At 50.4% G+C, this 109774-nt stretch overlaps 3 protein-coding genes across 5 annotated transcripts; all 3 read left to right on the forward strand.

Moving 5' to 3' along the window:
• Window positions 1-1021: 1021 nt before the first annotated feature.
• Window positions 1022-26939, forward strand: LOC116938337 (keratin, type I cytoskeletal 19-like). The gene is made up of 10 exons (XM_032945450.2): window positions 1022-1504; window positions 5254-5519; window positions 10804-10864; window positions 14177-14272; window positions 15644-15817; window positions 16720-16845; window positions 17739-17959; window positions 18522-18889; window positions 21124-21184; window positions 22727-26939. Exons 1-9 carry the CDS (start codon window positions 1022-1024, stop codon window positions 21180-21182), a joined length of 1854 nt encoding a protein of 617 aa, XP_032801341.2. The 3' UTR covers window positions 21183-21184; window positions 22727-26939.
• A 14950-nt stretch (window positions 26940-41889) lies between these two features.
• On the forward strand, window positions 41890-53631 carry LOC116943820 (C-X-C chemokine receptor type 4-B-like). The gene is made up of 2 exons (XM_076068174.1): window positions 41890-42393; window positions 52373-53631. Exons 1-2 carry the CDS (start codon window positions 42391-42393, stop codon window positions 53609-53611), a joined length of 1242 nt encoding a protein of 413 aa, XP_075924289.1. The 5' UTR covers window positions 41890-42390; the 3' UTR covers window positions 53612-53631.
• Window positions 53632-60227: 6596 nt separating this feature from the next.
• On the forward strand, window positions 60228-86945 carry LOC116943819 (C-X-C chemokine receptor type 1-like). Of its 3 annotated transcripts, none has more exons than XM_032957050.2 (3): window positions 60228-60334; window positions 81647-82258; window positions 83103-86945. In XM_032957050.2, the coding sequence occupies exons 2-3, from the start codon at window positions 81650-81652 to the stop codon at window positions 83649-83651; spliced, it is 1158 nt and encodes a 385-aa protein (XP_032812941.1). In that variant the 5' UTR covers window positions 60228-60334; window positions 81647-81649; the 3' UTR covers window positions 83652-86945. The 3 variants fall into 3 exon arrangements, with proteins under 3 accessions (XP_032812941.1, XP_032812937.1, XP_032812940.1); XM_032957046.2 differs by lacking the exon at window positions 60228-60334 and adding an exon at window positions 75350-75654; XM_032957049.2 differs by lacking the exon at window positions 60228-60334 and having other exon boundaries at window positions 81507-82258.
• The last annotated feature ends 22829 nt before the right edge of the window (window positions 86946-109774 follow it).

Consider the following 109774-nt stretch of genomic DNA (forward strand, 5'->3'; position numbering starts at 1 on the left):
TCTCTCTCTCCGTTGATTTTTCTCCGGGTTCTCCGAGTCCTCCGGGGTTTCCCTCCACATTTAGAAACACGCGTTTATAGTTTTTGGATGCGATAAAATTCCACGTGATAAGCCGCTTCGTCGAGGTATAATTTGTGGCCAGGTCGCTTCTGAAAAAGAGCTACACAGCTCCCCGGGTTCATAGTGCAGCGCGCTAACCGCTACACCACCGCTACAAGATAACACAAACAGACAGATAGAACGCGACAGACTGCAGTATCATCTTGACGCGGGATAGACGTCTAAAGCACAGACACACACACGTGTGCATTTCTGCCCGATGCGACATCGCTTTGCGGGAGGTGGGGGGGGGGCATCTCGGCAGCTCCGAACGGCGTGCAGGGACCTGCAAAGCGCGCCTCTCGTTCCGCCATCGCTGAAGTGCGCAACACGATCAGCGATATTCCGATCTCGCTTGGAAACACGACGCGGCCGCTGGCTGACTGGCCGCCTGCCTAGCGAGTTGGGGGGGGGGAGGCTGGAGGCGCATTTGGGTGTCTGCTATTGCGACTGCTGCTGCTCTTTACCGTGAAGCCGACGCCCGCCTGGGTGTTTGTGGAACAAAAGGCGTCTTCTTTCAACACGGAGGCGGCGGGCGGGCGGGCGGGAGTGATGCTGACTACTGCCGCTGTGCGTGCATTCCTGCTGCTGCTGCTGCTGAGTTATGGAGGGAACTCGACGAGTTTGGATTCCCGTTGGTGCATAAATAGCGTCGCGAATGAGAATACATGCACACGCGCGTGTGAGTTTGTCCATCGGTACACTGCGTATATACACACACACACGCACACGACTACACGCGCGCACTATAACACACGTGCTCGCCGATCCACGAGCCCACCCCCCCACACGTCCACAAGACAAGAGAGAGAGAGACAGTCCCGTTGGACCCTGCAGACCAAACGCACAGGAACATCCCCCTAGCTCACCGCACACCCGCTTGTCCGAACGCTCCTGCAGCAACACAAACACGCACGGTGGCATGGCCTCATTCCACGGCTTCCAAATGAGCCGGGGTGCATCGTCGTCCTCCTACGGCCTTGGAGCGTCCGTCGCTCGAATGGCGGGGGGCGGAATGGGCACGTACGGTGGTGGTGGTGTTGCAGGGGGCTACGGCGTGTACGGCTCCGGTGCGGCGGGGCTCGGCCTGGGTTTAGGTGGTGGCTACGGGGTGGCCATGGGGCAAGGTGGCCTCTCGCTCCAGACGGGGCTCGGCGCGTCCCGCGGCTACGCCGTAGGCTTCGGAGGCGGACTGGGTCTGGGTCTGGCTGCCGGGGGAGGCGGCGGGGCGCTCCTGCCGTACGGGAGCCCCGCGTTCGCCGCCGGGCGCTCAATGCTGTCGGGGGGCCTGGCCGGGGGGCATCCGCCGCTATCGCTCGCCACCGTGCCGCCTCTGGCCACTCGAAACGGGCACAAGGCCACGCTGCAGGGACTCAACCAGCGCTTCACGGGCTACGTGGAGAAGGCGAGTGGGGGGGGGGGGGGGGGGGGCGGGAGCGGCGGCGACGCTCTTGATGGGATTTTTTTCTTTCGGTTTTTGTATCGCGTGTTTGTTTGTTTGTCGTGAAGTCTGACGTTTCGCTGTCACGTGCTGGAAGCTTCTTCGGTTCAAAACGCCCATCAGGAAAAGAGTCGGATAATGCATTTCCGTATGGGATTTGAAATGTAGTTATTGTTTAGCTTCTTTACAAACGTTACATAGTTCTAAGGTACATTTTATTTCTTAACAGCTATTGCCAGTGTAAATTATTTGTGATTTATGTGCTGTGTATAGTAGACGGAATGCCTTTAAATTATTCACTTTTAGTGATCCCCTCCTCACTGTTTATAAGGTGCCATGAGATGCGATGGCATCACACATCCAACATTACTGTGTTGTATTGAGTTCTAACCTATTGCCTGTGCATATCTACATGATTTGTGAAAGTGTTAGACTCTGCTCAGCTCTCAATTATAGTGTGTCTGTTTTAGTCAGGAATTCCCCAAAACTTGTTTTAACCAGGGTCCTTTCTATAATGTTTACACAATTCCATTCTAGTGCAGAACCAAAGTGATTGTGATGGGTTTCTGTGTGTGTGTGCTCATGCGTGGCCAGGCTGAGACCATCAACTCCATACATTTCAAAACCAGTTCAGTTCTTTGTCACTGATGCGGCCTGGGTGTGCACATGTTTGCAAACAGTGGATTTGATGTGTGTGGAGCTGAACAGTGGATTTGATGAATCACTCAGTGAATCCACCATCATCATCGTCATCGTCGTCTCTGTTGAGTTGGCACCGCTGAGATCCTGGATTCGAATCCGGGTTTCAGAAACACAACATTACTTACTCCAGATTCTCGAGTGGGGCCAGTTTATGGTGTCAGCCCGGTCACCAACGAGCGCGCATTACCTTTGGTTCTGCGCCGATTGTTTATGTATGTGCGTATTATATATCCCGGCCCTGAGAATAGCCGGCGATGCGTTTGACGGTCACGCGACGAACATTTGCTGCTGCTGCTGCTATAAATTTCCACGTGATAAGCCACTTCGTTGAGCTATCGTTTGCGATGACCAGGTCGCTGCTGAAAAATAGCTATATCGCTCACTGGGCCTTACCTGGTTAAATAAAAACAATGGTTTAGTTTAGTGATTGAACTATTTGCCGGCAAGTTTGCGGTCACGTGGGCACTGAGTTGCTTGACCCCTCAATGAGTGAGGAGCAGCTGATTGTTGGACCCGGCTGCGCGTGTAAAAGTGTAGTTTGGGCACGGTGAATCTGCAATCCGGATAATCGAGAGTTCATGGTGATCAAACGCTTTATTCCACACAGAAGTCACCTTCCCTGTACCCTCATCTCCTCTTCTTTCCTCCTTCACCTTAAAATAACATCCCTCTCCTTCTGCTTACCCGCAATCCCTTCTAAACCTTCTCCGGTTTATCGGTTTTTCGGGCCACTGGGGGGGGCGCATGGCCGATTCCTTCACGGATCCATCGCTGCGTCTTTCAAACTGAGACGGCTTCCGTCCAACGATTGACGTTGGACAGTCATACCGTGTGTGACCTTCCCTCGTTTCCCCCAGCACCTTCCAGTGATCCGTCCACCACGAGGTCTCGTCATCAGTCATTCCGGTCGCGTGTCTGAAACTTCGCATTTTTGCCAGATTTATTAGCCTCGATTATTTTTCTTGCTTTGTCCATAACTTTCCCTCATTCGCCTGTAAACATAAAAAAAGATCTCTCCTCTGACCCACGATCTATTAACGCGCACGCCATTCTCTTTGTCCGGTTACCCGAGATGCGACAGAGAGAATTTCAGGGTCGAAATGCCATCACGACCAAAACCCGTTGATGCAACCTCAGAGCACGTGGTCGGATCCCTCAGAGCACATTGACGTCACAACGCGTCGCTTGTGTCAACCTGCGGACGCATCGACGGAATTCGACGCCGATCACGACTCAACGTTGCACCAGCCAAGGCCTGTCGCAACTTGATTATGTCAACGACGCTCATGAAGCAGCTGGCACGATGAGCTGTCTCATACAGGAATGTGATCAGCAAGGCCATGCTAGGGGGCGGGGGAAGGGGGGGCCTGGGGGGGGGGCGAGTTGAATTGGGGGGGGGCGAGTTGGAAAGAATCACAATCAAAAGGCCTCTCTCCACTCAGTGTAAACCACACACATACACGTGTTACATGGAGGCACGAAATACATTGAATGTGCGGTACACGTTCACGTTGCTCAGCTGTTGATCGTGATGTAACCTTGTTTGATTATTACACTCTGAAACACAATTTTTGTTCCTCAGTAGTAAATGTTATTTCGTAATTGCGTATGCCTAAAAAGTATAGCAAATGGTAATTGTTCCCGACAAACTTTGCTTTTGTGACCAGGACATTGATATTTTGAAATGTACCTATTTTCAATGTCAGAAACAGGAACAAAAAACACACACAAAAAATTGTTACACAGTGTTATCATCATTGCATCAGATCGCAGAAGCTCAGCGGGATTTTTTTTGTCAGCCTGCGCGGTGCTGTGCAGCGCTGGTAGCCCGCCGTGTGGGTAAACCACGCGCTGTAGGCCGCAGGCGGCGTCTCACCGAATTTATTTTCAAAAACTCTCCGTCGTGAACTTTTGCTGCCAGCTCATGACGGCGGGGAGAGGGGGGCGATGGGAGGGGTGGGGAAAGGGGGGGGGGGGTAGAACTATGGTAGAACTATCACTTGGCTGACACTTTTACTACTTTTAAATGGTTAGTTTAACAGGTTTAAAAAAACATGTATTTAAGAAATTAAATATATCCATATTTAACAGGAGAAAATAAAATCGTGAACAAATCAGCACATGCTGACGTGGTTTTTACCTGGTAAAAATAAAACAAGATTACGTTGAACATTTATTTCCGTCACCTCCAGTGCCGGACGAAGCTAGTGCAGGGCCTGTAGCATTTGTTATAAAGGGACCCTAAATAAAAACCACACGAATATTAAAACACACATTTTTTACGTGCATACTAAAGTTATTGTATTTTTTCATTTGCTATACAGCCAGATAACACGACAAATCGCTAACCTTAAGCACCCAGTCTTTCATAAAAGTTGAAGGCAGTATAGTACTATAGTAATAGAGCAAGTGCAGAGTCACTGAACCGGAATTGATAGCTTGAAAGCATTTAGCGCGGGGCCCTTGAAAGTGCGGGGCCCGTAGCATACGTAGTTACTTTTCCTACGAGAATAATCCGGCACTGGTCATCTCTCATCTGAAACATTCAAAGGGCACCCTCAGTGGCAGCTGTCCCTGTGCGGCACACTATGACGCAGCATCCGGCCCGCAAGTGGGCATTGGTCTGCCAACTGGGGGCAATGATTGCCGCTATGTTTCTAAACCCGATCCAGTAAAATGTGGGGTAACTTTTAAATTATTTACGGAAAATTTGGATCCTAACGCCAGCACACAGTGTCTAACTGGTTTTTAATGACGTCATGAGATATTTAACGTCGACTGCAAATCACACAGCTCATGGAATATCACGGTGATTAAACAGGCCGCAGTAATAACCAGGGTTGCCTGCTGCATTCGAACTGCGAACCTCTGCAGCGAGTGGCAAACGCACTACGGCAGGGCAATGCCACCGGCCCCATGATAATGATGACGATGATTACTATGACGACGATGATTCAGACGATGATAACGATGACGACAAAGATGATTAAGCCAATGATAACGATAACGAGGACGATGGAGACGACGATAACGAGGACGCCGGCTTTGGCACGCGACCACAGGTGCGGCTCCTGCAGCGCGAGAACGCGGCGCTGGAGGCGCAGCTGAAGGTGCTGGCGGGGGGCGCGCCGTTGACCCCCGACGGAGACCTCGCGGTCGACTACGAGGAGCGCGTGGCCGCGCTGCGCTCCACGCTCGAGACGCTCGCCACGGAGGCCGTGAGCCTGGAGGTGGAGGCGGACAACGTGCGCGCCTCCGCCGACGAGCTCCGAGCCAAGTGAGCGGTCACTCTCCCTCGCCCTCCTCTCTTTATTGACCATCAGAGGAGACGAGAAGATGCTCGGTGTAGTCGGCACTTTTCTTCGTTCATCATTTCGTTTTTTTTCCCAATGCTTTGCTTTATGTAACCCCCCCCCCCCCCCCTTTTAATGGAAGATTCCACAAGAGACTTAACGCTCTGCTCTCCTCATTCTTACCCCTTCCCTCTCTCTACCCCCCTCTCTCTCTCTACCCTCCCTCTCTCTCGACCCCTCTCTCTCTCTACCCCCTCTCTCTACTCCTCTCTCTCTCTACCCCCCTCTCTCTCTACCCCCTCTCTCTCTCTACCCCCTCTCTCTACCCCCCCCCTCTCACTCAAGAGAATAACGCTCACGCGAGCCTCTCTCTACCCCCTCTCTCTACCCCCTCTCTCTAACCCCCTCTCTCTCTGTACCCCCTCTCTACCCCCTCTCTCTACCCCCTCTCCTACCCCCTCTCTCTACCCCTCTCTCTCTCTCTACCCCTCTCTCTCTCTCTACCCCCTCTCTTTCTACCCCCTCTCTCTACCCCCACTCTCTCTCCACCCCTCTCTCTCTCTCTACCCCCCTCTCTCTCTCTCTACCCCCCTCTCTCTCTACCCCCTCTCTCTCTACCCCCTCTCTCTACCCCCTCTCTCTACCCCCTCTTTCTACCAACTCTCTCTACCCCCCTCTCTCTCTACCCCCTCTCTCTCTCTCTATCCCTCTCTCTACCCCCTCTCTCTACCCACTCTCTCTACCCCCTCTCTCTACCCCCTCTCTCTACCCCCTCTCTCTCTCTACCCCCTCTCTACCCCCTCTCTCTACCCCTCTCTCTACCCCCTCTCTCTACCCCCCTCTCTCTCTATCCCCTCTCTCTACCCCCCTCTCTCTCTACCCCCTCTCTCTACCCCCTCTCTCTACCCCCTCTCTACCCCCTCTCTCTACCCCCCCTCTCTACCCCCTCTATCTCTATCCCCTCTCTCTACCCCCCTCTCTCTCTACCCCCTCTCTCTCTCTACCCCATCTCTCTACTCCTCTCTCTCTCTACCCCCTCTCTCTCTCTACCCCCTCTCTCTCTCTACCCCCTCTCTCTCTCTACCCCCTCTCTCTACCCCCCTCTCTCTCTACCCCCTCTCTCTACCCCTTCTCTCTACCCCCTCTCTCTACCCCCTCTCTCTACCCCCTCTCTTTACCCCCCTCTCTCTCTGTACCCCCTCTCTACCCCCTCTCTCTACCCCCTCTCTCTACCCCCTCTCTCTACCCCCTCTCTCTCTCTACCCCCTCTCTCTCTCTCTACCCCCTCTCTTTCTACCCCCTCTCTCTACCCCCTCTCTCTACCCCCACTCTCTCTCTACCCCTCTCTCTCTCTACCCCCCTCTCTCTCTCTCTCTACCCCCCTCTCTCTCTACCCCCTCTCTCTCTACCCCCTCTCTCTACCCCCTCTCTCTACCCCCTCTTTCTACCAACTCTCTCTACCCCCCTCTCTCTCTACCCCCTCTCTCTCTCTATCCCCTCTCTCTACCCCCTCTCTCTACCCACTCTCTCTACCCCCTCTCTCTACCCCCTCTCTCTACCCCCTCTCTCTACCCCCCTCTCTCTCTCTACCCCCTCTCTACCCCCTCTCTCTACCCCCTCTCTCTACCCCCTCTCTCTACCCCCCTCTCTCTCTATCCCCTCTCTCTACCCCCCTCTCTCTCTACCCCCTCTCTCTACCCCCTCTCTCTACCCCCTCTCTACCCCCTCTCTCTACCCCCCCTCTCTACCCCCTCTCTCTCTATCCCCTCTCTCTACCCCCCTCTCTCTCTACCCCCTCTCTCTCTCTACCCCATCTCTCTACCCCCTCTCTCTACCCCCTCTCTCTACTCCCTCTCTCTAGCCCCCCTCTCCACCCCCTCGCTCCCTACTCTATGTCTATCTTCCCCCTGTTTTCTATGTAACATTTGTAAAAAAAATGTTTATCTCGTTCCTCTCGGCTTCTGCGACGTCGCTTCCCTGCGGACGTTGACTCCGCAACTGAGTCGCGCGAGTGGATCGCGAGCGACCCGCGAGCGACTCGTGCGACCGAGTTGCATGCAACTCGGTTGCATGCAACTGAATCGCTTGTGCATGGACGTCTACTCGCGAGCGGTTGCGAGCAGTGGTTGCTGAAGCCAGGTCCAGTTGCACGCAACTCGGTTGCATGCAACTGGTTGCCTTCGACTGAATCGCTTGTGCAGTATGTGGACGTTTCTTGCGACCAGTTGCGAGCCGCAGTTGTGTAACTGGTTGCTTAAGCCAAGTTCCAGTTGAACACAACACAGCTGCACGCAACTGGTTCCAGGCGACTGAATCGCTCATACGTGGACGTATCTTGTTATTGGTTGCGAGCAACAAGCGCAACCGGTTGCTCCCAGTAGAAGTGGACTCGACTCTCCAAGCGTCGCTCCGCTTGGCGATCTGTAGCGACGCGTTTCATTCGCCGTGTGCCGCGCGTTTTGCAAACTCTGATCCTGGACGCGCTGTCGAACGTCCTCGTCGGTTTTAAATATTTATGCACAGCGGCTCGCTCGGGAGTGGACAAAGCAGTTGCAGGCGATGATTACGTTTGAGTGATGACTTTGCGCGTGACCAAGGGTGGACCCGGCTGTTCCGCACAACGACGATTACACCCACGTTGCCTGCGTGGGGAGCGGCGGTGACCCGCGTTTTCATTCCCGGCCAACGTCAGTGGCGAGTGATGCCTGAACATGTTCTTGTTCACGGCTACCCCCCTACTCACCGCTACCCCCCTACTCACCGCTACCCCCTACTCACCGCTACCCCCCTACTCACCGCTACCCCCTACTCACCGCTACCCCCCTACTCACCGTTACCCCCCTACTCACCGCTACCCCCCTACTCACCGTCCCCCTACTCACCGCTACCCCCCTACTCACCGTCCCCCTACTCACCGCTACCCCCCTACTCACCGACCCCCCACTCACCGCTACCCCCTACTCACCGCTACCCCCCAACTCACCGTCCCCCCCTACTCACCGCTGCCCCCCTACTCACCGACCCCCTACTCACCGCTACCCCCTACTCACCGCCCCCCCTACTCACCGCTACCCCCCTACTCACCGACCCCCTACTCACCGCTACCCCCCTACTCACCGCTACCCCCCTACTCACAGACCCCCTACTCACCGCTACCCCCCTACTCACCGCTACCCCCCTACTCACCGACCCCCTACTCACCGCTACCCCCTACTCACCGCCCCCCCTACTCACCACTACCCCCCTACTCACCGACCCCCTACTCACCGCTACCCCCCTACTCACCGACCCCCTACTCACCGCTACCCCCTACTCACCGGCCCCCCTACTCACCGTTACCCCCCTACTCACCGTTACCCCCCTACTCACCGCTACCCTCCTACTCACCGCTACCCCCCCTACTCACCGTTACCCCCCTACTGACCGCTACCCCTCTACTCACCGTTACCCCCCTACGCACCGCTACCCCCCTACTCACGCTACCCCCCTACTCACCGCTACCCCCCTACGCACCGCTACCCCCCTACTCACCGACCCCCTACTCACCGTCCCCCCCTACTCACCGACTCCCTACTCACCGCTACCCCCCTACTCACCGCTACCCCAACTCACCGACCCCCCTACTCACCGCCCCCCCCTACTCACCGCTACCCCCCTACTCACCGCTACCCCTCTTACTCACCGATCCCCCTACTCACCGCTACCCCCCTACTCACCGCTACCCCAACTCACCGACCCCCCTACTCACCGCCCCCCCCTACTCACCGCTACCCCCCTACTCACCGACCCCCTACTCACCGCTACCCCCCTACTCACCGCTACCCCCCTACTCACCGCTACCCCCCTACTCACCGCTACCCCAACTCACCGACCCCCCTACTCACCGCCCCCCCTACTCACCGCTACCCCCCTACTCACCGACCCCCTACTCACCGCTACCCCCCTACTCACCGCTACCTCCCTACTCACCGTCCCCCCTACTCACCGCTACCCCCTACTCACCGCTACCCCCCTACTCACCGCTACCCCCTACTCACCGCTACCCCCTACTCACCGCCCCCCCTACTCACCGCTACCCCTCTACTCACCGCTACCCCCCTACTGACCGCTACCCCTCTACTCACCGCTACCCCCTACTCACTGCTACCCCTCTACTCACCGTTACCCCCCTACTCACCGCTACCCCCTACTCACCAACCCCCCTACTCACCGCTACCCCCCTACTCACCGCTACCCCCCTACTCATCGCTACCCCCCTACTCACCAACCCCCCTACTCACCGACCCCCCCCCCCTACTCACCGTTCCCCCTACTCACCGCTACTCCCCTACTCACCGACCCCCCTACTCACCGCTACCCCCTACTCACCGCTACCCCCCTACTCACCGCTACCCCCCTACTCACCGACCCTCCCTACTCACCGCTACCCCCCTACTCATCGCTACCCCCCTACTCACCAACCCCCCTACTCACCGACCCCCCCCCCTACTCACCGTTCCCCCTACTCACCGCTACTCCCCTACTCACCGACCCCCCTACTCACCGCTACCCCCTACTCACCGCTACCCCCCTACTCACCGCTACCCCCCTACTCACCGACCCTCCCTACTCACCGCTACCCCCCTACTCACCGCTACTCCCCCTACTCACCGATCCCCTACTCACCGCTACCCCCCTACTCACCGGCGGTGACTGGCACGGCACGGGAGTGCTACTGATGTTGGCCGTGAGCCGGGATCAAAATCAGTCTACTGGATTCGTAGCGCGTTGTATGCTAACCGCTGCGCCACCGCTCCAAAAGACAAAATCCCCCGTGTAGCCTTAACATACTGTTGGGGCAAGTGCTGTTAGCGAGTAGCACCTGTGAAGGTCGGCACGGCACACGATGGGCTGTGCGGCCAGCACCACGCCCGACCGCCTTTGTCTCCCCAGTGGCAATGTTTACACACCGCACCAGGTACTCATTTGAGACTGAGTCGACCTAGGGGAGGCCCAGTACCGGTCCAGATAATCGTCACTGCTGTTGACCGTGAGCTGGAATCGAACTCGGGTGGCCGGGTTCGTAGCGCAGCGCGCTAACCATTCCAACACCACCGCCACCACCACCATCACCACAGTAATCAGCAATAACACCACAACTGCTCACCAAACACGCTGGCCCATGTAGTATACACGAAGCCGTCACTGCTGCTGCAGGACGAGCGGCGCAGACGGTAACGAGAGCGCTCCGCACGCCGAGTGATCGATGGGCGTCGTTGCGGCGTGCAGGTACGAGTTCGAGACGGGCATTCGTTACCAGCTGCAGTCGGACATCAGCCTCATGAAGAAGGTGAGTGGACGTTGCCGCGGTCGGCCGACAACGACTGCGGGCGGGGGTGGGGAGGGGGCGGTCAGATCGCCTCGTAAGTCGAACCGTGCGCCGTGACACGTGACACGGCCAGTGAATAAAGTTGTCACGTGTCGCGAACACACGCGGCCAATTTATGGTCGCCTCGGAGCAACGTCACACGATTTCAATGTGGAGCGACGCTCCGCTGACGCTGCAGCTAGAGACGGCGTCACCATCATCGTCATCGTCGGGGAGAATTTGCGAAAAGGTTCTCCAGTCTCGTGAGGTCTGCTCACACACCAGTTGTGAGTCGTGATATTGGATCACGATAATCCTCCGTGTTCGATGTGGACGTCCGTTTAGTTTCACGTTCCGAGTTCGATTTTTGTTTCAGCGGCTGAGAATTCAAGTTGACTGGAATCGTGGGAAAAGGAGAGCATTCACCCTCTCTGGCAAAAAACACAGCAGATGTTAAGACGTTGAAACACACCAAAAAGACACACACCTATATCACAAGGCGTCAGGTCTGCCTTAACCAAACATACCTGTGGTAAAAATCAAAAACCAACCAACAAAGATGCTTTCACAACAATGTTACGCATTGCCCTTGAAACGGATTGGCCTAACGCCGGCGACAGCCTCTTGTATGCCTTCGTCTCACCGGTGCCATAGATCAAAGGGTGAAACAAAGGCGAACAGCACGAGAAGAATGAGAACACCAAAGCATGAACGCGTAGGAGGCTTTCGCGACCAATATCATCCGTAACACGGGTGCCTTGGGTTACATCGCGCCGTTCTAATTACTGGCGAAACGTCGTACTCGGATTGTAAATGTTGTGGCTTGGCTCTCCAACACACCGGTGTGCTGTACTAGTATACTACACTATACACTACACTATACACTACACTTATACACTGTACTACACACTGCACTATACACTACACTATACACTACACTTATACACTACACAATACACTACACTATACACTACACTACTATACACTACACTATACACTACACTATACACTACACTATACACTACACTATACACTACTATACACTACACTATACACTAGTGCTGTACTAGTGACGAATTGGCCACGTTCTGTGTACGTGACGAACCTTACTAATTAGTTGTGTCGGGTGGTGGCGGGTTTAGCGACACATGTATATATTTACGCGATCTAACCCAAACTAAAACCTCTATAATGGATAGGCCCTCATTTGCAAGAGTGGCCTGGCTCACCAAAAGTGGCAAAAAGCTCAAACAAAGCGAACTAAAAAGGCCCGGCAGTGAAGCAAATCGCAATCGGGCCCACAACAAAACGCAACCGCGTCACGCGAGGCATCGAGAAAGGCTGCACAAACGCAAATCAGCGCCGAAGACTCAACTCAGACGCATCCCGAGGCCGATCCCAGGGCATTGACGCGTTCATTGACGGGAGCATCAAACGGATATGTACGTGCGTACTGTAGGACTTCTTTCGCACCGTACGTAGCCAACCGTGCTCATCGGAGGTGCGGCTAAGAACAAAAGGACAGTAAACACGTGCGTCGATTTAGTTGATTTGTCATTATACTGCACGGAGATTTGCAGACACAATGAGGTTGTTGTGCAAGGCTGGGCAGAGGTGATTTAATAGAAGCAGCACAGCATGACTGGGGTAAGGGAGTTCCAGACACTGGGAGCAGCACAGCAGAATGAGCGACCCCCCACCCCCCCCCCGACCGGACAATTGTTTGACTGGGTACGTAGACACGACGTGTTGGTTGGTGGAGCGGAGAGTGCGTGGAGGGGAGTGGAGTGAGATGAGAGGGGAGAGGTAGGAGAGTGCGTGGAGGGGAGTAGAGTGAGATGAGAGGCAGGAGAGTGCGCGGAGGGGAGTAGAGTGAGATGAGATGGAAGAGGTAGGAGAGTGCGTGGAGGGGAGTAGAGTGAGATGAGAGGTAGAAGAGTGCGTGGAGGGGAGTGGAGTGAGATGAGAGGGGAGAGGTAGGAGAGTGCGTGGACGGGAGTAGAGTGAGATGAGAGGCAGGAGAGTGCGCGGAGGGGAGTAGAGTGAGATGAGATGGGAGAGGTAGGAGAGTGCGTGGAGGGGAGTAGAGTGAGATGAGAGGCAGGAGAGTGCGCGGAGGGGAGTAGAGTGAGATGAGATGGGAGAGGGAGGAGAGTGCGCGGAGGGGAGTGGAGTGAGATGAGAGGCAGGAGAGTGCGCGGAGGGGAGTAGAGTGAGATGAGATGGGAGAGGTAGGAGAGTGCGTGGAGGGGAGTAGAGTGAGATGAGAGGGGAGAGGGAGGAGAGTGCGCGGAGGGGAGTAGAGTGAGATCAGAGGGGAGAGGGAGGAGAGGGTGTGGAGGGGAGTGGAGTGAGATGAGAGGTAGGAGAGTGCGTGGAGGGGAGTAGAGTGAGATGAGATGGGAGAGGCAGGAGAGTGCGCGGAGGGGAGTAGAGTGAGATGAGAGGGGAGAGGTAGGAGAGTGCGCGGAGGGGAGTGGAGTGAGATGAGAGGTAGGAGAGTGCGCGGAGGGGAGTGGAGTGAGATGAGAGGGGAGAGGTAGGAGAGTGCGTGGAGGGGAGTTGAGTGAGATGAGAGGGGAGAGGGAGGAGAGTGAGTGGAGGGGAGTAGAGTGAGATGAGAGGGGAGAGGGAGGAGAGAGCGTGGAGGGGAGTACAGTGAGATGAGAGGGAGGAGAGTGCGTGGAGGGGAGTAGAGTGAGATGAGAGGGGAGAGGGAGGAGAGTGCGTGGAGGGGAGTGGAGTAAGATGAGAGGGGAGAGGGAGGAGAGTGCGTGGAGGGGAGTGGAGTAAGATGAGAGGGGAGAGGGAGGAGAGTGCGTGGAGGGGAGTGGAGTAAGATGAGAGGGGAGAGACAGGAGAGTGCATGGAGGGGAGTGGAGTGAGATGAGAGGGGAGACGGAGGAGAGTGCGTGGAGGGGAGTGGAGTGAGATGAGAGGTAGGAGAGAGCATGGAGGGGAGTGGAGTGAGATGAGAGGGGAGACGGAGGAGAGTGCGTGGAGGGGAGTGGAGTGAGATGAGAGGTAGGAGAGAGCGTGGAGGGGAGTGGAGTGAGATGAGAGGGGAGAGGGAGGAGAGTGCGTGGACGGGAGTGAGATGAGAGGGGAGAGGGAGGAGAGTGCGTGGAGGGGAGTGGAGTGATGAGATTAGTCATGCGGGATGAGATTAGTCATGCGGGGAGGCAGGAGTTGAGTCTATGGAGGGAATGTTGAAGGTGCCAGTGCGATGTTGACATTCTGTTCTTGCTCTCTGCGTGCGTCTGACGGTGGTGTCCCCCCCCCCACCCCTGGCAGGACATCGAGTTTGCGAACGATTCCAAGGTCACCCTGGCCACCAAAATGACCTCCCTCACGGAAGAGCTCGCGTTCCTCAAGATTAATTACGAGGAGGTACGTGCTGGGCTGAAGGCGCTCCACCACCAGAGTCACGCCGCGTCTGCCAGCAACACCGTTGCGATCCCATTCTTCCTTCCTTCCTTTCCTTCCGTTCCCTCGGCCTTAGGGGCTGACGGCGTGCGAACGTTTCCTTCACTGGCATCTCTTAGCAGAGGTCCCTTCGCGTCTCTCTGTGTGTCGCGGCATCCTTCGAAGCGAGTCCGGTGTGGTGATGTCTGACATCTGTCGGGTGCTGACACCGGTGCCGCAGCGCCCTTGTCGGTGTGGATGTATGCACGTTAAACTTCTTTAGCACCATACGTAGCCAACCGCGTGAATAGGGGGTGCGGGGAAAGGACAAAAAAACTAAACACAAAACGCAGCTCGAACGAAATGAGCTTCCGATATAAGTGATTTAATAGTGCATGGCTGCAGTGGTGTCCCAACATCGGAGGGAAGAGCGCTCCAGACGGCCGCAGAAGCGCACCTCCCGAAAGCGAGCGACGCGGTGACCGTGGTTTGCAGAGGCCTCGGTGGAGCAAAAATTAAACGGGGACCGAGATCCACCTCCCCCACCTCCTTCTCCTCCCCCCTCGATCTTCTTCATAGCCCTGTACCTGGGCCCCCTCCTTCCCGTGGGCCACGTGGACACCAGTTGCCACCCAGCGTCGTGGCGCGTGAGATTGATGGCCTCGCGCCAAGTGTATCTTTGTAGAACTTCCTTTGCCCCGTACGTCGCCAACCGTGTTGATGGGCAAGGGTGCCCATGGAGGCGAATGGTAATAATAATAATCATACCATCGAGGTGGCACAAGCGGAAAGGCAGGAACGGGCCGACTCAACCGGGACGTGCCCGAGCTCGTCAGATCTCCGTAGCTAAGCCGGCCTTAGAGACTGGATAAATGCATTCGGCGGGTGGGTAACCACCGTGCATGAAACGGGTGCTATAGCCTGCTGCGGGGCTTACGTGGTGGACAGCAGAGGCGATTGCAGAAACATCCACGGTTGAACTGTACATCGCTGCAATCGTCTGTTCACCCCCGCCTCGCCGACCCGCACCGACCCAGCGTGGTGAAGGTGAGGTCCAGCGAACCCCCACGACCTCGCACGGCGTGGGGAGCCACACAAACCCCGCTGAGTTGAGTGACGAAAGCCTCGCCGCTTTGTCACTCCACTGACCGGGCCACGGGCGAGAGGAATACTGGACGTGGTGATGCCGGGTGTGGAAATGTGTCCCGGGGCGGCTGGCGGCGGGCCGCAGCGGTGAGCCGGTGGCGCGGCAGCGGCGTTCCAGGGGTCACGGGAGCGCGAGAGGGGGCGACGGGTGACTTGACGTGGCCGCTGCTGATGGGGAGGGGTGGTGGTGGTGGTGGTGGCGGCGTGCAGGAGATGACGACGTACCACGCCCGGCTGGGCTCCACCGAGTCGACGTCGGCCGTCATCGAGCTGGACACGGTCCGCTCGGTCGACGTCACCACGGCGCTCTCCAAGATCCGCGACGAGTACGAGGAGTTGGCGCGGAAGCACCGAGCGGAGGCGGAGGCCTACTACACCAGCACGGTAAGGCGTCGCCAAACTCCCTGCCAGGCTCCGTGGGCGTCGCCAAACTCCCTGCCAGGCTCCGTGGGCGTCGCGAAACTCCCTGCCAGGCTCCGTGGGCGTCGCCAAACTCCCTGCCAGGCTCCGTGGGCGTCGCCAAACTCCCTGCCAGGCTCCGTGGGCGTCGCGAAACTCCCTACCAGGCTCCGTGGGCGTCGCGAAACTCCCTGCCAGGCTCCGTGGGCGTCGCCAAACTCCCTGCCAGGCTCCGTGGGCGTCGCCAAACTCCCTGCCAGGCTCCGTGGGCGTCGCCAAACTCCCTGCCAGGCTCCGTGGGCGTCGCGAAACTCCCTGCCAGGCTCCGTGGGCGTCGCGAAACTCCCTGCCGGGCTCCGTGGGCGTCGCGAAACTCCCTGCCAGGCTCCGTGGGCGTCGCGAAACTCCCTGCCAGGCTCCGTGGGCGTCGCGAAACTCCCTGCCAGGCTCCGTGGGCGTCGAGGGCGCTGCCGTGCCCGCGCTCGCCGGTGGGAAGCCGTTGCGGCGTTGCGGCAAGCGCGGGCCGGGCGGGGGGGATAGAGCGTTGCACCCTCGCGCGCGGTGTGGGGTTTCCTCCCACGTGCATTGTGAACGCTCGTTAATGAATTGGCTGAAGGCGTTTTGATGGGTGTCCTGGGACTCCCCTAGGTCGACTCAGCCTCAAATTAGTAACTGGTGCGTCGTGTAAACATCGTCGCTGGGGGAGACAAAGGCGGCCGGGCGTGGTGTTGGCCACCCGCCCCCCCCAACCTCGTGTGCCGTGTTGGCCTTCAAAGGCGCTCGCTAACAGCACTTGCCCCAACAGTCTATTAAGGCATGTCGTGGATCGCGCAGCGTTGAGCGTGATGCGGTTCGCGGCCGTGTCACGCGTGGCTGTTCCTCGCCAGGTGGAGCAAATCCAGGAGTCCACGGTGCAAACGACGGCGGCGATCACGGAGCTCAAGACGGAGCTGAGCACGGTGCGGAAGGAAGCGCAGAGCCGCTACTTGGAGCTGCAGACCACGCTGTCCGAAGTACGGCTCGCCCGCACTGACCCACACTCACCCACACTGACCCACACTCACCCACACTGACCCACACTCACCCACACTCACCCACACTCACCCGCACTGACGCACATTGACCCACACTCACCCACACTGACCCACACTCACCCACACTGACCCACACTGAACCAACACTCACCCACACTGACCCACACTGACCCACACTCACCCACACTGACCCACACTGACCCACACTCACCCACGATGACCCACACTGAACCACACTGACCCACACTCACCCACACTCACCCACGATGACCCACACTCACCCACGATGACCCACACTCACCCACACTCACCCACGATGACCCACACTCACCCGCACTGACCCACACTCACCCACACTGAACCACACTGACCCACACTCACCCACACTCACCCACGATGACCCACACTCACCCGCACTGACCCACACTGACCCACACTCACCCACGATGACCCACACTCACCCGCACTGACCCACACTGACCCACACTCACCCACACTGACCCACACTGACCCACACTCACCCACACTGACCCACACTCACCCACACTGACCCACACTGACCCACACTCACCCACACTGACCCACACTGACCCACACTGACACACACTGAACCACACTGAACCACACTCACCCACAATGACCCACACTCACCCACACTCACCAACACTCACACACCGATGACCCACAATGAACCACACTCACCCACACTCACCCGCACTGACCCACACTGAACCACACTCGCCCACACTCACCCACACTGAACCACACTCACCCACAATCACCCACACTCACCAACACTCACCAACACTCACCCCTGCTCACTGTCGCTGGCCTGCACTCGCCCGCACTCGTCCGCACTCTCCCTGTGGCAGAGCTACTCCCTGGAGCAGACAGTGGCGATGTCCTCGGCCCGCAGCAGCACCAGCGTGGCGAGCTACCAGTCGACCTTTGCCAGCCTCGAGGTGGCCATCTCCACCGCCAAGTCGGACCTGCAGCGCCAGCTCGTGGCGTACCAGGCGCTTGTGGATGTCAAGCTGGTGCTGGACGCGGAGATAGCCACCTACAAGCGCCTGCTGGAGGGCGAGGAGGACATGTGGGCGACCGCTCGCACTCACATGCGCGTGACCCCGCGCGTGACCCTGTGCGACCCCACTTGAGCTCGTCTGACCCCACGCGTGACCCCGTGCGTGACCCCGCGCGCGACCCCGTGCGGTACCCCGCGCGTGACCCTGTGCGACCCCGTCACGACCCCTCGTGACACCGCGCATGACTCCACGTGACCCTACGAGTGACCCCGTACGTGACCCCTCGCGACCCCGTGTGCGACACCACACGTGACCCCGCGCGACACTCCGCGCGATCGTAACGACGTCGCAAAGCTGGAATAATGCGATGGGGAGTAATGTGAGTATTTTGGCTGCTGCTATAAATAGCCACATGATGAGCCACTACGTTGAGCTCTCATTTGTGTCCAGGTCGCTTCTGAAAAATATCTATACAGCTCAGTGGGCCTTACCTGGTAAACCATTTTTCTTGCAAGACGATTGGACCGCGATTGTAACGCGACCGTAAGGCGAGACTAACGCGTGCATCTCCATCTCTCTCTCTCTCTCCTCCACTGTGCATCTCTCCATCTCTCCGCCCCGACCCCGCAGTCTGGGCGGCGTCAACATCTCTCCGAGCGGCGTAAGGTTCTCATCCGCCTCCCCTGTGTCGTCCGGAGGGGGCAGCGTCGTCCGGGCCACGAGCATCAGCGGCTCCCACGTGGCCACCGCCGCCACCGCCGCCGCCGCCGCCGCCGTGGCCGCCGTGGCCGCCGCCGCGGCTCTGCCGGTCGGCCTCGGCGTTTCAGTACCGGTGGCGGTGGAGGTCCCCGTGCTGGCCCCCGTCGTGGCCGCCACTGTCACCGCGGCGGCGGAGGCCGTCGTGGTGACCACAGAAACGTTCGAAGAGGTCACCGCGAGCAGCAGCTCAAGCTTCAGTGAGGTGTCCAGCAGCAAGGTCGCCACGACGAGCGGAGAGGGTGAGAGCGACGCACGCGCACGCTCACTCACAAAAGACAAAGATCCCCCGTGCAGCCTGTAACAGACTGTTGGGGCAAGTGCTGTCAGCGAGCGCCTATGAAGCACACGAGGTGGTGGGTGGCCAACACCACGCTCGGCCGCCTTTGTCTCCCCAGTGGCGATGTTTACTGCACACCGCACCAGGTACTCGTTTGAGGTATTGGCCGTGAGCGGGAATCGAACCTGGGTGACCGGGTTCGTAGCGCAGCGCGCTAATCGCTACACTGCCGTTCCCCACGCACGGACTCACACACACGCTCACACACTTGCGCGCTCACGCACACACTCATGCGCATACTCACTCACTCGCACGCACTCACACACAAAGACAAAGATCCCCCATACAGCCTTCAACAGACTGTTGGGCAAGTGCTGTTAGCGAACACCAATGCAGGCCGGCACTGCCCACGGTGAGGTGGATGGCACCACGCTCTGGCCCCCATTATCTTCCCAGTGGCGATGTCTTTACGCACGCAATAGGTGCTCGGGGGAGCCCAGGATCTGTTCAAATATTCACCACTGCTATTGGTCACGAGCGGGAATCGAACTCGGGTCGTCGGTTTCGTAGCACGATGCGCCAGCCACTGCTTCCCACCAAACCACTCACGATCACACACATCCGGCACAATGCATGTTTCGTTTAGTTGACGTGGTTTTATTATTTTGCCCTTTTTCCCGTTCTTCCAAAATTATGATCCCCTTGTACTGGCTGTGTGATCAAATCACGAGATTTTGTCATTTTAATTTGAAATATTCCTGCTTCAAAATGTAACAAAAAAAAGAGTCTAAGTGATTTCCTGCTCACATGAGCATTGAGGCATTGGCACTCATCTCACGTTTACAGCTTTTCTGAACCAGTGGTGGAAATTCCTCATTCCAGTGTTGACTTCGCCACAGAGCGATACTCATTTCATTGACCCCGGAGGGATGATTACAAGCGGTGGAACTCGCAACTTTCCGACTGCGAGCCGCTCGCTCTACCGCTGAAGCCACCTCGCGGGTTCGGAAATGTTCCAGGACGGAAGAGGGCAGCTCAGGCGGGCAGGCGGGCAGGCAGGCGGGCAGGCAGGCGGGCAGGCGGGCAGGCAGGGCAGGCAGGCGGGCGGGCAGGCAGGCAGGCAGGCGGGCAGGCAGGCAGGCAGGCGGGCAGGCAGGCAGGCGGGCAGGGCAGGCGGGCAGGGCAGGCAGGCAGGCAGGCGGGCAGGGCAGGCAGGCAGGCGGGCAGGGCAGGCAGGTGGGCAGGCGGGCAGGAAGGGTTCAGCGATATCAGCCACGTCTCTTTCATGCAAACGTCTGTTGGCGTTGGTCCAAGATCACGCTACAGATTGCACGAAGCTTTGCTTATCGCCAAATCACGCGGAGCGCGCAACCAATGCTCGTGGGTGGACAGAACCAGTGGTGGGGGGGGGGGGGGGGGCAGTGTGTGGAGTCAGATTTAAGAAACTTGCACCAATGTTTCGCCCACTCTGTGAGATCGAGCGAGCGACCTCTGACCTCTCAATTGCAAGTTCCGCTGTGCGAAGGGGATTTAACCGGTTTCATTAAAACGGTCAGAACCCAAATTGGCTGAACACAACCGTGTGCCGCTACAGCAAAACTGCGAGCAGAACCCCGGACACGTCGCCACCTGGCCGCTTGTCACACCTCACGACTCGATGAACGTGCCAATAAACACGCCCACCGTGGCAGCATATCCTGATGCCTGCATATTTGGAGTTTGCATCTCCCTCTCTCTCTCTCTCTCTCCCCCCCCCCCCGTGGTCGCGTGGATTTTTTTCTAAGGGTCCGCCAGTTTTTCCGTCCACATTTAGAATCAACAGTATTTGTCTGCTATACATTTTCACACGATGATAAGCCACTTCGTTGAGCTATCATTTGTGGCCAGGTAACGTCTGAGAAAGAGCTATAAAAGCTCAGCTGGCCTTACCTAGTCAAATACAAAGTTTAGTTTTTAGTTTGAGTCAGCAAACGGAGAGAAAGCATAACGACAGCGGGCAAACGGACACCGCATCTCGCCGCGTCACACCAATTTTGTTAATGGTAGCGATCCCCTATAGTTCAGTTGGTTGGCCATTCTAAAAAATGTTCGCTGGCCAAAAAAAAAAAAAATCCGTCATTTGTGTTTTTGTTGCACCGTGCCAAGTTTCGTTCCTTTTTAGCTAACGCCCAGCGCCTTCTCCTTGTCTCCGTGCAGAGCTGCTGGGGACTGACCTGGCCACCACCGCCGCTGCCATCGCTGCCACGGCGGAGTAGAGGTGCGGCCCTCTGGCCTGCCGCGAGACGCCGAGCGGCATTGAGAGGCCGCGCGCGGCGATTTGATGCATCGGCTGTCGCGACCGATATTCCTCGCAATGAAGGGTTTTTTTTCTTGGGTTCGATAGCATAAAAAGGATAAATGTACGTATGTATGTAGATCCTCCTTCGCATCGTACGCAGCCAACCGTGCTAACTGGAGGTGTGGATGCGTTTGTCACGTAAACAATTCTGGCAAATCACTTGAAGCTCGTGGTTGTTGTTGTAATTGCCAGCGAAACGTCAAAGTACTCAAAATTGCAAATGTCATGCGTTTACTCTCCAACACACCGGGTGTGCTCAAGTAGTAACTAGTCACCCTGCTGCTCTATATAAAACCGGGAGCAAGCGAGGGCTTTACCATTCTGGCGAATTGCCCGATGATGCTGGATGTATTTACCAGCGAAACGTCGTACTCAAACTGTAAATGTTGTGGATTCACTCTTCAACACACCGGTGGGCTAAAGTAGTGAATTATTTGTCTTTTGTCAACGTGACACTTTTTTTGCTGATTGGCCGTGTCGGGTGGTGGAGGGTTACGACACATTTATAAATAAACGCGATCTAACCCAAAAACCTTTATTATGAAAAAGTAGTAACTAATTGGCACGTTTTGTTTACGTGACGTAACTTTACTAATTGGCTGTGTCGGGTGGTGGTGGGTAAACGACACATTTATATTTACGCGATCTAACCCAAAAAAAACCTCCAATGGATAATATTGTTTGTTAAAGTGACACGCTATTCAAATGCACGTAGAAATTCCATTGCAAATTATAAATATATAATATTAACTATGGTTATTATTCTCAAAATAGGACACACATCTTGCGTGTGCTAAGGTTCGTGGAACACTTATATTTTTCCAGGCGGCAGGCTATCAAAAAAATAGAATTTCCATAAAGGAGGGTCAGTGTGGTTACAGGGCACAGCCCTGCAATTGCTTACTCAAATCACTGCTGATGGAAGGGGCCTCCCTTAATCCCAAAGCTTACTTAATTCACAATAACATCGCGATACTTTTCTCTTAAAACTATTTGCAGTTTAGCTGTGTAGCGGTTAGCGCGCTGCGCCATGAACCTGGCGACCCGGGTTTGATTCCCGCTCACGGCCAACACCAGTGACGATTATCTGAACGGGTCCCGGGCCTCCCCTAGGTCGACTCAGCCTCAAATGAGTACCTGGTGCGGTGTGGAAACATTGCCACTAGGGAGACAAAGGCGGTCGGGCGTGGTGCTGGCCACCCACCCCCTCGTGTAACGTTCCGGCCTTCATAGGTGCTCGCTAACAGCACTTGCCCCTACAGTCTGTTAAGGCTATATGGGGGATCTTTATCTTTGTGTGTCTTCGCGTGTGTGTGCGCGTGTCTGCGTGTGTGTGCGTGTGTGTGCGTGTGTGTGCGCTTGTCTGCGTGTGTGTGCGCGTGTCTGCGTGTGTGTGCGTGTGTGTGCGTGTGTGTGCGCTTGTCTGCGTGTGTGTGCGTGTGTCTCCGCGTGTGTGTGCAGGTGATGGCGCTTGAGACGACAGCTTAGGAAGCGGAGTGATGCGTGGGCATCATCCCGGGACCAATCCGCGTCGGCTTTCGTTGTTTCTTTTGCCGCTCCTCCTCAGCTCTCCTCGGCCACTCGCTGGTGGCTCTTTTGCGCGCGTGCCTTGAGCGCAGGCTGTGGCGTGCCGGTGGAATGTACTCCCTCTCAGCTTTGGGTTTCCACCCAGCGCCACCCGTGGGGCCAAGCGATCGCTGTGCACGCACTCGCCACGCGTCGATCTTCAGCGCACGTACGCAGAACTCTCGTCCGCGTCTCCACCTATCAATAATAACGGTAATGACATGATCTGGCCCAGTGGCTCTCAACCGGGGTGTACGTGGACCCCTGCAGGCACGTGACAATTGTCCTAGGGGGTGCGCGAGGTGATTTTTTAACGTGTAAAATGATAACGTATGAATCTGCCAATAAAAAATCATATTTACCAGCGAACGTCGTACTCAAACTGTAAATGTGGATTCACTCTTCAACACACCGGTGGGCTAAAGTAGTGAATTATTTGTATTTTGTCAACGTGACACCTTTTTTTGCTGATTGGCCGTGTCGGGTGGTGGAGGGTTACGACACATTTATAAATAAACGCGATCTAACCCAAAAACCTTTATTATGAATTATTATGAAAAAATAACTACGATAACATTTAAATCCGCACAGTAGCCTAGAACGGTATCATAGACTTCTCTAAACTCATCTTCTTTGGTTCTTTCGGTAAAGTCACGTATAATGAGAATAAAATCATAAATTGATAAAATAAAATAACACAATAATTTTCTCACGACGTTTCGGCCACAACACAAGCGACCTTCATCAGGTGAAGGGGACGAGACTGTCTGAAGGCCGCTTGTGTTGTGGCCGAAACGTCGTGAGAATATTATTGTGTTATTTTATTTTATCAATTTATTATTTTATTCTCATTCTACGTGACTTTACCGAAAGAACCAAAGAAGATGAATCCTTGCAGTCACGAAAGCTTTAAATCGAAATTTCTCTAAAGTCATTGATGGTAAACAATGCGGTTTCTATGAGTAACCAGCGAGCTCGAACACGTTACGTCACGCGTGCTGAGCGTCCGTTGAATTTTGTATTCGCTTGCAGTTACTCGCTAGTTCGGATAACCTCACAAAATGGAAAATAATGTTAAAGTATTGAAGTTTCTTTAATCATACATTTTATTTCTTAGAACCATGTTGGGGTCAGGTAAGGGGGGGGGGGTACTCGGTAGAAACGAAATTTAATAAGTGACGTGTCGGAGCCAAAACGAGGATGAGACCCAATGCCGAAGTCCATCGGCCTGCTTGCTCTCTCCAGACCAATGTTGATACTCGTAATGTCAACTCGTATCGCATCGCTGCACAGTATTTTGCTCGCTCTCGTGGCGAGAGAGGGGGGGGGGGGGGAGAACGACTCAGAGGCGCGCGGATCCCCGGATAAGCGGGGAGGGCAGCAACACGGTGGCTGTTATTTTTTACCAAGCTTCAGTTCAGTTTCAGTTTTCAGTTTCATTTATTTGGTATAGCCCTGTGAGTCATTCGGCTCTTGAATCGGGTGCAACCGCAACAAACAAAAAACAAAAACATGAACAAGAAAACATCTTAAAGTGACTTTGTGACTGTGCAAACAGAAAAATCCAGGAAAAAAACATCAAAATATTCCAGAAAAAACACCGTACACCAACGCTGTGTGCAAAAATCCCAGTGGGATGCAAGTCAAACTACAACAACAAGACAACTTAGATTAAAGCCATCAGTCTAACTCCGTACTACAACAAACAAACATGGCCAAACCAAAAAAACTTTTTGAAATCACCAAAATAAAGCCATAAAAGCAATATAACAGAAATCCGCAATGTAACAGTGATCGGCAATGTAACAGTGATCCGCAATGTAACAGTGCTCGCAATGTAACAGTGATCCTCAATGTAACAGTGATCCGCAATGTAACAGTGATCCGCAATGTAACAGTGATCCTCAATGTAACAGTGCTCCGCAATGTAACAGTGCTCCGCAATGTAACAGTGATCCGCAATGTAACAGTGATCCGCAATGTAACAGTGATCTGCAATGTAACAGTGATCCTCAATGTAACAGTGCTCGCAATGTAACAGTGCTCGCAATGTAACAGTGCTCCGCAATGTAACAGTGCCCCCCAATGTAACAGTAATCCGCAATGTAACAGTGCTCGCAATGTAACAGTGATCCGCAATGTAACAGTGATCCGCAATGTAACAGTGCTCGCAATGTAACAGTGATCCGCAATGTAACAGTGATCCACAATGTAACAGTGATCCGCAATGTAACAGTGATCCGCAATGTAACAGTGATCCGCAATGTAACAGTGATCCACAATGTAACAGTGATCCGCAATGTAACAGTGATCCGCAATGTAACAGTGCCCCCCAATGTAACAGTGCTTGCAATGTAACAGTGATCCGCAATGTAACAGTGATCCGCAATGTAACAGTGATCCGCAATGTAACAGTGATCCGCAATGTAACAGTGATCCGCAATGTAACAGTGCCCCCCAATGTAACAGTTATCCGCAATGTAACAGCGATCCGCAATGTAACAGTGATCGCAATGTAACAGTGATCGGCAATGTAACAGTGATCCTCAATGTAACAGTGATCCGCAATGTAACAGTGATCGGCAATGTAACAGTGATCCGCAATGTAACAGTGATCCGCAATGTAACAGTGCCCCCCAATGTAACAGTGATCGGCAATGTAACAGTGATCCACAATGTAACAGTGATCCGCAATGTAACAGTGATCCGCAATGTAACAGTGATCGGCAATGTAACAGTGCCCCCCAATGTAACAGTGATCCACAATGTAACAGTGATCCGCAATGTAACAGTGATCCGCAATGTAACAGTGATCCTCAATGTAACAGTGCTCCGCAATGTTACAGTGATCCGCAATGTAACAGTGCTCCTCAATGTAACAGTGATCCGCAATGTAACAGTGATCCTCAATGTAACAGTGATCGGCAATGTAACAGTGATCCTCAATGTAACAGTGATCCGCAATGTAACAGTGATCCGCAATGTAACAGTGATCCGCAATGTAACAGTGCCCCCCAATGTAACAGTGATCCGCAATGTAACAGTGATCCGCAATGTAACAGTGATCCGCAATGTAACAGTGATCCGCAATGTAACAGTGCTCGCAATGTAACAGTGATCCGCAATGTAACAGTGATCCGCAATGTAACAGTGATCCGCAATGTAACAGTGATCCGCAATGTAGCAGTGATCCGCAATGTAACAGTGCTCGCAATGTAACAGTGATCCGCAATGTAACAGTGCTCCGCAATGTTACAGTGATCCGCAATGTAACAGTGATCCGCAATGTAACAGTGCTCACAATGTAACAGTGATCCGCAATGTAACAGTGATCCGCAATGTAACAGTGCTCGCAATGTAACAGTGCTCCGCAATGTAACAGTGATCCGCGGTCCTCTACATATTCAGATGTTATCGGCCAATTGACGGGTGTTTATGATCCGTCGGTGGAAAATCTGGTTTGAGCAGGCAAACTCTGGCCTGGTTTTAAGCCTCTGGGTCTAATCGGCATTGGTAACATTGTTAAACAAATTAACCTTTTGGCAGGACCCCGGGGTCCCGAATAAACGGCAGTCAAAATCGTTATTAATAATTTTATTGGCAACCCCGTCCCACCGCAGCACACAAACACCGCGACCCACCCGGCGCGGATCGTTCTGATGGCGTGTCGTGTCCAAGCGCAGCAGCGAGGACGAATGTGCAGGAGAAACACAACTTTGAAACTCCGATTAGCGCATCGTGTAGAGCTCGTCGAGAGGAATAGATCGCCGTGTCGTTCGCCTTCAACAGACATGAAATGACGTCGCAACGCAGTTCATGCGAGGGCCGGGGGCTTATGGGACCCCGAGATCCCACCATAAGGTTAAAATGCTGCGTTTTGGGCGAGCGCCCTTCTCCATCCATAAGCTGTCGCGTTTGTTGACGATATTTTGCTGTTTCGCTTTGGACAGTGCCCACGAGCCAATAAGGCCCACGGGCCGATGACAAGTGTCTGCATTTATTACGTGGAGACGCGGGAGCGGAGTGAGTTCTCTAAGCCTGCAAATGCGTCGACAGCGCCGATTGCCGACTTTCATTGTCCAAGCGAACGCGCAGAATAATAGCGGAGAGGACGCGTGGGTGCGTGCCGTGTGGGTGCGTGCCGTGTGGGTGCGTGCCGTGTGGGTGCGTGCCGTGTGGGTGCGTGCCGTGTGGGTGCGTGCCGTGTGGGTGCGTGCCGTGTGGGTGCGTGCCGCCTGGGTGCGTGCCGTGTGACCTCTGCTCCAGCGAAGCTGACGACTCTGCCTGCTGCCTGGCTACGTTTGTTCCCGCAGCGGGGTGGGTCGTGTTTGACACGTGCTCTCTCTCTCTGTGTCACTCTCTGTGTCACTCTCTCTGTGTCACTCTCTGTGTCACACTCTCTCTGTGTCACACTCTGTGTCACACTCTGTGTCACTCTCTCTCTTTCACACTCTCTCTGTGTCACACTCTCTCTCTGTGTCACTCTCTGTGTCACACTCTCTGTGTCTCTCTCTGTGTCACTCTCTCTGTGTCACACTCTCTCTGTGTCACACTCTCTGTGTCACACTCTCTCTCTGTGTCACTATCTGTGTCACACTCTCTCTCTGTGTCACTCTCTCTGTGTTACTCTCTCTCTGTGTCACACTCTCTCTGTGTCACACTCTCTCTGTGTCACTCTCTGTGTCACACTCTCTCTGTGTCACTCTCTGTGTCACTCTCTCTCTGTGTCACTCTCTCTCTGTGTCACTCTCTCTCTGTGTCACACTCTCTCTCTCTGTGTGACACTCTCTCTCTCTGTGTCACTCTCTCTCTGTGTCATTCTCTCTCTGTGTCACTCTCTGTGTCACACTCTCTCTCTGTGTCACACTCTCTCTCTCTGTGTCACGCTCTCTCTCTCTGTGTCACTCTCTCTTTCTTTCTGTGTCACACTCTCTCTCTGTCACGCTCTCTCTCTCTGTGTCACTCTCTCTCTCTCTGTGTCACACTCTCTCTCTCTGTCACGCTCTCTCTCTGTGTCACTCTCTCTCTCTCTCTGTGTCACATTCTCTCTCTGTCACTCTCTCTCTCTCTGTGTCACACTCTCTCTCTGTGTCACACTCTCTCTCTGTCACGCTCTCGGGCTTCAGGTTTCGGAGCACAGCGACCGCGCTCTTCGACGTGTCGACCCCTCCGCCGCGTGCCCCCCACCCCCCTCCCAGCTTCGTGCAGTGCAGGGTGCTTGCCGAATAATAAACAAAAGGGATGAAACATTCGCGAGTGGCTCTCAAAGTTTTGCCCCGGACTGCGCGTGTCCGCGCGTGCCACACGACCCTGATGATGCAGCACCGTTTTGAGAAGAGAATTTCTCTCGGATATATTTATATTGTGTTCGGTCAACAACAGATATATATTGTGTTCGGTCAACAACAGATATATATTGTGTTCGGTCAACAACAGATATATATATTGTGTTCGGTCAACAAAAGATATATATATATATTTATATTGTGTTCGGTCAACAACAGATATATATTGTGTTCGGTCAACAACAGATATATATATATATTTATATTGTGTTCGGTCAACAACAGATATATATTGTCTTCGGTCAACAACAGATATATTTATATTGTGTTCGGTCAACAACAGATATATATTTATATTGTGTTCGGTCAACAACAGATATATATTTATATTGTGTTCGGTCAACAACAGATATATATTTATTGTGTTCGGTCAACAACGGTGATATATATTGTGTTCGGTCAACAACGGTGATAAGCAGGTAATGTTATGATAAACACAACGACCCGAGTTTGAGTCCTGGCTCACGGCTGACATCAGTGGCGAGCGTGAGCAGAACCTCTCCTGGCCTCGCCGTCTTTACCAACCCGTGCCGACCAGCGTGGTGAAGTTTGCCAAAAACAAAGGCTCCGTGACCCATGTGGTGTTGGGAGGCCTACGTCCAATTGGCCGACTGGGAATGGCTGGAATTCCCTTATCATGATCCTTCGGGAGGGGAAGAGGGTAGGAGACTCGGGGACCAAAGAAACAAAGTGAGACTTGACGTAAGAATAATATCATAATCTTTATTTAAACCGGAGGAATCCGATGAGCTATGAAGCTCTCTTTTTTTATCTCCCGCAGACGTCCCAGATATCGTCAGCGGCAACAGCGGCGGGGCAGGGGCTTGATGAGTAGCGTCCCCGTTCAACAAAAAAACAATTACAATCGTTGCACACACACATAATAATAATAATAATAGTAATCATCATCACCATCATAACGATGGTAATAATTCTCAGCCCTTTCCCCGTGTGACTAGCAAGTGAGGCCCTCTTGTCTGCTGTGACCCTCGCTGGTCACCGTGGTCTCGTTACAGACGTTGAGGTCCCCCCGTATGAGGCCCATTCAGCCCGACAGCAGCATCCAGAGTTCCGTGCCGTGTCCCCCGTCTCTGGGAACTTCGTGGGGTATAGGTATAAAGGAATAATAATTTTTAAATGTGTGTAGAGTCCCGGTATACCTACACGTGCTTTGGGTGTTCTGAGACGTGCCTGCAGTCGTGTATAGGCCGTTTGACCACACTTCAACACGCCGGTGAGTGTTGGCACGGTGACGGGGGTGGAAGGGAGCCCCAGGAGCCGCTATGATGTTCGCCATAACAATACTACTCATATATATTTTTTTCAAATTTTCTTGCTGTGGGTTTCTCACCTGATGATGATTGCTTGTGTTGCAGTCGAAACGTCGTGAGAATTGTATTGTTTTATATTTGTTGTATTTTATTGTTCCCCTTCTACGTGACTTTACCGAAAGAACCAATAATATGAATCCCTGCAGTCACGAAAGCTTTAAATAAAAATGTAATACTACACATGTATACACAACCCTTTGCGAAACCACTGATGAAGGAGGGCCTCGCCACGCTGTGTCGGTTATGGGCGTTGTTTGACCATACTTCACCAGGCTGGGCGGTGCGGCTTCATGGAGCAGTGGAGTCCCCAGTACCGTTTAGCTGTGGCCGGGAATTGAACTCAGCCAGTCAGGTGCATCACTTAAATCGACCAGTGGTGGACATTCGACATTCCTATGGTGGATGAGGCGGGGGGGGGGGGGTAGGCGGTGTGGCAGCCCTCACACTGATGATGTCTTATCGACTAAAGTGGCCCCCTCTGAAAATTAGTGAAGAACACCGGTCTGGTATAGGACGGATCGTCAGACGCATCGTCGCAATGGTATGTAACCAAATCGTGTGTGTCTCTCTCTGTGTGTCTATGTTGTGTGTCTCTCTCTGCTAGTGTGTCTCTCTCTGCTAGTGTGTCTCTCTCTGTGTGTCTATGTTGTGTGTCTCTATGTCTGTGTTGTGTCTATCTCTGTGTCTATGTTGTGTGTCTCTCTCTGCTAGTGTGTCTCTCTCTGTGTGTCTATGTTGTGTGTCTATTTCTGCTAGTGTGTCTCTCTCTGTGTGTGTCTGTGTTGTTTCTCTCTGTGTGTCTCTGTGTTGTCTCTCTCTGCTTGTGTGTCTGTCTGTGTGTCTCCGTGTCTGTGTTTTGTCTCTCTCTAAAATGTAGTTCTACCTGATGACGATTGCTTGTGTTGAAATCGAAACGTCGTATTCTATTATTTAATAAATTTTATTTCTACGTGACTTCACCGAAAGAACCAAAGAGTAATTCCTGCAGTCACGAAAGCTTCAAATCAAGTTTGAACCCAGTCGAGGTTTTGTTAACATCGTCTTTATCGGATTCAGAATATGTATTTAAACTGGAGGAATCTTATGAGCTATAAAGTGATTTTTCACAGATGTAAAATCGGGGCGGTTAAGAACGTCACAACAACAAACAGCACAACAACACGTGATAGGAGTGCAAAGGGACAAGAAAGGTAAAGAAATCACCCAAACACAAACACAGAAATACAACAACTCAACCATCCCCATCCTACCAGGTAAAGCCTCCTGAGGTATTAACTTATTTTTCAGAAGCGACCTGGCCAAAAATGATAGCTAAACAAAGTGGCCCATCATTCGGACATTTATAGCGATGCTGCTGCTGCTGTCACACCCTGGATAAATGATATTTTTTTCTACTCAGCAACTGAGAGATGGCTGTAAAGATCAAATTACAGGAGCATTATATCCCTGAGCATTATGAGTAAATCACGCGACCGTGCTATATCTTGAATGCTAAGCAGCGTTGAGCCTGGATAGTTCTTGGATGGGTGACCACCATGCATGTGTAGTGTCCTCCTCGGTGTGTGCGGTGTGTAGCGCACACTCAGTCGGAGACGAGGTAGTTACAGGAGGCACCGTCTCTCTATTTTTTTCCGTTACACCAACTCCGGCCGTTCTCACTCACACGGATCGCCTCCTCTCTCACGACCACGTTTCCGTACAGCCCGGCCCAGACACGACCCTGTCCGCGTAGCACCGACGGCGTCGACCGAGACAGTCAACTACTGTCCGGCCGCGCAATGATTGGGCGAAGGCGGCGGCGACGACGAGACGAGTCCATTCCCAGAATCGGCAGCCCGGAGCTCTCGCTCTCTGCTGCTTTTATCCTACTTGGCGCGGCCTGACTCCTCCCTGGATGCACCTCCATTCTCGAATCCACCAGAGGGTTCCAGGGGCCTCCCTGTGAGGTCTTCCGTGACCCTTGCCCCAGTTCCTCTGCCCTGCCGGCACACACACAACAACAACCGCTATTCGCCACTAAGTGGCGGTGACGTCACCACGACGCTTGTGCCAGGCCATGTGCACCTTGAGGCCACGTGAAGTATCGAACGCCCACTGGCAGGAGGTCACAGGGCAGACCCAGGTGCCACGGGTTGACTGACTGAGATGACTGGCTGGTGCACCACCTGTGCCCCCTACTGTGCCAACCTGCTGTGCTTTAGCTACCCGGCGCTCTGCTCGTTGTTGTGAGCGTCGCTCCTCCGCCCTCCGTTGTTGTTGGAGGGCGACTTCCTCCAACTGCCCAGTAGCGTCCTTCACGAGCCTCCTCCACAGAGGCCGATCTTGACACTGCTGGTACCAGTCATCGGCAAGTCCACTCAGCTCCACGTCCTCCTGTACCACATCACTCCCTCTCTTCTCTAGCCCGTGCCACGCCCGTTTAGCCCCCTCAATTCGGCCGAAAAAAAGCTGTTTCGACATGCGGTGGCTGGGCATGTGGGCTATATGACCCAGCCAACGCAGCCTTACCTTGGAGGAGCTCACCGATGGGACCTTGCCCAGATCTTTCAAGGATTTGTGAGCGCCTCACACAATCCAGCCTGGTTAAACCCAGGATGGGCGTAGGCAGGCTAGCCTAAATGTTTCTAACCAGCGAAGATGTTCCATTAAGGGGGTCCACGTTTCACAAGCGTAGAGAAGGGAGGGAATGACCGTGGCCGAGAAGACCTGAAGCTTAGTGCGGAGCGATAGACCAGGTAGCTTCCACACAGCGTTACGCAACCGATGAAAAGATATTGACGCTCGACTGATTCGGAGTGAGACCTCTGCTGTTAAACTGGAGCCGGTCATAAGCACACTGCCCAGGTATGGGAAACTCTCCACTCTCTCCACAACTGCCCTATCACCGATTGGGAGTTGTGGGGGTGTCCGATGGTACAAAATACCCAGGCAGGTGCTTAGTTTTGGTGGGGCTGATGGTAAGGCCCCATCTCTTAGTGGCACGCTCCAGTCTCAGCAACAGCGTCTCCAACTCCTCCTCTGAATGAGCAGCTATTACCAAATCATCGGCATACATAACGTGGTTGAGCAATAGGGAGCCATCCCTTGACCGCACCCGGACATCGATCAGCCTCCCATTAAATCTGTACCAAATGGAGATTCCCCCGGTACAGCTATTGAAGGCTTCACGAACTACGTGATCAAAATAGATGTTAAATAATGTGGGAGCCAGAGGACATCCCTGTCGCACCCCAAGGTATACAGGGAATGGCTCTGACTCCCGGCCACGTAGTTTTACCCGGGCCTGCTCACCATCACTGAAGCGATGCACTTTTAAATCATCTAGATTCACAAACTCATGACCATCACGCATATATAGTCTGACCTCTGTGATTGCCAACAAGAGTTTTGCTACCAAGTACTAAGTCATGTTTTGCAGAGGGGTAAAATACTTATTTCCCTCATTAAAATGCAAATCAATTCATAACATTTTTGACATGCGTTTTTCTGGATTTTTGTTGTTGTTATTATGTCTCTCACTGTTCAAATAAACCTACCATTAAAATTATAGACTGATCATTTCTTTGTCAGTGGGCAAACGTACAAAATCAGCAGGGGATCAAATACTTTTTTCCCTCACTGTAAGTTATTATTTGGTGATTCTGCTGCTACCTTGGTAGAGGTGCACCAATACCAATAACCCGCCATTTACCACTAAGTGACGGTGACGTCACCACGGCGCCTGTGCCAGGCCAGGTGCACTTTGGGGCCACGTGAAGTGTCGAAGGTTCGCTGACTGGAGGTCACGGGACAGACCCAGGTGCCATGGGTTGGACTGATTGAGATGACAGGCAGATGCACCAGCTGCACCCCCTACTGTGGTGCACAAGCATTAATTAACACACACGAAGGCTCAACACTTTAAAAAAAACAACACTGGGTTGTGACGTTCCGGGCAATGGCCCTTCTGCGTTGCACATAAACGGACTTCTGAAAGGTTAAGATAAACATCGAGATGTGAGTGCGATGCGGTTAACTGCGCTGCGTTGACATTATTACCCTGTATCGGCCCTTCCTTGACAATATTTCAACCTTAATAACCATTGCTACAGTCTACACTATAGACCTGACAGTACACTCACCAAACTTAATAACCATCGCTACAGTCTACACTCTAGACTGCAAGTACACTCACTCCGATTAAGAACCAGGCTACAGTCTACACTATAGACTGCCAGTACACTTACTCCGATTAAAAGAACCAGGCTACAGAATACATTCATGTTTTTTTTGTTTTATTATTATTTTTATTTTATTCACTTTATTTTTATTATTACTTTTTATATCGACATGACTTTACCGAAAGAACCAAAGAATAAGATTTCAACCCCCGCCATCAGCTTCCATAGCGTGAAGCTCTGAATATTTTAAACCCTAATCTGACCTTGGAACATGTTTTATTCTGCGATTCTGCGGTGGTAGTGGCGCAAACGCACCAGTTAACGATGCCCTGCGAAGTGGACTGTGCCCCTGTGCTGACAGGAACACGTTTTCCCACAATGCAATGTACCACGTAAACGTTTAATCCTATATAAATGAGTTTAGTGAGCCATGTTTTATTTGATCGTTAAACGGTTTGGTTATTAATCAGTACCTATTTAATAGCGTAACTCTTCATGTGTTTATTTAGAATCTGTTCATCAAGAAAACATGTAATTCTCATCAGGGCCCCATGGTGTAAATAAGTGCAGTGTCCAACTCTGAAAATCCACTCTGCCGCTATACAGGCCTCTCTACGAAATGCGCTATAAAGAAGGACAATTACCCGAAACGTCACTGTTTATACAGTTGTCTCTTTAAAGGCCACACAGTGGTATTGACGAAAGCGTTGAGTCACTTTAAGGAGACGTTTCCCCTCCTCTCACACTCAGAACATGCCCGGGCAAATTCTCCTTAGCCCCTTTGTTGATTCCGTGGATTAGATGCGTGTGTTCAATTCCCCCACTTTGGTGGGGGGGGGGGGTTATCTACAGATCAGATTATTCGGCAACTAGTGGTACAATCGAGTAACATTACCTGCACCGCAACAAGCCTGAGCTTGCCGAAGACGGACAATGCATCGCGCGCTTTCAGATGCTCCCCTGCGGCCGTCTGGAACGCCTTTCCTTCCGATATTAGAAAGCCACTGCAGCTGTGCACTTTTAAATCATCATCTAGATTGAAAACTCATTTCTTGAGAACTACTTGTTGTTTTTAGTTTGTTGTCCTTCCCCCGCACCTCCGATTAGCACGGTTGGCTACGTACGGTGCGAAAGAAGTTCAACATACATACACATAAGATGCACATCTTTTTTGTAGAATGTTTACATGGAGGTTTGACGCACATTTTTTCGTTTTTCACTCTCAACTTCACATTCCCAAAAGCACTTCAAGACGATGAGTTTGCAATACTTCCCACTTCCCGCCCGCCGTGGAAGAGTAGGCCAAATGACCACCCGAAGAACGTGATCCCAACCTTTCTGTACGCACGGACCGTTCAACTCTCAGATTAATTGTATTTATTTTTCACTCACCAACGTGCCCCACGAACATACTCATGTTAAATTAAAAACAATTTTAAAAAAAAAACCGTGAATAATTAATGATGACATTTTCAAAGTACAGTATACAAATGCCTAACATCTAATTATTCGGGCAGTAATCACATGGAGTTTTATGAAAGTAAAAACAATGCCCATGAAGGACCTGCAAAAAGTTCCACAGCAGTTTTTGCGTTCCACACAGGTGGCTTAACAATGCTCTACAGCACAGCAGCACGCATCACTGAGGTCATTATTCTGAGTCCTATTGAAATGGGAATCGAGCCCAGGTAACCATCAACAAATGTATCATGTTAATTGTACTCCGATTTAAATGGGAATACGAGGGTTTTACATATTTATATATAAACCCGTTAAGCAGGAAAACGTGTTTTATAATGGACTCCTATCAGAACCCCATGGACTATAAAGTGTCCTCTCGAGCCTCTCCGTGTGTCCTGCAAAGGGGCACTTCCCAAAACGTCGCTTATGACTGTGCATACTGTTGTTTAATGCCACACGGAGCTCTTGACAAATGGCTTTAGTTGTTGTTGCTGTTTGTGCGCCAACGCAGCAGCAGCAGAAACATCGGCAACGAATAATTTATTTTAATTTGTTTCGCTTGTCATTTTGATTACCCAGGACATTCTTGGGGGCTCCTTTGACCCCCCTCCCCCTTGACCCCCCTCTTGAACCCCCCCTCCCCCCCTCCCCTTGATCCCCCCTCTTGAACCCCCCACCCTGACGCCCCCCCCCGCCCCCCACTAAACGTGGCACCATTGCTGGGGGGCTGCCACCAGCTACCTCGCCAGAAAGTCCCCGTCGGCAGTGTCACCGCCAGCTGTTGTTCACCCCTCCAACTCCTCACCACCACCACCCCCCCCTGACCAGGTTGAAAGTGCTGGGTTCAACACCGCTACCCGGGGTGTGGAAAGCGCCTGACTCGCCTGCCTCGCCTGACTCGCCTGACTCGCCTGACTCGCCGACTCGCCGGTCTCGCCTGACTCGCCTGTCTCCCCTGACTCGCCTGACTCGCCTGACTCCCCTGACTCGCCTGTCTCCCCTGACTCGCCTGACTCGCCTGCCTCGCCTGACTCGCCTGACTCGCCTGACTCGCCGACTCGCCGGCTCGCCTGACTCGCCTGTCTCCCCTGACTCGCCTGACTCGCCTGACTCCCCTGACTCGCCTGTCTCCCCTGACTCGCCTGACTCGCCTGACTCGCCTGACTCCCCTGTCTCGCCTGACTCGCCTGACTCGCCTGACTCGCCTGACTCGCCTGACTCGCCTGACTCGCCTGTCTCCCCTGACTCGCCTGACTCGCCGACTCGCCGGTCTCGCCTGACTCGCCTGTCTCCCCTGACTCGCCTGACTCGCCTGACTCCCCTGACTCGCCTGTCTCCCCTGACTCGCCTGACTCGCCTGTCTCCCCTGACTCGCCTGACTCGCCGACTCGCCGGTCTCGCCTGACTCGCCTGTCTCCCCTGACTCGCCTGACTCGCCTGACTCCCCTGACTCGCCTGTCTCCCCTGACTCGCCTGACTCGCCTGACTCGCCTGACTCCCCTGCCTCGCCTGACTCGCCTGACTCGCCTGTCTCGCCTGACTCGCCTGACTCGCCTGACTCGCCTGTCTCCCCTGACTCGCCTGACTCGCCGACTCGCCGGTCTCGCCTGACTCGCCTGTCTCCCCTGACTCGCCTGACTCGCCTGACTCCCCTGACTCGCCTGTCTCCCCTGACTCGCCTGACTCGCCTGTCTCCCCTGACTCGCCTGACTCGCCGACTCGCCGGTCTCGCCTGACTCGCCTGTCTCCCCTGACTCGCCTGACTCGCCGACTCGCCGGTCTCGCCTGTCTCGCCTGACTCGCCTGTCTCCCCTGACTCGCCTGACTCGCCTGACTCGCCTGTCTCCCCTGACTCGCCTGACTCGCCTGTCTCCCCTGACTCGCCTGTCTCCCCAGGCGCAGGCTTCTTATCTGGGGCCCCGGGCTGCATCCGCAAAGCGTTGGCGTTGGCCGTTGGACGACGACGTCGCCCCCCACACCCCCACCCACTCCCCCCACCACCCCCAACCCCCCCAACCCCCCCACCACCCCCCAACCCCACCACCACCCCCCCCCCACCACCACCCCCCCACCCACCCCCACCTCCCACCCCCCCACCCACCCCCACCCCCCACCCCCCCACCCCCCACCCCCTCCACCACCGACCCCCCCCAACCCCCACCCCCCCCTCACCGGGCCCCGCGAAAAAAAAGCGCGGGAAAAGGAAATCCGCGGAGGCAGCACGAACGTTAAAATGTCGCTTCCCTGTCTCCCTCACACTCCCTCACACTCCCTCACACTCCTTCACACTCCCTCACACTCTCTCACACTCCCTCACATTCCCTCACACTCCCTCACACTCCCTCACACTCACTCACACTCACTCACACTCCCTCACACTCCCTCACACTCTCTCACATTCCCTCACACTCTCTCACATTCCCTCACACTCCCTCACACTCCCTCACATTCCCTCACACTCCCTCACACTCCCTCACATTCCCTCACACTCCCTCACACTCCCTCACACTCCCTCACACTCTCTCACATTCCCTCACACTCTCTCACATTCCCTCACACTCCCTCACACTCCCTCACATTCCCTCACACTCCCTCACACTCCCTCACACTCTCTCACACTCCCTCACACTCCCTCACATTCACTCACACTCACTCACACTCCCTCACACTCCCTCACACTCCCTCACACTCTCTCACACTATCTCACACTCCCTCACACTCACTCCCTCACACCCTCTCACACTCGCTCACACTCCCTCACACTCCCTCACACTCCCTCACACTCACTCACACTCACTCACACTCCCTCACACTCCCTCACATTCCCTCACACTCTCTCACACTCTCTCACACTCCTTCACACTCCTTCACACTCTCTCGCACTCCCTCGCACTCCCTCGCACTCCCTCGCACTCTCTCACACTCCCTCACACTCTCTCACACTCCCTCACACTCTCTCACACTCTCTCACACTCCCTCGCACTCTCTCGCACTCCCTCGCACTCCCTCGCACTCCCTCGCACTCCCTCACATTCCCTCACACTCCCTCACACTCTCTCACACTCCCTCACACTCCCTCACACTCTCTCACACTCCCTCACACTCTCTCACACTCTCTCACACTCCCTTACACTCTCTCACACTCTCTCACACTCCCTCACACTCCCTCACACTCTCTCACACTCCCTCACACTCCCTCACACTCCCTCACACTCTCTCACACTATCTCACACTCCCTCAAACTCACTCCCTCACACCCTCTCACACTCTCTCACACTCCCTCACACTCCCTCACACTCCCTCACACTCACTCACACTCCCTCACATTTCCTCACACTCTCTCACACTCTCTCACACTCCTTCACACTCCTTCACACTCTCTCGCACTCCCTCGCACTCCCTCGCACTCCCTCGCACTCTCTCACACTCCCTCACACTCTCTCACACTCCCTCACACTCTCTCACACTCTCTCACACTCCCTCGCACTCTCTCGCACTCCCTCGCACTCCCTCGCACTCCCTCGCACTCCCTCACACTCCCTCACATTCCCTCACACTCCCTCACACTCTCTCACACTCCCTCACACTCCCTCACACTCTCTCACACTCCCTCACACTCTCTCACACTCTCTCACACTCCCTTACACTCTCTCACACTCTCTCACACTCCCTCACACTCCCTCACACTCCCTCACACTCTCTCACACTCTCTCACACTCTCTCACACTCCCTCACACTCCCTCACACTCTCTCACACTCCCTCACACTCTCTCACACTCCCTCACACTCCCTCACACTCTCTCACACTCCCTCACACTCTCTCACACTCTCTCACACTCCCTTACACTCTCTCACACTCTCTCACACTCCCTCACACTCCCTCACACTCCCTCACACTCTCTCACACTCTCTCACACTCCCTCACACTCCCTCGCACTCCCTCGCACTCCCTCACACTCCCTCACACTCCCTCACACTCTCTCACACTCCCTCACGCTCCCTCACGCTCCCTCACACTCTCTCACACTCCCTCACACTCTCTCACACTCCCTCACACTCCCTCGCACTCCCTCACACTCCCTCACATTCCCTCACACTCCCTCACACTCCCTCACACTCTCTCACACGCCCTCACACTCCCTAACACTCTCTCACACTCCCTCACACTCCCTCACACTCTCTCACACTCTCTCACACTCCCTCACACTCCCTCACACTCCCTCACACTCTCTCACTCTCTGTGTCTCTCCTGCTCTGTTCGAGTCGTTATCAATGAGTCACGTTGCGACGGAAATTCACGGCGGCGATGCGAATTCAATGTCGATTTTAAGAAAGAAATGACTAACCGGTTAACAACAAGACTAAAAAACACCGCTCCAACGTTGGAGCAACGTTGGCACGTGGCTAGAACCGTTGGCGCGAACGTTGGTCCAACGTTACTTGTGTACTGGGAAACGTGAGTCGACTACAACTGCGGCATTGATACATGCGCACGAGCACACACTGTGATAAAGTAACCAATGTATCGCTAGTCATCGTATGTGCGTCCTCCTCCTCACCCTGCACAACCTTCACTGACCAGCGTGGTGAAGTATGGTCTAAATCAGGGATTAATCGAGCAGTGGATTAACAACGGGGGGGTGGGCTGCGATTTATTTTACGAATGTATGTTTTTAAAAACGCTGTAACCTCATTCGCTGCATCGTGGACAGATTAAAACGGTGACATAGTTTATAAGTCCCTTGGCGATTCGCTCGACATCGCTAGTTAGAGTGAGATACCCTTTGCCATTTAGAGTTTTGACAGAACTCACTGCAGGAAGGTTTTTGGGCAAACGGGCACTCGTGAATGTTTCTGAGTGAGATACGTCAAAAGGTCAAATGTTTTTCTCCCTCCCCAAGAATTTTGAGGGTGCCGAAATGTCAAACGAATCCATCAGTATTCTACGGATTTAGTTTCTGTTCGGCTTTGGGGGCTCGATGCCCCTTGCCGAGGTCCGTAGAAAGCTTAGTTCGTGTCATGTAGAAGGCTTAGTTCGTGTTGCTGATCCTCTTCCTCCTCCGTTGAACGAGGTGCAGGCTACAATGGGTTCACTCGATGATTCAGAGTTTTGGGTTGCTTGGGCACAATCGCACTACTGTGGCTTGTCTATTATGCATCTTTGTGTTTCTCGGTGTCTCTATGGGTTTAATTTATGGTCAATAGTTTGGGTTTCATGCCCACAATCGCACTACTGTGGCTGTTCCACGTTTCTGTTAGAGGCATCGACGAATGGACAGCGTGGACGAGGAGCAGGTTTGGGGCACTTATGGGAAATTGGGCTTCATCACGATAAGCAGCATTCCCAACGTAGCCACGTTAGAACGATCCAATCGGTTTCGTGAATTGTCAAACTGAACTAAGTCACGTAGGTAAAAATCAATAAAGTAAAATAAATGAAAACAACTAAATTAAATCATATTTTATTTTATTGATTTTTTACCTACGTGACTTTACCGAAAAAAACAGAGTATGAATCCTTGCAGTCACGAAAGCTCCAAATCTAGAATGTACTATAACACTTGACAATTCACGAATCAACGCAACACATTTGTCAACAACACCGTGGCCTTCAAAGGAATTGTATTTAGAACGGGCGAAGATGTGTTGGGCAATGTCCCTTCTTCATATTGTCAAACGATGAAGAACCACGGATCAAACGATGGGGGAAGGGAAAGAGTGCAAAGAGGCTGGGAGAGGCGCGCGTGTGGAATCACGCCGGGAGAAAGCGATCGCGGGCCACGTGGGCTACGAAAAATACGCAAACTGGCCACATCATGGTGACCTTTGAGAAACTCGGGTTGTCCAACGACAACCGATAAAACCGGTGAACGCTTTCAAGAATCCATTTTACCCGTTCCGATAGGGCGGGAGCCGCTCATCGATTTCGGTGGGATTCGTCGCAACGAGCGCACCGATTTGGCACGCGCGCCAGCAAAGCAAAGCGCCCGGTGGCACAAGTCGGCCGCGTGGCTCATTTGAACCTCACCCTTCTCAAGTTAAAGGCGCAGCCCTGCAATTGCTTGCTCACGCCGCCGCCAGAGGGGAGGTGACACTTTGCACGCCGACCAGATGCCTTGCAAGAGGTGGGCACGGCCACATTTGTTTTGCCCCACCAGATGGGATTTGAAAGCAATCCGTGCACCGTCGTTTGAACTTGCCGCGCCGGCAAGATTTGAACGGAACCCGGCGACCTCTGTATTGCAAGTCCAGTGTGCGAAACCCATCACACCACGACAGTGCCCGCGACGTTTGTAAGTTACGCGTATTGCTGGACATTTATATCTGTACGGCAATCTGAAAACAGGTGTTTTACTCTTTTTTCCCCAAACGGTGATCCAACATAAACGATTTTAACCGAATGAGAAACGTCACAAAATAAGTAAGTGGACGATGTCTCGTCGACATATCCGTCTCTCTCTCGATATAAATATATACACAAAAGTATTTCCTTGCACAATCCATCGACTTCTGACAAGCAAACTCTGGACCTGCTTTCACATTCGATGTCTCATCAGCAGGCCTGCTTGTACCAATGCTGGTGAACTGGCCATCTTACAGGCAAGGGACCCTCCCTGTCTGTACCCTCTCGACAAGACACGTGGGTTGGGCTTGAATAAGAACTTGCTTGCTACAGCTATATAAAAACAAAATGATGCACACAAATGTGAAATTGTTTGAAAAAAACGCACCAGTTACTTTTTCCAGGTGACATTGCAGGATAGTTCGAAGTTGTGGAAAGCTGCGGTTTACGGAGGCTCTTATCCAGCAGTGGATAAACCATGACTGACGACGACGATAATAATATGTATGTTCTGGGAACTCCCTAACAAGACCCACAGGACTATAGTATCCAGTATACATAGAGAATCCCGGGCTCTTAAGGAAACTTTCTAGTGAAAAGCAGGGTGGCCAGAGACTTCCGCGGATGTTTATTTATCGTGCCAGTTTATCGCGGGAATCCCCCCCACCCCACCACCACTCTCCCCACTCCACCTCCCCCCCCCAAACCCCGCTGGGGCGAAGGAGAGAACACCCCCCCACCACTCTCCCCACTCCACCCACTCTCCCACACCACTACACACTATTGTCACGACAGCACCGCACACACCACAACGGCACGGCGATCGGCGGGCGCGCGCCACTGCCGTCTGCACCACGTTGCGAGTTGCATTGATTTCATTGGCGAAGCCGGCGCAAAGATCGCCACCTGCGACGTCGCAATGGTAAGTGACCCGGCCGTGGCACGAATATCGTCATCCTCCTGCAGATGCTGTTTGCTGCTGCTGCGTTAGCAGTTGGTGGCACGGGCACAATTGGTGACGCTGTTGCTGTTGTTAGCAGTAGTGGCACAATCACAATTGGTGATGCTGTTGTTAGCAGTGGTGGCACAATCACAATTGGTGATGCTGTTGCTGCTACTACTAGGTTGGCAGATGGTGGCACACGCACACGTAACAAAACTGAACGCAATCGTCAATGATACAACTGTGGACCTACACAGGTAAATACAAATAAATCAGGAGACGTTTCGGGCAATAGCCCTCCTTCACAGCACATAGATGGTGCTGTGAATAAGGGCCATGGCGCGAACCCTGCCTATTATAAATATATTTTACTCTATTAGGACAGTGGTATTGTTGAATGCGAGTCAATGTTATATGTGGCTCATTTGTAAAGAACCATATCTTTCGAATCGATACCGTGATGAATGGTCATTGACGAACCACTTTACGGATGAAGACCTACCGGCATCGTGGTGTGGCTTGTTGTGACGTGTTGTGGCGTGTTGTGGCGTGTTGTGGCGTGTTGTGGCGTGTTGTGGCTTGTTGTGGCGTGTTGTGGCTTGTTGTGGCATGTTGTGGCGTGTTGTGGCTTGTTGTGGCTTGTTGTGGCGTGTTGTGGCTTGTTGTGGCGTGTTGTGGCGTGTTGTGGCGTGTTGTGGCTTGTTGTGGCTTGTTGTGGCGTGTTGTGGCTTGTTGTGGCTTGTTGTGGCGTGTTGTGGCTTGTTGTGGCGTGTTGTGGCGTGTTGTGGCTTGTTGTGGCGTGTTGTGGCTTGTTGTGGCTTGTTTGGCCATACTTCGCCTCGCTGTGCAGTGGAGGGTTGGTGAGTGGTGCCGGAGTGGGCTCACAACCGGGCTGCCGCGTCTGGAGTGCGGTGTGCTAACCACTGCGCCACTGATCCCCAAGCCGCGAAACGTTCATCGGATTGTTGAAATTAATTTCAGTTTCAATGGAATAATACACACTCGATGAAAATGCTCAAAGTAAGCGTTAAGCTCGGCGTTCATCTCCGGCGGTGGTCGTGTCCATTCCACGTTACCATGGAGGGCACGTGTACATTTCGTAGAACGGCTGTTGAGTTCACACACTGCAGGGAAGCAGCGACATGGAAACCGAATCAAAGAATCCATTATTTTACTAACCTCTGCTGCCCGCCACGTGATTCGGCAGCGGTCTGTTTTAGACGTGTGCTGTAAAGAAGGGCCATAGCGCGAAACGTCGCCCATTATGTACTTATTCAATTTGTGCGGACGGGTACGTGTGAGCGTTGTATTTCTTTCGCACCGTACGTAGCCAATCGTACTAATCGGAGGTGCGGGCGGGGGGAAGGACAACAAACTAAAAACAACAGAAAGCAGTTCTAAAGAAATGAGCTTGTCAATCTAGATGATTTAAAAGTGCGTAGCTCCAGTGGCTTACTAATATCGGAATGAAAAGCGTTCGAGACGGCCGCAGAATCGCATCTGAAAGCGCACGGTGCGTGCCCGCCTTTGTTTGATGTCCACAGTGTTGTAAATTTCAGCAGCAAACACCAAATAATTAGTTAAATGCATGGTGGTCACCCATCCAAGTGCTGTGCAGGTTCAACGCCTTCTTAGGCTTTCGAGATAGAGCGCGGTCGCGTACTCGTAATGCCAAGGGACACACATGCTTTTGTAATTTGATCTTTACAGCCATCTCTCAGCTGTTGAGGAGAAACACTGATCATTCCTCCGTGATGTGGACAGAGGCACACATTATCAAGCGTGCCCATTGGGCACTGTTGATCAAACAGCGTGGAGAACAGCGAATGCAATATAATTAATCATTGACAGCTCGTAGAAACACACACTGAATATATATTTTATGTCTCGTCCCTCCACGTAAAACTAAAATATAAAAGTATATTTGACACTTCTCACAGCCACAATTTCAAAAAGAAATTGGCTCAATACAAGCACCGTCTGGACCGGTTTCGACACACGGTGTTCTCATCAGAAGAGTGTGTGTTACAAAGCTCATGTGAAGGACTCCCGGAGGTAGCTCTGTGATGTTCGCTTCCGTGGGCCGCTCTCTAATAACCGCACTGCTCTATGAGAGTGGGCTTCCGTGACGCCCCCATAGCACAATCCGGATACAATTAAGCAATGACACACATTTGTCCAAACAACTTAATGCAGGAACCTCCTGACAAGGAGTCTTGAGACTCAAGCGAGTTGTTGACATTGCAGTAGCGAGCGTGGCGCTTATGAATTCCGAACGCGGAGCTGGAGCGAGCGGTGAAGGCGTGAGGATGAGTGAACGCGATTCTCGAACGGGGCCCGTCCATAAATGACGTCACGCACCTGGGGGGGGGGGGTCAGACATTTGTGACGATGTGTGACGAGGGGGGGGGGGGGTTGAGAAATGTGACGTCACATCAAAATGCGCAACTTTAAATAAATATAGACAACACGTTCTACTTAATAAAATAGACTTTTTAAAAAATGTTTTCTCCTACCAACATCAGAGTGCAGCGCCACATTAAATACGCACTACAATGACAATAGTTTAAAGCGATTTGAAGCGTGTTTTATTTTGCGGGGTGGGGGGCAGAGCTTTGTGACGTCATATTTGAGGGGGGGGGGTCTGACTTTTTGTGACGCCGTGTGACGAGGGGGGGTGGGGGTCAAAAATCGTCCAAAATCGCGTGACGTCATTTATGGGCGGCCCCACGTGCGGGCGCGCTTTCTGAGCAACCGACATCCACACTTTGTCAAATCGCGACCACCGCGGGCAACGCACCGCGACGAGTGGGGAAGTGGGTAAGTGGTGTCCCGACCTTCACCGTCCGCAACCGATGATTTACTCATCAATAATCGATAATAACCCTGATCAATACACTGCTGGGCGAGGGCCTCCCCTGGCCACCGTTCGTCAAGGTGGTGTTGAGTGGCTGGAGTTTACCAAGCTGGTCAGTGCGGACTGATCAGAATCGCCACGGTGGCGAGATGTGAACTACTTCGCGGAGTGTACAGGAGGGCTTGGGCTCGATCCCGAGCCCCGACGCCTGCTGCTGTATATTTGGAGTCTGCGTGTTCTCACCGTGGTCGCGTGGATTTTTATCCGGGTCCTCCGGGGTTGCCCTCCACATTTAGAATCAACATCACGCGTTTAAGAGTATTTGGTTGCTATACATTTCCACGTGATAAGCCACTTGGTCGAGCTATCATTTGTGGCCAGGTCGTGACTGAAAAGGTGGCTCATAACTGGTAAAATAAAAAAAGTATATATCTAATAGAATATGTATTTATACTGGAGGAATCAGATGAGCTATAAAGCTATTTTCACAGATCTCCGGTAGGGGTGGGTCGGAACCTTACAACAACAAACACCTACTGTGCGTAGATGACGCGGTTGGGGGTGTGGTTGATGTTGGTGCGTAGGACCGGTCCACGCTCGCCACTGATGTTAGCCGTGACCGGAAATGCAACTCGGAGTCCATGGCTCACCCCTATTGCCCCCGCCCGTCTCCTGCCCCTCCGCCCCGCCCCTTGCTACCCCGCTCCCATGCTTATGAAACGGAAAACCCAATAATTTGCTTACTAACCTCGTGTGAAGGACGTTTTTGCAGCTGATCTTTTATTATTCCCCCCCCCCCCCCCATGGAATTCACAGCGGGGACGGAGTGACCCGTCTCAGTATTTTATGCACGATCCGCTATGAAACCGGACGTATGAGTTTGATTCCCAGCCACGGCTAACATCAGTGGCGAGCGATAGCAAGCATTGCACCTCTGCTTTACTGCGAAGACTTGTCAGGACCCAAATTTCGATTTAAAGCTTTCGTGACTGCAAGGATTCATCTTCTTTGGTTCTTTCGGTAAAGTCACCACCACGTAGAATGAGACCCTCCTGATAAAAAGAGTCCTCTGAGACTCAGTGAGACTTCTTTCCTGGATAATCAAGCGTGCAATAATGCGTGTACTCTTATTTGAATGACGAATGCATTCATCATCATCAGCAGCTGCGGTCATGGTCAATCCACTGCTGGGTGAAGTCCTCTCGACAAGCCGCCCGCTATCTTTCACAATCTCGCGATGCAGCGATAACCAAACCAAGTCGCTGTGGCTAGGAGATGTTAGCGTCCTCGCCTGGTACACAGGAGGTCGTGGGTTCGATCCCGACCGTGACGCCTGCTGCTGTATATTTGGAGTTTGCGCGTCACTCTCCCCGTGGTCGCGTGGATTTTTCTCCGGGTCCTCCGGGGTTTCCCCTCCGCATTTAGAATCAACGCCACGCGTAGCCTCTATTTCAGAAGCGACCTGGCTGTCACAAATAACAGCTCAACAATGTGGCTTATCGTCATCACGTGGACGTTTACGGGCAGCAGACAAATACTCAAAACGCGCGTTTCTAAACCACGTCACAAGCCACTGGGGCTACGGTTTGTGGCCTGGTCGCTTCTGAAAAATGGCTCGCCACATCGCTCAGTGGGCCTTACCCGGTAATTTAAATAAAATAGTTAAGAGTTTAGTAAAGCACCTGCAGCGCACGATCGGACGTACTTGCGGCCGTGTTGTTTTCATCGTGTCGATGTTATCGATCCACCCTGGTTATTGGACGCAAAGAGGAAACTCGCCACGGGGTTTTGCCTTGTTATTGTGGTCAAGGCGGAGGGCATTGCACGAGGTTACATTGTTTGTATTATGAAGTAAAATTATTATGATTATTAGAAGCATGACCTCCGCTTACCGTCCGTGCCCCAACCAAAACATAAATCGTCGTTATCGCCATCACCATCGTGGTCGTCTCTCAATCATCTCAGCAGGCGGCGGTGGCGGCCACGCCGCACCGAGCGGCTCACAGCGATCCAGCGCTGTGGAGGCAGCAGCAGCGACCGTTGGTGGATCACCACACGAATGTTGTGAAACTTTCCTTCCCGCGGGTGTTGTGATGCCCCCCACACCCTGGCTCGCTTACAGAATGCAGTACGGCAAATGTGGACTCGATAGAGTTACCACCCCCCCCCCTCTCTCTCGCACATGTGGGTTTTCTCCGGGCGCTCCGGTTTCCTCCCACACTTATAAACGCGCCTTATTTGGTGAAAAAAGATATGAATGGATCGAGGACCGCAGAGCTTGGGAAATTCCCAGCTGACCGCGTAGCTGCGGGTGCCTTCCTGCTCATCAGGTTCCTCCTCGCGACGGAACTGTGCGGTGGTAGCACAGAGTTACAACGTCGAAATTATTATATTACCTTTTTTACTTTTTATATCCCACGCGCCATCAACTCCTTATTCTGCTTAGTTTTGTCTATGTTACTGTCTGAACCACAGAGCTGAACGTTAAGATACGTCGTACTACTACTATATGAGATCATCGATGCATCGAGTTTCCTGGCTGGCTGCTGGCTGGGCTCCTCTGAAACCTATTCCTAAACTATAAACTATTTTTTTATTTCACCAGGTACGCCCCCACGTGTGAAGGTTTTATCCAGCCTCACTCGTTTCCTCCTACCAAAAAATAAATTCTGAAATCTAGAATGACCTCTAATCCACAAAAGGGGTAGTAGTAGGTCATCTTTTAAACTATTTGTATTATTTCAACAGGTTAGGCCCCATTGAGCCACGTAGCTCTTCTTCAGAAGCGACCTGGCTACAAATGATAGCTCAACGAAGTGGCTTATCATGTGGAAATGTATCTCAGCTAAACACTCTAAACGCATGTTTCTAAATGTGGAGGGGAAAACCGGAGGGCCGGGAGAAAAATCCACGCCACCACGGGGAGAGAGAGAGAGAGAGACGCATGCTCCAAATGTACAGCAGGCGTAAGGGTCGGGATCGAACCCACGACCTCACCCAACCGCCATCATCCCTTCTAGAGATGATGTCTCCTTCCCAGGTGCACGTGATGATGTCTCCTTCCCCACTGAGCCACTTAGCTCTTCTTCAGAAGCGACTCTGGCTGTCACAAATGACAGCTCAACAAAGTGGCGTATCGTCATCGCGTGGATGCTCACGGGGAGCAGCCAAACTCTCCAAACGCGCGTTTCTAAACCACGTGCGTTACGAATGTGTAAGCTCAGCGGGGCGCCGCCATACAAGACGCGACGAGGCATTGCGACGACGGCTTGCGACGGACGAGACTGCCAAGAGCGGCGCACGGATGCCGCGTCGGCGGTCAAACGAGCGTCGGGCAATGCCGTCCGTTAAATCGCCATGAAACACGACCAGTCGTCAGCGCTCAGGAGTTGGGCTGGGGTTGAGGCCTGGATGGTAACTTGGGTGGGCGACCGCCGTTGGAGGGCTTGCCAGGTGTTGTTAAGCCATGAGTCGTTAACTGAGGTGCAGTAGGGGTTCTGTTGCATGTTGAACCTCTTTCGCACCGTACGTGGCCAACCGTGCTATGAACCAGCTGACGAATGTCATTTGCAAGAGTGACCTGGGGCATTAGTCTGCTCGTAGGGGACGATGATTCCTTTTGGGTATAATCCCAATTGAGTAATTTGCGCTGTGATTCTTTGAATTCGCCGAAATTGGAGCCCGACTCATCGATGACATTGGCCAAAAAGTCCGGGTTGGAGGACGGTCCCGAGATAAAATAAAACAACAACAAAAGAAGAGTCCTGAGACTCTGTGAGGGCTTTTCCGAGTCTAGGGCAAACGAATTGCGATAACAGGCGGCGCTGCTGATGAGGCTGCAGGGAGTTGGGTCCCTCGAAGGACGTCGTCGATTGTCCCAAGACGGTGACGACCTGCAGCCACGTGGTGGGAGGCAGGGGCCGGATTCAGATTGTGTGAGGTCCCTGGGCTACAGGGACTGTGAGGCCCCTGGGCTACAGGTACTGTGAGGCCCCTGGGCTACAGGTACTGTGAGGCCCCTGGGCTACAGGTACTGTGAGGCCCCTGGGCTACAGGTACTGTGAGGCCCCTGGGCTACAGGAACTGTGTGAGCCCCCCAGTAATATTTTCAAAAGGAAAACAAAGTTAAAGAAAAATAACATTTATTTTTACATGACTAACAACAAATAAAATTCAGCATTCACAAATGAAACAACTTTTCACTTCATCTCTGGAGGCCCTCCATCTGGCGGAGGCCCCTGGGGCTGCAGCCCCTAAAGCCCCCGTGCCTTAACCCGGCCTTGGTGGGAGACTGCGAGGGTTTCAGGCGACGCACTCAACACGGGGTTCAAAACACGCGGCCTTTTGCGCGTTAGACAAATTTTTTTAAAATAAAATAAATAAATAAACCCCATCGACAGTTCCTGCAGAGGTGCAATCGCGGTCCTGGGCAAAATGTGACACCGACTGACGAACAGCAGCAGCAGCAGCAGCGATGCAGGGGCAGTTGACTGTGGATCCCTCTCGTCTTGATGAGTATCGGTGTGATCCTAACAAGGAATCCTCATTAGGATTACCCGATCTTAATCTTCTTCTTCTTTCTTACGGCTGATTGGGATGCAGAGCAACAAACCGCGATTTCACGTTCAGGCGGTCAGGCCTGCAGACAACCGCGTCACGAGCAGCTGAGTGTTCTCGCTGTGACGTCTTCCTCGTGTTTGTGGATCGGGCATCCGGATGGACCACAGTCGCACACTGCACGAGACTTCTTAGCTGCCAATTTGCGCATCAGATATCCGCGTCCGCCGCCACGGTTCGTGCAGTTCATGGTGGACCGTGAACTTCGTGGAAGATCAAACCCCCGGGATCGTCTGTGTTGGCTCTTTCACGACGACCCGATTACTTGCTTTTGCTATTAACTTTCGCAACTACTCCAGGCACTGGCAGAAGCGACGTGGGGCGAGGTGTGACGAAGTCATCTGCTTTCGCCTCCATGACCCCTCGCGACCTTGAGCCTCACCTTGTGTGTGTGTGTGGGGGGGGGGGTCTTCTAATTTGTTAATTTATATAGCGCCTTGTCCAGCAGCAGTGTGATGAGATGAGTCGGCGAGAAGGACTGCAGCTTTAGTGTTGTTGTCCTTCGCCACCGCCACGCCTCCGATGAGCACGGTTGGCTGCGTACGGCGCGTTAGAAGTTCCACGCGCGCGTGCGTGATGAATGTGATGATGGTGATGATGCGTGAAAACAAACGGTGATGAAAGTGAAAATGAGTGATTGATGATGAGTGAGCGAGCGTGACGATGGCTGGTGAAGTTGGGAAAGGAGGATGGACGGTGTTAATGATGGGGGGGAGGGTGGAAGAGGCGGGCAAGTAAGCGAGTGTCTTCAGGCTAGAACGAAACACGGAGAGTGATGCTGAATGATTGACGTGGAGGGGCAGCTCGTTCCAGGGGGCCAGAAGGGGAAAAATAAGTGAATCGTGATTGGGCACAGGGGGGGGACGGGGAGACAGAGACTGCTGGGATTGTGAACGCAGAGGGCGTGGCTGCCTGTGATCCAGCACTGCGTTTGTACGTACGTTCAACTTCTTTCGCAACGTACCTTGCCAACCCTGATAATCGGAGGCAGCAGCGAGTATTGGCGGGTCACCACACACTAATGTGGTGAAACTCCCTTCCCATGGGCGTCGAGGACGAGCGAGACCCCCGGCTCGCCAGAAGAAGGCGGTACAGCAAGTGGACTCTTCGCCGTCTGTTTCACATCCGTATGGGATAGAGTGTTGCTCCCTCGCACGCGTGGGTTGTCTCCGTGTGCTCCGGGTCCTCTCACATATAAGCACTCATTAGATGGTTACTAACACCTTAAAATAGAGGATTGCAGAGCCTGGGCAATTGTCATTGGTGCCAGCTCACCGGCGTGGCTGCTGCCGCATGGAGCGAAACGTCGGACATCGTGTTGACGACACCGTGTCCGACGTTTCGCTGCCACGTGCTAGGAGCTTATTCAGGAGCTCGATCGAGTTCGCACGGGGCACGACACCCCGAGTCACACATCGCAGAGCCGTACAGTGCCACCGTTACAGCCAAAGCCTTGGTGTATACGAAACGTTGACGATAACAAATCTTACGCTATCAGCTTCGTCCCCCACGGCCGCATGCCGTTGTGATGTGGCATTTTCCAAGCCTGTTATTTCTCAGAATTAAGTAAAAAAAATCAATTTTACGTGTTTTTTTTCTCTTTCGGTGTAACAATCATTGGCGGCCAGGCCGAGGCCATCACCGCTCTCCACGTGAGACCCCCGATTTGAACCGCCGGTGGCCAAAACCCGAATTTTTAAGCCAGAATGCTACACGGTGCCAGCTCATTGTCTCCGTCACGGCCACGATGAACCGCGTGGGCCAAACCTCATCAGATCTGCGGAGCTAAGCAGGCGATGAGCCTGTTCCGTCAACACGGAATGAATTGGCCTACAAAATATGCCTTATTAGCCCATGGGTTAATTCGGCCCTGGATATGCTTCGGAGAGTGTTTACAGATGTTCGCCACCACCACGACCGTATAGCCTCAACAGGTTGTTGAGGCAAGTGTTGTTAGCGAGTACCTACGAAGGGGGTGGGTGGCCAGCACCAGGCCCGGCCGCCTTTGTCTCTCCAGTGGTGACGTTTACACATCGCACCAGGCACTTATTTGAGGCTGAGTCGACCTAGTGGAGGCCCAGGACCGGTTCCGATAATTATCGTTACCGGTGGTGGCCATGAGTGGGAATCAAACCCGTTGTCGCCGGTTCGTGGTGCCTGTATGTAGGTATGTTGATCATCTTTCGCCAATCGTGCTAATCTTAGCTGAGCAGCGCGCTAACCACTGCACTCCCGCTCTCCACCACAACCACCACCACCACCCCACATCCTCCTCCGCAGCCCCTAGGCCAGCGGTCGGCAATCTGCGGCTCCGGAGCCGCATGCGGCTCTTTGAGGACTGCCCCGTGACGTTATTCATTCAGCACCGCCTCGTAGTCACCACGCCGCACTGCCGCTCTTGAAACATTTATTTCGTTTACCGAATTCGACGTCAAAATGTCTCTTCTTGTTATTTTGGACCCCCCACCCCTCCCTCTGCTCTAGGCAATGGAGTCTGACGATTTGGAGCCCTTCAACGTGAACCTGTCGTGGCTGGCGGGCCTGGACGACGAGGAGAACGCCACCGCCCCGCACGACGCCGGCTGCGACCTCTCGGCGACGTGGCTCTTCCAGCGCAACTTCCTCGTGGCCGCCTACTCGGCGGTGTGCCTCCTGGGCCTGGCGGGCAACGCCCTCGTCGCCGTGGTGCTCACCCTGCAGCCGCGCTCCCGCGGGCAGCCCACCGCCGCCGACCGCTTCCTCCTGAACCTGGCGGCCGCCGACCTCCTCTTCGTCGCCACGCTGCCCTTCGTGGCGGCGAACGCGACGGCGCGCTGGCGGCTGGGCACCGCGCTGTGCCGCGCGGTGCACGCGGTGCACACCCTCAACCTCAGCTGCAGCATCCTGCTGCTGGCGTGCATCGGCGTCGACCGCTACCGCGCCATCGTGCACGCCACGACGGCGCGCCGCGACGGGAACCGTGCCGGGGCGGCCGCGGCGGCCGCCCGCGGCTCGCGCGCCTGCGCCCTAGTCTGGCTCTTCTCGCTGGCGCTCACGGCCCCCGACTTCGCGTTCGGCGCCGTCACCACGGACCCGCTGAGCGGCGCCAGCCGCTGCGAGCACGCCTACCCCGAGGGGCAGGCGGCCGCGTGGCGAGCCGCGCTGCGGGCCAAGCACCTGCTGCTCGCCTTCGTCGCGCCCGGCGCCGTCATGCTCTTCTGCTACTGCAGCATCATCCGCCGGCTGTCGCGCTCGCAGGTGCACGAGCGCCGCAAGGCCGTGCGGGTGACCGTCGCCATCGTGGCCGTCTTCTTCGCCTTCTGGCTGCCCTACAACGCGGTGGTGGTGGCCGACACGCTGGCGCGACTCGGCGTCGGCGGTCCGGGCGCCGAGCAGCGGCCGCAGGACGGCGCGGACGCGGGGTCGGAGGCGGCCGCGGCGCGGTCGTGCGCCCTCGAGGAGACGCTGGCGCGGGCGCTCGCCGTCACGGAGGGCCTGGGCTTCGCCCACTGCTGCCTCATCCCCGTGCTCTACGCCTTCATCGGGGAGAAGTTCAAGCGCCGCCTGGGCCGGCTGCTCAAGCACTTGCGCTCCTCGCGCAAGGCGGGCGGCGGCGGCGGCGGAGGGGGGGGAGGGGGAGGGGCGGTGCACGCGATAGCGCGGTACCCGGCCAGCGGCAGCGCCCACTACCAGCGCGGCCGCGTCACCTCCGTCACGTCCGAGTCGGAGTTCTCCAGCTGCTGAAGACGCCCCGAGGAGAGATGGTGGTGGTGGGGGGAAGGGGGGTGGAGAAGAAGGGGATGGGGGGGGGGAGCAGCCCAAATCAAAACCATCGGTCCTGAAATTGTACAGGATAAGAATCCACCTAAAACCTACACACAGCCTAATTTCATTGTTACATCTCCACGGCAGACGTAAAAGTTAACTAAACATTTTTATTTTACATTAAACTATCTAATTTGTATTTTACCAGGTAGGGCCCACTGAGCTTAATAGCTCCTTTTCAGAAGCCACCTGTCCACCAATTATAGGTCAACGAAGCGGCTTGTCACGTGGAAATCCCTCGCAGCCAAATGTATATATGTTGAACTTACTTCGCGCCGTACGTGGTAATCGCGTGATTCACAATGTGGAGGGAAAGACCGCAGGAGCTGGAGAAAATTCCACGCGCAAACTCCAAACATTCAGCAGGCGTCAGTCAGCGTGGCCTGGAGAATGGAGTTGTGCTAATCTGACCGCACACCCTGAAGGCCTCATTGGCTGCAAGGGAACATTTTCCTGTGGGGTCACAAACAAGTCATCTGAGTGACTTGCCTTCAGGAAGCGGCTAACGGGCTCCCCCATAGCGTGAGGGTACCAGTCCTCACCACATTGTGGGGATCTCAGAGGCGTATTGCAGCAGCAAACATTGATCTGTCTGCTGGTTTTTGTGTCTTTGTTTCAACGGCTGCCCGTTGTCGGGATGGCCACATTCTCTCAGCCCTTCCAATCACTGGTTCTAAATTACAAAATGGCGACGCGTTCAGTTCAGTTGAGCTCGTGGTCTGGGCAAGGCCGAGAGCTTTTGTTGGTCATGCAATTGCGGCACCACTTGTGTGCTGGTTCCTCTACAAGACCAAGCGCGTGCACACATGCAGTGTCGGATTATCCGAGTAGCAAGAGTAGCTACATATGCTAGGGCCCCACGCTAAACGCTTTCAAGCTATCAATTCCGGTTCAGTGATTCTGCACTTGCTCTATTACTATAGTACTATACTACCTTCAACTTTCACGAACGACTGGGTGTTTAAGCTTAGCAATTTGTCGTATCACCTGGCTGTATAGCAAATGAGAAAATACAATTGCTTTACTGTGCAAGTAAAAAAAATTGTGTTTTAATATTTATGTTTTTTTTTAATGTAGGGCCCCTTGATAACATCGTGCTACAGGCCCCGCATTCGCTTAGTCCGGCACTGCACACATGCACGTGCACACGCACACTAAGACTCGCCTTGTAGCCCTTGCAGTCTGTCCGTACAAAGTGCCGTTCGCGAGCCCCTGTTAAGGCGAAACCCGACTCAATAGGGGGAGGTGTAAGAAACATCACGCTCCCGGACGCCTTTGCCTCCCCAATGCTGACGTTTACACGCCAAAGCAGGTAATAATGTAAGGCCTTGGGAGACGTAGGACCGGCTCAGATATTTGCCACCGCTGATAGCCATGGGATGCTGGGATGGTCGTCAGTGCGTTAATCACAGCGCCACGGCTCCCCAGCAAAGAAAGAATATCATCCCCCGTGTAGCTTTAACAGACCGTTGGGGCAAGTGCTGTTAGCGAGTACCGATTATGGCTGGCACGGCACTCGAGGGGGTGGGTGGCCAGCACCACGCACGACCGCCTTTGTCTCCCCAGTGGCGATGTTAACTACACACCGCACCAGGTACTCATTTGAGGCTGAGTCGACCTAGGGGAGGCCCAAGACCCGATTAAGATAATCGTCACCGGTATTGACCGTGAGCTGGAATCGGAACTTGGGTCGCCGAATTCGGAGCGCAGCGCGCTAACCGCTACACCACCGCTCCCCACAAACACACACAGGGCTTTTTTCAATTAAAAATTAAACGTCAATAATTTCTGTCTATTTGAATAAAGGTTCTTTGGAAAAATCGAGGGAATTAATAAAACGTGCACACGTCTCGTTAAAAGGCTCGTCATGTTCGCCAGCCGGATTAGAATCCACACGTAGCTTGTATATTTTGTCGAAGACAAACATTGACCCAGTAAACACGCAACGTTGAGTCAACGTTGGCCCAAAGTTGTTTCGGCACTTTCAACCACGTGTCAACGTTAGCCCAACGTTGGCATGCTTAATGGGTAGGACGCAGGCGACTGAGAATTTAAGTTGAGATTAGCCGCACGTCACGTGTTCCGTCCAATCGCAGTTCCAGTTACAATCCGCGCGCTACTTCGCAAGGAGCTAAACCCGCGTGCTTTAATAATGCCTGGGACATTGCTCGCAAGGCGATTTGGATCGGCCGCAGTCCTTCCGCGCGCGACGCGAAATACGCCATCGGACGCCCATCACGGGCGTCCGATGGCTCCACTTCGTCAGAAATGTCACCGTCACATCTGCAGACCCGGCGGCGCCCTCTGCGATCGAGAGCTCAGACCGACAGTCGCCGTCGCCGCTTTGCGGACCGATGTCGCCCCGTCTCGGTGCGCAAACTCCAGCGGCACATTGCGCTCGCTGCGCTGCCGTTTGGGCGAGTCGACGTTCGACGTTGAGGTCTGCGACCTTGAAAGCAATGGGTAACCCTTCTTTGGTTCTTTCGGTAAAGTCACGTAGAATGATAATAAAATAATAAATTGATAAAATAAAATAACACAATAATATTCTCACGACGTTTCGGCCACAACACAAGCGGCCTTCATCAGGTGAAGGGGGCGAGACTGTCTGGTAGGACAGCGCTGGAGTGAAAGAGCCACGTTCAGATACGGCCTTTAAGCTGTGTGAGAGGAACAAAGCGCCTTGACAAAGGAATTATTTTATCAATTTATTATTTTATTATCATTCTACGTGACTTTACCGAAAGAACCAAAGAAGATGAATCATTGCAGTCACGAAAGCTTTAAATCGAAATTTAATGGGTAACCCGCCGTCGCGGTCGCCCCACGTGATCCGTGGATCAAGCAAAGCACTCGAGACCATGCCACGCAAGTGTGTGGGAGCCGAGGGCAGTTGATGCGAATGCTGTCGCAAGAACGAGAATGATGTATTTATACTGCAGGAGAAATCCGATGAGCCTGTGAAGAAGATTTTCTTTTCACGGATGCCCGGCAGGGGCCTGGGGAGGGGTCAGAACGTCACAGCAACAAACAGTACACAAACACGATAGGAGTGCAAAGAATGGTACACAAATCACCCAAACACACACACAAATACAACACTGAATCATCCCCATCCTACCAGACAAAGGCCACTTGAGGTATTAACTTATTTTTCAAAAGCGACCTGGCCACAAAATGATAGCTCAACAAAGTGGCTTATCACTTGGACATTTCTAGCAGCTAAATAATCCAATTTGCCTCGACGCAAGAGGTCGCACGTTTGGCACGACGGCCCCTCGCTGACTACACGTGACGAATGAACACGTTCAGTCAGTTTCAGTTTCATTTATTAGTTCATAACCTTGTGAGCCATGCGGCTCTTGAATCGGGTGCAACCGCAACAAACAAAAATACGAACAAGAAACATCTTAAAGTGACTGCACGCAACAGAAAAATACGGGAAAAAACAGCAAAGTCTTCCAGAAAGAACACCGCATTTCAACGCTGTGTGCAAAAATCCCAGTGGGATGCAAGTCAAACAATAGCAACCATAAGACAATTTAGATTAAAGTTATCAAGCTAACTCGGTATTACAACAAACAAACATGGTTAAACCAAAACGTTTTCAAAATCACCAAAATAAAGCTATACAAACAATGAACGCGTGAGGAGGGGATGACGTTCAATGGTCCGTACATCTTACGGACAAGGCAAAATCATTGCAAGAAGATTGCGAGGGCACCCAGTAGCCTGAGCGATGCAGTACAGCAAGTAAGGTGTCCGACAGGTGCATTTTTTTTGCCGTGTCTGCGCCACGGTTATGGAATTTCCCTTCCGTTGCAAAAGTCGATTATCCGATGATGTGGATACTTTTAAATATCGTCTTAGAACACCGTAAGTCAGATGTTTCCTTTTTAGCTCCTCCGTCTCTTTTGGCCTTTCCTTGTTCTTACAAGGCGCCTTGAGACATTCGTGAAAATAAATATAAATGATTATTATTGTGAGCGTCATCACCTCGTGAGCGACGTTGCTTTACTCCCTTGCAAGCAACGAGAATGCAGTTCAATCGAGGCGCCGTCTTGAAAAAAACAAAATCTCGAGACTCGCTCGAGCTTTCGTAAGAAAATTAATAACTTTACCAACAACCAAAGAAACCCGACTCAATGCAGTTGCTCACCGCGTGAGATTTAACAATTTTAACTGCACGAAGCTCAGCGCTCTTCACGACGACGAGAATTACAATAATATAATCATATACTCCACTTCCCTTTCTTTGTGAAGTCACGATTGGGCAAAGGCCCTTCTCCTTCCCACGCTGTCAGTCACGAGGGTTTTTGCGTTGTGTTTTATCAAACTTCACCACGCCGGCCGGTGCGGTTTGATGTAGGGAAGGGCGAGCGGGGTTAGGGGAGGTGGCGTGGTTGGCAGTCCTCGAGGACCTGTCCACATATCTCGACTCGTCTCGGGTGTGAAAGCCGTGACCGCGGCTATCGATCGGATTACCGCGTCGCCCGCCTTGTTTATCACAGCGCGCGCGCTAACCACTGCGTCACTACTCTTTCCCACGTCAGGAATGTACTTTGTTGTTGTTGTTGTTTAAATGTCGGGCCTCGAGTTATTTTGAAGCGAGTGTGTTTCGGCACTCGATTTAACCGTTGGTTGCGAGCCGGGGCTTCATTGGGAATTCGGTATTGCCAGGGCTCTGCTTGGAATCGTGCTGCTGTGTTTGTCGCCGCTGCTGCTGCTGTTGTTGTTACTTTGCAATGAGGCGTCCAGTCGCCTCCGTCTGTAAATAAAGTGCAGTTTTTTTTGGAAGTTTGTTTGTGTTTTTTTATCTTTACGAGTGGCGAAGGGTTATTCCTTTTTGTTTACGACGGAGAAAAGCCATTGGCGTTCCAGTTAGAAGTCGGAGAGATCGGAGTTGTTACAATTAGGGATAGGGCGTGGGGGAGGGGCGATTGCATTGCTATTTAACCGCGTGAACAAAAAGCACCCGGACAAAAATATCGGTTACCGGTTTGCCGCACATATAGAACAATGTCTATCAATGAACACTTACAAAAAAACATTGTTTTATAAAACCTGAGAAACTTGGCAGTGGTGGCCAACAGAGGGCAGTGCCAGCTAGCAAGCGATCATCCGACTCCCAGCGGTGACAGAATTCCTCTGCGGACTACACCCGCACTACCGATGAACGCGTTTGGCTACGTACGGCGCGTAATAAGTTCAACATACATTACATTACACATATACACACAACAATAAATAAACAAGCTCTCCGCCTTCACACACAGGACCCGAATGGCGTGGGCACGTCATCATCACAGGGGTGTGACGTCTCATTTGACTGTAGATGACCTCACATCATCATCAACATCGCCAAATGTCCGGTACTGGCTAAAAGAAAACGAGTGTGGTGGCACGGCACGAGCAGAACACAAAACTATATTTTTTTACTTAACAAAATGTCAACAATACCGCAATAAATGTGCTCCCTCCGGGCTCTGAAGAGCACCTGGAGAAGATTCCAGGCACGCGTTGACAACGATGGCGAACAAGTCGAGACCCTTTGACTTTTTGAAGCTATTAACATGTATCTGCTATCACGTTACAGCCTATTATTCGTTAATTCCCATTAAAAACGATAGTCCCATATAAGTGTTAACATTTTCTCGAAGCAATCTGTATAAAGGAACTCGCGCACACGCGATTGATATGCGGGGACAAATTGGACAGGAGAAGAAGATTCTAGATTTGAAGCTTTCGTGACTGCAAGGATCCATACTCTTTGGTTCTATTCGGTAAAGTCACGTAGGTAAAAAATAAAACAACAAAAATCACGACGTTTCGGCCGAAGAAGGTCAACCACGGGCAGCTCTACCCAACAGCCAGTGGAGAGACGAGTGGCCGCGGAGATCGTCTCACTTCTGCAAGTAGTGGCATTGGCATCACGACAGACTGGGCTGTCGCATAATTCTAAAAGCGTGGTTGTACTACAGCACACCAGGGTCGTGCATTAAACAAAACTTTGTTTTTCCAGGTAAGGCACACTTAGCAATATAGCTCGTTAACAGACGCGACCTGGCCTTCAAATGATAGCTCCGCCAAGTGGTTTATCGTATGGAAGTTGATAGCAGCCAACTACTCGAAACGCGTGTGTCTACGTGTGGAGGGAAAACTGGAGGACCCGGATGAAAAACAACGCGACCACGGGGAGCAGACGCAAACTCCACATATGCAGGAATCGATCGGGGTCGAGGTCGATCGCGCGACCTCCCTGTATACGAGGTGAGGTAGTTGACACCTCGCCACCGGATGGGGAGGCTGTTTCTATCGCCCTCCTGTGCCATGCGTTGCGGCCGGCCCAGCGGACGCCGGACGAACTTGCGGCTGTCACTTTCAGGACTCGTGCTGCCGTTAACGGCGCGATCTGACACCGCTGGGCGCGGTCTGACACCGTCTGGGCGCGGTCTGACACCGCTGGGCGTGCTCGTTGTGGTGAAGGGGGTGGCCTGCGATTATCACTTGGCCTGCGATTGCTGCGTTCTGCATCTTCCGAGAGAACAACAACAACAGAATAAAACCTCAACTGTGGCCGAAGGTTGCCTGCGAGGCCACCATAGAAGGTCGCGATGGTGACGAGCGCGAGTGTCGTGACAGGTAAGGTCACGGAGCACCTAGCGGGAGTCCTGTGGTGTCAGGGTGTGCCTCGTCACAGGGGGTGTTGGGACCCCCCGGTGGGGGGGGGGGGGGTCACAACAAGTTCCCGGACTTGTTGATCAAAGTGATTAAATTCGTTGCCATGCTATCGAAGTGCCAGTTAGAATAGAGAGTGAACATCGTGGCGGTGGGGCACCGGGCGTGACTCGCACGCCTGTGGCGGAGAGCGGCAGCGTCCCCACAACCCCAAGGATTGGGGGCAGAACCGCCACCGTTGACCATTTGGAAGGCAAAAGGTCTCCTCGTCCGGACGAGTGCGAGTCTCGGGAAAGCGCCAGTGAGTAATTGGTCGCTACTACTCAGAGCAGTGGTGCTTCTTCTTAACCTGGTTGTGTAGGCACCCCCTTGGGGGTGCGCGATGCCCTTCCTGGGGGTAAATAATCGAAACACAAACGCAGCACGGGCGCGTTAGTACAACTGCTTTGTGTTTCATCAAACAATATGCATTTTTTAAGGAGCGAAACAGGAGGATTTCTCCACAAATCTGGCTATCGCCTGATGAAGCTACTTGTAATTACTGGCGAAACGTCGTACTCAGATTGTAAATGTTGTGGCTTTGCTCTCTAACACACCGGTGTGCTGTAGTAGTATACTACACTATACACTACTATACGCTACACTATACACTACTACTCACTACACTATACACTGCTATACACTACACTATACACTACTATACACTACACTATACACTACTATACACTAGTGCTGTACTCGTGACGAATTGACACATTCTGTTTTACGTGACAAACCTTACTAGTTGGCTGTGTCGGGTGGTGGCGAGTTTAACAACACATTTATATAGTTACGCGATCTAACCCAAACAACCTCTATTATGTATTTATTAACATTGTACACTTATCTTTACGATCGAGAACCAAAGGGGGGTGGGGGGGTGGTGTGCAAGGCTACAGTAAAGAACCACTGACTTGAACAACGCAGTACGATGAGACTTGCCATGCCAAGTTTCACTCCGTTGTGGAAGCGTGCATGGTGGACTTGCCTACAATCGGAGGCGCCTAAACCATTATTATAAACGCGGTGCCTCACGCTCGCACTACTGAACCCAACATACGAGCACTTGGCCACAGGCATTGGCTCGCCAACGGTGTCCGCGATCCTCCTCTCGCCAGACGCCACGTCATACACCCACAGTATTGATCGGAGCGGCCGCTGGAAAATCGAACCGGGAACCCTCTGCATCGAGGCGGTAGAGAAACGCGTTTACCGCTGTGCCGTAGCGATGTCTCATCCTGCACAGCGGTGTGAGAATCTTCGTTTGGTGACACGTGACGCCTGATGGGCGATCGGGATTCAACTGGGGAACGAACACACGACTGTCGTATGGAATGTATACATTTTTTTGTTTCCAAGATGGAAAGGAAATCACGTGGATTCCTAAACCGATTGGGTCGAGAATGGTGGACGGGTTATTTGTACCCACCCCCCCTCGTGTTCAGACGAGAATTTCCAGCAGTGGGCGCAAATGCCACACACGCGCACACGATGTCACTCCGACGGGAAACGCGACACCATTAGTGGGTAGTTCATTTTGGGTTTCGACCCAGGTGGGACCACTCGAGAGACAGAGAGACCAGGAGGATTTAGGAGTCATCTTTTCAGGAGTGACCAGGCTCACTGAGGATTACAAAAGAACAGTGGTCGAAAATAAATGTATCGGAGAACTAAAAAAAGAATGAAACGGCCACAGATAGAAATGAGAGCAAAAGGCAAACGCGTTACGGAAGAACTATAAAGCGATGCAGAACACATTTTAATGAGGCATCAAATGAGTTTTCCCGTAACTAAAGTTGGCTGTGACAATTTACTTTAAAAAAATCCACTCATATTAAAATTAAGTTGCGGAAACATGAACATGCAATTAATGTGAAATATACAGATGGAGAAAGGGCACGATCTGCTTTGAATAGGAATAAGTATTTATCCTCAAGAAATCCGATGAACTATAAAGCCCGTTTTTTACAGATGTCCAGTAGGGGCGGGTCAGAAAGTTACCACAACAAAGAACAAACAATACAGCGACATGATAGGAGTGCAAGGTATAGGAGAGGTAAACAAATCACAATACAAAAATAAAATAGATGAAGTATGAAAGTTCACGGTGCTAGGAAGGTTCACGTTTCTTGACTTGGGCAAGGTTATATTTGAAGATATTTGGAAGAGCGGTGATGGGTGGGAATTCCAAAGCCGTGCAGTGTGCGAAAGGAGTGTTGTGATCTGCGGCGCGGTGTGTATGCTGTGTGGTGTGTATGCTGCGTGGTGTGTATGCTGTGTGGTGTGTATGCTGTGTGGTGTGTATGTTGTGTGGTGTGTATGCTGTGTGGTGTGTATGCTGTGTGGTGTGTATGCTGTGTGGTGTGTATGCTGTGTGGTGTGTATGTTGCGTGGTGTGTATGCTGTGTGGTGTGTATGCTGTGTGGTGTGTATGCTGTGTGGTGTGTGTGCTGTGTGGTGTGTATGCGGCGTGGTGTGTATGCTGTGTGGTGTGTATGCTGTGTGGTGTGTATGCTGTGTGGGGTGTATGCTGTGTGGTGTGTATGCGGCGTGGTGTGTATGCTGCGTGGTGTGTATGCTGTGTGGTGTGTATGCTGTGTGGTGTGTATGCTGTGTGGTGTGTATGCTGTGTGGTGTGTATGCTGTGTGGTGTGTGTGGTGTGTATGCTGTGTGGTGTGTATGCTGTGTGGTGTGTATACTGTGTGGTGTGTATGCTGTGTGGTGTGTATGCTGTGTGGTGTGTATGCTGTGTAGTGTGTATGCTGTGTGGTGTGTATGCTGTGTGGTGTGTATGCTGTGTGGTGTGTGTGGTGTGTGGTGTGTATGCTGTGTGGTGTGTATGCTGTGTGGTGTGTATACTGTGTGGTGTGTATGCTGTGTGGTGTGTATGCTGTGTGGTGTGTATGCTGCGTGGTGTGTGTGCGGCGTGGTGTGTATGCTGCGTGGTGTGTGTGCTGTGTGGTGTGTATGCTGTGTGGCGTGTATGCTGTGTGGTGTGTGTGCTGTGTGGTGTGTATGCTGCGTGGTGTGTGTGCTGTGTGGTGTGTATGCTGTGCGGTGTGTATGCTGTGTGGTGTGTATGCTGCGTGGTGTGTATGTTGAACTTTTTTTCGCAGCGTGCGTAGCCAACCGTGTTAATCGGAGGTGGCGGCGGTTGAACGGGGTGGAACGAGACACATCACACACAAAACAGACACAAGACAGTCAGGGTGATAGAGAGACACACAAGACAGACACACAAGACAGACAGGGTGATAGAGACACACACAAGACAGGCACACAAGACAGACAGGGTGATAGAGAGACACACAAAACAGACACACAAGACAGTCAGGGTGATAGAGAGACACACAAGACAGGCACACAAGACAGACAGGGTGATAGAGAGATACACAAGACAGGCACACAAGACAGTCAGGGTGATAGAGAGACACACAAGACAGACACACAAGACAGTCAGGGTGATAGAGATACACAAAAGACAGGCACACAAGACAGACAGGGTGATAGAGAGACACACAAGACAGACACACAAGACAGACAGGGTGATAGAGACACACACAAAACAGACACACAAGACAGACAGGGTGATAGAGAGACACACAAGACAGACACACAAGACAGACAGGGTGATAGAGAGACACACAAGACAGACACACAAGACAGACAGGGTGATAGAGAGACACACAAGACAGACACACACGACAGACAGGGTGATAGAGAGACACACAAGACAGACACACAAGACAGACAGGGTGATAGAGAGACACACAAGACAGACACACAAGACAGACAGGGTGATAGAGAGACACACAAGACAGGCACACAAGACAGTCAGGGTGATAGAGACACACACAAGACAGACACACAAGACAGACAGGGTGATAGAGAGACACACAAGACAGACACACAAGACAGTCAGGGTGATAGAGACACACACAAGACAGACACACAACACAGTCAGGGTGATAGAGAGACACACAAGACAGACACACAAGACAGACAGGGTGATAGAGAGACACACAAGACAGGCACACAAGACAATCAGGGTGATAGAGAGACACACAAGACAGACACACAAGACAGTCAGGGTGATAGAGAGACACACAAGACAGACACACAACACAGTCAGGGTGATAGAGAGATACACAAGACAGGCACACAAGACAGTCAGTCCGGCAGATGGAGTCCTCAACGTGGGCGAAGTGTTCCATCGGTGAAGTTCACGGGAACAGTCACCTTGGTGGGAGTAGCAGTAGGGGGCATAACAAAGTCAACACGAGCAGTTGTAAAGAAGAACCGCTCCAGTGGCTTCCAAATATAATAAGGAAGGGCGTTCCAGACGGCTAAGAATAGCATTATTAATCAGCATCAGATCAGAAAATGTATTTATACTGGAGGAATCCGATGAGCTATGAAGCTCTTTTCCACAAATGTCCAGTAGGGGTGGGTGAGGACGTTACAACAATAAACAGTTACAAAAACACGAAAGTAGTGCAAAGTACAAGAAAATGAGAGCTCAACACAGGGGGCCATCGTTTGGATATATGAGCCTTATGGCGGGGACCCCGGGGTCGCCGAATAAACGGAAGTCAAAATCGTGAAGAATTAATTTTGTTTTTGGCGACTCCGTCCCACCGCGCACATAAACGCGGATCATTCAGTTGTCGTGTCCAAGCGCAGCGGCGAGGCCGAATGCGCAGGAGAAACACAACTTGTAACTTCGATTAGCGCATCGTGTAGAGCTCGTCGAGAGGATAGATCGCCGTGTCGTTCGCCTTCAACAGACATGAAATGAGGTCGCAACGCAGTTCATGCGAGGGCCGGGGGCTTATGGGATCCCGGGGTCCCGCCACGAGGTTCATTTATAGCACCAAAACAATCTAACTAATCTCAATGCATATTGCTGAACGTGGAGGTAAAACGCGGAGGACCCGGAGAAGAAAAATGTGCACGCGACCAGGAGGAGAACACGCAAACTCCAAATATACAGCAGCAGCAGCAAGCGCCAGGGTCGGGATCGAATTCCCGACCTCCTGTACACCAGGCGAGGAAGGTGACATCTCAACCACCGTGGCAACCCTCTTATACATAATACATAAATAAAGTAGATCGGTTCAAATAGCACAATCAATTCCCAAGCTTCGGAGTGGCAGTAAAACAACAGCGCACACAGCCAGGGACCAAAACGAGACAAACACACAGTCCCTCAATAAAAAAAAAACTCTACATTAGAATGTAACTCTCAATACGTTGTTAAGGATTACATTTACAAATCACATTGGCAAATGTAGCTGGATCCAGCACTAATATGTTGGGATTTCGCGACCAATATTATCAATAATAGAGGTTTTTGGATTAGAAAGTAATGGATTTCCATGATAATTTATATGCACACACTAGATTAGCTCACAAGTGACGACCTCATTATCCCTCGATTCAAGACCGAAACAACAGGAGGAGGATTTCTCCACAAATCTGGCTGTCCGTCTGATGATGCTGTTTGTAATTACTGGCGAAACGTCGTACTCGAATTGGAAATGTTGAGGGTTTTGCTGTACTAGTAATGAATTGTCACGTTTTTGTTAACGTGACAAACCTTACTAATTGGCAGTGTCGGGTGGTGGTGGGTTTAACGACACATATGCACGCGACCTAACCCAAAAACCACTATTTTGGACTAATATCACGATCGACTGTATTTATAGCTGAACTTCGCCAGGTTGTGTTACCCCCCAATCAAGATTTGACGGTGTAACAAAAACATCGTGCGTGGCGTTTGGCGGCTAAATGTCTATGACGTGCAGAGCACGTGACTTAAGCGTTGAGTCGTGCGTGACCGAGAGATTGCCGTGATCTTTTGTTGGATGGAGCCGCTCGGCGTTGTTTGCGAGCGGCGGGATGTTCTCCCGTCCTTTCTTCTTCCGTACGGCCGCTGGTGCAGATGGCAGAGCCACAAACTGCGATTTCGCATTCGGTTTGGTCAAGCCAGCAGACAGCCCGCGTCGAGGACACCTCGGAGTGAGTCCGTCGCTCTGCATCGCCGAAGAGTGGCAGACGCGGCAACAATGGACTGCAGCCTTCCAGAGCGTGAGAGAGAGAGACTGGGAGTTCTCAGCAGTCTGTAGCGACAGTCGTTCTGAATGCGCATCAGCGGATGTGTGTTGCCGAAATCGCGTCTATAAGCGGTTGACCTTTATGCTTTCAGCGCATTATTGCTGGTGCACCATAAGGAAAAAAAACAATTCCTCATGTGTAGCCACCTCGTCCGTCATGCTTGCAAACCAACTAAACTATATTTGGAATTGTGAATGTTTGGTGGAATTGCAATTGCACGCGGTGCGCTTGCACGGCCATTTTGTCAATCCACTGCTGGATTGTTTTTTGTTTTGTTTTGTGATGTCCATGGATTGCAACCTCACCGAGACCGCTTTTTCTCCCTGGTTCAAATTCCGTAATCTGTAGGGGGAATATATTTCCACACGCACAGCAACGGCTTTACTCTTGCGAATAGTCTCACGGGATCTTTAGAAGTATATATGTGTCCCCCCCCCCCATGGCTAACGCACCCTCAGCGTTAATCTGGGCGGCCACTGGAATTCGAACCGCGAACTTCTCCAACATGCGACGAACTCTGGGCAAATGGGCGACGCCCCATATACCACTTTCAACGTTTGTCGCTTTCCTTAATTACCATTAATTAATTACCTGTTCATATTATCCTCGTGTGTGGACTTGCATGATGATGACACCCCCACCCACCACCTCCTGCCCCCGTGCAGGGCGCGAGAAGAAGGTGGGATCTTTGACCATATTTCACCAAGCCGGGCCATGACATGTTAAACGTCCCCCTTCGTCTACTCGCCACACCGCATGATGAACGTTTGCTGCCGATCCGTTGAATCCACTCCGCGGGTCGCGCAGAGTTGCTTACGGCGATTAATTTTTTTTTTTTATCGGCGCTGAACATTTGCTGAGCTAAGGTTACGAGTCGAGGATATGGTCAACGGTTGGGTTTTCCTGGCCCATGGTTAAGGGGTCTGCGGTGGAACGGCGCTCCTAGCCTGGACCTCCTTTGAGGTGACTCTGCAAAAACTGAGAGTTACCCCATGCAATGTGTTTTTTGTCGACAGTTACCCCATGCAAGGGGGGATGGGGGTTACATCAACTTCTATTGAGGCCAAATGCATTCTCCTCGATTACAGAGCCCATGAATATAGCTATATGGTGTATTAATTCGGTTTTTGCAGAAGCGATTGTTGGTACAATATACAGGACGTGTATCGACGAGACATATTCAGTACATACAGTCAATCGTTTCTGTTGCCCTTAAAACATGAAAAAAACAATGGCCCTTTTTAATAACACAGTGGCCCCCTTGATAGCACACGAACGTAGGTGCTCGCTGAAAAAGGTCCGTTGCCTGAAACGTCACCCATTGTTTAGATATTTCTGTTTTGTTTTTAAGGCCACGCCGACGAGTTTGGTTGCGTCGTTTTGTCGTTTGTGCTTTGCCAACGCAGTCTCCCCATTGTCTGCGTGCACTGTGTGATCTTAATAGGCGCTCGCGAACACCACCACCACCACCAACCGCTCGGTGGACGGGGAGAAGAGTGATGAGGGAGGGTAGGGGAGGTTAATGGCTGGGGGGGCTGATATTTTCCAACTATTTTAGTCAAATATATTTGTCGCCTTCATCGAGCAGTGGATTGATCATGGCCGGTGGCAAATAATTAATCGCTACGTAATGTTTACGTTGCGAGTGATCTCGAGTTGTGAGACCCGGCTGAGGTTTAATGCCCCGGTGGTGATGTTCGAAACGAGATTGAGAGCTGAAACTTAGAACTGCTCTCGCCGAACTACGCTCAGAACAAGAGCGCGCTAAAGGCAAATCATTAATATTCCATGCCCTTCGCACTTGTACCACGCTTTGTCAATGAAGTTTTTATCGTACGCATTGTTTGGAAATAACACTTGGGAGAAGGGGTTGGTCGTGGTTATATAATTGTGGAACTGCTACAGCTGAAGCGCGGAGGAGGAAGTGCCCATGATGAGTAAAATCCACGCTGGCGCGACTCGCTCAACACACTGCCAACCACCCGATGTTGCGACACACATAAAGGTGGCCCAGCCGAGTCACCCAGTCAAGCATTATATTCAGGCTGTTCTCCAATCCAAAATGTTCCTCGTTCTGCCTCTCGATGTTATTCCAAGCGTGTCGCTTTCTCGACGCTGCCATCGTTTGCGCAATGTTCGTCTTGTTTTGGAAAAAAAAAATGTTCTTCTTAAGTTAAACATCGAGCGAGTAACAGAGTTCTCTTGTGCAGTGCAGGTGCTTCTGGTGGATTGTTACATTTGCAGAATCAGGAAGAAGTGGTGACGGCTTGGAAAGACCTTCATCCAGCAGTGGATCGATCATTGCTGATGATTACACTGTGTAACAAACAAATGTTTTTGTCCCTGGGCAGTAAGTGTTATTTCCTAATTGCTTATGCCTCAAAAGTACAGAAAATGAATATTATTCTGTGAGCAGGACAGTGATATTTTGAAATGTACCTATTGTCAATGAGAACACGTGCTGTGTATTTGTGTCATTCCTTCACGTAAAGTCCTGGTCACAAAAGCAAACTTTGTGGGGAATAATACTAGCCATTTTACATCGCTTTTTAGGCATAAGCAATTAAACAATAACACTTACTACCCAGGGACAAAAAATCGTGTTACATAGTGTTAGTAGTACATCATTATAACGCTTGTTTATCCAGGAAAGCGTCATCGCGTTCAATTTTTTCAGGAGAGTCATGTCAAATGTTTACAGTAGGGTGCTGCGGTATTGCTGGTGTGTGTGTATGGTGTAGTGTGTATATTGTGAGTGTGTATGGTGTGTGTATGGTGTAGTGTGTATATTGTGAGTATGGTGTGTGTATGGTGTAGTGTGTATATTGTGTGTATAGTGTAGTGTGTATGGTGTGTGTGGTGTGTGTATGGTGTAGTGTGTATGGTGTGTTTGTGTATTGTGTGTGTGTATGGTGTAGTGTGTATGGTGTGTTTGTGTATTGTGTGTGTATGGTGTAGTGTGTATGGTGTAGTGTGTATGGTGTGTGTAGTGTGTATATATTGTGTGTTTGTGTATTGTGTGTGTGTATGGTGTGTGTGTATGGTGTGTGTGTATGATGTGTGTGTGTGTATGGTGTAGTGTGTGTATGGTGTAGCGTGTATGGTGTGTGTGTATGGTTTGTATATGGTGTGTGTGTATGTATGGTGTGTGTGTATATGGTCTGTATTCTTCTGTGATCCCATTCGAGTAAATTTCTGGTAATATTTCAGCATTGCTATGGTTGGCCAATGCCGATTACATTGTGGTGGTTTTTGTTGTTTGTTTCCATCGGAAAAATAACCTGTGCACAGAGCTTGAAGAGAACGCACAAAAGTATACTCACCAACCCTGCAGGACAGGGACGCAAACAGCCCGCCTGAGTCGGGAATCGAACCCAGGTGCTTTCTTTGTTGTGGGGCACACCGTGTTACTACCACAGCGCCACTCTTCCGCCCTGATGACGATGAAGACAGTTGAAGCATGGATTGTGGGTAACAGTAACGCAGCAATTAACACGAAATATCCCACAAACTGCCGAGTCAACAGAGTTCTGGGAATTTAAAAACCCCCCAACATCGTGGGTGGCAGTAACACGGCGACGACGGGCGAACCGTAGCAGGGCAGCAGTGAAAGGGCTGCCCCCTTGTGTGGCGAAGACGTCACCTGAAGTTGGAATTTCGCAGGTAGCTCTGTGATATCCGCTTCCGTGGGCCGTTCTCTTATCCCAGCCACTTCACACTCGGCTGCAACCCGTTCAGGTGCACGCTGGAGATCAGAGAGACCGACGAGGCAGAGAGGCAGCGATGCCACCCACTTACATACCCCCGTAACGGATACTCTCCATACCTCGGCTGCGCCTTGATATCCTGTCCATGAAAATCACAAACAGGGGTGGAGGCAAGACGCTCTCTTGGTGGAGACCAACACCCACGGTGAACGACTTTGATTTAACACCAAGAATACAGACACAGCTCTCGCTCCGGGAATAGAAGGGACCGAATAGAGCCGTACTCCTGCAGCACCTCCCACGAGACATTACAGAGAACACAGCCACACGCCGTCTACAGGTCTACAAAGCAGAGGTAGACCGGAGAAGCGCACTCCCATGACCCCTCAAATATCCGTGAGAGGTCAAAGAGCTGGTCCATTCTTCCACGACCCTGACGGCACCCACATTGTTCCTCCTGAATCTGAGGCTCGACCACCGGGCGCAGCCTCCTCTCAGCACTCCGGCATCGGCTTTACCTGGGACGCTGAGGAGTGTGATCCCAACGAAGGATCGTCACCTTATCGTGGTGGTGGAGTTTGTGTGTTTCAATGACGTTCGCCTGGAGTCTTGTACGACTGGCAGGGTCTCCCTTGGTTGAACGGGTCTGGGGGGAGGTTCCAGACATGTAACGGTCAAAACAAAAGCCTCCTTATGAATGGTTCTGAAATATAAAAATCAGAAAACCTCGCCAGGACAAGGGATACCGGGACACATCCCTGGAGCCAGGTCGGACCCAGCCTGGCATGGCCACGTGGTAACAGTATGGTGACAGTATGACAGGGAGAGGGATGGTCTCGGACGGACTGGATCTCGGCAATTAACAAAACGTGTATGCATTACATATTTGATTCATTCATACATTGGTGCAAATTTTACAAGAAATAAAAAAATGGTCTTCTTCGAATGTGCAGTAAACTATTGCGGTCTGTCATGGTTTAGAGGCCAGACACGTTATCCATTAAACACGATGGTTGCCTATTTAAACTATCTAGAACATGAATACCATGTTCCACAAATATATAAAAAAAAATTAAAAAAATGCGTCTTAAGAAATGGGGAAGGCTTCTTCTCTCAGATCACACCCTGACCACTGCACCACTATATTAATTATTATCGTAATTATATGAATTATTATTCTGCTTGTTCACCCCGGAAAGCCTCACTGAGTGTCATGGCTCACTTTCAGGAGATTCCTGCCAAGTCTTTGCAGTAGACGGGGGGGGGGGGGTTCATTGGTTGCGATGTATGTAGATTAGAACGGAGTCATTTGTGGTGTAAGCATTTCAAGCAATGCGTGGAAAAATTTGTACCGCGACACCGCCACACAATGGCCTACGCTTGCGGATGAAGTAACGGAGACCGATAATGTCCGCTGTGAGTGCAAGCAGGTTCATATCACAAAGCGGTATTAATCAGGGCGGCCGCTGGATTCGAGCCGCGTGAACGTCTGCAACGGGGGGCGTACGCTCAACCGGCTGGCTGTGTCACTGCCACAAAGGTGCACACACACACATACCATACAGTGAGGGAAACAAGTATTTGATCCCCTGATGATTTTGTACGTTTGCCCACTGACAAAGAAATGATCAGTCTATAATTTTAATGGTAGGTTTATTTGAACAGTGAGAGACAGAATAACAACAAAAAAATCCAGAAAAACGCATGTCAAAAATGTTATAAATTGATTTGCATTTTAATGAGGGAAATAAGTATTTGACCCCTCTGCAAAACATGACTTAGTACTTGGTGGCAAAACCCTTTTTGGCAATCACAGAGGTCAGACGTTTCTTGTAGTTGGCCAACAGGTTTGCACACATCTCAGGAGGGATTTTATCCCACTCCTCTTTGCAGATCTTCTCCAAGTCATTAAGGTTTCGAGGCTGACGTTTGGCAACTCGAACCTTCAGCTCCCTCCACAGATTTTCTATGGGATTAAGGTCTGGAGACTGGCTAGGCCACTCCAGGACCTTAATGTGCTTCTTCTTGAGTCACTCCTTTGTTTCCTTGGCCGTGTCTTTTGGGTTATTGTCATGCTGGAATACCCATCCACGACCGATGTTCAATGCCCTGGCTGAGGGAAGGAGGTTCTCACCCAAGATTTGACGGTACATGGCCACGTCCATTGTCCCTTCGATGTGGTGAAGTTGTCCTGTCCCATTAGCAGAAAAACACCCCCAAAGCATAATGTTTCCACCTCCATGTTTGACGGTGGGGATGGTGTTCTTGGGGTCATAGGCAGCATTCCTCCTCCTCCAAACACGGCGAGTTGAGTTGATGCCAAAGATATCCATTTTGGTCTCATCTGACCACAACACTTTCACTCAGTTGTCCTCTGAATCATTCAGATGTTCATTGGCAAACTTCAGACGGGCATGTATATGTGCTTTCTTGAGCAGGGGACCTTGTGGGCGCTGCAGGATTTCAGTCCTTCACGGCGTAGTGTGTTACCAATTGTTTTCTTGGTGACTATGGTCCCAGCTGCCTTGAGATCATTGACAAGATCCTCCCGTGTAGTTCTGGGCTGATTCCTCACCGTTCTCATGATCATTGCAACTCCACGAGGTGAGATCTTGCATGGAGCCCCAGGCCGAGGGAGATTGACAGTTCTTTTGTGTTTCTTCCATTTGCGAATAATCGCACCAACTGTTGTCACCTTCTCACCAAGCTGCTAGGCAATGGTCTTGTAGCCCATTCCAGCCTTGTGTAGGTCTACAATCTTGTCCCTGACATCCTTGGAGAGCTCTTTGGTCTTGGCCATGGTGAAGAGTTTGGAATCTGATTGATTGATTGCGTCTGTGGACAGGTGCCTTTTATACAGGTAACAAGCTGAGATTAGGAGCACTCCCTTTACGAGTGTGCTCTTAATCCCAGCTCGTTACCTGTATAAAAGACACCTGGGAGCCAGAAATCTTTCTGATTTAGAGGGGGTCAAATACATATTTCCCTCACTAAAATGCAAATCAATGAATAACATTTTTGTCATGCGTTTTTCTGGATTTTGTTGTTGTTATTCTGTCTCTCACTGTTCAAATAAACCTACCATTAAAATTATAGACTGATAATTTCTTTGTCAGTGGGCAAACGTACAAAATCAGCAGGGGATCAAATACTTTTTCCCTCACTGTATATATGAAACACTTTTTTCGTAATATTACATTACCAGTAGTGCAAATACATAATGAACCAACCAACCATCTGTGCAGTACACTCCACCACGCTTTACCAAATGATCTAATCTGTGACTAAGCACGTGAGCCGCAAGCGCCACATCCAGAACCCATAAATATTGTGATTAAAACAAATCCAACCGACTCCAAATCAGTGGCCGAGGCACATGTTCGCCCAGCCGAGGTGACCGATTAGAACAAAAAAAAAACCTTTTCCTCGTGCTCCCACGTTATCGAAATACACACGCGCCTCGGTCACTTGGTCGTACAGCAAACGGGGGCCTCCGGGCAGAGAGGGGCGAAGCGGCCGCGCGAGATGGCACTGATTGGCACGCTGATGCCAAGGTCGAAACTACTTCACTCGTACGTTGGCAGCCACGGTGGCGAGTCGCAAACTACCTCGCCTGGTATGCAGGAGGGTCATGGGCTCGGGCCCGACCCTTTTCGCCTGCCGTGTGTTTTGGAGTTTGCATGTCCTCTCTCCTCGTGGTTAAACAATGCCAATTCGTTACTCGTTCAGCGCACCGGCGCATTGGAGAGTGAACTCCCAACATTTTACAGTTCAATATACATACATATCGGATCATCGTCACCGTCATCATAGTGGTGGGCCAAAGCCGTTGATTCTGTCATTTCTCATTGCCCACGCTGCGCAAGTAAGACTCGCCACCTTTCAAGATTCCCCCTTTTACTCGATTGAAAAACTCATTTCTTGAGAATGGCTTTTTGTGTGTTTAGTTCGCTGTCTCCCTCCCCCCGTCGCACCACCGATGAGCACTGTTGGCTACGTACGGTGCGAAAGAAGTTATACACTCATATGTACGTACGTACGCTACTCACCACCACCATCTAGTCTTAGACTCACACAGAGACTCATAGATTCCAGAGACTCAAATTGATATCCGTTGACATTATTTCGCATCGCACGTAACAAACCGCGCTAATCACGGAAACCCGTTGTTAATCGCAGATACCTTTAGACCCTCAGAGAGTCGCATAGACTTCCAGAGCCTCTGTTCTAAGGGACATCTGTGAGGAACGAGCTTCATAGCTCAGGTCTCCTCTACCCCCCCCCCCCCCCCACCGCGTCTCCGGGACGCCTGTGCTCAAGTGGCAGCGTCGATATTTTAGAACTGCGTTGGTGGTGGTGGGTGGGGGTGGTCCTGCTCTCTCCCTCTCTCTCTCTGCGTGGTCCACACGCCAGTGCAGATATCACCCGCACCTTGAATACAAATTTCGGTACGCCCAGACGAACCTATAAACTCTCTTCCGGGCACCATGGAGTGCAAATTTAATTATTTACGGCCGAGCAAACCTAGGGGAAGCCCATACCGACAATGGCCGGATTCACATCTCGCGAACCAAACGATTGAATTGCACCAACGTAAAGAGTTCAAAATAACCCATGGGTTATTTTCTGGGGCCCGTGGAAGCTTTCATCCAGCAGTTGATAAATTAATTAGCTGTACATGTTTATTGCACACGAAGGCCGGACTAATAGCTACACGCACACACAGCAAAACAAAATTAGGCAGACCAATGCGATTGGTATGGCTGTGCGTGTGTAGGTGCTCGCTAACAGCACTTAGCCCCAGCAGTCTGTTCAGGCTATGCGGGGGATCTTTGTCTTTTGTGGTCGTTGCTTTCGAGTGGGGAGGGGTCGAGTGCAGCGGTTCCGTGCATGCATCCGGCCATCCGAGTTCGATTCCTGCTCACGGTTGACACCGGTGGTGAATATTTTAACCGATTTGACCACCCCTCGGTCGACTCGGACTTTATATGGGCACCCGATCGCGGTGTGCAAAACACACAATCACGACCGGGGAGATAAAGCAGCCGGGCGCGGTTTAAGCCACACCACCCCATCGTGCGCCGCTTTGGCACCTTCATAAGTGTACGCAACAGCCCTTGTCCCCCACAAGCGTTGCAGGCTATTCAGGTGATATTTGCCTGTGCTTTGTTGTTGTTGTTGTTGCTCGTTTTAGAGAAGCAGACGTCTCTTGGCGTTTCCTCGCTCCCATGTGCTGATTCATGCTCCCGGTTCGGAGAGGGGTTGGTCTAAGGGTTAAATAATTATTTTAGACATCGCAAAGGGTGGACTGGGGCGAGCTGTATCCGGCAGTGGGAGCTCAGGGCAGCCAGTTACACAGCTGCGACCTATTTGGGAGGAGCGGTCGGCAAGAAGAGATGGCGAATAGTTTGGATGACTTGGTAAGAGTTGGTGTCCCGTGGACCCCCACCCCCCGCCATCCGCTCGCTCGCTCGCACTCACTTGAGTGCCGATGTGACCAACTAGACGTACTAAGAAGTGAAATTAGTTGCGTTCACGGAATCTTTTATTTGATAAATATTCTGGAATGTGGGTTGAGTGGACTCTGTGTTAGTGCCCTTTGTTTGGGTGCCAGTTCTCTATTTGTTCGTAAAATGTTTATTACTGTTTATTATTATATGAAATTCGCTTGGTCGTAGGGTTTTCATTTCCTTGGTAGTAGCTGGCATATAGAATTTGGTCCTTATATATAATTAATGAACAACGTTATGGGATGCCATTAGCATGAATGACGGTTAAAAAATGAAAGTTTTGCTGTAATTGAATGCTGTTTTGTGTTCTTGATTATTAATCTGTGCATTCTCCAGGTAAATGGTATACTGCACATGATGTGCTGTATTCGTATGAGCCCAGCTATTAATTTTGTGATACGCGTCCGTTAAGATATACACTACATAATCGCGTATTAAAAAGCATTTTCGAGAAATGTTCATTATACATTTTTTTGGACCGAACTAAAATGTTTTAAGGTTATGGGTCTGGGCGTTATGAAATTCCAAAGTTGAAAAGAGTGCCATTTGGAAGGAATTTTGCGAAGCATTACACAAAAAAAATAAACATTGTTTATGGGACTACTTTTGTTGAGTATCATAAAATATATATGTGTAGTGAGTTCGACAGAGTCGCAGGCGTAGACTTCGAGGCAGCACATTTATTCAACTCCAACACACGGGGTAACTTTCTCCTGAACAGAAGAACAACCTATGGTGGTGACCACCAGGCTAGCTACACCGTTTACCACGTGATTGGTGTAGTTAGCCAGGTGGTGACCACCAGGCTAGCTACACCAGTTACCACGTGACTGGTGTAGTTAGCCTGGTGGTGACCACCAGGCTAGCTACACTAGTTACCACGTGACTAGTGTAGCTAGCCTGGTGGTGACCACCAGGTTAACTACACTAGTTACCACGTGACTGGTGTAATTAACCTGGTGGTGACCACCAGCTTAACTACACTAGTTACCACGTGACTGGTGTAGTTAGCCAGGTGGTGACCACCAGGCTAGCTACACTAGTTACCACGTGACTAGTGTAGTTAGCTTAGTGGTGACCACCAGGATAACTACACTAGTTACCACGTGACTGGTGTAGTTAGACAGGTGGTGACCACCAGGCTAGCTACACTAGTTACCACGTGACTAGTGTAGCTAGCCAGGTGGTGACCACCAGGCTAACTACACTAATTACCACGTGACTAGTGTAGTTAACCTGGTGGTGACCACCAGGCTAACTACACTAGTTACCACGTGACTGGTGTAGTTAGACAGGCGGTGACCACCAGGCTAGCTACACTAGTTACCACGTGACTAGTGTAGTTAGCTAGGTGGTGACCACCAGGCTAGCTACACCAGTTACCACGTGACTGGTGTAGTTAGCCAGGTGGTGACCACCAGGCTGGCTACACTAGTTACCACGTGACTGATGTAGTTAGTCAGGTGGTGACCACCAGGCTAACTACACTAGTTACCACGTGACTAGTGTAGTTAGCCTGGTGGTGACCACCAGGCTAGCTACACTAGTTACCACGTGACTGGTGTAGTTAACCTGGTGGTGACCACCAGGCTAGCTACACTAGTTACCACGTGACTAGTGTAGTTAGCCTGGTGGTGACCACCAGGCTAGCTACACTAGTTACCACGTGACTAGTGTAGTTAGCCTGGTGGTGACCACCAGGCTAGCTACACTAGTTATCACGTGACTAGTGTAGTTAGCTAGGTGGTGACCACCAGGTTAACTACACTAGTTACCACGTGACTGGTGTAGTTAACCTGGTGGTGACCACCAGGCTAACTACACTAGTTACCACGTGACTAGTGTAGTTAGCTAGGTGGTGACCACCAGGCTAGCTACACTAGTTACCACGTGACTGGTGTAGTTAGCCAGGTGGTGACCACCAGGCTAGCTACACTAGTTACCACGTGACTGGTGTAGTTAGCCAGGTGGTGATCACCAGGCTAGCTACACTAGTTACCACGTGACTAGTGTAGTTAACCTGGTGGTGACCACCAGGCTAACTACACTAGTTACCACGTGACTGGTGTAGTTAGACAGGTGGTGACCACCAGGCTAGCTACACTAGTTACCACGTGACTGATGTAGTTAGCCAGGTGGTGACCACCAGGCTAACTACACTAGTTACCACGTGACTGATGTAGTTAGTCAGGTGGTGACCACCAGGCTAACTACACTAGTTACCACGTGACTGGTGTAGTTAACCTGGTGGTGACCACCAGGCTAGCTACACTAGTTACCACGTGACTAGTGTAGTTAGCCTGGTGGTGACCACCAGGCTAGCTACACTAGTTACCACGTGACTAGTGTAGTTAGCCTGGTGGTGACCACCAGGCTAGCTACACTAGTTACCACGTGACTAGTGTAGTTAGCTAGGTGGTGACCACCAGGTTAACTACACTAGTTACCACGTGACTGGTGTAGTTAACCTGGTGGTGACCACCAGGCTAACTACACTAGTTACCACGTGACTAGTGTAGTTAGCTAGGTGGTGACCACCAGGCTAGCTACACTAGTTACCACGTGACTGGTGTAGTTAGCCAGGTGGTGATCACCAGGCTAGCTACACTAGTTACCACGTGACTGGTGTAGTTAACCTGGTGGTGACCACCAGGCTAACTACACTAGTTACCACGTGACTGGTGTAGTTAGACAGGTGGTGACCACCAGGGTAGCTACACTAGTTACCACGTGACTAGTGTAGTTAGCTAGGTGGTGACCACCAGGCTAGCTACACCAGTTACCACGTGACTGGTGTAGTTAGCCAGGTGGTGACCACCAGGCTAGCTACACTAGTTACCACGTGACTGATGTAGTTAGCCAGGTGGTGACCACCAGGCTAACTACACTAGTTACCAATTGACTGATGTAGTTAGCCAGGTGGTGACCACCAGGATAACTACACTAGTTACCACGTGACTAGTGTAGTTAGCCTGGTGGTGACCACCAGGCTAGCTACACTAGTTACCACGTGACTAGTGTAGTTAGCCTGGTGGTGACCACCAGGCTAGCTACACTAGTTACCACGTGACTAGTGTAGTTAGCCTGGTGGTGACCACCAGGCTAGCTACACTAGTTACCACGTGACTAGTGTAGTTAGCTAGGTGGTGTCCACCAGGTTAACTACACTAGTTACCACGTGACTGGTGTAGTTAACCTGGTGGTGACCACCAGGCTAACTACACTAGTTACCACGTGACTAGTGTAGTTAGCCTTGTGGTGATCACCAGGCTAACTACACCAGTTACCACGTGAATAGTGTAGCTAGCCAGGTGGTGACCACCAGGCTAACTACACTAGTTACCACGTGAATAGTGTAGCTAGCCAGGTGGTGACCACCAGGCTAGCTACACTAGTTACCACGTGACTAGTGTAGTTAGCGAAGCGGCTTATCATGTGGACATCTTTAGCAGGCAAATATTATAAATGTACGTTGATTCTAAATGTGGAGGGAAAAAAACCGAAAAACCGGGAGAAAGATATACACGACCACGGGTAGAACATGCAAAGAACTACAAATATACAGGGTCGGGATCGAACCCACGACTACCTGCAGACCAGGCGAGGTAGTTATCATCTTGCCATCGCAGCGCCCCAGGCATTGAAGCCGTATTTTGAGTCAACCAACGTGGAAATAATTTTCGTCATCTGGACGGGAAGTTACGACAGCGAGCAAGAGGAGGGAGCTCGTTTAAATGGCAATATCTTGCGCAGATGGTCGTGTGTGGTTTTTGTGTTTTTATTTTTACACGCTTTTTATTAACTCCTTGTCTGTTTTGATTTAAAGCTTTCGTGACTGCAGTAATTCATATTCTTAGTTTTTTCGGTAAAGTCACGTTGAAGAGAAACAACAAAATAACAAAATATATATAAAACAATATCCACATATACAAGCACAGAGACAATTTCAACCGAGAAGATGGATTCTATCTTAGCAATCATTGGAAAGATTTGATAAACCATTTCAGTTCTTAATTGATTGTTCACGCTTACAGTGGCTTTCAGACAGCATACATTATAAAAAATTTCGTCTCCCCCCTCCTCATTTAAAAAAAAATAGATGGACTAGTCCTGGGCAAACTGCCAAATCGCTGCGCGTGACGCCAACGTTTTTTTTTTATAAATAAATAAATAAATGTGCCGTTTAAAAATAAATTTATGCAAACCAACACACCTGATGATGACCGTTTGAGTTATGGTCGAAACGTCGTGAGAATTTTTTATTGTTTTATATATATTTTGTTATTTTGTTGTCCTTGTCTGTTGTTGTATCCTCAAATCTTGTAGCTCAATTTTTACCCACTTCCCTATGTGGTATCGACTGAAAACTTGCCCTACTTATGCCATGCTGATGACATTACTATAGTCTATCATTAAAAATAAATAATATATATTTTACATATATTTTTTATGTTATGTTATGTTTCGGCTTGGGTCTTATTATCCACGGTAAACTGATGTTGGCTGTAAATCACCACGGCCCTTTACGTTGTGGCAAGCTTCGGGGTCACTTACTGGAGTCGTGGAGTTATTCCATTGCTAGTACGGTACATTGCATTAAAGCGTGTTTAAAATAAAGCGTTATTTAAAATATTATACTTATTTTGAGATACGTGGTTAGGCAAAGTTCACCCAGTGTCTCAGATAATGCTGAGGCTTGTTATACGGTGTTATATGTATGTTGAATTTCTCGAGATTTCGCGGCCTCTCTCAGTGTGCGCACGGTAAAACTTATTTCGCACCGTACGTGGCCAACCGTGGTGACGGGAGGTACCGGCGGAAGGACAACAAACCAAAGACAAAGAGCACGTCTAAAGAAAAGAGTTTTAAATGCTCAGCTCCAGTGACTTCCCAACATGGCAAGGGCGTTCCAGACGGCCGCAGAAGCGCGTCTGAATGCGCGCGATGCGAGTGACCGCCTTTGTTGGATGGCCAGCAGCCAAAAGCCGCGAGGACGAAGGGAGTTCGCGTGATGGTTTAGTCTCAAACGTCGAGATCGGCGAGGTATTGCTCTCCGTTTGTGGCGAGCGCTGTGTGTGTGTGTGTGCAATGAGTGCGACCTTTGTAATCGTATTCGTTGGGCCAACGCAGCCCCGCGACTACGGACGTGGTCTAAGTATATCATCGACGAAATGTGTGCCAAGTTTCACCTCTGTACATTATGACACCACTAGCCATAACACCAGTCGAGTCTCACTCACAGCTCACTCACTCACAGCGTTATGTTGCGTAACGATGAATTACCATCAGCATAATCGGCGATGTAGGTAACCAGAAAGCTGAGCCGCAACAGCAAATCAGCTGGGAAAGTTCGTCGCCCCAGGCTTCTCAAAGTCACGCCCCTGCCCCGCGCATCGTTTTAACAGTGATGTGCCATGAAGAAGGGACATTGCCCGAAACGTCGCCTATCATATGTTGTTTTCCTTCTCAGGCCACCGCACGCAGTGTTGTTTACGGACGGCGTGGAGATGTTTGTATGTTTGAGAAGTCGTTCGCTTCGTAGCACGGGCGCGCTCGCAGCGTCGAACGTTAAACTACAGGACGGGTGGCTCGCAATGGTCAGCTGGCCTCCCACCAATCAAAACCACGCCCCCCCCTCACCCCACGCCCCACCCCCTCCCCCCACGCCCCCCCTCCCCCCACGCCCCCCCCCTCCCCCCACGCCCCCACGCCCCACCCCCTCCCCACACAAACCCCCCGTCGCCCCCCTTGGTTTAATTCGCTTTGATCGACACGTTGGACGCGTCTATCGCGGAGCGCGCGCGGACCAGGAGCGCATTCGAGGCAACTCCCGCGGTACTTATTTGACGCTCTCCGCAAACCCCCCCCCCCCCCCCCACAAAAATAAAAAATATTTTGGCAGACCATGGACGAGCACGTAATATTGGAATTCGACGGCAGCGAATTCGACTACCCGTTCCCGGACAACGAGAGCGGCTACGGGAACGACACGGGCTACTTGGGGAACGACACGGGCTACTTCGACAACGTGGGCACGTGCTGCCCGCACCCGTGCAAGCTGAGCGACATCAGACGCTTCAACAAGGTCTTTCTGCCCGTCGTCTACTCGCTGGTGTTCGCCTTCGGCTGCGCGGGCAACCTCCTCGTGGTGGTGGTGCTCGCGCGCTTCCGCAGGGTCATGGTGGCGGCCGACACCTACATGCTCCACCTGGCAGTGGCCGACCTCCTCTTCGTCGCCACCCTCCCCTTCTGGGCCACGTACCGCGCCTCCCAGTGGACGTTCGGCAATGACGCTTGCCGCCTCATCTACGGCGTCACGAGCGTCAACTTCTACAGCAGCATCTTCCTGCTCGGCTGCATCAGCGTGGACCGCTACCTGGCCATCGTGCACGCCGTGAAGACGCACTGGTGCCGACGGGCCGAGCGCGTGCAGCTCATCTGCGGCGTCGTGTGGCTCGTCTCGTTCCTGCTCACGGTACCGGACATCGTGTACAGCCAGCAGGTGTTCGTGCCGGTACGTGCCCACGCGCTTGCGCAACGCGGACACGCAGACGACAGCCGGCCCACGGTGCAGCGTGGCCGGCTGTCTGCACAAGGCGACGGTCCGCCGAGGCAACGGCAGCGAGGGGGTTGGCGGATCGTCGCGCACCAATGTTCTGAAGCTCCCCTTCGTGTGGTGGGTGTCGTGGAGGAGAAGGTGGTACAGCTAAAATGCGGACCCCCCCCCCCAGCCCCGCACCGCACCGCACCGACCACCAACCATGCCACCTGTATGGGATCGAGCGTTTCTCCCTTGCACGCGTCGGTTTTTCTCCTGGTGCTCCGGTTTCCTCCCACAAATCCATTAATTAGCCGATGCCACCTTTAATATATATACTGTAGGAGCGCAGAGCTTGGGGAAGGGGGATTTGCTGCCGGCTCCCCGCGTGGCCGCTGCTGCCTTTCCCCGCTGAGCCTCCTCCTCCTCCTGGCGCCTCTTGAGCCGTCCTCTCTCTTTTAGAAAGTGAGCGAGTACCATGCGGCGGCGGTGCGTTACGAGTTAGAATTGTTATGACAGTGTGCACCTGTGACTCCCCCCACCCCCCACGACGTGCCGGTCTGTGCATGTATACCTCACGGTGTGACGTGTGTGCGTAGCATCATCATCTTTCTCTGTGTGTTTACTGTGGCGGTCGCGGTTCGAATCCAGCGGCCCGCCCTGGTTATTCCTGCGGCTGGGTATTCACATTTTTTCAAGTCGATTTTAATTGTGTGTACATACGTGGCGCATGTAAACTACCTCTCCCCTGCTTTTGATGTGATTGATTCACATCATCATCATCATCATCATGTCTCCCACTCCTGCAATGTCCGCACAGCAACTCAACTCGACCGAGTGCGTGCAGAACTACTCGCCGGAGCAGGCTGACCGGTGGCGCTTCTCGATCCGCATGCTGCACCACACGCTCGGCTTCCTGTTGCCGCTCGGCGTGATGCTCTTCTGCTACACGAGCATCGGGGTGACGCTCGCGCGCTCGCAAGGCTTCGTGAAGCAGAAGGCCCTGCGCGTCATCGTCGCCCTCGTCGTGACCTTCTTCGCATGCTGGCTGCCCTTCAACGTGAGCGTCTTCGTCGACACGCTCACGCGGGCCGGCCTCGTCAGCCCGTCGTGCGACTTGTACGCGCGTCTCGACAAGAGCATCGCGGTCACGGAGAGCCTGGGCTTCGCGCACTGCTGCCTCAACCCCATCCTCTACGTGTTCGTGGGGGTCAAGTTCCGCAACAACGCGCTCAAGATACTCGGGGACGCCGGCTGCGTGAGCCAGCGGTGGCTGAGCGAGCACGTCAAGTACCGCAGCGCTCGCGGGCGCAGCTTCGGAGCGTCCGTGGGCTCCGAGTCGGAGAGCACGGCGAGCTACACGATGTGAACGGGGGACGGATAGGGCATGGCTCCGTCGCGCGCGCATGCCTTCAACCCCGAGGTTTAACAAACAAAAAAATTTGTCGTGCATTTTTATTGTAAACAGCAACAACGCAGGCCTGTTACGGCGCGTTGCATCGTGCGTGCAGCCAGGTGATGTCGTTGGCGAAAAGAACAATCCCAACGCGACGGAGCCATTGAAGAGAAGGGGGGACTACCCAGAGATAAAAAATATAAATATATAAATACCATTTGCTTTGTTGTTGTGACGCAAACCCACATCGGCCACACGGGTCTCCCTCCCGGGAGTGTCAGGAATGTCGGCCGCATTGGTTCAACTGCAAGCAAAACTCCGGACCAGTTTCGGAATGCGAGTGCCTCCATCAGCAGTCGGGCTTGCTTGAACCAATGCTGCCGTGCTGTACTGCCAGATATTTAGAGGCAATGACTGCTTTTGACATTCTCTTGGCTCACGAGCAGTCGGGCTTGCTTGCACAAATGCTGGTGAAGTGCCACGTGTTTCTAGGCAAGTGCCCTCTGTGATTGATATTGGTCCTAGTCTCGACGCAAAACGATATGACACACGGGACAAAATGATCTCCATGTAGATCGCGCGCGTTTGTCTTTGAGGCTTAGGACCCGCGGACCCAGGTTCGATTCCCGCTCACGGCCAACACCAGTGACGATTATCTGAACTGCACCTGAGCCTCCCCTAGGTCGACTCGGCCTCAAATTAGCACCTGGCGCGGTGTGTAAACATCGCCACTGGGGAGACACAAGGCCCCCCCCCCACCACCTCGTGTGCCATACCGGCCTTCATAGGCGCTCGCTAACACCACTTGCCCCGACAGTCTGTTAAGGCTATACAGGGGATCTTTGTCTTTGTGAGGTTTAGACAGCCAGTTGTCTCTGAACCAAGCCACCGCATGCCCAAAGCAGAGGGCACGGCGCGGGCTAGAGAAGAGATGGCCTCATGTAGTACGTGTAGGATGTGGATCAAGTGGGACTTGCCGACGACTGGCACCAGCGGTGTCAATATCGGCCTCTGTGGAGCAGGAGGCTCGTTAAGGGGATGCTCCTGAGCAGTTGGAGGCAGTCGCCCTCCAGTAGGGAGCACAGGTGGTGCATCTGCCAGTCAACTCAGTCAAGACTCTTTGGTTATTTCGGTGAAGTCACGCAGGTTTTATTCCCACGTGACTTTACCGAAAGAACCAAAGAGTATGGATCCCTGCAGTCACGAAAACTTCAAATCTAGATTCAGTCAGTCAACCCGTGGCACCTGGGACTGTCCCGTGACGTGCCAGCGAGTGAGCCTCCGACATTTCACGTGGCCTGAAAGTGCACCCAGCTTGGCACAAGCACTGTGGCCCTGCCACCGTCACTCGTACATGTTGGCCGTTTATTGTTGTTTGTGGGATTATGGCAGCCTGTAGGATTTGCCGCGGCCTGCCCCCCAGCCGATGTGGCTTGTTGGTTGGTTGGAGTCACACGAGGTGCTGTCGATAACCGATGCTTACCTCGCCCCGTCCGTCTGGTGAACTCTTATTAAGAGTTCACTTTCTTTGCACGTTCGATTTTGGAAAATAATTTTTGCATGGTTATGTTTTGATAGCATTCCGAGCTGAGTTTATCGATATGGTTATAATCAGTGGATCCTGGTGTCAAGAACGTCCATCGTGGGGGGGGGGGGGGGGGGGGGAGGGGGGGTTGTGGCACCCGGGGCAACTCACACCGTGGGGACTCCCCGGAACCTTCAAACTAAACCACAGGATTACATCTGACACCGTGATATCGAAGCACAGCTCCCCCCCCCCCAAATCGCGGGGCCGGGGGCAGTCGCCCCGATATGCCGTAACCCCTAGCTAGGGACGGCCTCTGCCCAGTTTCGTCCGCACATAATTTGACGTAGCAGCGTTACAGTCCAAGGAGTGTTCTCAGGATTGCAGAGTGGGGTTTCATGTCAACGTTGGACAACGGTACTCCTAGGGTAGAGCCCTGAGCATCTCCACGGGAAATGTTGCAAGGCGGTAATAATGGCGTGAGATTGCAATAATCATAATAATAATGATAATGGCGTGTGATTGTTAATTGTGAGTGTAGATAATGGCACTAAACGCGTTGCCACGATTGACCCTTGCTGCGTTGATGTTGAATGTCACGGGGTTGCACTTTACTGGGTACGACTTCATCCGCGCACCTCCGGGTTAGCACGGTTGGCTTACGTACGGTGGTGCGAAAGAAGTTCAACACCCGTACCCCGTCAGCTGAGATGTTCTTGGCCACAACCATGAGTCAGATGCATTCGACTCACGCAGTGCATTACAAGCAGCGCCGGATTACAGCTCACATCCTGTAAAATAGATATTCATTTCTACGATTAAACCGTCTATTTTTGTATAATTGCAATAATAATTAATAATACTGTTTGCAGATTACACATACAGATAATGTGTGTATATTGAGGTTTTTTTTTCACAGGCGATATATTGTTTGAATTATATATTAATTGTGTAAGTTTCAGCACTGAATACGACATTGATGCCTAAAAACAATTATCTGGCCTATGTTTTTTTATACTGTACATTACATATCATGGTATCAGTGTGCTAACCTTGTTGCTAATAACGTTTGTCATGCTTCGTAATTGAACATAACACTTTGTAATGTTTGTTAATCTAACTTGAAGTGTGGGACATCATTAATTCACATGTTACCGTATTCTCCGGAGTATAACAGCCTCCCGAAAGTGTGACGCACCCCGCCCTGGTGCTTGGTTGTCGGTTCGAATCCAGCGGTCGCCCCGGTTAATACTGCATTGAGTGTTTATCAATGATAACAATATATACGACGCGCCGTCGGCTTCACACACAGTACAAGTTAAAGATCCCGTGACGTTATCCGCAAGCGTAGGCCGTAGTGTGCCAGGGTCACGGCCCTAATTTGCCACATTTTGAAACATTACACCGCAAATGACTCAAACTGAATTACACAGCGCAACCATCGCACCATCCCCCGATCGCGAAAACTTGGCAGGTCCTTCCTGAAAAGAGAGTCGTGAGACTCAGTGAGGCCTTTTTCGGCATACAAGCCGAATAATCACAATACTGATAAATCTGGTCTCACACACACACACCTACCGCATCACTGAGACAGACCCACATATTTGCTTTGAAAAACACGGGGGAGAAAGTGTGTCCTGATAATCCAGAGAATACGGTAATGCTAAAGCTAAGCATCGATATGTAACCTTAATCGATATGTCTGCTGCTTTACCACTCAGTAAATTTGACACGTGAACAAATGAGTTTGTGTGGTTTGGTTTGGATCGCAAGCACACACACACAGAACGTGTGATTGCAAACACAATCGTGACTCTCTGCCCAACACGTGAGCCATGCCAACACGAATTAGCAGGCGAATCTGCAGACCAAGGTGAGGGCCGATTGCCGAGGCAGGCAGTCGAGGAACAGACGGTGGGAGACTGTAAGGGCACATCTATGGGTCTCTGTGTGAGTTTGTGGGGTTTTCTGTGCGTCTGTAGGTCTCTGTGTGTGAGTCTATCCAAGAGCAGATGGTGGGAGACTGAGGGCAGATCTGTGGGTCTCTGACTCTGTGGGTCTTTGCGTGAATCTGTGGGTCGCCGTTTTGGGTATTTGGGCCGCTTTGGGAGTCTGTGGGTTTCTGTGTGAGTCTATCTAAGAGCAGATGGTGGGAGACTGTCAGGATACACCATGGGGGTTGCGTCTCTACTTGGCAGCAGCTGCCGTAATGGCAGCGGGTATAGAAAGCGTTGCCAAGGAAGTGTGATGCCATCAACGGATTTGGCCACGCCGATGTCATCTTGATCTTTCACCTCGATGCCGAGGGGTGGAGCGGTGGCGCAGCGGTCAGCGCTCTTCCCGTCTCTCGATCTCGAGGTTGGGATGACGTCGAAAATCATCGGCCAGTTCTACTGGGTCTTCACGTTGATCCACAGACGTGCCCTCAACGCGAGTTTGATTCACTCCACCTCTTCTGATCTTTCACCCAACTCCCCCTGCGGTTGATGTTCTGTCCGATCAGATTCTGTGTGATCAGAAGTTCCCATCTGCTCCCGTGGCTTTATATCCGGTGGTCCCGTCTTTGCGGTCATTGACGAAGCTCATCGTACCAATTTGATAAAAAAAGTATTTATTTATTTAAAAAAACTTTTTTATTTCTCACGTGAAAAAAAAGGTTGAACAAGAGCGGAAAATGTTTGTGGCTGAAACGTAACTCGGCTTCTAACGCGGGGAGTGAGTCAATGGCGTGAACGACGATCGTTTAGCAACGGATTTCCACTGAACGAGCAATTCTCTCCGGAACGGATCTCGCTTGTTAAGCGAGACGGGCGACTGCAAGGCAATGCGAGCAACGTCACAGCCCCCTTCTCTTCGAGGCGACTGCCGGATGAATTCATCGCTTTACACCCCAGCGTGTTAGGCCATGGGGGGGGGGGGCGAGGGGGGTTAGCCGTGGCAGGAATAATCTGACTTTAGGTGGGTCAAATCGTGACTTAAAACTTTCGTCGTGACTGCAGGAATTCCTATTCTTTGGGTCTTTCGGTAAAGTCACGTAGATAGGTTCAAATAAACTACGACGTTTCGATCACGACACAAGCGACCGTCATCAGGAGGGACGTTTCGATCGCGACACAAGCGACCGTCATCAGGAGGGACGTTTCGATCGCGACACAAGCGATCGTCATCAGGAGGGTTGCCGCTAATCGCCGCCTCAAACTCACAACGCCGTTTCGTTTGTCGGAGCGTGCCGCCCGTTCAAACGGCTCCTTGCGATCGCCATCTGCACAACCACAGCCGCCTTCGACCCGATAAGCGCCGACTGAAATGTATCTATGACGGTGGCGTGGTGGCGAAAGGGTGCGAGGCCACACGAATGCCTCTCAGTGACTCCCTTCACCACCCCCCCCTCCCTCCCCCAAGAATATACGTGCGGTGATCTCTGAACGTGTGAAATTTGACCGCGCACGAGAGTCACTGGTGAATAATCTCGTCGTTGGAATCTGCCAATATACAATAACTACGATACCATGTAAATCCATATGGTCACCTAGAAAGGTATCACGTACCTTTTATTAAAACTCGTTGATCGTAAACAACGCGGTTTCCAAGAGTGACCAGCGAGCTTGAGCAATTTGCGTCACGCATGCACAGCACAATATATAGTTGTATACATTTTGATTTAAAGCTTTCGTGACTGCAGGGATTCATATTCTTGGTTCTTTCGGTAAAGTCACCACGTAGAAGGGAAACAATAAAATAATAAAACATCTAAAACAATAAATTTCTCACGACATTTCGACTGCAACACAAGCAATCATCATCAGGTGTGAAAACCACAGCTGTGGTTTTCACACCTGATGTGGTTTTCACACCTGATGATGATTGCTTGTGTTGCAGTCGAAACGTCGTGAGAATTTGATTGTTTTATATTTCTATTATTTTATTGTTTCCCTTCTACGTGACTTTACCGAAAGAACCAAGAATATATAGTTGTATACAGTTCAATTATCATTCTTTAGTTTCTGCTCTCCTTCCCAGAAAAGCCACAAAACTCGTTTTCAGGAGGTTCCTGCCAGGTGACTTTTTTTCAGAATTGCGATGTTTGACCGATAGAAGTAACTTTTTTGTTTGTTTTCAGCTATGATAAGAAACTCGAAAACCTGGTGGAAACTCATGCAGAACAGGGGTAGAACATATAAACTCCATGCAGAAAGGTGCCCGAGTTGGGAATCGAACTCAGGTGCTTCTTGCCATGAGGCACAAGTCCTGGAAGGAACCTCCTGAAAAGGAGTTTTGAGGCTTTCCTGGGAAGGAGAGCAGAAAATTAAGAATGATAATTGAACTGTATACAAATACAGATTGTGCTGTATTCTGGATGGATTTCGTGTACATATGACCTCACGTTCTCATTCACAATCCTTGATCGTACTGTCGCACACGGTGCCTTATCGCAACACCACAATATGCAACTCATTGTTATAAAAGAGATAGAATTACATGAAAACATTTTTTTTTACGTACATTCTTGTTCATATTTAGAGATATACCTGGGTTCAATTGTCAGCATTGAAGATTCAAGAAATGAGGCCCTGGTAGGCGCACTCTAAAGGCCAAACTCAATGCCAGGAGAGTATTTCAGGCTAGCACCACACGCGGCTGTCTTTATCTCCCCAGAAACTGATTTGTACACATGGCACCAGGGACGAATTTGAGACTGAATTGATCTAGAGGAGGCCCAGCTAATCACCGGTTTGGACAATTGCTACTCATCTTTGGCATGGAATCAGTATCAGGTATGTTTTCAGTTCAATAAGCGTATGTTCACGCGATTCCGCTTTCGAACTGAGAGATTAAAGCAGTACGGGGAAGAGTAATGTAGCAAAACCACAGCAATAAATATATTTATTTTTATTGAGATGGAGAGTGGGAAGAAACCACGTGACTGTATGAACAGTAATAAGAATATATTTTGCACTTTCTAGCAATCAAACAGGTGTTAAGATGTTCAAACACTTAATCGATACCTTTTGCAATGAATCAAGCCTGCATTAACCACAAGTACTTGTGGAGAATAAAATGCCAACAAACATGCTCTGATAATCATATATGCATTGTCTTTGAAGCTGATTGGCATACACCAGAGACAGCTTTCTTTACAAGTGTCAGATCAGAGAACCCCAAAGAGCGAACAGTACAAAGACAATGCAGGTATCAGAGCAATTTATAACTCGGTTGGAGCGGTTATGTCGGTGGGACATTTTCGCCAGTATCAAACCACGCGGCTGTTTATTGAGGATTGCTCTCGAAAGACACCAATTGATGAATCTGAAATATTAATAACAAAAAGCATCACGTTGCTATTGATCAACTGGAAGATGTTTGTGTTCACTAGCACCACACAGCTGTCAACCCCTTATCAGTGCCTTTCTTATTACAGACCAATTCAGACCTTATTGGTCACCCCGTGCCCCTTATAAATCCCAACGTACATCCTACAAAGTCCCATCGCAAGGTAAAAACACAAAAAAATAGACAAAACATATTTTTTGTTTAACTCAATCTCCCTGGACAAGAATACGGGTAAACCGTATGTGTTGACAGGTATGCTGTCACCACCACCATCAGACTTATTGATGTCAGGATTTTTTTCGTGTTTCGTTCCCCCCGCACCTCGAAAGGGGACAGTTGGCAACGTACGGTGCAAACGACGTCCGTGCCCGTCAACCCGCATCATTGTTCAAGAACCAAATGTGGAACAAAGCCGTTCACGGGTCACTTCCTGTGGACGCGGTGTCTGCTCTTGACTAATGTGTACGACGCTGAGCGGAACTAGGGAGCCGCCCACGTCCGTTACAGAAACCAGTTTCGAGTGAAGTCATGGACTCCGCGAATCGAAAAAACGATAACGCATTCACGCAAAGATCCTTGATTCATTTAACCAGGCTGTTGGGACCATTGCTTATTAAAGCAGATTATTAGATGGGCTGTTTGCGAGCACCTATTTAGGGCATCGTTGGTGCACGTGGGATTTGTGTGGACAGGCCTCCTTTGTCTCCCCACTGCTGATGTTTATTTATGCTACCACTTACCCCTTTAAAGCCGAGTCGACCTAGGGGAGGCCCAAAACTAGTTCAGAAATGAGAATAAACAATTACTTAACTTTGTTTTTATTTTACTAAGTAAGGCCCGCTTAGCTATACTGTATAGCTCGTTTTTAGAAGCGGCCTGGCCACAAATGATCGTTCAACGAAATGGCTTATCATGTGGACATTCAAAGCAGCCAAATACACTAAACGCGTGTTCATTCTAAATGTGGAGGAAAAAAACCAGAGGACCCGGAGAAAAAATCCACACGACCACGGTAAACATGCAAACTGTAAATATTACAGGCGTCAGGTTTCGGGATCGAACGCTCGGCCTCCTGCACACCAGGTGAGGTAGTTAACATCCCACCACCGGTGGCGCCCTCAGCTTGTGACGCGCCAGCCTCGCAACTATTCGCTCGCTCACTCTCAGAGAGAAATGGAAGGACTTGGGGTCGCAAGGAGGAACCACAGACAAGTGGGGAAGGCAGCAGCAGCCACGCAGAGGACTGGTGCCAAATCGCTCCCCGCCCCCAAGCTCTGCTCTCCTGTATATATAAAGGTGTTATCGGCCAATTACTGAGTGTTTAAATGTGTAATGACAATAGAGCCTGCATGCGGTGTGAGGGGACTAGTGGCCACGGGAGGTAATGACAGGGGGTGTTAGTTGTGAGTGCGAAGGGACTGGTGGCCACGGGAGGTAATGACAAGGGGTGTTAGTTGTGAGTGCGAAGGGACTGGTGGCTACGGGAATGATCGAGAAGGGGGGCGTGGTCAGGTGACGGAAGAGGAAGGTGGAGTCAGCGTCCAGAGTCAGCGAGAATGATGGAGAAGGGGGTCGTGGTTAGGTGACAGAAGAGGAAGGTAGAGTCAGCGTCCAGAGTCAGCGAGAATGTTCGAGAAGGGGGGCGTGGTCAGGTGACAGAAGAGGAAGGTAGGGTCAGCGTCCAGAGTCAGCGAGAATGATCGAGAAGGGGGGCGTGGTCAGGTGATGGAAGAGGAAAGTGGAGCGAGCGTCCAGAGTCAGCAAGAATGATCGAGAATGGGGGCCTGGCCTCGTGTTGGTATATAAAAAGGAGATGCGAGGGAGACTCGGGGCCATTGCGGTGGGGGTCTCCACCTGATGTCAAGTGAACGTGCCTTCAATAAAGTGCCATCTCACGAGGAGTGCGTCAAGTCGTCATTACACACGTGGGACGAAAACGGGAGCACCCATTCCTCCACATCTCCTGGCAACTCAGAGTATGGCTCCTATTCGACTGCCACGGGAAGGGAGTTTCACGCAGCATTCGCGCGATCTGCCAAGCCTCGCCTCCACAAGTGCTGGGTTCCAGAGCGCGCCTAGCCACCACCGCTTCGCCACTGCCCCCCAGTCAAAGATAAAGACCCCCCCCCCCCCGCCGTATTGCCTGAACAGCCTGTTGAGGCAAGTGGTGTTAGCGAGTAGCACTGATGAAGGCCAGCACGGCACACGAGAGGGTGGGTTGTCAACACCACGCCCGGCCGCCTTTCTTTTCCCAGTGACGATGTTTACTACACACCGCTCCAGGTACTCATTTGAAGCTGAGTCGACCCAGGGGAGGCCCAGGACTGGTTCAGATTAATCGTCACCGGTGTTGGCCGTGAGCGGGAATCGAAATCAGGTCGCCGGATTCGTAGCGCAGCGCGCTATCCGCTACACCACCGTGCCCCCCCCCCCCACCCCCAGCCAGTCACACACGGACGCACATACATGTCACCATGCACCGTGCAAATGTAAAACAACCACCCCGGGTAAACTGCGCAACCGGGGCCGTCCGTTGTGAGCGGCGACTGCATGAAATGCGTCACGGATGAGTACGTGCAGCGGCAGCGGCATCAGCAGCAGCAGCGAGCGAGCATTGCTGTGCCACGCGCCGACAGCCGCCGTGAGGAAGTCGAAGCGTGGCGGATGGCGCCACGCAACATCCTCAGTGGCGTGTGTGGACGTCGCTTTTCTGTCGCAGGTGCGTGACGACGCCAGCGAGCGTCGTCGGACTTCCCGAAATGCCGCGTCAAGTGACGAGAATGAGAGCAGTGGGAGTAGTCGGAGCCGTCCTCAGGGGGCACGGCGAATCGGGGCGGCCGACCCGGGCCCCGCGCTTGGGGGGGGGGGGGTTCTTTAACGTCACGCTGTCCGATTACAATACTTCCGGTTTAGTTTGAAGGCCGTCGGGGGGGTCCCACACGCTGCGTGAGTTCTGATCCTCCTCCCGTACCCCCCCCCCCCCCCCCATGGACGGACCTGATAATAGTACCATAATAGTATTTTAAAACTTGCAACTCCGAGCTGTCACCGCCATAGCACAATCTTCACTCACCGGCAGAGAGAAACCACAGATAAGCAGGAAGACAGCCACGCGATTAGCTGGCGCCAACAAAAGCGCAAGATCTGCGGTCCTCTATATATATCAAGATGTCAACGGCCAATTCATGAGTGTTGGCATGTTGGCAACAGTGCCCCTAGACAATTTAACAAGTATAATACAGGTTTTTTTTTGGGGATAGATCGCATAAATATATAAATGTGATATTAAACCAGCCACCACCCGACGCAGCCCATTGGTAAGGTTTGTCACGTAAACAGAACATGCCGATTCGTTACTGGAACAGCAGAACCGGTGTGTTGGAGAGCACAACGTTTCGCATAGAGCTCGTCCTGGCGAAACGTCGTACTCAGATTGTAAATGTTGTGGCTTTGCTCTCCAATACACCGGTGTGCTGTACTAGTGACGAATTGGCCACGTTCTGTTTACGTGACGAACCTTACTCATTGGCTGTGTCGGGTGGTGGCGGGTTTAACGACACATTTATATATTTACGGGATCTAACCCAAAAACACCTGTAGTATGGATGATATTGGTCGCGAAAGCTTACTACGTGTTAAATTCACCAAGCGTTCGTCGCAAGAAGTCAGCTCAGGGGTGGTGCTCATGGTCCCCTCTACAGCCCTGTGCCAGTGGCGAACATTACACATTCCAATGGCGGGAGCGAGCCTATACAATTGATGTACATTGTTGGCTTCCTCACAAATTTGTATTTATTTTATCGACCCCTCCCAAGGGGGAGTGATGATGGGCTGAGTCAACCCCATCACCACCAACAAGTGTATGATTTGAATCGCACCCTGACCAATTGCGAGCCAGCCGCTCGACCCCTGAGCCATCAACGCCCCCCCCCCCTCCCTGGATGATTCCCAGTAAACGGATGATGGATCCTTGATGCACACCTGGAATCGTGGCACGAGACAAGTGATCAGGTATTGAAGCCAGGAGTGTCATGAGCGTGTAGGGGCAGTGGGTGCCTTGCCCCCAGCTCCCTTCCCTTTTGATGGCCAAAGCTACGAGTTAGGGCCCCCCTTGACAACCACCAAGAGATATGTTTATAACAAAAGTTTAAAAGAACACCAAAATTGTTTCAAAAGCGGTTTACATTATTTTTTTAAAATGAAATTGCTTTCGCATGGAACTTTATTTCTGGGATATTTATTGCATCAGATACGTATCAATTATATTGCAAAGAGGTACGACGTAGCTTTAGTGGCTGCATTTTGCGAAAACGGAGTGCCCCTTCAGCGTTAAATGTTCGCAACCGTGAGCGTAATGATGTGATTCGGCAAGAGGAGCCGCGATGTATACAATAGCCTGGGTGCAACCGTGCAAGACAAATCAAATCTTGGGGCCCCACCTGACTGATTGTCGCACCCCCTGACCTGATGTCATTACTATGCCACTTATTGAAGCAATCTGATACAGGTGGAATGACGACTTGACACACTTGTCTTCAGATGGTTTCTTTAGTGAGGAGACACGTTCACTCAAACAGGCAGAGACCCGCACTGCAACAGCCCCGAGTCTCCCACGCATCTCACTTATAGACGGACCGAGGCCACTTCCCCATTCCCGAACATTCTCGCTGGCTCTAGACCGCTCGTTCCACCACCTCTTCCATCACCTGGCCATGCTCCTATTCTCGATCATTCCCGTAGCCACCAGTTTCTTCGCACTGCAAGCTGACTCCCCTGTCATTACCTCCCGTGGCCACTAGTCCACTCACACCGCAGATTGACTCTGTTATCATTACACAGGCAATCCCCCATACACGCCAACGATCACTCCTAAAATTTCCATCGCAGAAGGTCGCTTTGACAAAACTCTGTTGCGTTCAGACACCCACAAGCAGTCACTACAATCTTGCGACACAATCGCTGAGTTGGCAAAAAACACTGCAGCCAGCAGCTCACAACACCCACGTGCTACTCATGGCCACACCATTCTGATAAGATTCCATACAAGGCAAAACGGGAGGCAGTTTTACACCTTAAACAAATGCAAAAAATGATTCAGAATGCACACAGACCGATGGACCGGATTGTTAGTTGATTCATATATAAAACATTAATACGTAATTTTGTAGTCGCAATGATATATTTCAGTGTTGGGTAAGATGACTAAATGTAGTAAAAGGCCTATTTGTTCAGTTCGCATGTGGTTTATGTATCATACTATATTCAAAATAAGGTTGGCTGATTGGGTTCCTGGCTGCTTAGCTGGCCAGCGCAATCACATCACACCTCTCTCCCACCCATCCACATACCCCAGACGTGTATTTTTTGTGCAATTGCGCGGGATAAGCGATCACATTCGAAAATGTTTTGCCGGCTGGCTAGAGTGGGCGTGGGAGGGACAGACGAATGGACTGTCACTTCCAAAAGACATGCAGGCTGCTAGGTGAGCTGAAAAAAAAACCCCAGCAGCATTGGCCTATAGAGGAGTGTGCCAATCTGTATCTCAATCTAGATGTGGCTGATGACGGAATTTCTGCTAGGACCCGAACAAAAAGAAAACTTTTACCCCACGTAGGGCTCCCTACACTAATAGTGAAAATACTACTTCACAGCTCTTGCATCAGCCCACTGCTGGATGAGGCCTTCCCAACACCACGTCGGTCATGGCGGTGGTTTGACCACACTTAACCACCTCACTGGTCATGGGTTAGGGTTTATGAAAAACGGGAAGCCAGTGATGTGGGGCTCATAAAAGTAGTACACAACACTGGATTTAGCTGCCACTGGCCCTCTGCTGCCCACAGCCTGTTTGTGCGTGGTGGTCACCCATATAAAACACTAGCCCCTTGAGTGACTCAGTCTAGCTTTAAATGTTTGATGACATCAGGCACATATTTTCTCGAGTGATTCTGGTCACGGGCCATTTTGAATCGTATGTTCCCATAAAATAAATTGCATTTTCTTTAAACTAAATACAATTTCCGAGAAGCACTATGATTAAACGGATCAGATAAGTCTGCGGGATAGTGGGATGTATATTTATACCGTCCTTTTATTAAATTCACAGGAACATGTACTCAACTTATACCAACAAAGCCACTTCCTCCTGAAAAGGAGGTTGGAATTTCATGAACGATAGAGAGGAAACAGTTTGACGTTCTGCCCTGGGCGACAAACATTTTCACGTAAACAATTTCACGGCTTCAACACCAGAGTTTCTGATGTGTCGTTGCTTGGGGTGGAATGGGGTGGCCTATAATGCTGGTGTCTGAGCCATATTTCCAGCCGGCACAGGTGAGACCGTGGTCTTTGAATTCGGACGAAGTTGTGATTTAAATCGATTTTCGGTGACGGGTAGCTCACCCATCAACACAGACACAACAACAACACCCAACCACGTTCATGTGGCCTAATCCAACATATGTTAATCCTGAAGAATAAAGTGTTCGTCGATCTTCAGCCAGTGATGGAAATCCTATATTCATATGGCCGGGGTCAGTCTCTTTGTACAACGACCACAAAACGGCCATTGTCATCATCAGCCACTGTCTATCCGCTGCTGGATGAAGGCCTCCCCATGCCATCGCCACCCTTTAGTGTTGAGTGCCGCCTCCATCCACTTCACTTTTGAACGTCTCCTCCTGGGCACGTTCCCACTCTTTCGCCCTTCAATCAGATCAGAATCAGAATCTTTATGGACCCTGGAGAAATCCGATGAGACATGAAGCTCTTTTTGTTCTTTCACAGATGTCCAACAGGGGCGGTTGAGAAAGTGACGACAAATGGTATTCAGATCACGTGGTGTGCAGTTTATTTGTGGTTATCAGCAGCAGCGTAATCGGCAATGGTCAAAAATCCACGATTGGACGAAGGCCTCCCAATGCCACTGTCATCTCTCACGATCCTGCGATGGAATAATCCACCCATGCAGCACCTGAAACATGAATGCAGAAACAACAAAAAACTACTTTTCAGAACACAATATAAAAGAGCGTCACTTAGTGTTGTGCGAGTGTGGCCTGTTGGAATAAGCCGGAACGTTCTTCTGTGGCGTCACCTTCCACGTTCACTCCCTTACAATATGTGTGGGCTCAGCTGGCTACAAGAATATCACCACAACAGATCTCCATGGTTCTCATCACACAATGACGATGTGTAATTGGTACCGTAGTGCCATTTGCTCAGCATGTGTGGGATCGTTCCGAAAAAATATAATATAATCTGTCAATTGTGCGTACGCAGGGAATTTCGGACGATCCAATTTCTTTTTTTCTTCCAGATCGTCGCCAGAAGTGACGTCACGTCTATGACGTCACATACACGTCTTCTCCATCACAAATGGCGTGGCGTCGTGTGACGTCACTATTGTAGGCACGAACACACGTTTAATTCTTAAATTATACACATTTTAACAACAAAACTTAAATTGTACTTACAGTTTTTTAATTCTTAAACTAATTAATAGCATAGACCATTAGGGACAACGGCTTAACATCGATTCCTGGGCTAACGGTAGAGGTTACGAGTTTAAATCTCAGTTGCGCACATTTATCCAGCCCATCAGACCTCTGAGGTCGATAAAGTGTGTACCACTTTATGGGAAGTAAGCAGTGGTTTTCTTATGTGTAGACTACCCCCTCTCCCCGCTCGCGTCATAGGAACGTAGTCTTTCCATCACTGTGTAAAATAAATAACTTTCACTTGAAGTGCCTGAATAGACGTTTTTCGATTCACGTTATTCGGTACATGTGTAGCGCTGTGACGGGTTTGCAAAAAACTGTGGTCACGACTGGCCACAAAATTCACTTCGACGAAAAAAAAATAAGCAAAAAAGTATAACGTGTGACTCGGAATCTTGACAATTCATAGAACCACGGTGATGTAGGTGAATGAATCATAACACCGTAATCCTTCGAGGTGACTTCTCGTGGAATATTTCCCATTTCACGTGTCTAGCAGACATACAAACCAGATGTATTTGTACATAATTACTGATGGCAGGACAGTTATTCCGACACTCACGATCGTGAGAAGTGATTAGTAATGTATGCACTACTGTATTTATTCAAAGTGTTTGGGAATGAATAATGGGTCCGGATGCTCCCCATCCCGTTCGATCTTGGAAGAGAAAGCAGTGTTGATCCTGGACAGTGCCTGTGTCCTAGGATTAAGGGCCATTGACTAAGACGTCACTTATTCTATTGCTTGGTCTTTTAAAGGCCACAGTATTATTGACGAATGTGTTTGAGTTCTTTTCTTTTGCAATGGATGACAAACCACGCCCTGGTGTCTGATTTGATTTCGGCCGTTTCTATGAAAACGTCGCAAATGCAACCTTGCACACACACATATTGGTTCCAAAACAAATACAATTTAACCGTTTTCCTTCCCAATCGAACTGTCGTTTTAAAAACAAACATCTGATATCAATTTGGATTCGGCACATTAACGGTAAAAGCGTTCAAATGCAAACCTGCATTGCCCAACGATGATAAAACAGAATACATTATTTCGTTTTCTCTCCACAATTTAGATTTTGAATCTGAATCTGTTGTCATATTTAAATTCAGCGCCATTGACAGCCTCCATATGCACCAGACCTTCACAACCCACAGCGTCAAAAATGCTTTCTCAATTATTTATAGGGAATTATCAGTGAGCGACGTTTACAATCAGGATGGTCATTCACTAATGGGGCAAAGTCATCATTCCCACGCCGTGTCGGTCAAGGTGGTTATTTTGGACATACTTCACCACGAGTGTGCTTTGGGTTGGCTGTTACTGCAATTGCCGACGCGTGTATGTTGTGCTACAGCTGTCAGGACGCGTGTCTTTATTGTAACATGATCAGAAATGACATCAGTGACTGAACCCCTCGGTCAGTCACTCACCCTCAAGCAGAGAACGTGCTCGCTCCAAATGTTTAAAATAGTAGCAAGCAGGCGAATCTGTTCTCAACCTGATAAGGTACGGCCTTGTTTAAACCGGCTATAATAGCTGATTGCAGTTTCTGGTCCAGAAAATCCACGCTCATTTGTTTATCTTATCTCAGCAGACAGCGTGTGCGCTGAGTGCCAGATTACACAACGCACTGGTGGTAGCTAATAAGCGAGCAATCACCCACGTGATGTCGGTTGGCGTTGCCAAAAATGAATTACCAGAGTGAAAATAGTTTAAAACATTTTTTTTGCCTTTCTGAATCCACCAGTGGATGGACGGCTTCCCCCCGTGCCACGTCGTACGGGAGAGTGTTTGGCCATACTTCACCACATTGGTCAGTGCAGGTTGGTGAATTTGCAGTGGAGTGCAGACTCGGGTTCCCGGCATCATTCGCCTCTGGTGTCAGCCATTGCTGGGAATCGAACCCGGGACCGCTTGTAGCGCTGTGCCCCTGCTAAAGTTACGGGTTAGTTTGTCAAATATCGAAATATAGGGGGCCCAAAATCAACAGTTTTGGTTTTTTTTTTAAATGCGATATTATATGTGGGTTCAGTTCTTTTCAAATTTTCCATAGACACTTTTTAATCATCGGTATGAATGTAGACATCACTATTTCTGTAAAACTTCTGCTTTTTACCAGTGAGGTATTAACTTTTCTGAGACCATAGATTTTTAGGGGCTAAAATCGTATATATATTCGTTTTAAGATTCGCAAATTCTGGAGTCACTGTAGAATCTCTCGATACAAATATGTTAGCACACTAACGTTACAAAAACAAATGCGCTAAACATTTGTGACCCCACATTTTTGGAAGGGCAAAAAACTGAATGTTTGGTTTTACTGATGTTTCTCGTTACAGTAGAAAGGATAGCTTTGCTGATGTTTTTGCCAAATGTCGGCTTTTTATTCATTATAAGAACATCATTGGAAGTCATTCACGCGAGTCCCACCCATGACTGCTTCCGTCAGATATAAACAGAAGAACTGACCACCGAACGCCCGAACGCGGATGTCATTTCCTGAACTCTCAATGTTCATCGCAATACCGGTAGCGGTACCAGACCTCAGTACCAATCAATTCCTGCCACCCGAATGCGGATGCCAATTCCCGGTTAAACCAGGAGAGTCTGTGCAAAGGGCATCTGTGATAATGCACCGAACTGTATTACTGCAGTACTCGGTAGAGTGTTTATAGACCCAGGCTGAATGAGATAGATGTCCAGGTTTGGTCTGAGTGGGTTGGGCGGGGACGTGGCCCAGCACATTCACCGCTTGTTGCAGAGGTTCGCGGTTTGCATCGGGAAGGCCGCCCTAGTTGATCGTGCCTCACATGTTAACGTTCAAGGTCCCATGAATGTCATTCGGAACGAGTAAGCCATTGGTGTGTGGTCAGTATATGACCAAGATTGCACCGCGAATTACTCAACTGGGATTACACCACAGAAAACATCGCCCACCCTCCTGCAAAACTACTGTAGACTCCAGCTGCCTTTTAAACATAACGCCTGCCTTCGTGATGATAGCCCTTGCACTATGAAGATGGCGCGAATACCAAATGTGTGTGTTTTTCCTTTGATAAAAAAAACTACACGTATCTTTTTATGTTATTTTACTATAAGGTAAGCGACTCCAGTGGCAATATTAGCTTAAGCGTTGATGTCATCGAGGGTGTAACTTCCGGACATTCAGGAAACGCGCGGTATTCGTTCTCATGGAAACATCACGCACCGAGGATCAATACAGCAGAACCCGTCTTAACGACCAGCTCTGTTAACGACCAATCGCTTAACGACAGGCTTCTATACAGCACAATGTGTAGTGTATAGTGTAGTGTATAGTGTAGTGTATAGTCGTGTATAGTGTAGTGTATAGTAGTGTATAGTGTAGTGTATAGTGTAGTGTATAGTAGTGTATAGTGTAGTGTATAGTGTAGTGTATAATGTAGAGTATCGTGTAGTGTATAGTGTAGTGTATAGTGTAGAGTATAGTGTAGTGTATAGTGTAGTGTATAATGTAGAGTATAGTATAGTTTATAGTGTAGTGTATAGTGTAGTGTATAGTGTAAAGTATAGTGTAGTGTATAGTGTAGTGTATAGTCTAGAGTATAGTGTATAGTGTAGTGTATAGTAGTGTATAGTGTAGTGTATAGTGTAGTGTATAGTAGTGTAGTGTATAGTGTAGAGCAGAACCCGTCTTAACGACCAGCTCTGTTAACGACTAATCGCTTAACGACAGGCTTCTATACAGCACAATGTGTAGTGGATAGTGTAGTGTATAGTGTAGTGTATAGTGTATAGTGTAGGGTATAGTAGTGTATAGTGTAGTGTATAGTAGTGTATAGTGTAGTGTATAGTGTAGTATATAGTGTAGAGTATAGTGTAGTGTATAGTGTAGAGTATAGTGTAGTGTATAGTGTAGTATATAGTGTAGTGTATAGTAGTGTATAGTGTAGTGTATAGTGTAGAGTATAGTGTAGTGTATAGTGTAGTGTATAGTGTAGTGTATAGTGTAGTGTATAGTAGTGTATAGTGTAGTGTATAGTGTAGTGTATAATGTAGAGTATAGTGTAGTGTATAGTGTAGTGTATAGTGTAAAGTATAGTGTAGTGTATAGTGTAGTGTATAGTCTAGAGTATAGTGTAGTGTATAGTGTAGTGTATAGTAGTGTATAGTGTAGTGTATAGTGTAGTGTATAGTAGTGTAGTGTATAGTGTAGAGCAGAACCCGTCTTAACGACCACCTCTGTTAACAACTAATCGCTTAACGACAGGCCTCTATATAGCACAATGTGTAGTGTATAGTGCAGTGTATAGTGTAGTGTATAGTGTAGTGTATAGTAGTGTAGTGTATAGTGTAGTGTATAGTAGTGTAGTGTATAGTGTAGTGTAAAGTGTAGTGTATAGTGTAGTGTATAGTGTAGTGTATAGTAGTGTAGTGTATAGTGTAGTGTATAGTAGTGTAGTGTATAGTGTAGTGTATAGTGTAGTGTATAGTAGTGTAGTGTATAGTAGTGTAGTGTAAAGTAGTGTATAGTGTAGTGTATAGTGTAGTGTATAGTGTAGTGTATAGTGTAGTGTATAGTGTAGTGTATAGTAGTGTATAGTGTAGTGTATAGTGTAGTGTATAGTAGTGTAGTGTATAGTGTAGAGCAGAACCCGTCTTAACGACCACCTCTGTTAACAACTAATCGCTTAACGACAGGCCTCTATATAGCACAATGTGTAGTGTATAGTGCAGTGTATAGTGTAGTGTATAGTGTAGTGTATAGTAGTGTAGTGTATAGTGTAGTGTATAGTAGTGTAGTGTATAGTGTAGTGTAAAGTGTAGTGTATAGTGTAGTGTATAGTGTAGTGTATAGTAGTGTAGTGTATAGTGTAGTGTATAGTAGTGTAGTGTATAGTGTAGTGTATAGTGTAGTGTATAGTAGTGTAGTGTATAGTAGTGTAGTGTAAAGTAGTGTATAGTGTAGTGTATAGTGTAGTGTATAGTGTAGTGTATAGTAGTGTATTGTATAGTGTAGTGTATAGTGTAGTGTATAGTAGTGTAGTGCATAGTGTGGTGTATGGCAGTGTAGTGTATAGTGTAGTGTATAGTGTAGTGTATAGTAGTGTAGTGTATAGTGTAGTGTATAGTAGTGTAGTGCATAGTAGTGTAGTGTATAGTAGTGTAGTGTATAGTAGTGTAGTGTATAGTAGTGTATAGTGTAGTGTATAGTGTAGTGTATGGTAGTGTATAGTAGTGTAGTGTATAGTGTAGTGTATAGTGTAGTGTATAGTGTAGTGTATAGTGTAGTGTATAGTAGTGTATAGTAGTGTAGTGTATAGTGTGGTGTATAGTGTAGAGTATAGTGTAGTGTATAGTGGTGTATAGTGTAGTGTATAGTATAGTGTATAGTAGTGTAGTGTATAGTGTAGAGCAAAACCCGTCTTAACGACCACCTCTGTTAACGACTAATCGCTTAACGACAGGCCTCTACATAGCAAAATGTGTAGTGTATAGTGCAGTGTATAGTGTAGTGTATAGTAGTGTAGTGTATAGTGTAGTGTATAGTGTAGTGTATAGTGTATAGTGTAGTGTATAGTGTAGTGTATAGTAGTGTAGTGTATAGTGTAGTGTATAGTAGTGTAGTGTATAGTAGTGTAGTGTATAGTAGTGTAGTGTATAGTAGTGTATAGTGTAGTGTATAGTGTAGTGTATAGTGTAGTGTATAGTAGTGTAGTGTATAGTGTAGTGTATAGTGTATTGTATAGTAGTGTATTGTATAGTAGTGTAGTGTATAGTGTAGTGTATAGTGTAGTGTATAATAGTGTAGTATATAGTGTAGTGTATAGTAGTGTAGTGTATAGTGTAGTGTATAGTATAGTGTAATAGGATAGTGTAGTGTATAGTAGTGTAGTGTATAGTAGTGTAGTGTATAGTAGTGTATCGTGTAGTGTATAGTAGTGTAGTGTATAGTGTAGTGTATAGTGTAGTGTATAGTGTAGTGTATATTAGTGTAGTATATAGTGTAGTGTATAGTAGTGTATAGTAGTGTAGTGTATAGTAGTGTATAGTAGTATAGTGTATAGTGTGGTGTATAGTGTAGTGTATAGTAGTGTAGTGTGTAGTGTAGTGTATAGTAGTGTAGTGTATAGTAGTGTAGTGTATAGTAGTGTAGTGCCTTCATAGAGCCCAATGTGTTAATTTACTGATCATTCCCCTGTTAACGACAGGCTGTTGTTGGTACAGTAGATATTAATCAATGCATTGACTAACCATGTTTCTAGTGTGTATAATGTTGTTAGTATCTTCATGCATTACTCTCCATTGTTTAAATATTATTAAGTACTCTTTTTGGGGTTGACAAATGGTAACTTTCGATGCTTTCGGAACAAATCACGCCTTTGACGTGTATTTCCTATACTCGCTTAATGACCAAATCGCTTAACGACCGGTTTCATGGAACCAATCAAAGTCGTTAAAAGTGTCTCTATTGTGCTGTTGTTCCTCCTCCTCCTCCTCCGCGTGGTTCAACTCCCCACGGCCCCCATCCCCCGGGGTCCCGAATAAATAGAAGTCTAAATCGCAAATAATGTATTTATTTTTGGCGACTCCGTCCGACCTCGCACATCACCGCATCTACCCACCCGGCACGGATGATTCTGTAGTCGCGTCGTACAAGCACATTGGCGAGGACGAATGCGCGCAAGAGCTGAACAAGCGAATGCACTCACTCCATGCTCGGGTATGGGCAGGATCATACGTCTCATCCAAAGCTGCTCAAACTGCCTTCACGACTGAAGTCCTTTATTTGTCATAACGCTATGCGTAAAACAATGAAACTGCTCTCTTATCTTCATTATTATTCGTGACCGACCAATGTCTGCAGCCAGGATCAATCGATGACAATCCTATTACTAGCAGATATTTAACAGATGAGATGCGTCGCACCGTTAATTCCTCCTGTTTGATACTTCTCTTGTCACTATACATCTCTGCAGATAGGTTGTTTTGCGGTAAAGCCATAGTCCCCACATACCGCTCGTATCAATGCGGATAAGAGGAGCGGCGACCCACTAATCTGTAGAGTAACATTGATATAAACGCTTGTTACAACATGAACAGCGCATGGAAAACGCGTACTATTGTATGTATTGTTTACAAAGTGTGTTCACAAATCCACACTGAGAAACACGACGATTGACAGAGGGGTGTAAAGTATTTTTTCGAAAGTGTAATTAAATCATGGTACTGAAGGTAAGTAGCTTTCAGTTTTAAAGGCATAGTTTAACAAGGCAACACTTGCCACCATCCTTCAAACCCATTGTTTATATTATAATGTACTGTTTACATTATAATATAACGTTTATATTATATATAATGTTCATATTATAATGTAATGTTTACATTATAATATAATGTTTATATTATAATGTAATGTTTACATTATAATATAATGTTTAATTTATATGTAATGTTTATATTATAATGTAATGTTTACATTATAATATAATGTAATGTTTACATTATAATGTAATGTTTATGCGAGAGCCGGGGGTTTATGGGACCCCGGGGTCCCGCCATAAGGTTAAACTGACAAAGGTTGTAAACTATGATTATTTCATTTAATACTACCGGTCCATAACAGGTGCTAGCCAACATTGTAGCCTAGCTATTGCATTTTTTTTTGCCTTTCATAATTAATTGGTCGGGCGTCACTTTTAAACTCTTAAACTCTCCCCTTAAGACTCGGGCGAGCTTCCTTCCTACGATTGTGCCTCCATCGCCCCTTCCCCGTGTGTTTCTTCTTCGTGAAGCATCCTGCCTCCTCTCGTCATTTCCCACCTACACGCGTCACCTTTCTGAAATCCCCCATCTCTGGGGAGTCGCTGCGAATGACGAGGCTGTTCCTGCCACGTCCACTCGACTGCATCGAGAGTCTTGCACCAAGGGAAGGAGTGCCCAACCCCGCAGCACGTGACATTACGCAACAATTAACATGAGAGAGGCACACAACATAGACACACAGAGACCCAATGCCTCTGTGTCGAGGCCTTAAGCTTAAATAGAGAGAGAGGTGGTGGGGGTGGCAGAGAGAGAGAGGTGGGTCTGCTACAGCAGCTGCTGGAGCAGAGAAATTAGCCGGTCACTGAAAGACTCAACAAGACTGGTACATTTTAGAGAGTTGTGTGGAAATCCACTTTTATTTTCCATTCAAATTCAATAGGGCGAGGGAAATCTACTTCGATATGGTCTGAGGTTTAGGTCGTGCAGCGTTAGGTTCACCACAAGGCTGCGCATTGTAAGCATATTTATATTATTAACTTATGGATTCGTATTGGCATTTACATATTGTTCCTTAATCAGAGGTTTAATGGAACCACAAGGTAGTTTATGCAATGCAATTTTACGATTGGCATGTTAACATCATTATCCAGTAAACATGAAATGTTAGGTCAACAGCCACATGCCAAATTGGCCCAACGTTTATAATGCCTTCTCGGCCATTGTATACGTTTTCATGAATATTTCATTATTTATGTTCCGAATATTAATCCTAACTTTGCTATCAGCATCAATGAAAGTCTCTCTGAGTCTTAAGGCTCCTTTTAGAGCAGTGAAGGCTTTCTATTTAGAGAACAGCCCATGGAAGCGGACATTACAGAGCTACCTCTGAGATCATTTGACCTCTGTGCCACACAGTAGGGGGCACTACTTTCCCCACTCTACTTCAGGGAGTAGTTTGCATCGCATGACAGTCAAATCAATATTTTATTTATTCTCAGAGCTGGAAATTAATCAAAGTGTAAAAACAGATTAATGTCTTGGTTTCATTTGTAGTCATTAGTGATCAGGATGAGACGATCAATTCACTGCAGGTGAGAGCCCAGTTCAATCACAAACATCCCAAGCAGGGCCCTCCTAAAAATGCTGCTTGAAACTCACTGGTGAGGATTCCTTGGATGTATGGAAACAAAATCCAGCAAGACTACGCATTAGCCTCTTAGTGCAAGAAACTAAGAGCTTACGTGATCCGACCAAAAGATGTAATCCCAACATTATTAGACCGCCTTCTAGATGCGCCACGTAGAAAATTATCGTTTAACTGACGATTGCGTAGAATAATCTGGTGCTGCTCCTTTGATATAAAAAAGTGTTCAAAAACTCTCCTTAGGTTTAAGTATTGTGCCATCTAGTGGCCACACGAAATACATTGATGCCAGCTTAAGGCACTATGAATCTCGGCGACCTGAGTTCGATTCGTGACCATGGACAACATCAGTGGCGGGTGACATCTGAGCACGTCCTGCACTCAATCCTTCTCCATCCACTTGTCAACCTGCTTGTGGATGATGATCTCCCCCTGGCCTGTCGGTCATCCGTTTCAACATAGTTCATCACGCTGGTCAGTGCGGGGTTGGTGATGGCAGTGAGCACAGACGTTGGAGCATAGAGGCCATACCTGTCAACCCCTACAGACCAATCCAGACGTCACCCCGTGCCCTTACGAATCTCAACGTCCATGCTACAAAGTCCCATCACAAGGGAGAAACGCAAAAACAAATAGACAAAAACATTGTATTTACTTACTTTCCCTGTACAAGAACACGGGTAACCCGTATGGGTCGACAGGCATGATAAGTGCATGCAGCAGCAACGACGCATTTTGCCGCTAAACCTTCTGCTGCTCACAACGTAGCCCCGCGACCTACAACCCTGTTATGCGTGGTGGTGGCCCATCCAAGAACATCCCATGTTGTATGTTGTATGTATGTTGAACTTCTTTCGCAGCGTACGTAGCCAACCGTGCTAATCGGAGGTGCGGGGGAAAGACAACGAACTAAACGCATAAAGCATAGAACCGCGAGTCTATTGTTCACAGCACAGTAGCCTTTATTAACTCCTGTTACGTGTGATGGTAGCCCATCCAAAAACCGCGCAAGCTCAGCACGTGTTTGCAACGGACCGGATGCTCGAAGACGTAATGCATGTCACGGCAGAGACAAAAAGAGCGACTGAGTCAGAGTAAGTCCATGTTGGGTGTTTTCTCAAGGGCAGTGCGACGCACACGTGTGTTTTCTGGAAACTGGTCTTGAGGGCATTAAGTTCAATCTCAGTCATGGTTATCTCAGCACCAAGGGACTGGACCAATGACGAATAACACAATCGTCAAACAGCACTGGGCCCGACATAGAAAAATAAATATAGAGAGCGGGCGACGATTACGGGAAATGGCCCTAGATCTTCTTATTTATTTTGCATCATCACAATCATGAAGACGAAGAGCCATTAAGCCGAAACATCAACTATTTAATAAATACATATACACGCGCGCGAAAATGAATTACGTGCGTGGCCTAACCTCCCCCCTCCAAACAATACTATGACCCGAATGGATGAACCGGTGAACGGAAATGCAATTGAGACGCACTATAGCAGCACCCCCCAGTGGAATGGTTGCGTGTGTGACTGAGTCATCATCACGGCAGTGGTGGGTGACGATGTTAAATCCGCCACCACCCAACACGGCCAATTCGTAACAAAGCTGTCAACCCGTACGGTTTACCCTGGATTCTTGTACAGGGAAATTGAGTATTCAGGTCCATACGGCGTCCAGTCGTTTTAATACGGGCAAAAATCAAATGTGTCTATTTGTTTGTGTTTCTCCCATATGATGGGACTTTGTAGGATGAACGTTAAGATTTATAAGGGCACGGGGTGACCAATAAGGTCCTGAATTGGTCTGTAATAAGGTCAGGCACTGATAAGGGGTTGACAGGTATGTATTGAGGTTTGTCACGTAAATAAAACATGCCCCATTCGTTACTAGTACAGCACACCGGGTGTGTTTTGGAGAGCAAAAACCCACTAACGTTTACAATTGGGATACCGTGACTTTTCGTCGGTAATCACAACAGCGGACAGCCAGAGTGGTGGAGAAATCCTCCTCCTGTTTCGGTCTTAAATAGAGTGATGTTTACACTTGTGAGCCAATCCGTTGCGAAGGCCATATAGGCTGAGGTTAATGTTTGCATATCCACAGTGCCGGATTAAGCTAGTGTGTGGCCTGAAAATAAAAAAAAACGTAAATATTAAAACACATTTTTTTACTTTCGCAGAAAAGTTATTGTATTTGTTCACTTGCTGTTACAGCCAGATAATACGACAAATAGCTAACCTTCAATTTCCAGTCGTTCGTAAAAGTTGAAGGCAGTATAGTACTATAGTAATAGAGCAAGTGCAGAGTCACTGAACCGGAATTGACAGCGTGAAAGAATTTAGCGCGGGGCCTTTGAAAGTGCGGGGCCCATAGCTACATATGTAGTAGTAGCTACTACTACACGTGTAGTAGTAGCTACTACGCGTGTAGTTAATACTACCACACGTGTAGTAGCTACTACTACACGTGTAGTAGTAGCTACTACACATGCAGTAGTAGCTACTACACACATGCAGTAGTAGCTACTACTACACATGTAGTAGTAGCTACTACACACATGCAGTAGTAGCTACTACACACATGCAGTAGTAGCTACTACACACATGCAGTAGTAGCTACTACACACATGCAGTAGTAGCTACTACACACATGTAGTAGTAACTACTACACATATGTAGTGGTAGCTACTACACACATGTAGTAGTAACTACTACACATATGTAGTGGTAGCTACTACACGCATGCAGTAGTAGCTACTACACGCATGCAGTAGTAGCTACTACACGCATGCAGTAGTAGCTACTACACGCATGCAGTAGTAGCTACTACACTCATGCAGTA

This window comes from Petromyzon marinus, chromosome 19 (assembly GCF_048934315.1).
Source record: "Petromyzon marinus isolate PM22_M1 ecotype Great Lakes invasive population chromosome 19, UKy_Petmar_22M1.pri1.0, whole genome shotgun sequence".
In the NCBI taxonomy this organism is placed as follows: Eukaryota; Metazoa; Chordata; class Hyperoartia; order Petromyzontiformes; family Petromyzontidae; genus Petromyzon; species Petromyzon marinus.

Excerpts from the sequence above, each read along its gene's own strand:
- LOC116938337 (XM_032945450.2), top strand. The coding sequence starts at position 1,022 with ATGGCCTCATTCCACGGCTTCCAAATGAGCCGGGGTGCATCGTCGTCC. Across the intron at positions 10,865-14,176 it reads ACATCAGCCTCATGAAGAAG|GACATCGAGTTTGCGAACGA; the intron begins GTGAGTGGACGT and ends CACCCCTGGCAG. Across the intron at positions 16,846-17,738 it reads TGCAGACCACGCTGTCCGAA|AGCTACTCCCTGGAGCAGAC; the intron begins GTACGGCTCGCC and ends TCCCTGTGGCAG.
- LOC116943819 (XM_032957046.2), top strand. The coding sequence starts at position 75,631 with ATGGCGAATAGTTTGGATGACTTG. Across the intron at positions 75,655-81,646 it reads CGAATAGTTTGGATGACTTG|ACCATGGACGAGCACGTAAT; the intron begins GTAAGAGTTGGT and ends ATATTTTGGCAG. Across the intron at positions 82,259-83,102 it reads GCCAGCAGGTGTTCGTGCCG|CAACTCAACTCGACCGAGTG; the intron begins GTACGTGCCCAC and ends ATGTCCGCACAG.